We start from the raw sequence: 121,896 nt of genomic DNA, 5'->3' as shown, positions 1-121,896 counted from the left end.
AAATATTAACGTTAGCCCGTGACTTTGTTCCAGTTTTGAATTTTGGCCCACTGTGTATTTGAGTTTGACACCCCTGATGTAGAGCATGTAGACGCTACAATACAATTGGCTGATTAGATGTTTGCATTAACATGCAGAGGAGCCTGTGCCTAATAAAGTGGCCATTTTAAATTTATAATTAAAATATAATTTATATTTGACACATAGAAGAAAAGGGATTTGCTTTGAATCAAAACAGTATGTTGAACTTCTGCCTGCTGTCTGGTTTTAGTGTTTTTTTGTCCCATTAATAAACACGAGCCCCCCCATACACACTTAATGTGCCCCCGCCCCGTGCTCACATGTAATCTGCGCCTCTGCCACAAACACTGGCCTCCTCCGTTTTCTCCCTCTCTCCTCTCCTCCTTCATTTCCTCCCTCTCTTCTATTTTCTATGGGCGGAGAAACGGAAATGTGGGAGGTGTGTTTTCTCTCCGTCTCCGTGTTTCTTTCACGGAAGAGAGCAGAGGCAAAGAAGCGCGCCTGACTCAAGGACGAAGCGGACCTACGGCGATAAGAATCAAAATAAACGGAGCACAGAGGAGCAGAAGGAGATCCGTGCGCAGCCGCAGAGGAGCGGAGGTTCGGCTGCAGCTGTCATGGGACTCTGCCCGTCCTCGTAGCGGAACCAGGCGACCTGCGGACCAGAGGGAGAACAGGCACCGGGAGCGGACATGGCCCACGTAGGCAACGGAGCGGCCGCAGACGAGGAGGTGGGAGCCGGAGATCGCATTTAACGCACGCATTTCCACTGACATGTTCACAGTGCGTGATGTAACCAGTTATTTGTGATGATGTTCCCACTTTGATCTCATATACCTACATCACGTGGGCTACATCCACCAGGCTGTTGAGGGTGTTTTAGTCTCTCTGTCACATCAGAGTTCTGGAAAGGACAGATTTTACACCTAAACTGTGAATATGATATCAGAAACTGTCTGGTTAGGTGTTAAAAAACACACACCTTTGTTTGGCTGGAAAGCATAGACTGTATTAAAAGATGGCCACAGCTATGGCTTTGGCTTCAAAATTGGTGTTTTGGCCAGGACCATGCTGGATTTTTGCGGGGACCTAAAAGGGACGTGTTGGTAATAAAAATGCTTCGAAAGGCACAAGCAGCACAAGGTTCAGCATCTCCAATTAGCTCGAGTGAAACCTAGCAAGCAGCCGTCATTAAAAACAGCGGCCACGCCCCCTAGCATTAATATAGTTTGAATAGGTGAGTTATATGAACATTTATAACCCTTTACAGTTGTTATAAAGGTCAAATTTAGCTGCACAGCTTTTTCTTTCAATTTCCACTGTATGTTTTAACATTAGTCTCACTTTTCTGAGCCAGCCTCTAGCTGACGTTAGAGGAACTGCAGTTTTTAGCACTACCTTTCTTTAGCTCTGAATGTTGATGTGGTTTAAAAAACAAAAACATAACCTACTGCTACTGTGCTGCTAGAGGAGAAAGCCTTATGTGGTATATGTGTTGGTAGCTAGATATGTGTACATATAGTGTGTTTTATCACTGTATAGTAGTACCATTTCTAAATAATGCAACATAAACTCGTAGTCCTTATCGATTTCTGTCAGGTTTTCTCATCTTTTCACCATGCCTGTCTATATTTCTGTTGAAATTGACCTTACAAAGCCTCCTGCAGTATTTCAGTGATACTTTCATTTTTTCCCTATGTTTGTGCTTCTATAGTCACAACAGACTGTATCCATGGATGCAAAATGAACTCCCAACTGACCGTAAATAGATCCTAATCAATACAATTCTCCAAACATACAGTGCTGCACGCATGTAGGGCAGCTGAGTTACAGCAAAACCCATCATCACACCTATTCCAGATCCGTTTTATTTACAATGATTACTCACAGGGGAAAAAACAGTTTACTTTGAACTGAACTAAATGTGCCACAGGCTGTGGGGAGTGAATTTGGACTTTGATTAAGTGGTAAAAGTAGAGGACAGGGGTGTGCACCAAAGGGCAATTCATTAATAAATATATAATGCAGCACAGTAACTTTTCATTTTATCTTGATCACCATCCTTGTACAATCTATGGGAACATAGATCTGTCATAATATGGGATTTTTGGAGCTTTTATTCACATTGAAATCCGAATCACAGGTGTTGAGTTATTTCTCTCTGTTTTTCTGTGTTGAGGAAATACATCCAGAGCTCAGTGAGCGCCTCGCTCACTGAGCTCTGGATGTATTTCCTCATTTATGTGTAGAGCTGTGGAGGCAGCCTGCTCATTATTGGATTTATGTCTCAGCGCTAAGTGAGCTGATACTATTGGTTCACGTGTCTGCATGTGTGCACAGCTTCATATAAATGACAGCTCTGATTTCAGCCACAGGCTGCCTCCTGCACTGTAAACACAGGAAATATGAGGTTTGTTTTCTGCACTTTCACACCACCACATTCATTCAAATTCACATTCACATTCAAACTAGTGAAAAGATAACATCAGTGAGCTGAGCAAGTCAAAATGTTCACAGTATGCTAACTTTGTCAGTGGTAACATGAGTTCCCAGGTTTAATTTTTAACCTTTGTTTTCACTAAAGCCAGATCCTCCACCCTGACCCTCCCTGGTTCACACTGTTCAAATGGGGAGTGTCGCAGTACAGCTGTAATGTAGAAGAGAGTTCATCAACTGGTTTGTCATGATGTTAAAGGATAATTTGAGGTTTTCTAGTTTAGATGAGCCTCTTAACAGGGTTCAGCAGGTCTGTATACTGGATATATGGTTGGGCTGTAGAGACCATCAGGTGTTCTTTGGAAGCAGCCATTCAAAATCATCTCCACAAGACACTAGACACAAAACCCAGCAATAGGCACAAAAGACCCCCCAAAACAGAAACAGAACCAAAAGAAGTCTCCATAAACTCTTAAAATATCCTGAGAAAGTGGACCACCAAGAGAGCTGTCACGATCTGTACCGGAAACCCAATCCGTACCATGCATTTTCGAAAGGCGTGTGATAGGTTTGTAGCTTGAACCTATTCGCTGGAACGCTGAAGACAATATAATTACACAGCAAGCAAGACACGAAGTAGGCAAAGTTCTTCATGTTTCTCGTGCACGGGAGAGAACCGGACAAACGCCGTTCCTTCGCTTGACCCCAGTTGCTCTCGTCCGCTCCCCCGTAACACTGCTCTTTTATTGAGGTTACATGAATATGCATAGGTTCATTAACATATGACGTCTACATACAAACAAAGAGTACCTTGCCTGTGCGTTGTGTAAGTGTGTGTGTGTGTGTGTGTATGTGTGTGTGGGGTCAGAGTGTGATCCCATAAATGACTTCCCTAAACCTGCTGGTCTGGAAGTCCAGCAGTTCATCAAACCAAAAGGCACTTAGCCTAAAACAGATATAGATACGTTTATCCTACCATAAAACAATAAGACAAGGTACGACCTCTTCCCATGCTCCCAGGATGTAGGTGTGCACACAAAGTTTGCAGACTATTAAGGATCAAACCTCTACCAATCTAAAACTAATTATAAAACTCTAAGCATATATAAGTAGATATTTCTAAGCATAAATGACAATCAACAATACAAAACCTAACATTCCCCCCTTTTTGACCTTTATGCTAGAAAAGTTCCCAGTTATGATCACCTCATGTCTGACAGTTTCAATGCAAACATTTTTATACTCAGCATATGTCAATCACCCTAAATTACTGTAAAAGTACACAGTTTGACAAATGTATTAGCAGTTATCCCATTCCTCATTGATCTCATCCAATGGCAAACTGCATCCTACGAGCAAACAAATGAATTGTTAATTTAATAGTTAAAATAAGAAAGTAACATTTTCAAAAACATTCCAGCTTGGTGGTGCTTCCTCCGGGCGTGCAAATCACATGTCTCTCTGCAGAGTGGTTTTAGTTCGGCAGGGCGTCATGAATGTCTCTTCCAGTTGTTTCCATCATTGTCCATAGGACCAGAGTCTAAATGTATGTAGAATAAACATTCAAACATACCAGTTGGTTTTGTTGTTTGTCAACATGGGTCTCAGCTATCTCCAAAGCTGCAGACCTCTTCAGCACTCTAGTTTTATGGCCTCTACCAACCCCCATAACCTCACTTCAGGCCTTCGTCCTGCGAGGGGGATACTTATGACTCCTCCATTGTCCATGCTCTGCAGAAAAACCCCTCTGTGGAAAGGGTGCTGGGTCCAGTTATCTTACTGCTGTTATGATCCCAGCAGCCTTCAGAGTGTCATCGTATGCACAGTACAGTGACACAGCATTAGGTGGCGTTCATAGGAAACTGCTGTCATCACCACCATAGCTTCTGGTTCCTGTGCTTTCACAAAATCATGATGTCATCCTCGAACTCCCTCTGCGCTGTCGATGGAGCTTGGCACGCTCCCCTCATCCTTCAGGTGCCCGTCTGTTGTCCACAATCTCCTCTGTTGGCCTCTGGAAATCCCCCTTTGCACAGCTCTCATTCCAACGCAGTTTCGTGGTCCTTGCTGTGGCTCCAAAGTCTGATCTCATGATGGGCTCCAACCAGCTCGACCTTTGACCTCAACCACTGCCTGGGCTGTCAGCTATGCGTGGAATGGTTCTTGCTTCTCACTGGGCCTCTGGAGATTTCTCAGGAGATCCCTTTCAGCAATACTCTGACTGCTGCACCTGTATTTCCTTGCTAAGAGGAAAAACTTCTATTTGGAGAGCATGTCAACAATCATCAAACCACATTCTTTAGTTCAGTGAACTTCACTTATAGGCCATCAAAGCCTCATCTGAACATGGATGCACCACTTGCATAGGTTTAATACTCGTAAATGAACGGTTAATCACACAAATCACTGCAACAATCATAAAAAACATTGTTTCATGTTAATCCTGGACCCCTCCTCTTGACGCATGGACACTCCCATGAGTCAACTCATCAAACCTAGATTCCTGTCTTAAAGAAAAAAGGTTAGCTAGATCATGTCCCAGGCAACATCAGGGCATCTCCACCTGAGTAGCTCCGCAACCCTGCAACAAAAGATGTTAGCGTGTTTTGCATATTAAGTTTGCTTAACACCTGGCTCTGCCAGGAGCCTGCATACACACCATCATGGCCTGGAAAATAAGATCTGGAAGTGAAATCAAACTTCACACTTGTAAACAATTGTATCATAAGAGTAATAAAGCATTCAACATCAGCAAGACAAGTGTCATGTGCAGGTTTTCTCAAATCAGTAAACTACAATTATTACCATAATTTGCCTCAGACATGGATCATCCCATGTACTCAGTCAACATTAATGTAATCGGTGACTTCCCTTAAGCAAAGTCACTCCACCCATATATTACTATGAGCTCAAAAGTGGCCAGCTAATGAGCCCATATTCAACTATTCCATAAACACTGCATCTCTTATTTGTTTTCTCATGTCACTTGTCCGCTTCTGCTGAATCCTCTACATGCATTCTTAGAAAAACAAACATTAGCAACACACATTGACTGTGGTCAGACGGTGGTCAGACGCAGGTCGACAGGTTCCAGAGGTGCCATAAAAACACCATAAAGTTAGCCATCCATAGCTGTGGAAAGAAGTGACACTAATTTCTCACATGTTATTCACATTGTCAAAGTAACCTTCACATTTTCCCAACAACACAGTGTAACAGCATCACCAACTCATAACCTGTAAACACAGTTTTCTTCACACATAAACCCAGAAATCCTGTAGTAGAAAAACATTAACCAGTTGTCCTGTTATAAATCACATGATCAAACCACATTAAGAACTGTAATGCTGTAGAAAAGAAAATGCAAATGTTAGCGCTGCGCAGATGTATACACACTTTGTCACAGTTACCTCTGTGAGCAACACAAGGTAGTGAATAACACCCCCGGTAGATGCACAGACACAGAAAGTGGCACTTAAAAGGTTAAATCGTCATGCAACCTCAAATGTTGCTGTCATCTTTCTGCTCCTGTAAAAAGAAGCACATAAATTCATCTGCACCTTTGTCAGGTGGGGGTTAACCTTGAGTCGTGGTCAAGTCTTGTCAGCTTTTACCAGTCAGTCAGTTTGTTTTTTATTTCCATCCATTCATTCATTCATCCATTCTTTCTTTCTTTGCTGATAGTGGAACCCATCGTCGCATTTAGTTTCCACCCTCAGCAAAATGACGTCATTTCAAAAAGAAAAAGAAGAACTTTAGATCGGATTACCTCACTGAATCCTTTTTAGGGAGGGACTCTCATTTTCTGATTGTCCCAAATAAGTGGCTTTCTCCAGAGCCCATTTTAATGTGGAGAAGCTCACTTGCAACAATTTTCTCGACGACGTGTAGCGCTTTTAATTCCCGACGTGCAGATCTGCTTAAAGAAAAGAAATTCACAAACAGAAATCAGTGCACTGTTCTAATCGTGCAGATCTGCTCAACAGAGATTATCGAACAAAACTTGCAGTGCACTGTGAAAGTATCAAAATAAAAAGGCCTTGTTAAGTCATGACACAAGCTCCTCATCTCAGGAGGGTAAATCATACCATTAGCATGGTTTATCATACCATCATACTAATTGGCAGGCTCAACTTCACAACAAAAGAAAAATCATCAGCTAGATTAACTCCAAACCAACCATCAGCTGCACAACACACAACATAATCCTAATGTCTTATTAGCTATGAGTTTAATCCCCAGGTCTGTGCTCTTCACTCATTTAGGCCACAGATCCATTTTATTCAGTTTTCCTTTTTCCCTTCATCATAAAACATGTGACATGTTGTCATGCACTTCACAAAAGACGTTTGTTCTGACGTATTCAGAGTTGTGTATCTAGGTACAGGATTCACTCGCACATCAAAACAGGAAACTCAGTGTTTTAGAGTCTCCACTCAACACACAACAAACTCCAACACATCTCATTCACTTGTGCTAAAATTCAATCACCTTTCATTAATCTAAGAACAATCAACTAATTTGCATATCAGCTATTAACCCACTAAGATGACAGGACAACAGAAATGCATGTTCAAAATATTATCACAAAAATAGAATTTCCCTCATACAGTAAATTACTTGTGCTGCATCAATCAAGCAGGAAGCATCTCCCAATTTACTATATCAACGACTAAATTTATTGTCTGATCACTGGTTGGTCAAACCAGAATCTTTTTTCCCACAAAGTTAAACTGTTGTCCTGCAACCTAGAGAGTCAATTTTCAGCACTGAATAAATTCAGTATTTGATAACAAGTGTCTGTTAAATTGACACTATTTTAACACTGATGAGAGATAACAAGCTAATTTTCATTGCATGTGTGTTTGTGTTATTAGGCAGGTTTAATCGATGTCTGTGGAGCTGCATCTCCAGCAGGGCATGTTCTTAAAGCTGCCTTTCCTACACATTTCTCTGCTATTATTTGATCATTTCTTAACTAATGTGCTATGAGTCCACTGGTCTTTGCATCACACTAAGTGACTTGGACAAGATGATAAACAGACTCACATGCTTAAGATGTTGTCTAATCTTCATGAGCTCTCTTGTGTTTGTGTTAGTAGGGTTAATGCATGTTCTGCTTGTGTGTGTGATTTTGTATATGTTTCTATTTTTGCAGTGTTTTAGACTCCTTCTCAATTTTCCAACTTAAGCAGTCAGTTTTCTTTTCCCCTGGTTTGCTAACCCAAATTTTGATTTCCCACATTAAAAACAAAACTCCTATGTGTTCTCACCACTCCTCTCACTCTGTGTCCTCTCCCACTTCAACAGTCCAATAGCAGGCAGTTCTCCTTCAGCTTCGTCCTGTGTTTCACTGTCTCTTCTTGCCATTTTACTCCAAAGGTGGCAAATGTCAAACTCCAACAGTCTCCTCAGTTCTCCTCAAATGTTCTTGTCACATGCACAGTGAATTTGTAGCTTGTTGGAAACACGGTGCCATTCATCCAATCAGTCAGGATGATGGGTTTGCTCTTCTTCTCTGATGCTGTTTGTCCACATTGCTGCTGCTTGCTGGGACTCTTTGCTCAGGACTTTGCTGCTGTCTCTTTATCTGCCATGTTATTACTCTTTGGAACTGCATTCCTTGTCTTCAGGGAGGAGTGAGAGCTCGCTTGTGAGGTTGAGGGACACATGGTGCTGTAAATAAGTCAGCCGGAAACTTGGCCTGAACGTTTCCAATGATGTTAAACTATAACTTTCTTCCGACCGCTGCATGTGGAAAATTGATTCAGGTCTGCTTTTCACCTGAAAGTGACAAACTAAGACATTTTCATTATTATTATCACTGCTTAATCAACACACATCTCTCTCTCTCTCTGTTTTTGTTAACTGTCCTTTCTTAAAAGCAGAAAATGAGATTGTAGTTGTTTTTGGCTGATCAACACAAAACCTTTTTCCTATGATTATTTTTCATCTACAATGTAAATTTTGTCTCTTTTGTACTCTCTCTTTTTTTTTTTTTACAATAGCTGGTGACCTGCAGAATCACCGCTCTCACAGTCAGAGGCAATTACTTTTACACAGCGCACAAAAACACTGTGACGTCAGACACATTCACACTCACTTTTTCATCTGCGTAAATAAATCATTTGGCCAATGGCATGTGCCATGGTGATCCATATGTATGATCACAAGTTTATTTAATTATTTTCAACCCAACAAAACAAATAAACAAAAACATGATGCCGATGCTATGAACACTCTACACACATGAGTCAAGATGCAGGAAAACTGCTCACGGAAACGCTGCATACTCCAGTTATCACAGTTATCATAGTTCTGTTTCCCCTCTCTTTGAGGAGTTCTCAGCCAGCTCTCAATCTGATAATGTGTAGCTTGCTCATCAGCTCAGAAGAGACCGCAACGCAACCTCACACAGTGGTTGCGTGCTTTGCCCACAGTGGCAAAGACTTGCACTTTCATATTCAATTCAGCTTCTCCATCATGTACTTTTAGATGTTTCATACAGGGTTCAGCATATTAGTTGTATTCACAGGTGTGCTCTATATCTCAACCATGGCTCATAATAAGGCGACAGTCTTTCACACAGGTCAAGTGCCTCTATGCACATCTTTAGTTAAAATATTTACCTATATCACTTCACCTCATATGTCATTGTACTGAATTTGAGCAACCCTAAGCTTAATGCAGATTACTTTTAACAACTATCCACCTCAATTAAATCTATGGTCTGGAGCACAGGCTGTTGTCGAACAGGGCAAGCTAAAGAATAAACATTTTGTGTCAGCAAGGGGTGGGGGAAAGCCATTCACCAGAGCATATCTTAAGTGCTGCTGATGTGGGCTGGCCTTCTCCACACGCTCTTCAAGGCTGGTGTGTTTTCTGAAAACTTCTAACATTTGAATCTCTTCCATTTACAAGCCTGCGATTAACCGCACGGCTCAGGTCCGCGTGAAACCCGCGCGACCGTGCTCGCGTGAACCCGCGCAGCTAAGGAGCTGTCGCTCTCTTTTATTTAAATACTTTGCGCTGCCAGGAGCAAAGTCCAGCATAAACGTCTGTCACCCTCTGACACACTCTTGGTTGCTTAGAAACCCATGATAACAACAGATAACAACAACAGCCGGTGTCACAGTCCACGTGTTCTGCTCCACACCCACTCACACAAACACACTCAAACACAACAACAACAACACAAAATAGGCCTATTGTCCAGCACAATCTGGACCCCGCGGAACTTCTCAATTCCCCACAAAGCGGCGGATCCCACAAAGCGGTCTACATTTCGCCCCACTAAGACGGCGAACCAAAAAAGTTCGAACTGCGCAACTCTGCGACTTAATGCTTCTGTACAAAAAACCCCCACTGAGCAGCTTTGTACATCGCCCCACTAAGACGGCGAATTTTAGCCCCACTAAGCGGCCACGGACAACGCCCCACTGAGCGGCGAAGACGTACAGTTATAGAGTTGGACTCTAAACTTACTCGGTGTTGCTTAGCGTGTAGTATAGCCTCGAATCCCGCCGATCGTCATTCATCAAGGAGAGAAAACAGACAGCTAATCCACCGGCCCGATGACGAATTCTCACGTCTCGGGACTTTACTACAGGAACTTCCTGGCTGACGTCAGTCTTTCAGCGTGTCTCTTCTCACCTCGGTGAATGTCGACTCCAGGGCTCCGGCTCTCGAAGGACCAATTAATGATAGGTTTGTAGCTTGAACCTATTCGCTGGAACGTTGAAGACAATATAATTACACAGCAAGCAAGACACGAAGTAGGCAAAGTTCTTCATGTTTCTCATGCACGGGAGAGAACCGGACAAACGCCGTTCCTTCGCTTGACCCCAGTTGCTCTCGTCCGCTCCCCCGTAACACTGCTCTTTTATTGATGTTACATGAATATGCATAGGTTCATTAACATATGACGTCTACATACAAACAAAGAGTACCTTGCCTGTGCGTTGTGTAAGTGTGTGTGTGTGTGTGTGTGTGTGTGTGTGTGTGTGTGTGTGTGTGGGGTCAGAGTGTGACCCCATAAATGACTTCCCTAAACCTGCTGGTCTGGAAGTCCAGCAGTTCATCAAACCAAAAGGCACTTAGCCTAAAACAGATATAGATACGTTTATCCTACCATAAAACAATAAGACAAGGTACGACCTCTTCCCATGCTCCCAGGATGTAGGTGTGCACACAAAGTTTGCAGACTATTAAGGATCAAACCTCTACCAATCTAAAACTAATTATAAAACTCTAAGCATATATAAATAGATATTTCTAAGCATAAATGACAATCAACAATACAAAACCTAACAGCATGTACTTCCGCTCGAAGCATTTTACGATAGTTACGGGTCAGAGTATCTGTTAAGGCAGGGGTAGGGAACTCCAGGCCTCGAGAGCCAATGTCCTGCAGGTTTTAGATGTGTCCTTGATCCAACACAGCTGATTTAAATGGCTAAATTACCTCCTCAACATGTCTTGAAGTTCTCCAGAGGCCTGGTAATGGACTAATCATTTGATTCAGGTGTGGTGACCCAGGGTGAGATCTAAAACCTGCAGGACACCGGCTCTTAAGGACTAACGTCCCCTACCCCTGTATTAAGGTGTTAACAATAATAGATATCTCTTAAAATGTTTGCAATAATGAAACCTTTCTATATAATGTAGACATAAACAAAGATAGTTATAAATCGTGTCTACAGGATCCGTACCACGCATGTGCAGATGTTTTCTTATTCTTCTGTTTCATTTAGTGGCAGTTTGTACAAGTATACCGCCACTTGCTGACCGAGCGAATGAACCCTATTGTAAACCGAAGTAGCGTCGTTATAAATGCGTGTTAAATTTGATTTAGTGATAGAGTGTGTTCATGCTTGTCTGTGAGGAGAGGATTGTTGGAATAGTGATGATGATGTTCGCTATCACTGTCAATTGTCAGTAAACACTTAATCTGGCTGATGAATCTTCACGTGACACATTACTAAGTCAGTATTATTAAGTTTGTAATTAGGCGCCATTCTTCTTATTTTACGGCGCTGTTGTTCAATCGGGGGACGCTCTCTGTTGAGTAGAAAAGCACGACTTTGTTTGTATACAGATTATCCATTGTTTAAATGTCCCGGGCAGTCGAAAAGGAGGCAGAGCTGTTGAGAAATGCCAGGAGCTAACTGGGCGCTAACCGTGCCATTCAAATACATTAACCGTCGCAATGTTGGCAAAGAGAGGAAGTGACGTAAGATTCATGCATCATGGTACACATCAGGTTTCCGGTACAGATCGGGTAGTGACAAGAGCTAAAGCATGCTAAGGGGGCTGAAGGGCCATCAGGATATTTTTTGAAACTCTGTACTAACTTCTATTTAGAGATGTTTCAGGGTTTCGTCAAGTTGCTATGTGAAGAGAATTGGAGACGAATTATGAGAACTTTCACTTATTTGCAAGTTTGGGTATCTGCAAGGACTTCAGCAAAACTAAAAATCCAGGGGGATTTTGGTAGGATATTTATAGGTCCATGGCTCTTAAGCTCCCCTAAAACTACTTGTTTTGCTACCAGATGAACTTAGCAAGCAGGACACCCAATTAGCCTCCATAAAGCCTTTTGAAGAGGTGTCAAGGATTCAGATGGAAATGACCATTTTCCCCGATAGACCCACTGCAGACATTAAGGTTGATGACATGGGTTGGTTTTTCCTGTTAAGGCCCTCTTGCGTCACACCTCACCCAGTCATTTCCTCATTTCAGCTGACAAATGCTCCTGTGTTCGACTCCTTCAGCCTTGACTCATCCTAATACAGAGGAATTCAGCTGACTTTCACTCAGCTCTAAATAATGTGAGGCGAGCTGTTTTTATTTAAAAAACACTCAGTGCAAGGGTATTGCCTCTGCTCAGACTGAAACTACTAATCATGTCAGTTCTGGCATGTTTGCTGTGACATTTGACTGTCTGTGAATCCAGGATCCTTAGTTCATCCTACCATGCACTGCACACACCCAAAGGCGCGACAGGAATGTGAGTAACGCCAAGAAAACACAGATCAGCTCAGTCTTATAGAATATAATGCACACCTTTCTCACAGCCAGTTAGGAAGCTTGACTGCTGAAGCCCTCCTCAGACAACACAGAGGCTTTTTTTTTTACAGATACTCGCAAAGTGGATAATTTAATTTATGCTTATTTAATTGAAGCAGTAGGTTGTTCAGAGAGCAGATTTTAGGAATCCCAGAGGTGAGTTTGGCAATAATGCAGGACCAGGAGGAAACACAAATCCCTTTGGAGTTGTGTCAGAGCTTTTCCTCTGGTGGTACTATGAGAAAAAGGGAGGGTTCAAACATGGGTCAAAAAAAAGGGGAGTAAAAGTGGGAGAATTCAAAAAGAATAATTACATAATACCAAAAAATGAAGAAATATAATTCAGATTCACTAGTTTATATGAAATGTATTAATTTGTTATTAATGGCATCTGGTAAGCGTAAGTACACCTCAGATCCCGTAGTGGTTTGCAACCAGTTCAGTTTGCAGGATGTGGTTAAGAAAACACAAGGAGACCACTCTCTGTCTGCTTTCTGTTCCCCATGTGAGGTCAGAGGTCAGGGAAGATCATTGTTAATTCCAGGTGTCACAGATTTGGTTCTGGAGGATGTAAGGGAGGTCCGAGGCTCTGATGGGGCTGTGAGGACGCTCCATAGGCGCTCCTCGAGTGCAGCCAGGTTATTTGTGCGTTGGGTAATCGGACACAAGTTGCAGGCCTTGACTAATTGATGAGGAAGCTGCTGCAGTCACAGGAGACGCATCTCTGACTTTGACCTCTCCTCCTCTGTAACATCAAACAGAAGTGACGCAGATTTTTCCACATTGCGAAAAATCTGGTTTTTGTTTGATTGTAAATATCAGAAAATCCCAACATGATTAAAGTCACCTTTATCTTAATAAAGTCAAACAGTGAATAGAAAGATAAAAATTTTAAAGGACTTTTATATCTCGATTGTTTCAAACGTGTTCAGAAATCCTGCGTCGTCCTATCGTTTAAGTTTAGTCTGTTTGTGTCTCTCTGTGTTAGTGTTGTGTTACTTTGTAGTTACGTTTTGGTTGTGTTTTTGTTCCTGTTTTTTTACCTTTTATAGTCGTTTTCTGCCCATTTTTGTAGATTTCTTTACCATCTTTTTGGTTTTCTTCCTTTGTTCATTTCATGCTTCTGTGATCCCTTGTGCTTTTTGATACTTGTTTTAATTATTTGTGTAGTCACTTAGTGTCTAGTTGTGGTTATTTTCAGTCTTTAAGGCTTTCTGTCTTTTTTTTGTCTCTTTGTGTTTGCTTTGTGTGTTTGCAATAAGCTGGTATCTGGTCTGCTGGTATTAGTTTGACTTCTTTAACTACCAAAGTATAACAGGAATAAAAAGCTATAAAATAAAATGATGCAACTTCTAAATGAGCTTTTAAACTCAGTTTTTTATGGGTTGTTTAGATGTACTGGATCATATTTCTTCCAAATTGATCCCAGCCTATAACAATAACAATATTTTCTCTCTTTATTGTCAAAAACTTAATATTTAATGGTTAATCTAAATATAGTTGTTAAAAAAGCCACTGCCGCCTGTCTGGATGCTTGGGCGTAGCCACCTTTCTCAGGTATGATATGGTGGGTTAGGTTTAATGACTTTGACAATTATTAGGCTGTAAAACTGGCAATGACTCAAACCTCTTTAATACACTAAATGGTTATATGTTCCTCATCTGTAGTCTCTGTTTTCTACAAAGCTGGCCCAAGAGAGTTGCAGCTATAACGGCTTCAACTTTTCTAGGAAGTCTTTCCACAAGCCTCAGGAGTGTGTTTTTACCGTTCTTCCAGAAGCATATTTGTGAGGTCAGACTGTCTAAGAAGCTTGGAAAGAAAAGCGTCTGGACTTCTTTGAGTTGCTTGAAGACGTTTCACCTCTCATCCGAGAAGCTTCTTCAGTTCTAAGGTCAATGGTGGAGAGTCCCAGATTTAAACCCAGTGGGAGTTTCCCCCCAAAGAGGGACAAAGGACCCCCTGATGATCCTCTACCTAATCACATAGTCACAGTCTCCACTATAAGTCATCCCAAAGGTGTTAACACAAGCAAATCTGAAAGTATTTCAAGAAAACGAAATCTTGAGTAAGATTAGCTGATTCATCCAAATGCTGGGGGCTAATAATGTAACTTAGCTTTCTGCTTTAAATAACTTTATCAGCTATAGTTACAACAGTGGTTCCCAAACTTTTTTTGCTAGGCCCCCCTTTGTTTTACAAGAAAAATATTTCAAAAATGCCTCTCTGTGCAAAATGGGTTAAAAAACATAAACAGCTGTGGGATACTGTTTGTCCGTGATTTGAACCGAGGGAACAAATCGTGGCAGGATCAGCCTGATATTATTTGTATCCAGCTGTAACTTTACTGTATAAAGAGCTAACATCTCCAAAATGTCAGGAGTAGTTAGTCATTACAACAAGTGTTTGTGAACTAAAAATCAAGAATGTGGGATACTGTTTGTCCGTGATTTGGAGAGCCCAGTCCGTGCTCCCGACGCAGGGGAAACCAATTCTGCAGGGGAGACCTACCTTGGCACTTGTGCAGGTGAAACCAAAGAGAAGATATGCTTCAGCATATTTTCTAGTCTTTGGCTTGGAAGATAGTTTGTTTGGAAACATATTCAGCGATGCTTCACCTCCTGCTTTGCGTTTGTGTGGGAGCCCCGTGCTAGCAGTGTCCAGGTGTTTTTTTTTTTGTTTGTTTTTTTCCCTTTTCATACCGCGCTCCCCCTATGGGGTGGGCCCCACACTTTGGCAAGGTCTGAGTTACAACATAACCAGATCACTGTGATCGCTAGCTGTTCCTTAGCCGTGAATGTCGCAAACAGACCAAAACATTGACAGAGCGAGAGGGGAATGTCACACGGAGCATCTGCTGGAATGAAAAGAGAGAGGAAGCAACGTCTGTTTGGATTCACACATTTTTACTTTTGGACTTTTCCAGTTTTGTGAAAATATTCTGTTGACTGCAGCCGGCCTCCTCCTCCTCCATCATCTGCTACATTTTCTCCACCTCACTTTCAAACAGAGAAAAACTTGCACATAAAATAACACACGATCCATAATTCAGCCAATAAAAACTTTCTACATACTCTGATCATTTTGTCAGTTTTTTACCTCATTTTGATTGGGGTTTTCCTCTTTTTGGGGGTTATTTTACATTGTTTGCTGACATTTTGCTTCTTGCTGCTTTGCTGCTTGCTTACATCTGCGTTAATTCTTTTTGTGGGAATTTTGTTTCTTTTTGATGGCATTTTACATGTTTCTGTTAGTATTTTGGATATTTTTCTTTGCATCTATGTTTGTGGGAATTATGCTCTTTCTGATAGCATCGTTTCTGTTTTTTGTGGGCCTTTTACTTCCTTTTGTGGCATTTTGGATGTTTTTTATTTCACTTTTCCTGTTTGTGGGCATTTTATGTCTTTTTGATTGTGTTTGATCTTTTTTTTAATCTACTTTTAATCATTTTCAGTTTCTCCATTATTTCATTTCTTTTTCTGGTTGGTTTTTGGCCTCTGTCATGTTTGTATTTGTTGTGTGTGGTTAATTTTGTCTTTTGGGCATTGGAGGTAATTTTGCTTCTCTTTGTGGGGTTTTGTTTTTAACTTAAAAAGAAACTTTTTACAAACGTTACTTCTGAAGGGATTATGTCTCGTATTTTAGTAATTTTCTGCCTCCTATTATTCTTCTGTGTTCTGTCCTGTGTCTCATTTTCCATTGTTTTCATTTAAAGGCCTCTCAGGGTAAAAGACACACACAGGGCTGTAGTGAGTTATGTAAACATGTCAGAAAAATCAGACTTGAAAGCTGTTGCCTGCAGGAAGAGTCACTCCGTGGAGTTCGTAATTCTTGTAAAAACCTGCTGTGAAAGCGTCGCGTAAACCAGGGCTAATTTTTCAGAACATAGATTTAGTGCAGCCTTTATTCTGCACAGAAATTTGAAAAAGAAAACTGTGAAAGTTTTCCTACTTTCAGGTTGTATCTGGATCCCATTTTTAACCTTCAGGGATGCTGACACTCAGCACATGTTGATGTCCTTTATTTGCTCCTGTGCACATGTCTGATTGAGACATGTGATATACTTGCATTACTTTGTTGTTTCATTAAAAATTCTACTGTTAAATTTAAATGAGTCAAAGTGTGAAATGTGGTGGTTCATGGTTATTTTCTTTTTACTCGTGTATATATTTTAATTTTTTTTCTACTTTTTGTGCTAATCCTGTCTTACTTATTCCAGTCTTTCTTTTTCTTTTATTATGGATGTTTGCTTGTCCATGATTTTGACTTTTTCTCTTTTTTTGATTTTGTTTTTTTTCTTTTATTCTATATTTTTTAGTTTTTTCTGGTCGTCAGTTCTTCTGATTATGTATTTTTTGAGGCCTTCATTATTTTCAGTAATGTGTTTTTGTGCTGTTTTTTTTTTTTTGTTGGTTTTCTTTAGGACATCGCTTATTTGTCATTTTTTTGTTGCGGTTTGCTTGCAATAAGAATTTTTCTGCCTCTTTGTTGATGTTTTATTTTTTGTTCTTGTGAATTTATTTAAATTTATTTTTCTTTCTTGTCAATTTGTTTCTTTGAAGCCATTTGAACTCTTAGTAAACAACATAAAATAACCCCCAAAAAGAGGAAAACCACAATCAAAATGAGGTAAAACACTGGCAAAATGAACAGATACACTTTTTGTACTTATTTTTATTTTTTCACCTTTGCAGTAATTTCTTTTTTTTAATTTCTTCTTTTGCACTTTTTTGGTACTTTTCTTTTATATCTTTTTGGCTTTAATATATTTTTTGTGGTTAGATGGGTCACAGTGCTCCAATGTGGAGCAGTGAGAAGCTGCTGCCTGCAGGCAGAGTTACTTTACAGCGCTGACTGCAGCTGCACCCTATTATGTAAGGAGCCACTGTGTAGCTATTATTAGCCTGCTGCTGACATGCTGTGTAAATGTTACTTATGTAGTGTGGACACAAATCTGTTTACACCATTACGCACATATATGAATCCTTATATTTCATAGTTGAGACCTCTGAAGTGTTGCAGTCGTGCTTACACGTGTAGATGTGTGTAAAAGTGTTTTTGGATTTATGCTAGAAATATTGTCTTTCAAACATCTGGAGTTTCGAACCTAATTCTAGGGTTCAGGTCTTAGCATTAAGCAATGGGCAGCAGTTCCCCTAACAGCAATCTTCCCTGAATCGCTGACTGCATTGAAATGAATGGAAAACCTTGAATTAGCCTAATGAATTAAAGCTCTGCAGCATGATTGTTATTACTCATGTTAAGCCACTTATGACCCTTGTGACCCTTATTAGCACTGCAGGTATTTACTAAAATATAAAACACAAATTCCAGACTTCAGAGAAACCATCTTACACTGAATGATGGAAACGTTCTCAACTATTCATATTTTAATTTCTATGGCTGCTTTCTCAGGGCTGTAACACTTTACAGCATAGTAACTGAAAAGTATAGGAATATAGGGCATTCTTGGAACAGTCTGAGTAACACAAACAAACGAAAAACCTGAAATTTAGGAATAATCCAGGCACTCTCGAATAGCCCTGGGAGGTCCATAAAACTGACACACTATTCCCCCAAAACTGGAATAACTCTGAAATTTGTGCAAAATTGTGAAAAGGCAGAAAAATTGCAAAAAGTTTGAAAAGCTCTTACAATTGTCAGAATATTTATCATAAGTCCTGTATTCCCTTGATTACTCAGGAATAAATCTCAAAGGCTTTTTAAGAGGAAGCCCTGAATTTTCTGGACAATTGATACAAATATTGGATTAACCCTGAAAATGTGGGACAACTCGAGAAGTCACTGATAACAATTCGGAAAATCCAGACACCTTAAGCTTTGAAAACTCTTGAATAACTCTCAAAAAGTAGTGTCTGAAAGGTTAAAAATAAAAAAAACTGGAATAAATTTACAAGACCCAAAAAATAAATAAATAAAAATAAAATACAACATTGCCTGGATAGTCGGAAATAACTTCATTCTACACTAAAATTTTAAAGCACTTTGATTAAACGCAAACTACAATTACTTAACAGTCAAAAGACTCTGGTATTATTTTATAGAATATAATTCAGACTGAAACCTGATGGATTCTTTACATCACTTTGAAGAATGAGATAAAAATGGTTTCAACACTTTTTGTTCACAGCGTGTGTGGCAGTGAATGAATAGTTCGTGGTACAGTTCTGAAATTACCCCGATGGTTTCACAATGTCTCAGAACACAGAGCCCTCGAGTAGGTCAGAGTCATGGCGGCGTGGTTCAGGATTCGGGTCATGTAGCCTTCCAATAATTCCCGAGCAGTGCAAACTTGTTGCTGATTACACACGGCCATTGTACAAACGAAATGTGGTGCTTTAGAATCGCGTCCAATCAGACGTCTCACAGGCCTTTCTGTCACCTGGAGGATGATGCTGAGAACTAAATTCTGTCTTTCTGTGTGTTTCAGGACTGCTTCGAAGATGCCTTTGATCGGATACCTGCGTGAGTACACACACACATGCACACACACACACACACACACCTGCAGCACACAGACTGAGTGTGTGTGAGGATCGTTTCCTGTGTATCTTTCACTTTTAGTCACGCTCTGTGCTGACTGCTGGTTTTACCTTTGTGTAGGGCGGGTAACATGGATCTGCAGACTGCCATCCAGGAGACTCAGTGTGCTCTCAACCTGGTCCTCAACAACAAGTTTTCTCAAGCCCTGGATCTCCTCAAACCATGGTAACCACAGCAGTCGTTACCTCGCGCTGCTTCGTTACACCTCTCTCTTTCTCTAGTGTCTGCTGATGTCGTAGCTCCCTGTTATTAATGACTGCTGCTGTGCGCAGGTGGAGGGACAGCATGTACCACGCTCTGGGATACAGCAGCATCCTGGTGATGCAGGCGACCATGACCTTTGAGCACAGAGACATCCAGACTGCCATGGCAACCATCAAGGAGGCGTTGCACACCTGTCAGAGGTGAGAGGCGGGAAAACATGGTCTTCTTCCTGTTTATAGCCTTAATGTTTCTGGGCGAGGAAGCCTTTCAATCCATTCACAACATGTAATAATGTAATGAAACAAACTGGGGTACGACCACTGTGGCTGCAAAAAGATTTCTGAAGCTGAAAAGTCTGGAAAAAGTGACTCATCCTTAAGCCCTGAATTGTCCAGAATAATAAAGAAAATCAGCAGCAGATAATTTCATTTTCTTCTCCAATTCTGGCGCTGAATCAGAGATTTTGTGTGCGCGGTGGCACTGCAGTGAGTAACTGTATGAATGGTGACCGGGCTGTGTGGCTGCATCATAATGGGCACGTTCAAGTCTGAAAGTGAAGCCAGTGCTGAAGTGCCTTAAATACACATTCCTGTTCGTGGCCTGCAGGAAGCAATAGCTGTGGTTTCAGAATAACATGCAGTTTAAAGAACTCTGACAGAATAGTACGCTTGCTGTGTGGCTTCTGAAAACACTTTCCCAATGAACTTATGGGCTTCAGTTATTAGTTTTAGGTCATATTAAATAAAAAATGTATCCATTTTGTAATTTTTTGTTCATTCTAAGTTTCATGAAGGAGAATTATCGAAGATCTACTCACTGGCTGTTGATTTGACAAGTTGTTATCTAGATTGTCAGGCAGCCAGTCCCGAACACCAAGAAGTTCAAGGTGAAAACGCTAATCTAATCTCGAGGCTTCACAAACTAATGGGTGACGCCACAGTGGCTATCTTCGTCTTTTAAGCCATTTATGATATTAGACAGTGGTCCCCAATCCCCGGGCCACAGACCGGTACCAGTCCGTGAGTCATTTGGTACTGGGCCGCAAGAGTTGAGGCTCGGGTGTGAAATTTTGTGTTTTTTATTGTTTTTTTTGGTTTTTCTCATTGTTTTTTTAGCGTTATTATTGTTAACTCGGTTTCCCTGGGTCTTTTCCCATGTGTTATGACTAAATCTTCGTTTTTTGTACCGGTACTGGTTTTATTTTGTTGTATTTATCCGCAATACCTTAAAGGCCGGTCCGTGAAAATATTGTCGGACATAAACGGGTCCGTGGCGCAAAAAAGGTTGGAGATCGCTGATATTAGATATTCTAGAATATTATATATACCGTAGCTTTGTGTTCCAAAAATGAGGGAGAAAAAAATATGATTTCAAAAAGCTATATCACAATCTATATCAAGCAATCCCACCTCTTTAGGGGAAAGGGAAAATGATCCTCATAGTGTTACAACAAAACACTCAACAAAGGTTCAGTAAATGGGAATTGCCACAGGAGGTTTTTCTACTAATTGTTTTATTGCAATTTTATACTTTATATACTTTTAGTACTTCATCTCAAAGTCTCTTTCAAATGAGAACAATTAGACCCCCATGCACAGCAACGTTTAATGTCATCTCAAACTGCAACAGTAGAGACTGGTTAAATATGAGATTTAACGTCTCCTCGTTGTTTCTCTAGGTTCAGGAAGAAGAACTCGATGGTCGGATCTTTGTCCGGGCTGATCAGCAAGCAGTCCAACCTGCAGGAAGGTTTGTAAACACATGCCCACACATCACTCCACTGACGTCTACAGAAAGTGAAGAAAATTTAAAGAGAGCTGGAAGTCAGTGTGCTGCATTGGTGTGTTTGCAGGAGAGATGCACGCAGAGCTTTGCTACGCTGAATGTCTGCTGCAGAAAGCAACGCTGACGTTTGTACAGGTCAGAAATGCTGTCTGCCTTTAACTTCACCTGTGTGCCTGCTCACGTATTTGCTTTCGTTTCATATATATTTCATATGTAACCTTAGTTGAAAGCCCCTTTAAACTGCAGTTCCCGCAGTGGCTGCTAAATGTTCCTCCTGTGAATGTGTAACAACATTAAAAGGCAGAGAACCTGAAGTACAGACGCTTTTGAGTGTTAAATTAAAGAATAAAAATTGCTTCCTCATCAATCAGAGCTTGACGCCTTTCACAACCTGCATGATACGATGGAGGATTAATGAAGGGTGATTCAGGACACATGATGGGTCGTCCACTTTTTTTCAGGTTGGGTTCAGTTAAACCTTCTGGTTTGAGATGTTGCCACTGTGATGCCTTTTGTAACCTCAAGCTGAGTGTTTTCACCATCGAAAATGGATGTGATGAGGGAGAAGTAATGGACAGTGAGCACTGGCTTCACTTTACACACTCAGAAACTGCATCTTTTATAGTGTGTGTGTGTGGTTAGAAGCCATTTAGGATTTGAGCCAGAATCATGACTCATGAGTAGCTTCTGGTAAGACTAATAATAAGGCTGTTTAATTATATATTATATCTGTATTTCCTTTTCTAGGATGAGAACATGATCAGTTTTATCAAAGGAGGGATCAAGATTCGGACCAGCTACCAAATCTACAAGTGAGTGAATGATTTATGGAGGAAATTAAACATTTTAAATGTATTTTAGTAGAAATATCATTGTTAACATGATTGTTATGTATTCAATAGGGATTGTCAGAATGTGCTCAATGCCACTCAAGACGTGGCCGGCCAATCAGATTCATTTAGACAGTTCGAGGGTGGAGTCAAGCTGGGCATTGGCTCTTTCAACCTGGTGAGTTGTTGTTTTTTTTAAATCCACAGGAGTCTGTTAATGTAGGTAAGTTTAATGCTTGTTTGACGTGCCATAATTAGGACTATGCCGTCTCGCTCAGAATAAAGCACATCCAGTGTCCATCTTTTTTTCTCCACTGGATCATCGGGCCAGAGGGTCAAACTTTTACTGATCCAAAAAAAAGGCCAATGTAAATGCTTTCTGTATTGTATATCTATATTTCTATATTATTACTTTAATATAATCTACAAGAAATCTACAAATTTTCTTTATTAGTTGGATGGAAGCAGCTAAAACGTCCACACAGTGCAACTGATGAAGCACATTGGTTGGCATTTTAACGTGAAAGTACAGATAAAAGAAAAATATTAGTGAGAGTCCTATAAACCTATGAATGGCTTCATATACTTCATGTGTCCTTACACTTATTTTTTCATTAATCGAGTCAGAATTGTCACTTTTCAAACAGTTAAACACCTTCTTTTAAGCTCTTAAGATTAACGAGAGTCCATTTCAGCCAGTTTGTTTCACAGCTGAACTGATCGTTGGATGCACCATCACTGGCCCAACATCCTTTTTTTTTTTTTTTACATCAATCCACAGGTTATATTGAATCTGGCACATAATGGTTCCTTGAAAGCACATTTTTTTTGTTGATTTTATTGAATGATTGGTTTTAGGGAAATCTTTTTGTCTTCCAGATGTTGTCTCTCCTCCCTCAGAGAATTTTGAGGTTGTTGGAGTTTATCGGGTTCTCAGGAAACAGGGTGAGTACAAACTCTGTTTAAAATAACATTTAAAAAACCCACTATAGGCTACACGGACACTATGAAAAATCATACTGTCTCTATCTGTCTGCAGGGGTTTGGTTTGTCCCAGTTGAGAGAGGGAGCTTCCAGCCACAGTTTGCGGTCAATCCTCTGTGTTCTGACTCTGCTCTTCTACCACACATACGTCTCACTCATACTGGGTAGGAAACACTTTAATGTTTTTTTGGGGGGGAGTTTCAGTCTTGGTAGAGAAACCTCAGTTTCACCATCTTAATCTGGCTTCAAATGTCCGACCACAAAGGCCTAAATAAAGCCAGAAGCATCTACTGCTGCTTAGCAGATTAGGCAATGAATGTTGTTGTGTTCTCTTTGATCAGGAACTGCAGAGGGGAACCTGGTGGAAGCTGAAGCTCTGCTGGAGCCATACCAACAGAAATACCCCAAAGTAAGTAAACTGCAAACAGTCGTCTAAGTAAACTAGGCCGTAACTAAATAAACATCATGTTTGTTTTTTCTTTTAGGGCTCCATAATCCTCTTCTACTCTGCTCGCATTGCCGCGCTGCGAGGAAACTTTGAGAAGGTTTGTCCCTGTGTTTTCAGACCCTCAGTGCCAAAGTCCAAATGAAAACTAGACGTTTCAGCGCAAGGATTTCAGCACATTTATCAGCTAAACAAAGAAGTAAAATTGTTCTCTGTTCTACTTTATGTGGAATTAAAATGATCATTTTAATTTAGTAATAGAAGTCTTTCCCTTTTCACTGGTTTTTACCATCCCTCTGCACTTCCTTTACAAACCTGAACAGCAGGTCTAAGTGTTCTGTGTTTCTTTTAGGCTCGGGCCAAGTACGAGGAGTGTGTGAGCAGCCAGCAGGAGTGGAAGCAGATTCACCACTTGTGTTACTGGGAGCTCATGTGGACTCACTCATACCAGCAGGAGTGGGAACAGGCGTACCAATATGCTGACTTGCTGTGCAAGGAGAGTCGCTGGTCCAAGGTAAGCTTAGAAGAAAAACAGATGTGTTTCATATATCAGGCACATAAATGGAACCATAAAAGTCAGTGATAGTTCAATATAAAACCTACTCTCTGCAGGCTATCTATGTTTACCAGAAGGCAGCCATTTTAAGCATGATGTCAGAGGAGGAGCTGAAGAAGACGGGGGAGAATGTTGTGGAGCTCTTCAGGTCAGCCGGTTTTTTACATGTATTTTTTAAACACCCTGAGCTGAATCGACCTATGTGAAGTAGGTAGAGCCGAGCTATGTTTAAGGCCAGGATCAGGATTAGCAGTAAGACAATTTATGTGTGTGTGTGTGTGTGTGTGTGTGTGTGTGTGTGTGTGTGTGTAGGCAGGTGGAGGGGCTGAAACAGCGCCTGGCTGGGAAGTCCATTCCAACGGAGAAATTTGCAGTGAGGAAGTCTAGGCGTTACAAAGCTGCTAACCCCATCCCCCTGGTCATCCCTTTGCTGGTACACAAACATTCACATGCACATAATAAACTCACTACTTTGACAGTGGTTAGTTGAGTGTGATGAACTCTGAATGAGCTGGTAGTGAAGTATAACGCACAATTGTTGTCTCTTTTAGGAGATGATGTACGTGTGGAATGGTTTCACCATCGTCGGAAAGCGAGCCGACTGTACCGAGTCCCTGCTGGTAACCATAGAGAAGGCAGAGGAGCAGCTTCGCAATGACCCCAGTGAGCTCAACACTGCACCTCTGCTATTAGCACTACTGCTAACACTGTGTGCTGCCAATAGTATCTTATGAGAGTAAAACAAGCGTTCCACAGGGTTCTGTCCTGGGCCTGCTTCTATTTTGCTTATGTTAGTGATTTCAAGTCTGAATGTAAGCAGCTGATATTAATATTTATGCATCTACACTGATTAAAACTCCTGATACATCACAAAACTGTGCACATGGAGTCGGCTATAAGATGTTACCACAGCTGTTTTGTTAAGAATCTAATTACATTTAAGTCTTCGATAAAGCTTGGGTATTTTACACTCATTTGACACATTTTGAGAACTTCCTTAATTCTTTGTGTTAATGATTGAACAAGGGGTTCGAAAGAGTCTTCAGAAAATTCGGACCATGTTGACATGATAGCTCCACACAGTTTGACAGATTTGTTAGCTTCACATCCATGATTTGAAACTGCTGTTCGACTACATCTCAAAGGTGCTCTATTGAAGAGATCTGTGAGACAGCTGGTTACTGTGGAGGCCATTTGAATACACTGAGCTCATTATTACAGTTAGGCCCATTTATACTTGGATTTTTTTACCTGTTTACTGAAACATATTCTAAATATAGTTATATACAAACAATGTGTAAACTCTGCTGTCCACATTCAAATTGGATGAAGGGTTTATGAGGTGTGGGCAGTTCCTTCACTATGTCATTATCCGTTGAGCAGATAAAAAGCCTGGAGTTGATTTGAGGTGTGGTGCTTGCATTTGGTCAAAGGAGCCCTCCATGTAGGTGAAACAAGCCGCCCTTAATCTGCAAAAACAGAAACAACCCATCTGAGAAATTTTTACAATATTAGGAGTGGCAAAATCTACAGTCTGGTACATCCTGAGAAAGAAAGGTGAACTCAGCAATGCAAAAAGACCTGGACATCCACGGAAGACAACAGTGGTGGATGATCACAGAATCATTTCCTTGCTAAAGAGAAACCCCTTCACAACAGCCAAACACGTCAACATTCTCCAGGAGTTGATATCCAAATCAACAATGAGTAGAAAACTGCATGAAAGTAAATACAGAGGGTTCACTGCAAGGTGCAAGCCACTTATAAGCCTCAAGAATAGAATGGCTAGATTGAATTTTGCTAAAACATTTCTAAAAAAAACAACCCCAGCACAGTTCTGGAAAAACATTTTTTGGACAGATGAAACCAAAACCAACCTCTACCAGAATGATGGTGAGAAAAATACTACGGAGAAGGAGTGGAACAGGTCATGATCCAAAGCATACCACACCATCTGTAAAACACAGCGGACACAGTGTGATGTCTTGGGCGTGCATGGCTACAGATGGCACTGGGACACCAGTGTTTAATGATGATGTGACACAGGACAGAAGCAGCTGAAGGAATATGAGATGTTAAGAAACATACTGTCTGCACAAATTCAGCTAAATGTAGTCACATTGATTGGGCGGCGTTTCATAATGCAGATGGACAATGACCTAAAACATACAGCCAAAAAAAACAGCTGGTGTATTCCAGGAGCTAAATATGTTTAAGTCTCCATTCTGAATCCTTTTATCTCCGAAGGCGTTAGGTTGTCATGTAAGGTTATTACTGCTGAATATTAGCACATGGCTAATGAAAGGTTAGGAGCTTATGTAAATCTATGTCTAACAGTCCATCTCTCATTCAGATCCGTCAGAGTTTCACACAGATGACAGCTGTCTGGTCCAGATGTTGAAGGGACTCTGCCTGAAGCACCTGGGCAGGTTACTGCAGGCTGAGCTGTGCTTCACACAGGTGCTCTCCAGGTAACACAAGCACAGATAAGAACACAAAAGCATGCCGACGACCTTGTGTAGGAACTTAATGCTGTGGTTTACCTTCTGAAAATAAAGATAATACTTTAATGGGCTTTACTTTCAGTGAGGGTCGGATCAGATATGATCACTACTTGATTCCTTTCACCCTTTATGAGTTGGGTCTGCTGTATAAACAACAGGGAGACTTCCTCAAGGCCACCACATACATCGAAAACGCCAAGTAAGTTCTGCTTAAACACCTTTTTAGTATAAATACTATACTATACTTTTATACACATTTAAACAAATTTACATGTGTTTATAAACTCATGTTTCATGTATGTTATACTCTTTATAAGCCATTCCTAAACAGACTGCTCTAACTCAAGCTGTAATGTGAAAATCTGCATTTCCTGTTTATTTTCATTGTTTCATTTTCATTACTTCTGCCACCTGACAGCCGTGCCTCCATTTATATATAGTTGTAATTCATCGGATTAATTGGATTTGTCTAAAATGTACATATTTAATGGAAATTCTACTATAACCCCAATTAGAGCATGTGTTGGGATGCTGTTAAAAAGTTTCATAAAAACTAAATGTAATCATTGGAAATCTCATAAACACACGTTTTATTCACAATAGAATATAGAAAACATATCAAATGTGTAAACTGAGAAAAATAAATAAATTTGAAGGCATCAAAATATCTCAAAAAAGTTGGAATAGATCAAAAGTGGAATTATGAAATATGAAATAATTATATTGTATTGTCCTTAACATTTTAGATAGCATTACAAATGAATTACAAGAAATAACTATTTCAGTTCTTTTATTCTTTTTTATTTTATTTTAAATGACTTCCCAAGTCTCACCTGAAGTACCTTAATACCCCACCAGGGAGCCGCAGCGTACAGTTTGGGAGTCGCTGCTCTTTAGATACCTTTAAATGAACACACACACACACTTATATTCTAGCATTTTCATTCGGAGAAAACGAAAATGCTAGAAAATGCTACGTCCAAATGAACAGAATCAACTTTTGGAGATTTACTTACCTGGAGCATGCATCAAGACACTTCATAGTGTGCTTGTTGTGAAAACATTAAAGGATGTTACAGTGGAAATTTGCAACCATAACTCGAGCTGCGCATACAGGAAAAACAGCATTGTTTAGGTGGCACTAAATGCACGAGTGAGGTATTTACAGTTGTTTAGAAAAAAATACTAACCAAACAAAACATTCCTGCGCAGGCAGGATTGCGAAACACGTGTTTATTTGAGATTCTGATTGTGTGTCATCATCAGGACGAACTACAAGGACTACTCCATGGAGTCCAGACTGCACTTCAGGATCCACGCAGCCCTTAACAGCCTCAAAGGATCACCTGCCGGCACCCCATAATACACAAAAAACACGAGTCAGACTGCAGCTGTTTGTTTAGCTGGAGTGAAGAAAGAAGTGGAGGTGTGTTTGGGTTTTAAGATGACACCTCCACCTGGGATTTGTTTTTTTGTTTTTTTTCCTCTGAATTATGTTTTACATTTTTTATTTATTTTTCTGCAGTTTGGAAAGATTGGATTATAATTACTTGCACATGCACTTCTTCTACCAGTTAAAATAGAGACTTCACTGGTAGAGCAATGGTTCAATCAGTGCAGGTTTATCTGTAACTTAAAAATTGATACAGGCTCTTTTTGAGTCCATACGGCTCTTTCACTCAGAGACACTTTGCATAGGAGAACAACTATGAAGTCTTTCATAGCTAATATCTGATTGGACTGCTGCACTTTTTCATGTAAAAGCACAAGATAAAAAAACTAGCAATTATATGTCAGACCACAAGAGGGACCCAGTGACTGACAAATCATCTTGGAAATCCAGTCAACAAGTTCTCTTTTGCAGCTCTGTGTTAGCTTCCTTGCATTTCTCTGTCTGAATGGGCCCAAAATATAAATCTGTTGTTTATGATTTCAGTTATTTATCGTGGAAGACATGATTTTCTTTTTTTTGTTTATGAATCATAAACAGGAAGTGAAGTGCAAACCACTAAAGATGAATACTAGAACACACTGTTCATCTTTAGCAGTTTGCACGTTCTTTGCCTTTTTCTTTTCCTACATGCCACACATGCACGCGATGCACAAGTGTGTCCGTGCATAAGCAATCACAGCCTTCTCACCGACTGTGGCTTAAACAGGAAACACTGATACGGTGTAGTACACTCATTCCAAGCTCGCACCGACTGGGCAATATGCAGATTTAAAAGAACAACGCAGTAATGGCTGTAAACGCACACATTTAACAGCAATACAAACACATTTGTGCTGTTAGTAAGTTCTGAGTTATTCTGTCGGTACGTCAGAGTCCACGTTCTATGTCTCAAACGCAGGGCTGCGTTGGTGGCGCTGATCGTCTCTTAGAAGCCTGAAATAAAAAGCTCAAAAACAAAACAATCTAACAGGTAAAAACATCTACAACATAACAGATGCATTAAGTTTCTTCTTTGTCGTTCCTTGAGTTAAAAAAAATCCTTGAATGGTCCTTTTATACAGCCCTTCAGTTCATCCTGTATCTGAAACACGTAATATTAGATTTTTACGTCTTTTCTTCTAGACTTCTCGGATCGGAGTTAACTGTCATAATAGTCGTTTTGGATGTTACAAACAAAAAGCTAAATTAACCAGTGTAGGTGTATCAATTCAGAGAAATTAATCACTTCCCACTTAGCTCCATCTTCTGATGCCATGTGGAACTGTTACTTTCTAGTTAAGGCACGCTAGTCTGGTGTTGAAAGATCATCCAAAGACAGTCCCCTGGAAATACCTAAGAATAATTGAATTAAAGAAAACCGCAAGCTATGAACCAAACCATGGACTGATTACTTGCTACACCCCTTTTAAGTGTTTTGGCCACAAATATTAATCACAGTACCACTAATACATATCCTAAAACCAGATTTCTCTTGAGATCAACATTAAGCAACCTCAGATACAAAACTCCCAATCTTACTAGTATAGCTAATATTTAAATGGACATAGAATATAATGTGGAATTACTGCTTACTTTGAAATCTGCATTTATACTTACCTTTTTTTTGCCACTAAACTCGAACCTCAGTCTTTCGTAAACACTGAATTGAAAATACATTATTTATGGTAAAGCAGTAAAACGTAACCGGTCAAACAAAGTTAAGCATAAATAGTTTATAAAACAAAAACTAACGACCCTTAACATTTTTTTTTAATTCAAAGTGAGCTAGCTAATAAATTAACTAATATTTTGAATAAATAAGTTAATATATAACTGATTACTTTGAAATATATATTGTCACTTGTGATTGTTTTACCTTTGATGATCTTCAAATTGAGATAGTCAGTGCTGGTGGTCAAAGGCTAACTGCAATATTTCAGTATCAATTGCAATATTGTCCAAAATTACTGTGTTTGAAATATGTGCAATACATTTTTAAAGCCATAATTCTCGTTGCCTTAGACTGAGATTAAGTTGCCCTGAAAATCGTGCTAGCCCTGGCACAAGCGGCAACCTGTACTCCACACCTGATTTGGGTATAAAGTGTGAGTTAATGATTACTCGGCTAAAGAAATGTAGTTCTTTATCTGCTCAAAGAGATGATTTCTTCATACTGAAGCAGCTCTGCCTTTGGGAAATATTTGCATAACTAAGCCGTCCCTCACTCCATGATTGCTCAACGTCTGTTGGGAGAAAACACCAAGACTAAAGGCTTTACGTTAATTCTAGTCGAAGTTCTTGATGATTACAGCTTTGGTTATGATCACACATGTTCTGGAAGATGTCTATTTGTTTCTTTGTTTATGTTGTGTTGCTTTCTGTTAAATATCATAAATTATGTAGATCTACAGTGTACATGAAGAGCAACTTTAGTGTCTAATCATGTACAGATGAATCAGGATAAGCACAATCTATACCTAAACAAGATTTTATTATTATTATTATTATTATTATTATGTGCTGTGTGTTAACACATCAGATAATTACTCAGTTCTCAGAGGACAGTAAAGGACAGTTTATCCCTAAAATGTTGTAAGCTTAACTTAAAATGTCTGAAAAACTATACACTAATGTTCGTCAAAGTAATCACATCTTTGCTTCCATTTTAAACATAAGTGTGATGGACCCGCTTGAGTTGTACTTGAATAAATGACAATTAGCCTTCTCCATTTCATGAATGTATCAACCTAAAGACCAAATTCTCCACATGTGTCTTGCTGGATGTGTGTTTTGATTTTATTTTATTTGACGTGTTTTCTGTGCCTGTATGTTTTTGGATGTGATTTTTCTTCATGTCTTTGTGTGATCTGAAACTTTGCTTCCAAACTACGTAATTTGCCAACATTCACTGATATTATTATTAATAACAGTCCTATGTAAAAGACCACAGTCATCTGTCGAAAAAAGTTGTAGCAATGAAAATGCTAAAGTCCCAGTTTTGTCCTGTGAGTATACTGCAATGTTATTCCTACCTAAAATTTCAGCTAAAAAGACAAACAAATCTGACTCTGTGAGGATTATTAAAAATGATCAGGTAGTTTTAAAAAGATATTCTGTGTCTCTTTGTGCAATAAAATGTTGCTTTAACAATGCTAGATGCAATTTTAGCATTGCACTCATCAGTAGTTCCTTCTTGCTAGTTTTCCCAAAATTGCAGCTCCATTTCTTGGTTAGCCAAAGCTGCCATGCAGAGCTGACTCAGCACAGGAAGTAAGGAAGTAAAATAATGCAACTAATAATAGTGATAAAATAATCCTGGAAGCAGAATTACAAAGTTGTGTTATTCCTTTATTTAAGATTTACTAAAGCAAGGTTTCTCTGTTCTGCATAAAAATGGTAAAATGTTATTAAATGTATGCACAATGGCAGGGCTTTCTTTTATGTGAAATTTAAAACCTGCTAACAAGCAGATGGTTAATTTTAATTAAAAATTGTATCTTTAGGTACTTTGTTATTACCAATCTGTTCCAAAATCAAATCACAGGTTTCTATTTTTTTAATTTGAATCTCAAAACAACAACAAAAAATACCAAAGACGACAGTCTCACCGCCGTTAAATTGTATCAACGAGCTATTAGCCAAAAATGTATCTTACCATGGTGTGCACTGTGTCCTTAAAAAATATGTGGACAAATGAACAACAAAAGAAATGGTAGGCCTAAAAACCAACTACAGCAGTATCTGAAAGTCAACATAAATCAGTGATCAACAAGATAAATAATAATAGAATAATAGGTAGATAACATAAGGCAGTGGAGGCAATTTTTAAGCCAGTTAGAAGCTAAGGTGATTTACATCAATCACCAAAACAAAATCACTGCTTTGTGTTTTTAAAATGTTCACCTTTTATTGCCACAACCTTTCTTCATAGAAGGCTTTGGGCCATATTTTCATTTAGTAGCTTAATTCAGTGCCTCTGTGTTTAATCTGTACATGTTTTTCTGTTTTGTTCTTTATAAGTTCAAACTGCTTTTGCTTTTTTGTTTTTCCCACATATAACGTGTTGCTGCATGTGTTTTATGGCTGGAGGAGAGATTAGAGGCTTTCTGATTAGATGTGGTGATACACGTGGCACAATAAAATGAAAACAGAAGAATATTACTCATTTTAAATTATATTGTGTTTTTATTTATTATTAGTATGTATGTTGGTATGTGGATCAGTGTGCCGGTGAGTCACTGTTTTATGTTTGTGTTATGAAGAGAACATGTCCTTTCTAGCAAACAGACATATAAACAATTACTCTGAACTAAAGAGGAAAAAAATAACTGAATATGAATATGAGCTGAATATAGTGTTTTTGTATCTCTGGCTTCATAATTTGATAGAAAAATTAAACCCTGATTAAAAAACATAGAAACCCACCTTTTTTTATCTTCATAACTAAGATGTTAATTAAATTGTGTTTGAAATGGTTTATTTGGATAATACTAAGGATTTGAAGTCACATGACAATTATTTTGCTATTTTGAACAGGTCATGTAGGGTTAAGTGAGTAGGACCTTAGTCACACAGGACTGGAGCTCTGGTAACCACCTGTCACCAGGGAAAAATACAACTGGTTGGTTAAAGCCTTACAATTCCTTGGTTAGTTAATGGATTGCTGCAGTCACTCCAGTTTGATGGAATACACCAACTTTTCTGCAAACACCATTGGTTCTCACCTGCTGCACTGAGGCGTTTCTTTTATTTTGAAGGCTAATATTCTCCGTTTCTGGTTTGCGTTGCACTTTTAAAGTTTTACTACTCCTCAGTGGTCAGCTGGCACGTTCCTGCAGAAGTCAGCTTCTTCCATCCAAACTATGGACAACTGTGGCAATCTGCTAGCAGTCAAAGCAAGGAGAGGTATTTGGTGTAACGCCCTCTTCATGACTGAATTTTTTCTGGTCAGGGAATACACACTTCAGGTGGTTCTGATCACGTTCAGTATGGTGGATAACTCTGTGCACATGTGACATCACAGCAGAAACCTCATTAAGACAAATATTATTGAGGCTTTTAAAAAAGAATAGAAATACATTTGTATTTAGTGCTTTTTATTGTTCGGTTTAACTCACCAGCTTTTGAAATGTCTCACTGAAAATTTGCTGATGGTTTGCTAGAAGACAAACGTTTCCTGTTATGTGTACTGTGTAGTAAATGTTTATTGCATGTGTTTATAGTGTAAATATACTGTCGATGTTACTATGTTGGAAATGTGTTCAACAAATTTTAAAAGCCATAATTTTTTTGCTAGTTGCCTTAAATTCACAAATAAAAAGCTTCTTCCTTCCTGTCATTGCCAATGATGCAGTAAAGACTGAAAATACACATCAACCAAAACATTTACATCTTTTTTGGGAACGGTAATAAATTTGTATTTTTAATTGTACATTTTTATTCTACTACCATAATTTGTTAACTATCTTCTGAAAAACTTCTCTGAGCTCTCTCATGAATAATGGTTCTGGAGATCCTTAGTGTCCTCAGTTTGACTTGATTGCAAAATGTAGAGTCATTGTACATTAAAGTAAAACCAAAGACCAACAAACAGCTGGTGAATGTAACATGTAACATCCACCTGACAAAAAGGATTCTAAGGTGAACATGGCATTGTTGAGAAGATGACTGATATTTAATGTTATAGTACTTGTTTTTAATATTGCAAAAAGAAAGAAATATGTTTACCTTATTCTGGTGTCACCTCTGACTCCTCTAAGGTATACTCTCATGACAATAATACTGTTTATGTGATCAATTGATCTCTTAGAATTAAGAGTTTTGAGCAGCATGAATAAAATCTGTGTTTTTGTTTATTTCTAGGAGAAGGTTAACATTCACATTGACTGTCAAACCTAAAATCACCATTTTAAAACCCAAATTGATTTTTCTTTTCTATGAGCATACAAGCCTGTGCATTATCTGCATCAATGGATGGCAATTTTGTGTCTTCTAAACCCAGAGGGCAGGAGATATAGATATATAGAGATATAGCAGAGTTTCAAGTACTGATCCCCCACATGAAACCGGAGCTGAGTCCTTCCCCCCCTCCGTCCGTCTCTCTTTATGTGGATCCTGGAGAGTGGGGATGGAGGTGGAGTCCATGGTGGAGATACCTGATGGGAACCTCCCACTGATGGATGCTTATTCAGCCTCTTCTTACACAAACAGGACAACAGCAACAGGAAACACTGAAATAAGTTTGTCACTGCAGGATTAAAGACATTCAACAATAATGCTCTTCATGTCTTCTTAAAGCTCTTTGTCCTGCTAACAGCTGTGATACAACTGCATCTACATTTTGTCTCACACTCTTCGTGACTGTGGTGTAATGTAAAAAGACATTTAGCCTCACCCAGTGATGCATTTAATGCAAAGACAATCACATTTTTTAAAATTCTGCTCTGGCACTTTGACAGCTTTGATGTGTTCATACATTTTTCTTCATCAGGACCTGAAGAGCAGCATTCTTCAACATGATGCCACCTTAAAGATAAGTCACATGATGCAGTGCTGGTTCCTGGAAATGGGTGTGCTACGTGTGGTCCATCGCGAACTCATACAGCTCTCCTTTATGAGTCTCTGTTCTCATCTCACTGGTTACTAAAGTAAGAATGTTTAATATTAAACTCACAGCAGAAGTTAGCGTGACAAAAAAAAAAGCCTCTCTCTGTGGTTTTCTCCATAATAATAAACATGATCCTCCATTTGGATCATATCATGGTTTTATATCAGAGACTCCATAATGGTTAATGTGATGTTGACCCATGAACCTTTCACATAGACGGAGTCAGAGTTTCTGTTTCACTCATGTTGAACTTGTGTTGGTGTGGAGGCAGCTGTGACTATGGGCCCTTTAAAGATACAGTTCACATTTCAACAGTAACACAACATTACTAACAGAAGCTGGAGTCACATTACAAATCTTGTTTAGATGACATAAAGACAAAACTTCTCTTCATGGCGACATGTTTCATTATGTAAAGGCACTTCTTCAGTTTGAGGTATGTCACATGTAAGAGCTTTACTGAACTCGTGAAGCTTTGAAAGGTTCAGCGTCATGAAATGTGCTGTTGTCACAAAACAGAAAAACTCAAATGTAGCAGAGCATGAAAATCCACGTTTTTGTCTGAGCTGATGATGAACGCAGGTTGGTCAAGGTGTAATTATCACTTCAGCCCCAGGCAGAAAGTCACTGTGTGCTGCAGCAAGAGGCTTTAATAGACCGAGAACCAGAACTTTCTTTCCTCAGTGCACTATTACTTCTGTATCGTACTAACGCCACATTTATTGATGAAGCTTAAATTAATGAAAATAAATAATTAAGAGCATAAATCCAAAGGTGTGCAAGCAGGGGTGCTACCGGAGATCTCAGGCCCAGTGAACAAAACAAGTCAGCTCAGTAATTTTTGTTTTGTTCACTGGGCCTGAGAATCACTAATTGTCTGTCCTGAATCAGTCTTATTAGGTAATGTTCAAATAATTTTATCCTCCCAGTGTTTTCAGTGTGGGAGAAAGTACTCAGGGCCTTCAAGTTACACACTATGAAAGGCAGCAACAAGTTTAACATTCAGAAACCTAAAGTATGTATCAGCAGCAGAATGGACCTAAAAATAAATGTTTGTTTCAGTTCTATGAAGCTTTGAGTATTTTGGATTAGTAGTACTGCTGTGTTTGTTGCATCATATTGCTGTAATTGTTTATATGCTTTATATATTCTGAGGTAAGTTGATCTATAGTGTTACATCATATTTTATAAGGATGTTATGTGTTTGTATACTTTCTGCCCAGTTTGACCCATTTAGCAGAAGTCAGCCTGTTTAAGGCTCTGATATCTATTCTGTATGACTTAAAGCAGTTATGACATGGTCTGATTTTCTCACCCAATAAAGGAATATTCAATATATCAGTCTACTCTTCATTTTATCAGAAACAGTTATCACAGCTTGTACATTTTCTTTTTATAAATATATGTAAGCAATAAGCCAAATTTAGTAATGCTAACATACTGAAGGAACAACATTTGTCTCTTATATATGATACACCTATATATACACTGTCAAAGACACTTGTCTTTGAGTGAAGATTTAAGGTGATAAGACATATAAATAACTGCAACTTGAATCTGTACTGAGGCTCAGTATTTGACACAGAGTTCATGTTCACTGCTGTAATAGCTAATAATGATTAATATAATAACTATAATATTGGCCATATTATATTTACATTACCAAAGTGATATGACTTTAGTCTCATGAACAACATTAGCTAATTGTTATTTACTAACTAATCTTAAATGACTGTTCAGTACAGAAATGAAGCCCAAAAATCATGTTTTACTGTCCTGTGGTCTCAGCCTCAGATACTTATCAAATCACACAAAGCTCTTGTAGAAACAAACAAACAAATTAACAAAATATGTTCTCCTTCATTTCTGTCAAACAAAGTTGTATGACACGTTTCCAGCGGTTAGTATCATGGTTGCTAACCAACCTGGGAAGCGAGACGGAGACTAGACCGTCCCATACAGACAAATTTGCCGTTTATTTTGCAAATCGAGCTCAACACTGCCCCTAGCGTCCTGGAGCACTTCCGTTGTGTTTTGGAGTTTGCAAGTGTTTTGGAGTTTGCAAGTGTTTTGGATTTTGCAAGTGTTTTGGAGTTTGCAAGTGTTTTGGATTTTGCAAGTGTTTTGGAGTTTGCATGTGTTTTGGAGTTTGCAAGTGTTTTGGAGTTTGTACGTTGTGAAATGCACTACACACAGGTACACACACACACAGGTCTTTATCACCAGATTCCACATTTATTTATAGTTTTCCCTGGGTTATGACTGAACACAGTCTGACAGCTGTCGGTCCCAGCTGATTTCCCTCTCCCTCCGCTCCTCTCCTTCTCACTATAAAAAGGGAAGGAAAAAACCATCAGTCCAAATCGCCATCAGCTGTTCTCACCGGCATCTCCAGCACCGCCCCGTTGAGCTCACTGCACCACTCCTCCCCTGCAGCCGCGCCCGGGACCACACCTCCGCCACACACCCCCACCACCCGACCGAACCTACTCCCCCCCCCGCGAGCGAGAGAGGAAATCGGCCACCGCCATCTGCGCCCCCGGCCTATGGACCACCTTGAACTTAAAGGGCTGTAAAGCCAGATACCACCGGGTGATCCGGGCGTTGGCATCCTTCATGCGGTGGAGCCACTGCAGCGGGGTGTGGTCCGAGCAGAGGGTGAATGAGCGCCCCAGGAGGTAATAGCGAAGGGAATCGACCGCCCACCGGATAGCCAAGCACTCCTTCTCCACAGTGCTGTACCGTCTTTCACGCTCTGCCAGCTTCCGGCTGATGTAAAGAACGGGACGGTCGGCCCCCCCTTACCTGCTGGGACAAAACGGCCCCCAGCCCTCTGTTCGAGGCGTCAGTCTGCAGAACAAAAGGGAGGGAAAAGTTAGGAGTGTGAAGCAGCGGCTCCCCACAGAGAGACTTTTTCACCTGCACAAACGCCGCCTGGCACGGCCCCGTCCACTGAACCAGATCTGGAGCACCCTTTCGGGTGAGATCGGTCAAGGGGCTGGTCAGCTGCGCAAACCCTGGCACAAAACGGCGATAGTAACCTGCCAGCCCCAGAAACCGTCTCACCTCCTTTTTAGTCTTGGGGCGCGGGCAGGATGCGATAGCCGCCGTCTTCTCCACCTGTGGACGCACCTGCCCGCCCCCCAAGTGGTACCCCAGATACTGTACCTCCCTCCGTCCAACCGCACACTTCTTCGGGTTGGCCGTGAGCCCCGCCCTCCTCAGTGATTCCAGGACCGCGGCCACCCGCTGCACATGCTCCGCCCAGGTGTCGCTGTGGATGATCACGTCATCCAGGTAGGCGGCAGCAAATGCAGCGTGCGGACGCAGCACCCGGTCCATGAGGCGCTGAAAGGTGGCAGGGGCTCCGAACAAGCCAAACGGAAGCGTAACGAATTGGTACAACCCGTACGGAGTGGAGAAGGCCGTTTTCTCCTTGGACTCGGCAGACAAGGGAATCTGCCAGTAGCCCTTGGTTAAATCCAGTGTTGTGAAAAAACGGGCCGTGCCCAGCCGATCCAGGAGCTCGTCGACCCGGGGCATGGGATAAGCATCAAAACGTGACACTTCATTCACCTTGCGATAGTCGACACAGAACCGTATAGACCCATCCTTCTTCACCACAAGAACGATGGGGCTACACCAGGCGCTGTGCGACTCTTCTATCACTCCCATTTTCAGCATTTCAGCCAATTCCCTCTGAACGATTTGTCGTTTATGCTCAGGAAGCCTGTAGGGCCGTGAACGCACCGTCACGCCAGGCTGCGTTACAAAATGATGCTCAATGAGAGACGTTCAGCCGGGCAGGGGGGAGAACACATCAGCAAAACGCTGTTGTAACGCGACAACGTCCGCTCTCTGGGCCTGTGTGAGATGGTCAGCACAAGGGAGGGAGGCGGGGATGATGGAATTTGGCACCTCCGGCCCCAACTCATCTCTCTCCTTAACCAGGCTTACCAGAGAAGCGGTTTCAACCTCTCTCCACTCTTTAAGGAGATTGAGGTGATAAATCTGCGTGGCCCCTCCCCTGTCCGACCGAGCGACCTCATAGTCAACGTCCCCGACTCGCCGTGTGACCACAAAGGGTCCTTGCCACTTGGCGAGCAACTTTGAGCTGGAAGAAGGGAGTAATACAAGCACTTTTTCTCCCGGTGAAAATTGCCTGAGTCTAGCCCCTCTGTCATACAGGCGTTGCTGACGCTGCTGAGCCTGGAGCAAATTCTCCCGTGACAACCTCCCCCAAGTGTGGAGTTTCGCTCTCCGGTCCAACACGTACTGAATCTCATTCTTGGCGGGGCTCGGACCGTCCTCCCAGCTTTCTTTAATCAGGTCGAGCACCCCACGCGGCTTCCTGCCGAACAGCAGTTCAAAGGGAGAAAATCCCGTGGAGGCCTGGGGCACCTCCCGCACTGCAAATAACAGAGGGTCTAGCCAGCGATCCCAATTGCGTTCATCTTCTGTAATGAACTTACGAATCATGGACTTTAAAGTCTTATTCAGCCGCTCCACCAGCCCATCCGTCTGAGGGTGGTAGACGCTGGTCCGAATAGATTTAATGCCCAGTAATTCGTACAGTTCCCGCAGTGTACGAGACATAAACGACGTGCCCTGGTCAGTCAGTATCTCTTTTGGGATTCCGACTCGGGAGATGACCTGAAACAGTGCCTGCGCCACACTCTTTGCAGAGATGTTGCGCAGCGGGACTGCTTCCGGGTACCGCATTGCATAATCCACCAGGACTAATACAAAGCGGTAGCCGCGTGCACGCCGATGAAACGGCCCGATGAGGTCCATGCCAATGCGCTCAAACGGGACCTCTATGAGTGGAAGCGGGCGCAAAGGCGCTTTTGGTATGGCCGGCTGATTAACAAGTTGGCAGTCCGGGCAGGACGCGCACCAGCGGCGCACATCCGCTCGGATGCCCGGCCAATAAAATCGGGCCGTTATTCGCTCCAGAGTTTTTTCGTATCCCATATGCCCTGCCATGGGGTTATAATGAGCCGCCTGGAAAATCGGTTCCCGGCGGCCCTGCGGCACCAATAACTGGGTGTGTGTCTCCTCCGTGCGAGTGTCACGACTCACTCGATATAACCTATCTTTTGATAAAATGAAGCGCGGGTAGGTCCGCACGGCTTCAGGGCGCACCACGTGACCATCAATCTCAATCACCTGGTCAAAGGCTGAGTGTAGGGTGTCATCACGAGACTGCTCCAGTGGGAAATCACCCGTGGGGGGAACTTCCGGAGCCGGCGGGGCTTCCCATGAAGGACCCGCCGGCTCCCCCTCCCCGGAGTCAGTGTCGGACGACCCCGCGTCACCGCTGAGCGCCGCGCAGACACTACATGCTACCAACGGTCGTGATCGCATCCCCGCATACTGTCCCAACAGATGATGAAACCCCGGCCAATTCGTGCCCAAAATTAGGGGATGTGACAGGCGCGGGCTAACCGCAGCCATTACTCTATGCGTTTTGCCCTTATACTTTAATAACAGCGGCACTATGGGATACCTGTGAACATCACCATGAACACACTTCACCTCCACCCATTCTGCCTCCAGCAATGCCCCGGGGCGAACCAACCCTTGGTGCACGAGGGTCTGCGTGCAGCCCGTGTCCACCAAAGCATGGGGTATACCCCCTCGAGTCCTTACCGGAATACTGTATGTCCCTCCTGGACCGGGAGAGGGTGCTGGGGCACCGGCAACGCAGAACACCTGCCCCACTTCCATCAGAGGACAGTCCCTCCTCAGGTGTCCCGGTTGCCCGCACTTCCAGCACTCCTGCCCCGGCGTCTGTGCTGTTCTCCGTGGCTCAGGGGCGGCACTGCTCATGTCTGATCCCTGGGAAGGCACAAACGCAGCAAAAGGATTAGTGGGGCTCAGCGCCGGCACCCGCTCTGCTTGCCCTGGCGCAGGTACCCAGCGCCTCGGTGCCGGCACTGGGGCTTGTTTGCTCGGCCTCCGGCCGCTGTCCCAGGGCTCCCCCGCTCTAGCGGCAAGGTGGTCCTCCGCCAACGTTACCGCCACCTCCAGACTCGCGGGACGGTGGCATCTGACCCATCTCGCCGTCTCCGCAGGCAGCCCCTCCACGAACTGCTCCAGCACCACCTTGTCCACCAGCAGCGTCTCGCCCTCTGACGATCCCAGCTGCAGCCAGCGCACCGCCGCGTCGTGCAGCTTCCGGGCCCAAGCAAACGGCCGATCCGCCGCGGCCAGCCGACAGGCCCGGAACCGCCGGCGATGATCTTCAGCGGTGAGCCCCATCCTGTCCACCACCGCCCGGCTCACGTCCTGGAAGCTGCTCCTCGAGGTCGGCGGCAGACTCAGGGCCGCCGTCTGAGCCTCCCCCGACAGCAGAGGAAGCAAACGCGGAGCCCACTCCACCTGCGGCCACTGGCAGGCCTCTGCCGTGGCACGAAAAGTCTCCAGGAAAACCTGGGGGTCGTCCCCGTCCCCCATCCGGGGCATCGCCACCGACAGTGGCGGAGGCTTCGGCGGAGCAGCGGCTCCAACCAGCCGCTCCAGAACCAGAGTCTGCCGGTCCGCCTGCTCCTGCAGCGCAGCCAGGTGAGCCCGCTGGGTCCCCGCTTGGTCTTGGCTCATCTTCACCATCTCCGCCAGCATCTGCGCCAGAAACTGCAAAGGCTGGGCGGGCGGCGCAGCCTGTGGGTCGGACATCCCCACGCCGGCTGGACACTGGGTTTCGGCACCACTTGTGAAATGCACTACACACAGGTACACACACACACAGGTCTTTATCACCAGATTCCACATTTATTTATAGTTTTCCCTGGGTTATGACTGAACACAGTCTGACAGCTGTCGGTCCCAGCTGATTTCCCTCTCCCTCCGCTCCTCTCCTTCTCACTATAAAAAGGGAAGGAAAAAACCATCAGTCCAAATCGCCATCAGCTGTTCTCACCGGCATCTCCAGCACCGCCCCGTTGAGCTCACTGCACCACTCCTCCCCTGCAGCCGCGCCCGGGACCACACCTCCGCCACATACGTGCTTTGTCTCTAGGGGCCACCGTACAGCTCTTCCTTAGACCAGCAGCCGGGGTGCAGTAGCAGCAGCACCTTCATAACTGGTAAATGAGCTCATAATTCTATTTGTACAATGTAAAATATTTGGTTGTTGCCTTAATTAAAATGCTTTTTGTACTTTGACATTTATTGACATTGTGGGTTTTTTTGTGTGTAGTTTTACATAACACTCCATCACTTTTACCTGTTCCCATGCAAGGGGTGACTGAAGCATGCACAGTAAGTTGGGAGATATATATATATATATATATATATATATAATCTTTTTTTTAATTATTTAGACCAATAGGCTGTACCACATCCCTTTGTAACACCATTTTGTTTCCATTGCACAGGACAGTGAAGCAACCCTGTCAGATGACTGTGGTTTGGAGGAAGTCCCTGTAAGTGCATGCATAATTTGGCCTGAATTTGTATCTACTTGTGTACTTCTATGTGTTTCTGACTGCAGTATGATTTGCAGGCAAAGAGGCCGGCAGAGAGGCCTGATACAGAGGTGGGCAGTCTTGTAATTAATTTTACTTCCTATATGACATGTATTGACCGTTAAATGTTGTCTCTACAATTGAAACAGGGTGACATTCGTTTGCTCTATAAGAGAAGTCTCCAGCAAAAAATGGAGTATACTGAGCTAAAGAAACAAAAGCTTCTAGGTGAAATCGAACTTCAAGCTCTAATGAGGCAAAAAGTTCAACTATAAATCAAGTTGCTTCAAAAGGAACTTCAGAGTAAGTAAAAATACACTTTCATACAGAGCACTATTGATGACCTTGCGTGATACAGTATATATGATTTTTTTCCTGGCAAATGATGACTGGCTTTTTTTGATGAGACAGAAAAAGATGCTCAAATAAATTTCAATGAAAAATATGTTTTGTCATGTTTTTAATATTTCATTTCATTTATTTATTTATTTCACACTTGGTACAACAGATCAAACCCTGCCCCCTATCTACAATCCAACTTATATTACAAGTGGGCACCAAAAATCAGGGAACAAACTAATATTAACATTTCTCTCCGGTCCTAGCTCAAACCAAACAACAAATTTACAATCGGAATATACCACTCCACATAGTAACAAGGAGAAAAATAAAATTAAAATAAATAAAACAAAAAATTATAATGGATCCTTTTTCAATGAACTCCAATTTCATTCGCATTCTTCATATTGAGTTATCGTTTTAAGCATGTAACACTTTTTAAAATAATGTAAACTTATACAATTCTTTAAATTATAATGAAGAGAGTTCCACAGTCGTATACCCCTAACCGTTGGACTCATTAATCTTTGTGTAGTCCTAGCTAACTGATGCTTAAAATAAAATTTCCTTCTGCTATCTTCTCCCACTGAACACATTAAAAATACTCTTTGTAACTTAAAGGGCAAAATATTATTTTTAGCCTTAAACATAATTAATAGTGTCCGTAATTTCACTAAATCTCCTAATTTTAATAATTTTGATTTTATAAATAATTTATTTGTATGTTCTCTATATTTAACATTATGAATCATTCGTATCACTTTCTTCTGTAATAAGTTTAGTGGTTTTATAGTATTCTCATATGTATTCCCCCAAACTTCAACACAGTAACTAAAATATGAGAAAAACAATGAAAAATATAAAATGCGCATTGTTTTATAATCTAATAAATCTCTTACATTTCCCAAAATATAAATGCTTTTAGCCATCTTCTTTCTAATATACTCAATATGAGATTTCCACGTCAAATTTTCATCTACTATTACACCCAAAAAACGAAATTCAGTAACTCTTTCAATCAATTCTCCATCAATGGACATAATGACTTCATCCTCCTTTAGACGATTGCCAAATATCATAAATTTCGTTTTTGTCAATATTCGAAATTGTGTTGCACAATTCTGTCCCGTGCAGCTCTGCCACTAGGTTGGTCCAAGTGCACTGGCTGGAGGTCACTGGCTGCTCCCAAGCAGGTTTACGCTTATGGATCTGTTGCTATGACAGCAAGTCCCGGATGAGCTTCGGAGAACCGAACGATCCAAGATCACGCGAAATCGTCAACAATCAAATCCAGCTAACTTACTTAGCGAGGTACGAAGAACGGACCCCATGTCTGTTTTTTTCTTTTTTTTGTTTTGTTTTGTTTTTTGTCATGACCGTACGGCCTGGTTCGTGACACTGCCTTTGTCTAATTGATGAGGAATAATAAATATCCATAAGAGAAAAGGCTGGTATTTCAAAATAAACTGCTTATTTCTTTCCATTTTAGAAACTGCAATGTTTAAAGGTTTAACTGCATACAACATCTCTTGAAAAACAAGGCAACCAAAAAAACCCAAAGCCCTTTGACTGCATTTATGTGTCAAAAATTAAGAAAAAATGTTCATATATGCAAAAATATATTTATAATCTCAAGTACAGTCAAATAAAACATGATCTATATATGCAATCTACACTAAGGTATAAAAATGGCCTTCACAAGACTAGGTGTTTTCTTTTTGAGTTCCTTTCTATTTGAGCTCCTGGATGAGGTAGATTTGTGTGTCTGTCAATGCCACTGTCTTAGTAAAAAAAAGACAAACGTGGGGACATTCTGAGAAAAAAAAGTGCTGAGGCTGCTCTGCTGTCTCATTCAAGTCACCTCCTGCTTTAAACTGTTCCTGACTGAGGTCATGAAAACCATAGGCATGAACTTTGACGTAAAAGATTTTCACAGACAGTTATATATAGGTATACCAGAAACAAAGCAAAGCAGGGATGTGTCTTTCAATTTTGATTGGTGTGTACAGACCCAGCTATGTATTAGCAGCATTTTTGAGGTGCAAAATCTGGTCAGACAATTTTTCAGGCCACCATGTCACTCCAGGAATTTTACATGTTTCGACAACTGTGACACAAGACCAGGCCATTGTCAACGAGACAAACTGGTACTGATCAGAGAGGTCTGGGTAAAGTGTGTGGAGTGCCAGCCACTCATTAATGTCCAAAGTCCAGATGAGTCTGTGTGCTTTAAGGGACACTATCCTTTCAAACAATATATGCCAAGCAAGTGATCTAAATATAGCATAAAGATATGGCCAACATGTGATGCCAGTTATGCCTGTAACAGGTTTATACTGGGAAACCTCCAGACGGTGTTGCAGAAAGACTGTATAGACAATATAAATGATTTCAAAACAAATGTTCTTGGTAAATTTGACCCTTTTATTTGATTATTTTTTAGAGTCAAAATAATCCAGAAATTATCTTTTTTAGAGTATTATTAGAGTTATTAATGAGTAATGAGGCATAAAAGTCATAATTAACAAACAGTGGTTTTAAAAACGTGTAATATTCACAAGAGGTTGATCAAAACTCTGACACAGGAAATTTGTTAGAAAACAACTAAATATATCTATTATTATACTTTATATGATAAGTGTTCATGGAACTGCCATTTTTGACTGGGAAAACAAAATTGTGTAACATTAAATGAACACAACATTATTTTTTAAGCCACGCACTGTAACAGATATGGAAGAAATTTACATCAACCTTGGAGACAACTTGAAACAACAGGTCATCAGAGTTTTTATCAAGTGTCAGTGAGGATGTGTGACTTAGATAGACAGATAGATTTTGAACCCCAGTAACATATCCAGAGTTTACCGTTAAGTAGCCAGTGGGAGCCAAGCTGAAGCCTCAGTCTGCCTTTCTGTTAAAGCACGCAGTGTTTTTGAAATGCTCTTTTATTGATTCATCATTGAATATTAACTTGTTTGTACTTTCATCTGTTAGTTTGTCGTCCTCTTCTGCAGGATTTCCCGTCAGGTCAAGCCTTTTTCACCTTTTCAACAAATACAGTTTGACTTTGCAAAGCAGAAAAATGACACGTGACACAATAAGTGTAAAACTGTTGACTTTAAAGAAAAAATTTTCCTACAATGTTAAGGTTAAATGATGACTATAGAATGAAAACTGTGGGCAGATCACCAGGCTGTGGAGGAATAGTTGCTCCACAATGTTATTGTGGATCAACAAGTGAGGCTCTCCACTCTAGATCAAAACGTATATTTATTCATGTACTTATGTATGTATGTAAGTAAGTATTTATTTATTGATGAAATGTATGCAAAGTGTATGGCAGCATGTATCTCACCGCCAAGCCAATCATTTCAAAATTTGAACAGTGTTTCTACAAGAAAATGTGTGGGACGAGTGCACTAGTTACATGGCATATTTCATTATATCTAAACTTAGTACAAAAGATAAAAACAATTATTAGCATAGGTTTTAGAATGTAATTTTGCTTCATTTAAATCAGCGGTCCCCAACCGTTTTTGCGCCACGGACCGGTTTATGCCCGACATTATTTTCATGGACCAGCCTTTAAGGTGTCGCGGATAAATACAACAAAATAAAACTAGTACCGGTACCGAAAAACAGAAGATTTATTCATAACACACGTGAAAAGACCCAGGAAAACCGAGTTAACGATAAAAACGATAACAAAATGACGCTGAAAACCGATAAAAACCCTGAAAACTATACATTTCACACCTGAGCCTCAACTCTCGCGGCCCGGTACCAAACGACTAACGGACCAGTACCAGTCCGAGGCCCGGGGGTTGGGGACCGCGGATTTAAATTATCCTAGAAAGTCTTACTGCTTACAGGACTGCATAGGCAATCCTCCTGTGCTTGTTTTTAAAGCTGCCATCCAAATGCATGGACAGAGAACGTGGGCATGAAAAAAAATCACATACATATAGAAGCACACTTTTTTCAGATTTTTTAAAAATCTCAAAATTTAAACATTTTGCTTCATTATATTTCTGCTACACATCCTTTAAAAACCAGCTTCATTAACAGCTCCTCTCACAGCAACCCAAATTCAGAGTGTTGTTAATCTATCTTAAACTATGCCAAGAAAAACATACGTTTAATTCTACTGTTGTAATAATTTGGCACAGTCATGGTAAAAAGACAGTAAACGGTCTGCCAAACAACACACACCACAAATCTCTGAATAAATCTCTGCTATTATTTCAATTTGTCCTTGTTTAACCTTATTGGCATTACTGCACATCGTTGTTTGGTTCATCACGAGGTTAAGTTACAGCCTAATCTGTCCAGATTAAAAAAGCAACATCTTCCTGAAATTCTTACTTCTCGTCATGTAAGTTGGTAACTTAGTTATAACACCCTCCAAACACATATTTGTTTTGATCGCTAAAATCTGGGTTCTCTCCAGATGCCCTTCAACAACCCCTCCCCCCTGCTCTTCATCATCAGCTGGATCAATCATTTTGTGTACTTATGTGTCCACACAGACAAGCTGATGATTGATTGGGGACGACATCAGTGGGCAGAAGAGACCCGTTGCTCCCTAACAGAGAGAATAACTCTCTGTAGCTGCAACTTATTTCAAGAGATTTATGCCTTAAAAATTGCCTGTTTAAACATTTCTGAGGGACCAAAACTGTAAAGACGAGAGCAATTTTACAGTTTCATTGTTATCGTTACATTTGCCAGGATGAGATCTGCCAGAGTTTCTGTTTCCTTGCTACTTCTTCTCTTCATTCACTTTGAAATGGTGAGTTAGCCTCTCTTTTATCAGTTTTGTTGATCTGTTGATCAGAGTTGCACTACATGGCTAATAAGGCCAGTATTCAGTCCTGTGTTGTGTAATAACTGTAACTGAGATTTAGCAAATTTACAGAATTTACAGTTGCTATACTTTTAGTTCTGTTTTAAATGGGCTATTATAAAAACTGTTGAACAGTTTTGTAAAATCACTTAGATCTGAATGCAAATTTATAAAAATAGCATTTGAGGTTGGGCTTTGGGGGAATTGGAGGCTTCACTGTGGCAAATGTAATCAGTCAGCGTGACTGAGTTTGAAAAACCCGGACTCTTACGGCAGGAATCCAACAGGCAAGCCTACCAAGTGATATGAACCATATGCCCATATATGATTTATTTACCTTAATCACCAACAGAATCCTGATGTTCTAGACCCAAAAAGTGCCCAAATTTGGTTGAAACCATGGAGTGATCAGGTAGCCTGGTTAGCGAGTTGTTGTTTTGACCTTCTGCCCACCTGAAGCAACATACTTTCACCAATGCAGCTGCGTGTGTTGCTTTAAAAAGCTGCAGAACATGTTTAAGCCTTATAACAGAGGTCACAGGCTAGTATTTTCAATAGATGTAAATAAATAAAGTGATTTAATGTCAAATGTGACAAAAATAACTAAATTGCATATCTTCTGTAATTTAGCAATTATTTTCATTAATACCAAACAGACAGTTTAATGAACTTTATACCTAGCAGCTCTAAACATATGGAGTCTTACGTGGGATTAATTAAAATCCTATTATAAGTAGGCTACTTTAGCTTTAAAAACTGTAAATAAAATAAAATAAAATAAAGAAATAAAATAACAAAGAATAAAAAAAATGAATAAACCATTTTTCTATGAATTTTGACTAAAATCCAGTTCCAGACTAAGCATTAAGCAAAAAAATCTGTTTGCATACTGTTAAATTGATCCAGCTTCCATCCTGTTCTTGGTGAAGTCTACACAAAGCTTTCATCAAATTAAAAGGTTAAGTGGTAGACAGGCCATAGGGAGCTACTGGTGATTAACAGGAGAGCGAAAGGTTTGCCATCTTTATTGATTTCTACTTTCAGGTCCAGTAAAAACTGACTGTTATCAGTGAAACGACCTCAGAAATATGGATAAGACTTCAGGTTTGGAAAGGTTGTGTGTGTTTAAGGGGCCAAACCAAATGAACTTTTATTGGCAGTCACCCAGTAGCAGTTTAAACAAACAACATAAAGGGGGTTATAGTCCACAAAAGAAGGGCATGGATTAGTTACTGTGGGTTGTAGTGCGGGAGAAAACATTGAGATTAGCATAAAAAGTCTTATCCCCAGAATTATTTTCCAGGACAGACCTGCTGGCCCCACCCCACAGTTCACTCAACCCCAGTGACTATCTTTGCAAGTTGCCAACCCCTCTGGAGATCCATTTTTATTTTTGGGGTTTTGCCCAGTCCTGCCTGAGCCCCAGGAAAGGGTTTCAGTTGCCTGCTTGTGGACAGGGTTATCTAGCTACAAATTTTGTGTCATTGTGGGGTAAAAAAAAAAACACTTAAACATGCAGACATGAGGCTGGAGCAGTCAGGGAACCACTAACCTTCCAATTAGTGAATGACCTGGTCTTTCCCTGAGCTACAGCCACCCCGAAGAATGAGGAGTACAACCTGCATCTCTACATCATGACATTGAGGTGGTCAGGCATCTGATCGGGATGCCTCCCTCCCTTGGCAGGTTTTCCAGGCGCACAAAACTAGAGGGAGTCCTCACTGGGTGGCTGTCTCTCTGGAGTTAGAGCAGGTCATCTACTAACCAAGGCTGGTTGTTCGATCCCTGCCTGCTCCAGTCTCCAAGTATCCTTTTGCAAGATACTGAACCCCCAAACTGCCTTCCAGTGTGTTCATCAGATTGCAAATCTGTGTGATTCGCTTGAACAAGTGCAAGATAATAGATGAATTAATGGATTTGTAGTAGGTTTTCCACACATTCATTACATTTACACCCAAAGTACAATAAATGAAGACCCTCACTGAAATAAGGTTGTGACCAAAGACAAAGTTTAATCCATCTTTGAAAAACTGACTCTTCATTATTTAGTGATGTAGCCAAGAAAACTTTAGGGACAATGTTGATGACTAACCAGTATTAAATACCAATAGAACCATCACAAGTTTAAGACCAGCAAACCAGTTGGGGGGGCACCAGTGTGTCTACACTTTTGAGGGTAGGGTAGTTTGACTGGATTAGACTGGGAGGAGACCCAGCTTTTCAGTGATATTTCCAAGCTTGGAAAAATTGGACCATTATAAAGGTCATAAAGGTAAAATACAGGGTCTACAAAAAATAATCACCTGATTCCAAAGAGTTTTAACTTCACAGCCGTTCACCACTCATTGAAACACGTACTTTTAGAAAAAGAAGTTTTGTGAGTTTCATGTAGTTGTCACAGTCTGGCTGAGGCAGACTGATTCTAAAAAGGGACTGAAATGCAGAACAAAACAGAATGTGAAATGTGACATGGATTAACAAAAAACGAGCTGTTTATTAAGGCTGGCAAAGAAGTACAAAACAAAAGGAAAAGGCGAAACTAAACAATAACCTAAACTAGGTGAACTAAGATTAAAGCATGAAAAAAACCTTGAACATGGGACCTGGCATTGAGACATGGAAAGGAAAAAAAAACAAACCATGACGTGAACATAGCAGACAACCTGACAAAGACTGAATGAGAAAACACAGACTAAATACACACAGGAGGATAATGAGGGAAGTGGAAACACATGGGGAAACAGCTGACACACATGAACATAACGATGTCACAGGGGAGTGTAAAACTAAACACAATGAACATAGGAACACAGGACCACTTCAAAATAAAACAGGAAACATAATGAAACGCAGACATGACAACATGAATTTGACAGCAAAAGACATGCAGACATAAAACACATAAAGGACAAGGAAAATTTAACACAGGAGTTGAAAATACAAGGGAAATCTAATAAACAAATGAACTTAGATAACCTAATGAACTTAAACATAAACCATAGCATAAAAATAAACTAAAATTCAAAACACTGGGTCAAAAGACCCAGTCGGCAATATAACAGCAGTGGCTGTAGTGGGATGAGTTTGACTACTGTATATACGTATGCTCTGCATCCAGAAGGGGACACATTCACCACTTGTAAACACGGTAAGGTTTTTTTTGTAAAATGTTATATTCAGCCACATATTTTAATATGTAACTAATTTTTTTAATTTAAATAACTTCTTGTCCCACCTGCACCGCCTTCATAGCCCACCAGGGTACAACAAACTACAACACCACACTTTGGAAACAACAATTTGTACTAAATAAAAAATGAATAGAGTAAGTAATATAAATATTGTGACGATTAAACTAAGCTAATGTTAAAATCTTCATTATATTCAGTACTGTTGTCATGACTGTGTGCGGGCAGGCAGGGAGATAGGACCCAAAATGCAGGACACGGAGGCAGACGTGAACTCAAAATACACAGCTTTATTGCTGGAGAAACGGAATAGAAACTAAACTGAGGATACAAAAATAAACTAAGCGGGCAAGCGGAACACACAGATAACGTGAGGGTAAGTAGACGTTAACGACGCGACAGAGAACAAAGGAAACACAGGGCTTATATACACACGGCAGTAATCAAGGGATGAGAGACAGGACGGGAACACACCTGGGAACTCAAACTATACTAAACATGAGACACCACCGAAAAACTAATCCCTCACCAAAAATATGACATATTTATAATCATGATCAAAGCACCAGAGAATAAGAAAATAATCCATAATGCAAAAATAAACCAAAACATAAGAAATTCAAAATGCTGGGTCGAAACGACCCAGAACCGTGACAATTGAAGTTTTTTATCACCCAGTGTTGCTTTGGATAGATACTACCACAGTGTAACTATACTATGGGTTTTTTGCTTTTCCAGGTAAAACCATCAGACAAAAGTAACCGAGCACACGTAGATGATCAGCCCCATGTGACTGAGCAGATCGAGCAGACTGAGCAGACGGATCAGAAAATCCAGATACCAAACTTACCAACCCCATTTCCCACCCTACTGGCTACTACCAAAACCCCAGAGACACCTGAGAGCAATGAGTATCTGGAATCATTTCAATGTTGGTATGTGGACTTGTGTGCTTAAGTGATTTAATTTCACCTTGGTTGGAGTTATCTTTTGCTGTCACCTGCAGTGCTTTCCTCTCTTGATTTTTTAAGGCAAAAGTGACCATAAGCAGATAAAGACAAAGTAATAATCCAATTTAAACAGCTGTGCTGTAGAAGATTTGTGCTGTAGGCTGAAAACATATTTATTCCTCCTGTAAAAGTTGAACATTTTAACATGGGCTGACTCCCTTTTGGAGCTTAAAGTGGACTTAAAGTGGAATTAAATTTTTTCCAGTGATTGCAGATGGGGCACTTGGTTTTACTGTAGCTACTTATCCTAGGACAAGCTATTTGGTGGAAAGGAAACACTTCTTTTTTTATTTTAAATGTTAATGTTAATTTTTCAGCCCTGGAGATTGTGAGATTATTTATTTCTTCCTGATAAAAGTGACATGAAGGAAACACAAAAGGTTATTCTGTTATTCCATTCAAAATATGATTATTGTGTGACTGCAAATCACACAGTAATCATATTTTTGCATGATTATTGTGTGATTTGCAGTCTGCCTGATCTGTTGGTCTACATTTATTAGGAAGACTCGTGCATCATGTGATGTGGCTTTTTGCCCTCCATGGGAGCGTTGCGTTGAAGGAAAGTGCACATGTAAACCTCCTTATCTGTGCCCCGTTGAGAATGTGAACCCAGTTTGTGGCCATGACAACAGGAACTACCGATCCTACTGCCAGGTAACTCATTATAGTCCTAGGTATGACTGCTATATCTTCAGTCAGGAACCAGTCAGGAACTAAACTAGCGGGCACTGATATTAGACAAGGAGGCCTAGTTGTTAGTCCCCACTCAAAATCATCCCTAAGGTCTTCTATCAGGTTGAGGTCAGGAATCTGTGCATACCAGTAAACCATACCGGTAATGGAAACCCATTCGATGAAGCTCTCCATGTTCCTGAGCTGGTCTGAAGGCCAAATGATGGTTGGAGGTCTGTAGCTAATGAATCAGCAGAGAATTTGCACACTATGCATCCACTGACCCAGCTTTGTGATTTTACAGGACCCAGCATTTCGAGTTGCTCTCTTCCACTTTGTTATAATACCACTAACAGGTGACTGTGGATCATCAGGTGACCAATCTTTCACAAATGTTTTGTAGAAGCAGTCTGCATACCTAGGTGCTTAATTTTATACACTGGTGGCCACCTGAATTCCATGATTTGGATGGGTGAGTGGATACTTGGCAATATAGTGTACATGCAGTGAGACAAAAACTGGTTCATCCCAAAGACAAAACTCCTAAACACAAACTTAACAATGTACTGTATGGCATACAGCGAGGAATGCCCAGACCTCTACATCGGAGAGACCAAACAGCCACTTCTTAAATACATGGCACAACATAGAAGAGCCACCTCCACGGGGCAAGACTCAGCAGTCCATCTGCATATAAAGGACAAAGGACACTCTTTCGGAGATGCTAATGTTCACATTTTGGACAGAGAGGACAGATGGTTTGAAAGAGGAGTGAAAGAAGCCATCTATGTCCACTGTGAGCGACCATCTTTGAACAGAGGCGGTGGTTTACGACACCAACTGTCTGCCATCTATAATCCAGTTTTGAGGTCCTTTCCCAGACGCCTTAACACCCACTCACATCCTGGGCCATCTGACCTCAGGAAATCACATGATAGGGTGGGGCCAAGTTTCACAATGGGTTCACCCAAAACCCTGGCTGATTGTGACCCACACCCGTTTTCACACCTTGGCTCATGTGATTAGACAGAGGATCAATAGGGGATCCATGACCGTCGTGGGGACACACCCATAGGGCTTAAAATCTGTGGCTCTTCACCAGGGCTGGACTGGAACAAAAAATCGGCCCGGGCATTTTGACTAGAGACCGGCCCACCAGGTATTATATGAAAAACCATAAAGCCTTTGAATGAAAACAAACGGTGTTGTCACAGTGATGTACACTATCTTGTTGGTGTATATGTATCAATCTAATAAACTTAAACCTACACCATCCTCCCTATGCTGGTATTCTAAACAGTACCTGAAAGTAGACTGCTTGGTCGAGTTAACCTCCTGAACTGTCTACAACACATGGTGAAAACCTGAAATTAAGACAGAGAACACTAGAGGTGAGACATGATCATTACTGATTACTGATGACAGATTTAGATATATTTTCATAAACCATTCATTTGCCACATCAATAAACAGCATGGAAGGGCAAAATATTTTTTCTAACATGGCAACCTTTAAAAAGTGAAAGGAGACAGAAAGACAGGTGAGAAAGAATAAAAGTTAACTGACTTTTTGATGGCATTTTACACACAGTACTGGTACAGAATCTAGAAAATGTGGGAAAATACTGGCATCATATACAGTACTTAGCTACTTCTGAAGAAATTGTGTTGGGACCCTCAAAAAATTACCATGTACAATAATGGATTTCTATACATTTTACATCAGATGAAAATGTTTGTTGTAAGATTCAGATAATTATTTATTCAAAGTTTTTTAATGACATAACAAAGAAAAGTATTTCTTTGTGCCCCCCTTTCCCTGTTAATGCCCTACATGGCCCCCCTGGCAAAACTTTGCTAGACCCGCCCCTGCACAGTTACCAGCTGTCAGCTACTTAGAAAAGGATCCTGGTGTTATTTGTCTCTCAGAAACAGTTCATAACTTCCCTTCAACTCATTCATGTCACCTAAAAGGTAAACCTGTTTCTCCATCACCTGTTCAGCTCTGATGATTCAGTAAGGACATCTCCTGGTTTCATCCTCATGTTTCCCTCTCACCACATATCCAAACCGACATCATGACCAGCAGCTTTACAGCTGTGGCTCCAGCAAACATCAGCTGATACTACCAAATTAATATTAAATAAATTCTAACAACAGCTGATCAAGCTTAAACGTGCTGCTGTTGTTTAGCGCGACATCCGCCGGCTTTCTGGCGCAAAGTGGGAGATAAACAAACAAGAGAGAAAAGCCGATCAGCTGATCATTGATCAGTTTCATGATTGATGTAGAAACAGGGGAGGAAGGGGAGAGAATGAGAGAAGAAGAGGCAGCTGTGCAGCAAAGACACAGAATAACTCCAGCTTTGTGCCTTTTTCATTGTAGCTGAAGTCCGGGACAAACTGTTCCTTTTCACCTCAATACGAGACGATTCCGTTTTTTACGGGACGGTTGGAAACTCTAATAATTAACCTTACAAATAAAATAAGATAAAACAAGTTCAACATCAATAACATCATAGCACCCGCCCAGCTGTATAGAAACTCCGTCATGCTAGCTAGTACGCAGTACGAGTTATTGTAACTGACTGTAAAAAGTCAGCATAACGAAAATAAACTACACTTAAACTTGGTTCATATCTGACCCAGATAGACTGCAGGTCATAACTTCTTACCTGAAGTTCAGTTCACCGCCTCAGGTCTCTGCTCCTCCTGCCTTTCTGTCATCCACCTGCCAGCGTGTTGCATCTGCTGGCCTCCACCACTTGCTAATGTTACTGAATCTGTGGAAGCTCCGCAATAGCCACCACCAAACAACTGAGTTATTTTTACACATCTCCCTTCATCTGGCCAATCCACCACCTTTTAGTGTTTATACCGTTACGGAAAAAAAACGAAAAACCACCATCAGGCATACCGGGCAAATGCCTGGTATGCCCGATGGCCAGTCCAGCTATGCTCTTCACCAATTACTCTTAGAACTGAAGAAGCTTCTCGTATGAGCAGTGAAACGTCTTCAAGAAACTCTAAGAAGTCCAGACACTTTTCTTTCCAAGCTCTTTAGACTACAATGACCTGGATGACTGAGAACCTTCACAGACATGCATTTTGTTTTTAAGATTTCCTAAGATTTCCTAGCTAAAAATCAAAATTAATCCTGACCTAACCAAGACACAGTTGATCTTCTGTATGTTACAAGTTTACAGAACATTAGATTATATTGCACATTTAGGTGCCACTATTTTTAAATTTCTATTTAATCTCTTTTCCAGGTGATGGCGCTCTCATGCCGGACCAGGAAATCCCACATGTCCCACTTTGGGGATGACTGTGATGGTTCGCTCTTTCTGATGCATTCAAAGCTTTGTGATTCTTTCTGAGATTCCTACAAATTGTTTATGTTACTTTAACCTCTTTTTCTCACAACAGTAAATGGTCCAAAGTTCAGAACTTCAATAGATGAGGAAACCGGATTAGTCAAGTTGTTTGTTCCTGACAGCAATGGTGGGGAGGAATTACTGGTGTGTAAGAAGATGTGGAACATGGCTGCTGCTAATGTGGCTTGCAAGGAACAGAAGAAACCACTGTGAGAGAAATTACACAAATTACGAATAATAAAGCATGAACATATAGGATAAATATACATGTTTATCATCTGCTAGTCAATAAAAATTTAATTCAGCAAATAACCGCAGTATTAGAGTCAGACTCTTCTAACATTGTGTGTACAGGGGTGCAGCATCCAAAGACACAGTGGAGTACAACACCTTGACAGCTTCCACACAGCTTCCACACAGATGTGTTAGTGTCTACTGCCAAGGTTATGAAACGTCCTTAGCTGAGTGTGTTATCTACGACAAAGTGGAGGTTACAAAAGGATCGTTAGTTGCTACTGCAACCTGTTACCAGGAATCAACAGCACCAACAGGTCAGTATGTGGTAATTCTACTCTATTCTTGTCTGTGGTTAGAAAACAATGTACTCCTACAAATTTGTAATTGGTAAATTTGAACTGTAAGAAGGTTTTCAGGGTGCTCTTAAGGTACTTGTACTTATCATAAATGCATTTAGAAATAACTTAAAATTGTTCCAAATCAACACTATTAAGAGAATGTGTATGAATTAATGTCTAAAAGTAAAAGTTTATCAGACCGTTATGCCTTCTGCCTGCCTTCGGTGTTAGGTGCTTCGGACTGGTCCAAATATAAGGAGACCACAGAGCTGACCTAACACATTTTGCAGATATAACACCTCTCTTGGAAACCTTTCAGTGTCCCCCACCAGAATAGCTCGAAAAGGTGCCTGGGAAGAGGGACGTTTGGGTGTCTATGTATAGACTATGCCCTTGCAACCTGGACCTAGACAAGTAGCAGAAGATGAATGGATTGTTAGAAAATTCAGTGGAACTTCTAGAATAAACTAATTAACTGATATAAAAAAAACTCACCTTAAATGTCATTAGTCCTCTGCAAGTGCAACTGCACTCAGCAGGGACTTCTTGTTGGGTATAAATTTGGATCTTAGACATTTATTTGAGCTTTCTCAAAAACTTTGAGTCGCTAAATAAACATTTCTGTATTCACAATTTAAACTGTCAACCCATCTTTCAGCTTCTGAAACCCAACATGAACATTTTTATCATCATCAGGCTCATATGACTCCCTGAATTTGAAAATTTAGAGACAGTGATGCTCAGTGTTCATTAATAAATAATTTTCTTCAACAGAATCGAATATTTTCTCCTCTACTCTAAAAGAAGTTTGACTCTTCTATCTGTTTTAGACCGTCCCTTCACCTGTGCAAATGGAAAGCGTGTGGATCAATACCAGACGTGTAACGGAATTGATGATTGTGGTGACCAAAGTGATGAGATGTGCTGCAAAAGTAAAACTACACACACACAAACACAATCAGAAATTATCTTACCTTAGCTTTGTGCCCCAAGTTTTACAATGTGAATCATTGTATTTATCAGAGTGCAGAAAAAATGCTTTCCACTGTAAAACGGGAGTGTGTATTCATAAAGAAGCACTCGTTGATGGCAAGATCGACTGCCTGGATGGCGAGGATGAATCAAACAAATTTAAGTCAAGTAAGGCACAACATATCTTTACTTCCACACAGTTTTAGAAAAACAGATGTTTGCTTTTAGAAAGTTGTTTTGTTTTTTTTTGTTTTGTTTTTGCAATTTAGTTTCTTCCACTTGTAAAACTGGTTTCACTTGGGTTCCTGATCTACCCAGACTTTGGCAATTACATAAAGGCTAGTTACATCTTGGAGCAAAATTAGTCCAAGAACACTATACCAGCAGAAATTCCAACTATAACTTACTGCTACTTACACAGCCAAGTTTAACGTGGACCTTTCTTGAATATGTCAACAGTATTCATCTAACTTAGGTAACTCAAAAGTTTATGTTGTGACACAGTGTAAGTCTGGAATACAAGTTGCGAAAATGCTCCTGTAATCTGAAAGCTCCTTATGATTACCGTAATATACATTTTTGCTAAATTTATATTACGTTAAACTAAATTTAACTGTGTCATCTAATCTTTTACTTAAACGTAAAAGATTAGATTAGAAAGATTAGATTTAACACCTGTTCACACTGATAGTGTCATGTGGTTTGCTTCATATAACCACAATACAAATAGTTGTCACAGTTAAAAAAAACGCTAACTTCTGGTGAATGACTTTCATAGCTGAAAGTCCACAACCATCAGTTTTTTTTTCCATGCACCCGAGTCCTTATAGCAATATGTTTCTGTTTTCTGTAGAATCACTTTCACAGAAAGGTCTGCCCAAAAATTCAGGTAAATGAAATCCTCACAGCAGCTGTTTGAATATTTCACTGTTTTAATTATTGATGATGATAGTAATTATTTTTTCTTCCTGTATTTCAGAGTACATCTCTCCAATGAATGGTATGTAGATTAAAAGTGACTTATCAGAGGTGGTGGCACATCTTATTTTATATACAATGATTAGATAATCTTGATGCTATAGTAGACAATGACATTTTTGACAACAGTTTTCTTCTAGCTACAGTTTAGGAGACCTTTAATCATTGGTATAAGAGAACCTCAGAAGTTTGCATGGATTCCAAAGCTTAATCTAATCCAGTTGGGATACACTGGACTGCCAACTGCAATCCAGAATTAGTCACTAGTATTAGTGTGTAACCCCCTCACATACTATATGATTAGAACAGTAGGAAGTCTACCTATTGCAGAGGTTCCCAAAATGTGGGGCCCGCCCCCTGGGGGGGGGGGGTGGCAGAGCCATTTTAAAACAAAGGGGGGCCTAGCAAAAACAGTTTAGGAACCTCTGACCTATTGTAACCCTCATTTCAATTTGCATATGTTCTTTAAATCAGTCCTGAGGGTACAAGATCATCTTATATACAGGGATATCTAGTCCCCAGGGTATGAATTTCAACAAAACTCTGCGTTATAGCTTTGTGTGTTGTTAACTTTGTCCAGAAACGAAGGCCAACAGAAAAAACCTGGAGGCCAAGCTGTTCTGTGGCATTCCAAATGCTACCACAGTGGATGATGAGGAAGTGGTGCAACGAGGAAAGAGTACCCATGGAAGAGTCAAGAGGGTAGTTGGGGGAGTACCAGCAAAGCCGGTGAGCTGGAATCAACATAACTTTTTGAGTACAGTTACCGTTCCTGCTGCTACTATGTGGTTTTGTTTTGTCATTCTTACAATGTAGCATAATGATCTCCCTCTGATGCTAAATACCCAAAGGGATTTTTAAGGTCCTGTAGATCCTCAGATGCTCCACCTGTTTGAAGCCCTAGACCTCTTGCCTAGTGTATGATAGTGTATAATAGCCCTGTTGGTTAAATCCAAAATGCTATGTCATGGCATGCCTACCTTTCTTAGACATACAAATTTAAATCAAAACACGATATACTCCCAAACCTAACCAAATCACTTTGGTGGCTAAAACTAACCAAACAACAAGTCACATAGACTAAAAGAAAAGAAAAGAAACCCCAGTTTCTCTCTTGATAGTTCTGTTACTCTAGCAGACGTCCACAAATTCAAATCCCAGCTGAGTATCATCACACGGAGTAAATTTGAAACCATTGGGAACATAATGAAGAATTCCATTACTGTTCCTCTCAAGAAAGAGGATAATGCCATGTCTGTTTCTGTGATGACATTGTTTTCATAGAAGGTCTTGCTTATTTCAGCACGAAAATGCCACACCCCATTTGGCACAACTGAATGATAACTGTCATCATAAGTAACAAGCAACACATGAATAACCTGCCACATATCTTCCTGTTGGTGTGTAGACCCAAATCCAGTGGCAGGTTGCTCTGGAGGAAAACAAGAGGATTGACTGTGGAGGAGCTTATATCGGAGGCTGCTGGGTCATCACTGCAGCTCACTGTGTCAGGTCGGACAAATCAATCACACCACTCCCCCTTCCTAACATCAACACATTGAAGGTTTTAAAACACTTTTTTAAGACCAGGCATTGCTTTGAAAGTCCTCACATATTAGGGTTTTTCTCTCCTGGTACCTTCACTTTCAAAAGTAGTGTAAATTTGATACAATTTCCAGAAAAATTTAGCCAATGCTCTGGTCAGTGCAGTTAAAAGTCATGCTGTGCCTTGGAAGTCAGCAATAACCATATTTTTCTCCCTTGCTGTTTACAGACCCAACCCCCGTGCCTTCAGAGTGAAGTTTTCCCTCTGGAAAAAATCTCGAGCTCAAGACACAACTGATATTGTTCCTGTTGAGGACATCATTATCCACCCAAAGTATGAACAACACTATCTATACATAAATGTACTCTATTCATTTACAGGTACATCTTTTTCTTTTTTCATTCTAATAAAGCAGTTTTGAATGATCCACAGTTAGAAATACCAATTTTTCTTATACTGGGCCTTAGTTAGGACACTCAATTCATCCTCTGTCAGGCAACTTCCCCCTTATTCGGTGGGTAGGTAGGCTTCTGCACCTGAGATGACTGTATTTGGGATTCCCATTGTGGGTAAATGATATCATAAAGATCCAATGACAGAAGAAAGCTGAGTGAAACTGAATGTTGAGAGAGGTCTGAAGTCTGAGCTCATGACTCGCTGAGATTACTTGTATTTACATATGAACATCCATCACTGGGACAGCAGATATATCACAGAAATAAGAAAAAGCTAAATATGGTTACTTTATAATCAAATATGTGTAATCAAATAAGAACAATTTTTTTTGAATGTCTCACAGTTATGTTGCCAACACATATGAAAACGACATCGCTCTGGTAAAACTCCAGAAGCTTCCATTCACAGAGAAATGTTTGGTGGACAATCCAGCAATAAGCGCAGTCTGTGTTCCCTGGTCCACACACCTCTTCCAGCCCAACCACACCTGCAGTATCTCTGGGTGGGGACGAACTGCAGGTATGGAAAAAAAAAATCATATTTTCCTGTTGCAAGAAGAACAGTAATGTTGTTCAATCCAGGTTAAAAATGAAAGGGGATCATCTTCTTGATGCATTCTCAATCATCCAGGTAAGTAAATCTCCGGAAGTTGATTCTGTTCATCTGGACGTAGCGTTTTGTGGAAGAAACGTTTCGTCACTCATCCAAGTGACTTCTTCAGTCTCAGCTGACTGCAGGTTTCCCCAAATCTTATAAACAGTACATTTGCATAATGACTGAAACCAGCCCAGTGAAGGAACAATGGGCTGGGAGGTCAGTTCCTTAATCTTAACTATGCAAATTCTCATGACCATTGATGAACAACCACTGATCAATGTCCATGAGTACCATTCACAGAGAGTTGGGGAATGTGTCATGGTCCTGAGTCTGAGTTTCCTGTTTTTATTCTGAAGGTCCCGGTCTCATGTGAGTGTGTTCAGTTAACGTTTCCCCTGTCCCGTCAGCCCTGATTTCTCCCAGGTGTGTTGCCCTCCTGTCTCTCATCCCCTGATTACTGTTGTGTGTATTTAAGCCCTGTGTGTTCTCCTGCCTGTTGCCGGTTCGTCTGTGTTCCACGGTGTCCTGTTCCTCAGTCTGTGGCGCTCTGCCCCGCATCCCATTTCTTATGATCTCAGGTTTGTCATTTAGTTTTCCCAGTCTAGGTTTTTCCAGTCATTCATCATACCTCACTGTCTGTTCTGTCACTCCACTCCTTGTAAATAAACGTCACTAGTATCATCAGTCTACTGCCTGCATTTTGGGTCCTTTCTCCCTCCAACACCACACGGCTCGCCTCGGCAGCCTTGACAGTATGGCTGCAATCACAGCATTGAAAGGATGGTGAAAGATGTACCCTTAGGCCTCCTCCTCGATTCAGAGATGAATCATCCAGATGAACAGAATCAACTTTTGGAGAAAGGGGATCATATTTTTTGTCACTTTATAATTTGTCGACTTTTAAATTCATACTTGGATTTTCATCAAGTTAGGGTTGAGACGTATTTGTTTTGCTTAATTGTAATTAAGCAATTAATTATTTGTTTCCTATTTTTTTAGATTGTATGTCCATTTTCATATTGTACTATAACTGTATAATATGAAAGGTTTAATGAGGTTTAGGTTTAATGACTCCCATTGAGTATTTTACTTCTCTTAAGCCAAAAATTAAAAAAAAAAACTAAAAAACTATTTTCATCAATACATAGAATCCCACATAATTGTTCTGCGAAAAAATCCTCTGGACTAAAAACAGAGAGGGAACATCTCATTTGTTGGCAGTCCTCAGGTCAAAAACCTGCATCTCTGACTTTTCCAAAAAGCTGATTCTGTTCATCTGGACGTAGCGTTTTGTGGGAGAAACGTTTCGTCACTCATCCAAGTGACTTCTTCAGTCTCAGCTGACTGCAGGTTTCCCCAAATCTTATAAACAGTACATTTGCATAATGACTGAAACCAGCCCACTGAAGGAACAATGGGCTGGGAGGTCAGTTCCTTAATCTTAACTATGCAAATTCTCATGACCATTGATCAACAACCACTGACCAAAACCCACTGATCAATGGCCATGAGTACCATTCACAGAGAGTTGGGGAATGGCTGTAAGATGGTGAAAGATGCACCCTTAGGCCCCCTCCTCGATTCAGAGATGGTCTTTCCCTTTTCACGTAAATGGCCTCCTTGACTCCGCGCTCAAACCAGCGTTCCGCCCTGTCCAGGATGTGTACATCCTCATCCTTGAAAGATTGTCTACTGGCCTGTAGGTGTGAATAGACTGCAGAGTCCTGACCTGATGAGGTAGCTCTTCTGTGTTGTGCCATCTGCTTCGCCAGAGGTTGTTTGGTTTCCACGATGTATAAATCCTGGCAATCCTCCTGGCACTTAACAGCGTACACCATGTTACTCTGTTTGTGTCGGGGGACCCGATCCTTGGGGTGGACCAGTTTTTGGCGCAGCGTGTTTTGGGGTTTAAAAGCCACAGAGACCTGGTGTTTAGAAAAAATGCGTCTCAACTGCTCCGATACTCCTGACACATATGGGATCACTACAGGTTTTCGCTTAGGCAGCGGTTGTCCTTCTCTCCTGGATCGGCTGGAGCTTTCTTTAGGTGTCTTTCCAGCTTTGACAAAAGTCCAGCTGGGATAACCACATTTACTCAGGGCCTTCTTGATGTGCTGTTCTTCTGCTTCCCTGGCCGCTGTGTCTGTGGGGATGTAAATGTACTGTTTATAAGATTTGGGGAAACCTGCAGTCAGCTGAGACTGAAGAAGTCACTTGGATGAGTGACGAAACGTTTCTCCCACAAAACGCTACGTCCAGATGAACAGAATCAACTTTTTGGAGATTTACTTCCCTGGATGATTGAGAATGCATTAAGACTGCATCTCTGACGATATGGAGGTGCATTAGTGCCTAATGTAAAGGTTTGTTAGCTGCAGGACTCAATTGCAGGACTAAAACTGGTAAAAAGTCTGTGACTCACAAGTACTCCAAGTCCAATCCATTAAAAGCTCACTCGTTCACATCCACTCAGGGTCCACAAAGCAGGATAACAAGCAGGGAGGAGAGGAGATAGACGTTAGATAGAAGCAGTAGGAAATACAAAGAAATCACTAAGCAAGCCGGACCTTCACTGACACAGGTTAGCCCAACGATCCCGTGAAGAAACAGACACCATTAATGCTGAAAGGTATGTAGGTATATATATGCTTTAGAGCAACATGCTCTCTCATTCAGGTTCCATCTTTTTCAGGAAAAATGCACAATTAACCAAAACAGTGCTAAGCAGAACCCTCTAGCTATTACAACAGCATGACTTCATTGTAAAACAGTGGAGGTGCTAAATTGGCCTGCTGACAGTCCAGATCTTACACAAGCTGAATATATCTGGAACATCATGAAGTGAAAAACAGGACAAAGAAGACTTTTATCAGACAAGAATGCAACAGTATTGATCTATATCTCCATCTACTTTGTATTTTAAAATGTTTACATTTACTTCATATGTACTTTGTGAAGTTATGTTTTCCCATCAGCTGGTTTGATTAATGAGCAAAGATTAAATATTCCTGTCGTTGTGTCCAGAGGGGAGGTCAGCTTCAGTGTTGCTCTGGGCCAACGTTTCTCTGATCGACGATTGTGGCAGATTCTATGGGAACCGCTTCAAACCAGGCATGATGTGTGCAGGTGAGTGATCTATACACAGCCGGACTACTGCAACCTGGATATAGTACAGATGGAAATGTGTTTATTTGTAGGTGATGTGGAGGGCAGCGTGGACTCCTGTCAGGGCGACAGTGGAGGTCCTCTGGTTTGTGTGGATGAGTTAGGAGTTTCCTACCTGTGGGGCCTCGTCAGCTGGGGTGAGAGGTGTGGACAGCCAGGATTCCCTGGAGTTTATACACAGGTACAGTACACAAAGACAATACTATACTATACAAAGGAGAAATTTATTACAAAGGGGTATATACTGTGTACATATGCTGCAAGTGTCAGGGATCAGCTGTGTGACAACCCGGATTTGGACTTGAGTCAGAACACAATAAAGACTGACACAATATATAAATTCACGGGATGATGAGGGAACAGGCAACAAGTGGAGACAAGGCTGAAATCAATAACTGACTAATCAGATAGAGGAACACAAGGCACACAGGACTTGAGAAATTTGACAGGAAATGACTAACACTGAGACCTGGACTAAAACATAAGAATTTCACTCAGAGACAAAATAACAATAACAGAGACAAGACAGGAAGGACAGAATAGAAATACAAAAGTAAGCAGGGAACTAACAGCATAGTAAATAAAATGCTATACCCAGAAGATGAAATAATACAGAATATCGAACCGAAATGGAAGTTCTGGGTCCAAACATTTACCGTATGTGAATTCTTTTATCTGAATTTAGAAGCATAAAATTAGAGGTCTTTCCAAATTTTATGTCTTTAACCCTTGGATGCACAACCTACCAATACCTACACTCTTCCACGAGTGGGGTCAAAAATGACCCAAATAGAAACAATGCATATTGCTATAAACTCGGTTGTTATTCTTCAAAATCTTTAAAACGAAGAGTTGTTATATTTTCATATTTGAGGTATTCCTCATAAAACATGTTTGTGACATGAGGCCCTTTGCATTTTTATTTATTTTTTCATTAATTTTAAGAAATTGCAGTTTTTGTATCACTTGTATCACTTTTGTATGCTTGCTCGGCATATACTGCAGAAGCTGGGTCTTCCCTCTGAAAGGCACAAGTTGTTCATCCACTGTAACACAATCACTGAGGATGAATTTCTGCCTGCAGTTGACCAGGAACAGGTCCCATATGTAGCAGAAAGCTGCCATGTGGTTTGTTTTCAGTCGGTAGGCTCTGGTCCACTTGTCATCAAAGTGCAAGAAACAGCGAATATCTTTAAATCTTTGAATTGACATAGTGGCCTTTTACAATGGGTTATGCAGAGGACTCCCAAAAAACACACTGACTGGTACATCCCAGTTCTTCTCACTTCCTGCAAGAATGGTCAATCAAATGAAGGCCAGGAGCTTATGTTTGATTACATTTTTCCACTCTTTTCCCCTGTCTGTGGCTACTCTTCATGCCTCCATGTTTGTGCATGTCAGCACCTCTTCTATTAAATTATCAGACATGAACATCTTCCATCCATTTATTGGGGAGACAGTACTAAACCCAGGTGCAAGCCCTGGCCGACTAATTCAGAATATTGTGGCTAGAGCAGTAAGAGGGGCTCATTCTGTTAGACTCAATATCCATTTCCTCTTCAGAGGACACATCAGAGGACTCCTCTGTATCTGACTGGCCTTGTTCAGTGGGGGGGGACAATAGTCTGGGTCCTCTATATCTGAGATGTCAGATTCTGAGTCAGTGCCTCCGATGGGCTCTTCATCCCATCTGTCCTGGATCATTTGTAGGGCAAGGTCAACAGGGATCCTAGCTGGCCTCATAGCAGCCATGTTACTTTAGGTATTTAAAAAAAAAATCAGAAAGGACAATGTTTGAAATGCACAGCAAACTATAAACAGGGCTGCACATAAATGGTCCTCAGGTGCGCATTTGCTGTCAAAATAAAAGACGCATACCAGATAAGAAGTTGGAACGCTCGTTTGTGTACATTAGATGTTCTGGAGGAGGACAGAGATTTGTTCAGAACTCTTAAAGATGTCGAAGAAGCAAGCTCCATAAGCAATTACTTAGGTGTTCCTCCACCGCAAAAGAAGTGTGTATTCTCTGAATTTCTGGGAATACTTTTATTTTGACAGCGAATGCACACTTGCGGACCACTTATGTGCAGCCCTGACTATAAATCATGTATGTTACTGTGTAAAAAATTAATTCTTGATCCATCAGAAGTGTAAGTGGGTCAGTCAGAGTTGCTAAGAATGAAAGTTTCATAGAAGATTCCATAGGAACTGCTTGGGGTCATTTTTGACCCCACTTGTGGAAGAGTGGGGTAGTGATACAAAAACTGCATTTTTTTAAAAAATTAATGAAAAAATAAATAAAAATGCAAATGGCCTCATGTTACAAACATATTTTATGAGGAATACCTGGAATATGAATATATTACAACTTTTAATTTGAAAGATTTTGAAGAAAAACAACCCATGGGGTCATTTTTGACCCCACGTGTGCATCTAAGGGTTAAGACATTTCTGTAGTTTAACTAACTGGTGTGTGTTATCTGGCTTCATGGACAGATAGAGCTGGGTGTCATCTCTATAGCAGTGAAAATGTACCCTGTGTAACTCCATAATTAACCTTTGTGTAAAGAGGTCCCTACATTTACATGAACAAATTGGAGTCTTAGAAACATCAGGGTTTTGTTTTTGTGGTCAAATAAGCCTGAAGTGTAATTTTTGTAATTGGCTGTAAACATGTTTATTTCTGCTGTAAAATTTGACTTTTTAAAACTGGAGTCAATGGGTTTGACTCATTTTTAGATCCTCACTTAGACGCTTGAAGAACTGTAGCTTTTGACTATTTCAATTTTCCATGACCTTTTGTTTTACTATTTTTTAATGGTTTGTTTCTTTAATTAGATACAAATGCTTTGTATAAAGCCAAATAGTTTTGACAGTTTGTTTTATTTTTAGAGCATTATAAATAGTTACTAATGATAATAGTTTTCAATAGGCCTTCCTCTCATCATGTTTTTTTGTTTTCTTTTATTTTTTCATGTATAGTTATTGTTGATTTAGTGACTGTTATGTATTGTGGTATATTTTGCATGACTTGTATAGTACTTATTTCACATTTTAGGATTATTAGAAACAGTAACATTGTGTGTCTCTGTCTGACAGGTCGCGCATTACTTCGAGTGGATTAGGCTTCACATAGGTTGGTCTGCAGTCACCAAATTCAACTCATAATATGGAAAACCCACAGCATGTGGCCACATTTCAATATAGGTGTGCCATTTTATTTTGGTTAAAACTGCTCAGTGAAAGATGGTAAAATTCACTGTTTGATGTTACTGCTTGGACCTACTGTTTGTATTGGTATTAAAATACTACGTTCTATCCAGTAAAACACCAATAAAATTTGCTTGTAAACATACTAATGAGACTTAATCTTTACTTGTAAACATCTCTAAACTAAATTTGGGCCTTAACACACACTTGCTGAGGTTTACTCAAGTTTCTGGAATGTCTGATTGCTCTAATAGCATCTTGTTCTTAAATGGGAAAACAATGTGGAAAGATAAAAAAGAGAATAGAGCAAAAAAATAAAACACAAGGGGCTGCCAACTGCACAAACAGAGAAGAACTGAACAGACACACAAACAAATATGTGTATGTGTATGTGCATTTATCATGAAGTAACAGGGACTCCACAGATGGAGCAAGCACAGGGCCCAAGGTACCTGAGAATCCCACCTGGCAAGACACCTAGTAGAACACCCCCAGCCTCGACCACAACCCCCAAAGGAGCACGTCAGGAAACATGCCAAAACATCCAGCCGTGTGCCCTTGCACCACCAAGCATCACCAAACCCTGGATAACATGATATAGATTTCCTTTTTATCCCTTTGTAATGCAGTTCAGTTTTTTCTATCTCTGATGCATATCTGGATTTTTTTCAAATGGGATTTTACATGTGATAAGTGAAGACTTAAAAGATATTTTTTTAAATTCCCACCAAACTGCCAAAGAGCTGCTTTTGCTAAGGTGTTTAAAGCAGGTGTGATGCTTAATACAGGAGATAATATAAAGCAGATCGCTTTTTCACTGAGTGCTTGCTTTACGTCCAACCATGAGGTGTCTAACAAGCTTACACAACACAGAAACACAGTAATCTGTTTTATAAGAAGAGGTGATAAGAAGAGTGTTAAAACTCGTTCATGATGGGGGGGTGGGGGGTGTTTACATAAAATGTTTTTAAATGCTTGAGTTTACTGACTTATATCAAGCCGTAGGGGGTTTATTCGGGATCAGTGAGAACATATAGTTGAATTTCAGCAGAACGCTGCACTAAGGTCTAGCAGGACAAGCACAGAGATGAGTCCACTGTCAGAGGCCATAAGAAGATCATTTGTAACCTTCACTAAAACTGTTTCTGTGCTGTGATGAGCTCTGAAACCTGACTGAAACTCTTCAAATAAGCCATTCCTCTGCAGATGATCTGTTAGCTGTTTGACAACTGCTTTTTCAAGGATTTTTGATATGAAAGGAAGGTTGGAGATTGGCCTATAATTAGCTAAGACTGCTGGGTCTAGAGATGGCTTTTTAAGTAAAGGTTTAACTACAGCCAGCTTGAAGGCCTGTGGTACATAGCCGATTATTAGAGATAGGTTGATCATATTAAAGATTGAAGCATTAATTAATGGCAGGACTTCTTTGAGCAGTTTTGTAGGAATGGGGTCTAAAAGACACGTTGATGGTTTGGAGGAAGTAATTATTGAAGTTAACTCAGAAAGATCAATTGGAGAAAAAGAGTAACTTAACATCAATGGTACTAAGAGTGGCTGTAGATAATATTACATCTGTGGGATGATTATTGGTAATTTTTTCTCTAATGATAAAAGTTTTATTTGTGAAGAAGTTCATGAAGTCATTACTAGTTAACGTTAAAGGGATGGTTGGCTCAAAAGAGCTCTGACTTTTTGTCAGCCTGGCTACAGTGCTGAAGAGAAACCTGGGGTTGCTCTTATTTTCTTCAATCAGTGACGAATAGTAAGATGTTCTGGCTTTGCGGAGGGCTTTCTTATAAAGCAACAAACTATTTCTCCAGGCTAAATGATGATCCTCTAAATTTGTGACACGCCATTTCCTCTCCAGCTTACGAGTCATCTGCTTTAGGGTACGTGTTTGAGAATTATACCATGGAGTCAGGTACTTCTGATTAGAGACCTTAGTTTTCACAGGAGCTACAGTATCCAGAGTCGTACGTAATGAGGAGGTGAAATTATTAACAAGATAATCGACCTCTGTTGGAGTTGGATTCAATATTGATTTTAGTGACCTCCGATTGACGTAACCAGGTGTCATTACTGCCGACGTGAATTATAATTTTACTGAATTTACGTTTACCCTTAACCAGCAGTTTTACATTTCCCTCAGTGTCGCCTGCTCTGGCCCCTGCTGGTGTCTCTAGCTTCACATGTCTGAGAACAGAATCGCCAATTACCAGAGTTTGACCCCCAGCGGGTTTGTCGCTGAGTGGGGAAAAATGGTTAGACACATGAACAGGTTGGTGGTGTGCCTGGGGCTTCTGTAAGACTATGCTTCCTCTTCACCGTTTTTCCGATCATTATAATATAATTCTGGTTACTCCAAAAACCGTTTTTTAACAATGTTATGATGATCAAACTGATGATGGTATCTAATAAAACTGCTGATCTACCCCAATTCAGCTGCTATATACGTGGGGAAAAGAAAGTTTTCATAGTATATACGTGAGTAAAATGTTATTCATACATCACCTATCAAGACAAAGATCACAAAGTGATTCCCAACAACAACAAAACATTAAGAAGAAAAAAAAGAGTTCACTACAACCAAATCTGAAAAGATTAGTTTTTAGTTGCTTCTTAAAAGAGACCACTGAGTCTACAGATCTCAGGCTCAGAAGGGAGAGAGTTCCTGAGTCTGGGGTAACACGATGAGTGAAAAGTTACCCCAGAGTTCGTGATAGCAGATTTAGCAAATGTTGCAAGATGATCTTGAGCTTATAAATCTGCCACTGACACAAACAAGTACTTCCTTTTTTTTCTTCATTTAATTGGAAAAGTTGCGAGCCATCAAACTTTTAAAGGAGTCTAAGCATCTACTCAGAATCTGCAGCTTTAGGTTTGCAAAATTGTATCTTAAGAAACCGCAAGACCTTTGGAACAACCACCAGACAGGCAATACCAAAGTGGAGATATTTGCCTATAATACACAGCACCATGTTTGAAGAAAACCAAACACTGTATATCAGCACAAACACTTCATACTAACTGTCAGGACAATAGCGGAGACATGATGGTTTGGACTTGTTTTGCCCCCACAGGACCCTTGCACATTGCTGGCAACCATTAGTTCCTCTGTAGTATTCTTAAGTATTCTAGAATCAAGTGCGATGCCCTCTTTCTGACAGCTAAAGCTTAGCTGAAACTGGATGATAGTAATCCCAAGTACAGCAGCAAATCTACAACACAATGGCCACGATGACCTCAACCTAACTACAATGCTACGGTGGGACCTTAATACAATACAAATGTCTGCAAACATAAATTAGCAAAGAAAACTGGGCCAAAATTCAGAGAGACATAGGGAAAGTCATAAATAAAAGAATTAGTTAAAGCTCTTTCTGTTAAAGGTGGTTCTCCAAACTACTGAAACATGGGCTATACTAAGTTCTTATTAGTTTAGTCCCAACTGATGGCCTTTAAAAAGGTGTCTCATTTCCCAGCTGTCACATACAAAACATATGGATTGCATTGGTTACAGATGAATTTCTAAACTACTGAATGTTCCAGTAGGCACTGCTGGGGCAATAATCTGGAAGTGAATCAGACCTGGAACTAGCACGTACAACAGTTTCAAATAAAACAGCAATACAAGTATTGCACTCAATCACAATGGTCTGTATGGACGCTCACTACTCAAGACCCCATTGTTAAAGATATAGCATGTTGAAAGTTGGTGCTCATATAATTGAAGGAAGGATGAATGGGCCCAAGACTGTGTCACTCTATGATTAATGTTCACATTCAAAGGGACTCGCCACACATAACATATCCAGGTAAATTCTGATGTGGGAACTGATCTCATGATCTTTAGTTTACAACCCTAACATTGATGCAAGTCTCAGTGAGTGCTTAGACTGGTCAGTCAAATTAATAATGGATTGCATTTATATAGCGCTTTTTTAGGCACCCAAAGCACTTTACAATTCCACTATTCATTCACTCTCGCATTCACACACTGGTGGAGGCAAGCTACTGTTGTAGCCACAGCTGCCCTGGGGCAGACTGACCAAAGCGAGGCTATTAAATGCATAGAAAAATGAATGACCACTGCTAGTCATTAAAATTAGGTCAAATTAATTCACAAGTCTATCCAGTTCTTGTGTTTAAAGATATTGTGCATCTCTTCTCTGTTATTAGGTACCTCATTATATGACATCAGTCCACTAGTATAATAGTCCTAGTCCAATAGTAGACTAAAATCCTTGTTTGTTTCCATTCTTAGCATGGAGCCCCATTCAAGATTACAGGAAAGGAACGAATGGGGTTTGAACCCATGAGCTTCGATTTACCGAAGACCAATGCCTTACTACTTGGCCACCATGCCTCACTACACATTCTGCTTCACATACACTTGCACCCATATATAGACTCCTTCCCTTGAAATTTTATCATGTCAGATTAAATCGCAGGTCAGTGACACGTGAACATGACACTGAGTGTGGGGATAAACATGGGGACAAGATAGACTGGGGAGACAAAATGACAAAACACAGAGAGATGAACATGGGAACAGGAAGGGAGAAACCATAAGCCCCTTTTCCATTAGAACAGTTGAGGCAAAAATTATTAGCCCCCCAGGACTCCTAAAACTCTTCCCAATGTTTGCAACATTGATGAAACTTGATATAATGCAACATTCACCAGTGCTATTTAATAGCTTTTGGTACATTTTGTAATATAAAATGTATTCTTAGGCTTGCTTGACATCAAATATAGCAAAAAATGCAGTGTTCAAAAATATTAGCCCCATGTGAATATTTTCTTTCAAAACACACCTACAGTAACCAATCAATTGGCTTCCTTGCAACATTCAGTCAACATAAAAAGGAACGGGACACTTTAACACATGAGAGGGACTACTGTTATTCACCATGCCAGAAACAAAGGAAATAAGTCTGGAGCTCAGAAAGAAGGGAAGGCTACACTGGCATTTCCAATTGATTCACAGTGTCTAGAACTGCTATACGTTGCATCATTGCCAAGTACAAGGAGAAAAATTCTGTAAGAAACAAACCTGGCTGTGGCTGTAAGTGCAAGATTTCAAGAACTCTGGAGAGGAAAATATTCAGAGATGTCAGCAAGTGTAACAAATGCATTAAATACTTGTGAATTTGACCCAAAACACCTTTTCTTTCAAATTAAATATTTCATTTTGCATCTCAATCTCCTACCTATGTTATCTGAGTCTGTGTGTGTTCGTGTTTTTGTGTGCTGGTGACGTAGGCGCGTGCATGTGTGCCCCGGTCACAGCTCCTTTCAGCGTGGCCGGAGGTAAGTCACTTGCCACGTTGCTCTCAGCTAATTAAAGTTTGTTTAGACCCCAAGCTGCAATGTGAATATAGCCGAACTGCCACGTTTTTGTTATTAAGAGACTCGTTCGGGGAGAGGTGTCCTGGCAGGCGCGTGACACAAACAGCTCAGACCTTTACTTCTGTGTTGCAGATGTGCAGTAAAGAGCCAAAGGCCCAGTGCTGGCTCCTGCCTCTTACTTTCACGCCAGAACACAACGCATAGACAGGCGTAACACTTGCAGACCGGTTACACAAGGAATCCTGTACATCTGCCAAGACCATTGTTGCTGACCTGGCCAACTCTTGCTGACTCTTCTGGAGTTGTTTCAAGGAACACAGTTGTGAGGGCTCTTCATGGTGGTGGGTTTCAGGACCATCAGTCCAGAAGAAGTCTAGGCTTAGGTTGTCGCTGAGTCTTCTAACAAGACAATAACCCAAAGCATACACCAAAATATTCCAACAGTTCCTCAAGGATACCAAAACCAAGATCCTGGAGTGGCCCACACAGAGCCCAGACCTCAATCCTATTGAGAATCTGTGGCGAGTGCTCAAAGTGAATGACCGTGCTCGGAAACCATGCAATCTAGACAAGCTAGAAGAATTTGCAATGGTGGAATGGGCCAAAATATCTCAGGAGACCTGTGTCAACCAATCTCTAAGATATTGTTGTCAGTTGTGGCTCAGAAAGGGTACAGTGTCTTAATAGCCATGTGGCTACTAATTTTGGATGTCTCATTTTTGCCCTTTCTTGTTTCAACTCAGCATATCAATAAAATATCCTGATTAAATTTAGTGGACATTGTTATTTTGGAAACAGATACACTATAAGAACGCTCTCATTGTTAACATTTTCATATTGAAATCAAGAGTGTTGTCTAATGTCATGAGGGGGGATAATAATTTTGGTCTCAACTGTACCTACTCAGATCGACTCGGCATGGTTTGCCACTATTTTCAGGGTTTTCCATTAGGTTATAGTACCTGATATCAAGTACTTTTTAATACTTGCTCACCTTGGGTTCCAACTGATCCGAGCAAGTACTAAAATGTGACGTCGTAGACTGAATGCCAGCGATTGGCTTACCAGCAGTATCACTCGATAAGTCATGAGAGCATCTCGTTCGTGAAAATTAACACCGTCCTTTTTTAAACCTGGCAACAGGGGAAATGACTATATGGCTATATATGGCTATAGGGACAGTACTACAAATTTATTAACTGAACAAGACAGGGAAGGCAGACAGCCAGGAAGACAGAACACAAACACAGGACTCACAGTCCAGTCCCAGACTATATGAGTCTTCTAACATTATGTTTCTCAACATAAACTTTTTTCATGTTTGATAAACATCGCAGTCACTCAAAATAAATATTACAACTACATTAATGTTTAAAATTATAACTATACAGTTTGGGTTTTTTTGCAGGCCAATAAAAATGCCATGGGAAAAAAACATTCCGAGGCACAGCATCTTGCACATAAGCAAATTTGTTTGGGTAGACCTTTGCTTTTTCCCTCTTTTGAATATTTACTATTAATCATTAATAAGCATTTCTTATCTGATTACTTGACTGAATAATTGATACTAAATTAGAATAAACTCTTCATAGCACATAGAGTTCATAGCAGGGGCCCACAGAACTTTTAGGATCTGAAGACTGTTTGTGTAAGAACTGTGTGTGTAAGAATGGGCCAAAATGACACCTGAGCCACACAAGTCGATGCCAGTTCAGTAGACAGCAGTTTCACACTTGACTTCAACACCTTAACAAATTTTGTAATGTGGGATTTTATTTTCTAGCAGCATTACAGGAAACATTACAGATGTTCTTGCTGGCTTGCACTGGCTTCCAATTAAATACCGTATTCAATTTAAAATATTACTTTTCACCTACAAAACCATTAATAACTTGGCGCCGAGCTACCTCAATGAGCTTCTCAGATTACACACTCCTGTCAGAGCACTTAGATCTGCTACCCAAATTCTTCTGGAGCAACCTCGTTCTCGGCTGAAGTCTCGTGGTGACCGTGCGTTTGCTGTAGCTGCCCCGGTCTTATGGAACAACCTTCCTGTTGCTATCCGGACGTCTGACTCTATGCCACTGTTTAAATCACGGCTGAAGACTTATTTGTTTAATCTTGCCTTTCCACCTAGTTAACACTTGGTGTGCGTTGTACATTTTTATCCGTTATGCTTGTGAACTACTTTTATATCTTATGATTGTCAAGGTTTTTATAATTGATACGTGCCAGGTCCTTTCTCTTTTCCCTCCCATCTCCCTTTTCCTATTTTATTTTTGTCAAGCACCTTGGTATACCCTTGGTTTTTTAGTGTGCTTTATAAATAAAGTTTATTATTATTATTATAACATTCAAAACTACAAGTAAAAGACCTGAAGTATTTTCAACTATCAATTATCAAGTTACAGCTGACTCTCAGACTTTCTAGTCTCAAATGTGAATACCATGGTTCAGCATATTGCATCTTCACATCTAATTCTTAAATATGTAATTATGCGACTTATGCCTAACTTAATTTCTCAAACAAAGAACTAGGGGTGGGCGATATATCAAATAAACTCGATGTTTTGCAAGTTTTTTGTATGTACAATGGTTTAAATCAGCGGTCCCCAACCTCCGGGCCATGGAACGGTACCGGTCCGTGAGTCATTTGCTACCGGGCCGCGAGACTGAGACTCAGGTGTGAAATGTATGGTTTTCAGGGTTTTTATCGGTTTTTAGCGTTATTTTGTTATCGTTTTTTTTCGTTAACATGTGTTATGAATAAATCTTCTTTTTTTGGGTACCGGTACTAGTTTTATTTTGTTGTATTTATCCGTGACACCTTAAAGGCTGGTCCGTGAAAATATTGTCGCGCACAAACCGGTCCGTGGCGCAAAAAAGGTTGGGGACCGCTGGTTTAAATGGCTTTATCGCAGCCATTAAGTATAAGTCGCCATGGAAATATTAGCCCTCTTGGGTCAACGGACACAGCAACACTGGACTCAGTGGTCGCTTTTAAAAAACAGCTAAAAACTCATCTTTCTAAACTTGCTTACTTTTACTTACTTACTTTTGCACAGATATAACCAGAGCCTTGTTGTCTCCTCTCTATATATACTGTACTGTATAGTTTGTATAGTGTGCTTCTTTTTAAGTCAAGCTACTAGAGGTGAAGTGACTGTTCCCTTAAAGTTTGTTTTCCCTTCTATCTTATACCCAGGGACCGCTCTGATCCTTTCTATTGAAGCTTGATGGATTAAAGACACAGGGAGCAGAGCTGCCTCAGAGAAGAAGGGGGTGCAGGGAAAGTACAACAAGCAGTTTGGGAATTAAAGAATAATCTTTTCCTGTGTCTTCCAGAGAATTATGTCATGCCTTATATAGATCCTTTGTACTCTACTGCAGCACTCAGAGCACTTTATACATTACATGTGTGTTTATAGTGTTTTATATCTAACATTCACACTCAGATGAAAACATCAGGGATACCTCAGAGGTCTGTATCTTGCCCCTTCTTAAGTGTACACTCTATACAGAGAAGCTTCCTAGTGCAAAACACTGTCTTTCATTGTTATTTCATGGGTTACATGACTGTCTGAAAGACAGAAGAGCAATGAGATGTAAAGCATGCAGAGTGAATGCTGATTAACTTAGAGAAGCAGGAAAATGATTGGACAAAAGAAATTATGCCAGAATTGAGTTTAACAGTGCAGGAAAATTGAAACAATGTAAAGAACAGACTAGCAGCTGAACAGCCAGAAAGCCTTCAAATTAGTTTTTAAAACTGGGGTATGTGATTGTTGATATCCCAGACTCAGAAAAACAAAAATAAAATAAAACTATCTTTTGAAAAATATCTCAAAAAAGAGCAAACCCTCCCTGAAAACTAACTGAAACTCATTTTAACATAAAAACATCATACATATAACCTAATGAACAATACAGGATTGTGATTTCTGGTATGTACCATATAAAATGTGATGGCAAAGTTTATTCTGGATCATGTAGTTAAGTACAGGTACTTAATGCAGAAACATAGCCCCGAGAGCCGTAACACAATATAATAATAATTTATAATTTATAATAATATACAAATAAAGTGTTCCCTCGTTTATCACAGGAGTTACATTCTAAAAATAACCCGCGATAGGTGAAAGTAGCCAGCTTTACTTTTTACAATTATTACAGATGTTTTAAGGCTGTAAAACCCCTCACTACACACTTTATAAACTTTTCTCAGACAGGCATCTACATTTTCATACATTTATCTTCTGTTTAAACACTCTCAAAGTTCAAACCTTTGTAGAAAAATAAGTCCAGTATTCTAGAATGAAACCAAAGATCAAAACCTGTTTTCAGGTCCAAGACATGGTAAATTGGACTTCTGGTCCGAAAAATACGGTAACTTCTACCTTTCTTTAGTATGTCCAGAAGTCCAACTTTTTGTGCGAAGTTTAGCATCTTCCTATGTCTTTTGGGTGCTACCGCAGGGGCCTTTGACGTCGACACTGTTGTGTTTGTTGTCTTTTGCTAGCTAAGAGTTATGTAAACTCTTGTAACGCTGAACGCACTCTGTACTGAACAGGAGACATGGCATAAGATTTATTGACAATGGTCTACAGCCAATCCGGACGCAGACCACAATGCGCTCTAAAAACAAAGAAACAAACAAACAAACAAACAAACAAAAAAAAAACATGCAAAATTGCACACAAAAAAATTGGCGAAACAGCAAAGCTGCGAAAAGTGAACCGTGTTATAGCGAGGGACCACTATAATTAATTAAAATCACAAAGACACGTGAAACAACAAATGTTATCCACATTAACTAAGTAAAAACTGGTCTTTATCTTTAGATAATGTAACACAAGCTTTGTCCCAACGAGGACTCGAACCTGCGCTCATACTGGTCAGTGTAAAAATAAAAACTTTTGTTTATTGGCTAAAAAGCTGTGATTTGATTGGCAGTTTCTCCATACGCGATGAGCCATGTAGACAAAAAGATGGCACAGAGTATTGCAGTCTCGTCGCAAGCTCCTCCAAGCAACAGCTGTTTTTTGTGTTTAATTTTACTTTTTCTTTATTTCTTTATGAGTAACACGTGTCTTCTTGTGTATGACCACAAAACCTTACAGGACATTAGAGCTGGACTTTCTCTGGTTTTCCGGAGTTCAAGTTTTGCAACACAGACCCTCCGTTTGCAAACGCCCATTCATCTCGCCTGAGACACCTTGGTTCGGGGACCCCGGAGGCTGCAAACACCGACGCAGAGGCAGAAGATCCGGCGTTCTATTCTGGCTATTGGACAAGGTACCGGACTCCGCCACACAACTACCAGGGTTCTCTGTGCACCAAGCGGACAGGTCACAGAAGCTAACTGGGAAAGGCAGAGGCGGTGTTGTGCGTTTCATGATCAAGAATCATGATTATGCAAACGTAGACCCGGTTAAATACTTCTGCTCACCGGACCTGGAGTACCTGATGATTAAGTGCCGGCCATTCTGGCTGCCGAGGGAATTTACAGCAGTATTACGGCTGTTTACATTGACCCACAAGCCAAAACTGACTGAGCACTCAGGGAAGTGTACAGCACGATTAGCAGTCAGGAAAGCGTGCACCCAGAGGCGGCGTTTATCACAAACGGGGACAAAGGAAACCTGAAGAAAGTTTAACCAAAACTCAACCAACACATTAATTTCAACACTTGTGGAGAGCGGCGACCACTGTTACGCCTACTTCCAGGATGCATACAAAGCCCTCCCCCGCGCCCCATTCGGCCAATAAGATCATTGCTCCATCCTGCTCCTGCCCACCTACAGGCAGAAGCTGAAACAAGAAGCTCCAACCCTGAGGGCGGTGCATCATTAGTCGGACCAGAGTCCATGTTGCGGGACTGTTTTGATCACGCAGACTGCTGACGACATCAATGAGTACACAGACTCTGTCTGCGGATTTATCAGAAAATGCATGGAAGATGTCGTCCCATCCAGAACAGTCAAAGAATACCCAAATCAAAAACCATGGATTAACAGTGATGTTCGCACAGCAATGGTGGCATGGAACACTGCTTTTGACTACTCAAAAGCATCAGACTACAAACACGCACATTACCAACTCCGGGAGACAATTTAAGCAGCCAAACGTTAGTACATGGACATAGTGGAACAACAATTTGACAATCCTCTGAGAATGTGGCAGGGACTAAACACAATCACAGACTTTAGAGGGAAAATCAGCACACCGCAGACCATGGCCTCTCCGTGTGAGGATCTAAATGTATTCTACGCTAGATTAGACACAGCAAACAACACGAGACCGGACAGTATACAGCCGTGGCCACGGCTGACAAATATTAGTTTTCACAAAGTTTGCTGCTAAACTGCTTTTAGATCTTTGTTTCAGTTGTTTCTGTGATGTACTGAAATATAATTACAAGCACTTCATACGTTTCAAAGGCTCAATCAACAATTACATGACATTTATGCAAAGAGTCAGTATTTGCAGTGTTGGCCCTTCTTTTTCAGGACCTCTGCAATTCGACTGGGCATGCTCTCAATCAACTTCCAGCTCCATCGTGCTGGAAAATGCATTGTTCTTCACCAAACTGTTGTTGGATTGTTGGAAGAAGTTGCTGTTGGAGGGTGTTTTGGTATCATCCTTTATTCATGGCTGTGTTTTTGTGCAAAATTGTGAGTGAGCCCACTCCCTTGGATGAGAAGCAACCCCACACATGAATGGTCTCAGGATGCTTTACTGTTGGCATGACACAGGACTGATGGTAGCGCTCACCTTTTCTTCTCCGGACAAGCCTTTTTCCAGATGCCCCAAACAATCGTAAAGAGGCTTCATCGGAGAATATGACTGTTTTTTTGGGAGAGAAGTGGCTTCTTTGCTGGCCTTCTTGACACCTGGCCATCTTCCAAAAGTCTTCGCCTCACTGTGCTTGCAGATGCGCTCACACCTGCCTGCTGCCATTCCTGAGCAAGCTCTGCACTGGTGGCACTCCGATCCCGCAGCTGAATCCTCTTTAGGAGACGACCCTGGTGCTTGCTGGACTTTCTTGGATGCCCTGAAGCCTTCTTAACAAGAATTGAATCTCTTTCCTTGAAGTTCTTGATGATCCTATAAATTGTTGATTTAGGTGCAATCTTAGTAGCCACAATATCCTTGCCTGTGAAGCCATTTTTTTGCAACGCAATGATGGCTGCACGCGTTTCTTTGCAGGTCACCATGGTTAACAATGGAAGAACAATGATTTCAAGCATCACCCTCCTTTTAACATGTCAGCTCTGCCATTCTAACCCAATCAGCCTGACATAATGATCTCTAGCCTTGTGCTCGTCAACATTCTCACCTGAGTTAAAAAGAAGATTACTGAAATGGTCTCAGCAGGTCCTTTAATGACAGCAATGAAATGCAGTGGGAATGGTTTTTTGGGATTAAGTTAATTTTCATGTCAAAGAAGGACTGTGCAATTCATCTGATCACTTTTCATAACATTCTGGAGTGCGTGCAAATTGCTATTATAAAAACTTAAGCAACAACTTTTCCAATTTCCAATATTTATGTAATTCTCAAAACTTTTGCCCACGACTGTATGCACCATGGATGACGTCAGTGCACACACTGTATCTGAGCAGGATGTGCGGAAGTGCTTCAGATAGGTGAACGCAAGAAAAGCTACTGGTCCGGACAGGATTCCCGGCCGTGTCCTCAAGTCATGCGGGAATCGGCTGGCTGGAGTGTTCACACACAATGCCAAACTTACCCTCTCTCGGTCTGTAGTCCCAGCCTGCTTCAAATTGGCCACCATCATCCCTGCACCCAAATTCTCCACCATCTCATCACTGAACGACTGGCGACCGGTAGCCCTGACCCCCATTGTGAGAAAATGCTTTGAGAAGCTGGTCAAGGACTTCATCTGCTCTGCTCTACCTGACTCACTGGACCCTCTACAATTTGCATACATCCACAACAGGTCGACTGATGACACATAGCCCTGACACTACATGCTGCCCTCTAGCACATGAAGAAGAGAGACACATATGTGAGAATGCTGTTTGAAGATTACAGCTCAGCATTCAACACCTGGGCAGCATCACCTCATCGCCCGTCATAATAAGCACTGGTGCTCCACAGGGGTGTGTACTGAGCCCTCTCCTATACTCACACTACACCTACGACTGCACGGCCACTAGCAACTCCAACATAATTGTGAAGTTTGCGGACGACACTACAATGGTATGTCTTATCACCAAAGGTGATGAGATAGCTTACAGAGAAGAGGTCAGTATTCTGACACACTGGTGCAGAGACAATCATCTCACCCTCAACATCACAAAGACCACGGAGTTAATAGTGAACTTCCGGAGGTGCAGAGAAGCACACTCCCCCATCACCATCAACGGCGCTGCTGTGGAGAGAGTGAGCTGCTTCCGTTTCTTAGGTGTACATCTGGCGGAGGATCTCACATGGTGAGTACACATAAAAGTGAAGAAGGCGCAGCACCTCTTCTTTCTCAGGAGACTGAAAAGATTCGGCATGAGCCCCCGCATGCTCAGGACCTTCTACCACTGTGCCATCGAGACCATCCTCACTGGATGCATCACCACCTGGTATGGCAAAGGCATTGCTTACAACCACAAAGCTCTCCAGACAGTGGTACGGTGTGCTGAAAGGATAATTGGATGCTTCCCCCCCTCCAGGACATCTGTAGGAAGCGGTGCCTGAGGAAAGCGGGGAGGATCATCAAAGACTCTGGTCACCCCAGCCATAAACTGTTCAAACTATTTCGATCGGACAGGAGGTTCTGCAGTACCAGCAGACTGAGGGACAGCTTTTTCCATCAGGCCATCAGACTGCTGACCATTTCATAGACACCTCACCTTACCTTACCGCAGTGGTTCCCAAACTTTTTTTGCTGGGCCCCCCTTTGTTTTACATGAAAAATGTCCCCCCCCCCCACCCCCCACCCCCCGCGCGTGCATGCGCGCACGCACACGCACTAACACATCCTCCAACCACACACACCCATATTTGCTCCATTGCCGTTTATTTCACACCTCAAACATTTAGTAAACAATTAAGCAAATACAAGTAATCTGCAATAAATGACAGGTAGTAATAAAATAAACTAACTCTTTTATGCTACGCACCTACACGGGTATTTTTGAAAACGCAGCTGTTTCGTCCACACGTAAACGGCGTTTCGAATCACCGAAAACTGAGATTTTTTTAAAACCCTTTTTTTGCGTTTACGTGTGGACGAATAATACAGAGTTCGTCACGCAACGTCAAAGGTATGTGCCTTTTTTCACGTCACGCTGTGCGCCACGTTATTGTTTACATGAGATGAATTGCAGAATGGCAGATAGAGACAAAATACTGTTAATCTGACTATCCTCAGGTTTTACACGCAGTTACTGTCCCTCCATTTACAAAGGCAGAGTCGTCACCGTGTGATTATTTTACTGTAGTTGTGTTTTTTTTTCTGTGCAATAATATTCAACATTGCTATCAATACATTTTTCAAAAAATGCCTCTCTGTGCAAAATGGGTTTAAAAACATAAACAGCTGTGGGATACTGTTTGTCCGTGATTTGAACCGGGGAACAAGTCGTGGCAGGATCAGCCTGATATTATTTGTATCCAGCTGTAACTTTACTGTATAAAGAGCTAACATCTCCAAAATGTCAGGAGTAGTTAGTTATTACAACAAGTGTTTGTGAACTAAAAATCGGGAATGTGGGATACTGTTTGTCCGTGATTTGAAGAGCCCAGCGGTGCTCCCAACGAAGAGAAAACCAATTCTGCAGGGGAGACCTACCTCGGCACTTGTGCAGGTGAAACCAAAGGGAAGATATGCTTCACCATATTTTCTAGTCTTTGGCTTAGAATAAAGTTGGTTTGGAAACATATTCAGCGATGCTTCATCTCCTGCTTTGCGTTTCTGTGGGCGCCCCGTGATAGCAGTGTCCAAGCATTTTGTTTTTTTCCTTTTCATACCGCGCCCGCCCTGCCATGGCTCTTTGGGCCCCACACTTTGGGAAGGTCTGCCTTACCGGAACTTCGACATTATGCACTCCATACTGTACATATATGCCACTTCTTTTGCACAACATCCAACTGCCGATCTCTGTATATTTTATTGTATTTAATTTTATATATACGTATACACACACACGCACTAACACATATATATAGATACATATATATATTAGGGGTGCAACGATACACAAAATTCACGGTTTGGTTCGGTTCGATACTTGGGTGTCACGGTTCGATATTTTTTCGATACAAAAAATTTTCATGTCTTTTTAATTTGTTATTTATTAAAATTATAAATATATATTTTAACTCAAAAGTACAGTTTTTAAATTTAATGTTGCTGAAAATAATTTAAAAAAAATAAATCTATCTGATCGAGAAATCCCTCATCTTTGGAAAAGAGAGTTTATTACAGAGAAATGGCTCTTTCCAAAATAAAAGCTATACTATACGCTTCTTCTGGGCTATATTCTCAGCAGCATATTAAACATATCAGCTCCCCATAAGGAGAATCATGTGCTAACGGCTGTCTAAATGACTCGGGTAAAGTTTGTAGCATGCGTGCTTGTTGTTTTTGTCTGCTTCCACTTGTCTTTGCACTAGGATGATGTCGGAGTAAATGTGCAGTCATATTCATTGTGTTCCCACTAGTGCCGTCAGCGTTAATCTCGTTAAAATGACATTAACGCCATAACGCCACAAATCTCCGTTAATGAGTTACCGCGGATCGCCCAGTGTGTGGGGCTGGACACATTAACGAGGTAACTGCACAAACGCACTAGTTCCCACCAATGTAATTGAGCATTGCGTGGCACATCCGACATACTATTTTACTTTTGTCCATGACGCGCTTACCTTCAGGGTCATACTTCACATGACGACCAAAATAGTTCCAAATGCCACATCTGAATGAGGGTGGGGGAGGTTCAATTTGCCATGTTGCAATGAGCTTAGCTTCTGTCTCGCTAGCTTGCGCTGCGCTCAGTGGATCTGCGCTTGACATTGCAGCCTAGGCGGAGTAGTCAAACGCAGATCCACTGAGCGCTCAACACAGACACCATCGTCAGAAGAAAAGTTACAAATTTTCCCAATTCTTTAATAATACAAAATTAAACATTTTGTATTGTTCGATACATATGCATACCCAACCGAAAGCACTGTATCGAACGGTTCAATACCGATACGAGTATTGTTGCACCCCTAATATATATACATATATATAGATTATACATTAATGTATAATAAGTACACACATATACATTAATGTTCATACATGCTTTTTTGTACATATATTTATTCTTATGATTCTCATATTTTGCCCACCTGTGTTGTTTGTGAAGCTTGCACACCCGATTTTTATTCACATCTTGTACCAGTGTACGAGTAATGTGACATGACAATAAGAGTTACTTTGATGTGAGCCATTGTGAAACCTATTTCTAGTCCCTGGTGTGCACATATGTACCATTCAAGCTCACAGGAAAGGCATGGATAGGATTTGAACCCACAATTTTTGGTTTACAAGACCAACGCCTTACCACTTGGCCACCACGCCTCACATTAGCTCGGTTAATGTACACTTGCAGACATACAGAGACTGCTTCCCTTGAGTCTTCTAACATTGTGTGACAACATCAACTTTGATTTTTCATGTTTGCTAAGCATCACAGTCAGTCAAGACAAATATTATTGAAACTGTAGTAATATTTGAAAATATAAAGTTTTTTATGTTTGTTTCTTTTTCGCAGGTCAATAAAAATGTACATAGGACAGTAAAATCCTGAGGCACACCATCTTACTTTTCAGCAGCAACAATTTTGTGCATCAAAGCATACTATTGCTATTGCTAATTAATAAAATCATTTTTAAAGGAACAATTGATACTAAAATATAAGAAACTGAGAACACAAAATCCTGAGCTCATAAAATGGCTCAAGGAACCAGATCTTAAAAAATTGGCCAAAATCAAACCTGAGCGATGCATGCGACCAGGGATGGAAATTACCACATGCCACTGGTTAAATGCGGGTAAATTTATGAAGTGGTGTTTAACGTCTTAATGCATGCTCAATCATCCAGGTCAGTAAATCTCCAAAAGTTGATTCTGTTCATCTGGACGTAGCGTTTTCAGTGTACACCATAGCTGGATTGGCCATCGGGCATACCGGGCATTTGCCCGGTGGGCCGATGGTGGTTTTTCGTTTTTATGGGCCGATGGGGTTTTTTTCGTTTTTTTTCCGTAACGGTATAAACACTGAAAGGTGGTGGATTGGCCAGATGAAGGGAGATGTGTAAAAATAACTTAGTTGTTTGGTGGTGGCTATTGCGGAGCTTCCACAGATTCAGTAACATTAGCAAGTGGTGGAGGCCAGCAGATGCAACACGCTGGCAGGTGGATGACGGAAAGGCAGGAGGAGCAGAGACCCGAGGCGGTGAACTGAACTTCAGGTAAGAAGTTATGACCTGCAGTCTATCTGGGTCAGATATAAACCAAGTTTAGGTGGAGTTTATTTTTGTTGTGCTGACTTTTACTCGTACTGGGTACTAGCTAGCATGACGGAGTGAAAAGGTGAAAAGGAACAGTTTGTCCCGGACTTCAGCTACAATGAAAAAGACACAAAGCTGGAGTTATTCTGTGTCTTTGCTGCACAGCTGCCTCTTCTTCTCTCTTTCTCTCCCCCTCCCTCTCCTGTTTCTACTTCAATCATGAAACTGATCAATGATCAGCTGATCGGCTTTTCTCTCTTGTTTGTTTATCTCCCACTTTGCCCCAGAAAGAAGAAACCAGCGGATGTCGTGCTAAACAACAGCAGCACGTTTAAGCTTGATCAGCTGTTGTTAGAATTTATTTAATATTAATTTGGTAGTATCAGCTGATGTTTGCTGGAGCCACAGCTGTAAAAGCTGCTGGTCATGATATCGGTTTGGTTATCTGGTGAGAGGGAAACATGAAGATGAAACCAGGAGATGTCCTTACTGAATCATCAGAGCTGAACAGGTGATGGAGAAACAGGTTTACCTTTTAGGTGACATGAATGAGTTGAAGGGAAGTTATGAACTGTTTCTGAGAGACAAATAACACCAGGATCCTTTTCTAAGTAGCTGACAGCTGGTAACTGTGCAGGGGTGGGTCTAGCAAAGTTTTGCCAGGGGGCCAGGTAGGGCATTAACAGGGAAAGGGGGGCACAAAGAAATACTTTTCTTTGTTATGTCATTTAAAAACTTTGAATAAATAATTATCTGAAAACAAACATTTTCATCTGATGTAAAATGTATAGAAATCCATTATTGTACATAGTAATTTTTTTGAGGGTCCCATCATAATTTCTTCAGAAGTAGCTAAGTACTGTATATGATGCCAGTATTTTCCCACATTTTCTAGATTCTGTACCAGTACTGTGTGTAAAATGCCATCAAAAAGTCAGTTAAGTTTTTCTTTCTCACCTGTCTTTCTGTCTCCTTTCACTTTTTAAAGGTTGCCATGTTAGAAAAAATATTTTGCCCTGCCATGCTGTTTATTGATGTGGCAAATGAATGGTTTATGAAAATATATCTAAATCTGTCATCAGTAATCAGTAATGATCATGTCTCACCTCTAGTCTTCTCTGTCTTAATTTCAGGTTTTCACCATGTGTTGTAGACAGGTCAGGAGGTTAACTCGACCAAGCAGTCTACTTTCAGGTACTGTTTAGAATACCAGCATAGGGAGGATGGTGTAGGTTTAAGTTTATTAGATTGATACATATACACCAACAAGATAGTGTACATCACTGTGACAACACCGTTTGTTTTCATTCAAAGGCTTTATGGTTTTTCATATAATACCTGGTGGGCCGGTCTCTAGTCAAAATGCCCGGGCCGATTTTTTGTCCCAGTTCAGCCCTGGTGTACACGACTACCCAAATGAGTCACCCACTGCTATGTTTAGAAAAAACGTACAAAGGATTGATGTACTGACCTGATTTTCTGGACCCAAAGACTACCTTCAACTACTAGACCATGTACAACAACAGCCACACAGAAAATATCCTTTCACATGTAGCATGTGTAAGTTTGCCCCATGAATACTAAAGGTATGGATCAGGATTGAAGACCGAGACCCACGCCTTTTCACTTGGCTGCCATGCCACATTTGGCTTTACTGCAGTCACATAGTGACAGTCATGGAAGTGCTTCCTGAGGCCTACAGCTATCATTGCCCCTCCTGTTTGGTCATCAGGAAACTAGCCTGTCTACAGACATCAACTGCAGATTGCACAATCTTTAATTCAGTGTACTGTTAGGCTCACACAGGGATCACATATGCAGTGTAGTATGCCATGATTTCCTTCAATATTTTGACCCAAAACTCGTAATATAAACACGGCAACTCAACTTGTGTAAAGTACTTTCGACTGGGCATTGTGCACTTGGAGTTGAGTTTTTTGACCAATGCATGAAACCATGTATTAAAAAATGTCAGCTAGTATCATCGTAGAACTTTATTATATGGCGCCCGTTCTTATGTTCTTATGTTTGAGTCTAAAGGCTAATTTTTAGCACAGGAGACTCCTTTTTCCTTCTGATTTGTAAACTCTCTCCATAATCTTTAAATATTACTTAGTGGCAGAAGACTTTTGCTGCATCGATGTCTGTGTTTAATATCATCATCCAATATAATTTTTTCATATCGCACAGATCACGGTTTCATTTCCTTCCATTTTCCTTGTTTGTCAGTTGAGACCTTTTTCTGGTCATCAGTTCTTCCTGCGACAACTGCAACACATCTGAGGGGTATTTTCACTATCAGCTCTTTTTCTTAGTTATAACAGAAGGAGGGCTTTGCCTCAAGTGTCTCTGAAAAATGTTTGCTATCTTGTTTGAATTTTCTTCCACAATTTATAAAGTATTTATGAAAACCCTTGAATGAGTCTGTGTCTCACTCATTCGGCGAATATATTGTTTTGAAAATAACTGACCAATGGAGCAGCAGAGAGGAACTGCAACATGCAAACAGAAAATAACAATATGTAAAGAACAAACTAACCTCACAACATTTATATGCAGCTGGGGCTTCCTGTTTGAGACACCTGACTAAAACTGAAACCTCTTTTGGTTTTGAGAAACTTCTGCAGCACAGCAGCTTCTCACTGACTCTAAAATATCTGAGAATGTGAGGACAGTGAACTTTGTTTCTGAGTCCCAATTGAACCACCCTACCATGTTTTACTAGGGACACTCCCTCTGACTCACTGTTGTTAACGGTTAACTTTGCAGGTCGTGAGTCACTTCTTCTTCCCTATTTGACAGCATGGAATTACCTCAGAACCAAAAGACTTTTTTCTTTGCAGTAAAATCTAGCATCTCAGTAAGCTGTTATTACAAATGTAAAACATCAAAAGTATCACTGACACACATAATAAATGTTGCCTTAGATTTTTTTAAAAAATGTGACACAAACACTCTCTCTGTCAAGTAGATGCCAAAAAAGGCAAATAAATCTACAAGAAACTGGACAAGTGAAGGACAAAATAATTTTGAGGCCTAAAAGATTAACTATATACAGGAAGATTATCTGAAAGTCATGTCATCAAAAAAAATGGAAAGAGATCCAACACAAACCTGACACAAGAGATGCACCTGGCTCTTCAGTTGATCCAACTACTGTTCACTCAGAAACAATGTCAGTGAAAGTCCTTCTTAAGGAAGAGGAAACGGGGAGACAAAGCTGAGGTGTGCTAAACTACCCAAGAACTGGACTGAAAGTCAGTGGCAACAGCTCTGATGGAGTAATGAATCCAAACCTTGAACCTTGTGTTCAAGTTTTTCTCAGAAGGTAGGGAGAAGTTCAAGTGAGAGCTACAATAGTGAATGTCTGCAGCCACGTGTACAAAATGTCTGAGGAACTGTCATGGTTTGGGCTGCATTACAACCAGTGGTGTTTAGATCTTATAAAAATTGATGGAATTATGAACACAGAAAAGTAGCATCAGATTTTGATCCATCATGCAATGCCAACTAAAAAGTTCTATTTTTCAGCATGAAAATGATGCCAAACACACTTCCAGTGCAGTAAACAAAACCCAGGTAGAAAAATACACAGTCACTGTCACGGTATGACAGTCCTCTGCGGCTGACCTCCTCACTATGCTTGTGTTTGTTGTTTCTGTTAGTGTCTCCCTCTTTTTTTCTGTCTCCCTGTGTTTTTGCTTATCTCTCGCTCCCGGATGTTTAGGTTGCGACCGCTCAATCTGTAAGTGTCTAGCGCTGGAGGCAACTGCACCTTGCGGTAGCTGTAGCTCAGGCGGTAGAGCAGGTCATCTACTGATCGGAAAGGTGGTGGTTCGATTCCTGGCTTCTCCTAGTCTGCATGCCAAATATCCTTTGGCAAGATGCTATCATTTGGTTACCTTAAGTTTAGTTTAGTTATGTTGCACTTTGGTCTTCTGTGTTAGTCTGTCATGTGTCTTGTCTTCTTGTCCATGTTGTCAAGTTCATGTTGTCATGTCTGTGTTCCATGCTGTTTCCTGTTTTATTGTGAAAGTCCCTGTCCTATGTGCAGTATGTCTAGTTTTGTTTCCCCTTGTCTCGTTAGATTTGATTTGTCCTAGCTGTGTTCCCACCTGTTCCCCATCCCCATATTATTCTTCTGTGTACTTACATCCTCTGTCCTCTTTTGTTCAGTGTCAGGTTGTCTGTTGGTGTCGTCATGGTTCCATACTTACACTAGTGATGGGCAGATGAAGCTTCATGAAGCACTGAAGCTTTTCATCCAATTGGTTCACCCCAGCGCAAAGCTTCTTGAAGCTTCATTTGCTCTAGTAGGACACCTACTGGACGTAAAAATATTAGTTGGCATGAATTTGAAGAGTGTGGCCTTTTGCACACAGCCTGTAAATGTCAACAACAAAAGGAGTGTGTAAAACATCTATATTGTAGTGATGCAGTATACTGTGTATATTTATACTGGCAGTATGGAAAATGATTATTTGGAAATGCTTAAAATGGAAATGGTCATTTACTGTGAGGTGAGGTGTGGTTGGGGTATGGACAGTGGTTGTGCTTTTGTAACGTTGAGGTATGGACAGCTACACACTGAGGCTTTGAGCCTCAGTCCTGCCCACATTTTATTCCTTCTCTCACCCCAACCGGTCGCAGCAGATGGCCGCCCCTCCCTGAGCCTGGTTCTGCCGGAGGTTTCTTCCTGTTAAAAGGGAGTTTTTCCTTCCCACTGTCGCCAAAGTGCTTGCTCATAGGGGGTCATATGATTGTTGGGTTTTTCTCTGTATCTATGAAGCGCCTTGAGGCGACTTTTGTTGTGATTTGGTGCTATATAAATAAAATTGAATTGAATTGAATTGAATTCCTTAAAAACTAAATTTTCACTGCTTTTATGACCTTTTTAGTGGGGAGAACATAGCTAGGATTTAATGATTTAACAAATCTTTTAAATCCTTTGTCCTCCACAATGCTAAATTGCTGGGAGTCCTCAATCACCATGCTAACCAGGTCTTCATCAATTTAAGATTGTTCTCCTGAGGAAAGACAATAAAGACAAAGCACAAATATAAATATCACACACGTAACGTATAACAGCTGTATAATATTGTTATATCATTTAGTAACATTACTGCATGCTATATTATCATGGCATTTGATGGCTCACCTGGTCTTGCTCCACAATCGGTGTTCCCCTTATTCTCATGCAAAGCTCTGTAGTGCCTAAGCATGGATGAGGTGTTGTTGTTATATCCCAGCTCCCTGGCACATAGCAAACACTTCACCTTGTACAAAAGTAAAGCCGCTTAACATAAATTGTATTGCACCATCAGTATTATGAAAATACATCTTCTGTAGAAATTTACATACCTTGCTGGGAGGAATAAAATCAAAATGTTCCCACACAGGGGAGGACATCCTCCTCTTCTTAGCTGGCTCCATTCTCTCCTGACTTTCTCTCCTCACTCTCATAAACCTCCAAACTGTCTCCAAACTCTCACTAACCGCAACTCTCCATCAAACACCCACATTTTGAATGAAGTCTGAACATTGTTTATAGCTCTGTCAAAGTTCGAACCACTTCATGAACCAGTCACGTGGTACAGCCGGGCAGCGAGGCTTCGGACGTCATCATTTTCAGCTCCTCCCATAAATGAAGCAAGCCTCGATACGCGCATCGCGGAAACGCCCCCTCAATTACTCGACACAAGCTTTGAAGCCTCGATACAGAACGTCACATCACTAACTTACACATCTCAAGGGTTTTCCATGTTCAAGTTTTTGTTCGTCTTTTGTATTTAGCATTTAGTTTTTCCCAGTTCAGTTCTACTTAGTTTCTCCCCAGTGTGTTTTGCTTTTTGTTTTTGTACCTTTTTTCAGCCTAATTAAGCAGCTCGCCTTTTGTTATAAGTTTTCTTCTTCGTTCCTTGTGTCTACATTTTTGGGTCCTCCTCGTAGCGCCATACAGTCTGCCTCCGCCAGACTGTGACAGCACCTGCCACTCATCAGCCTTCATTAGCTGTGCGGCTTACCATCAGAAGAGCGACCTATTTAGCAGTGTGGCTAAGCTCCAGTCGACACTGGATCATTGAGTCAATCCTCGTCAGTACGGCCGTGATTAATTGTGTTTGAACCTCGCTTATTGTTTAGAATTGCCTGCCATCATGTGTGTTTTTACATCAGGAATTGGGAATGGAGAGTGTCTTTTTACAAGAGTGGATCCGCGGGAGAAGTACAAGAGAGGAGCCACAGGTCGGAGCATGAGCACAGGATTGTTTGGAACTGTTTTTCACTACACAGACACTCGCAACGTCAAGAGAAATTTCTGGGACCTGCCTCAGAGAAGCCACAGAATTAATGAACTGTATATATCCTTCAACTTACTCACTGTAAATAAATTCACTGTTTTTTCCTGTTTTGTTTTGGGGGTTTTTCGCTTTTCCCCTACCCATCCTTGACAATGAAGCACTACCAATCATAGATTGGCCTCCCCCAGAGACCTCAACATTACTGAAGCAGTGTGGAATCCTCTTGACGGAGAACAGAACAAAAGGGAACTATTCCTAAAGACTACTTAACCCTCTGGAGTCTGGGGTATAATTGGCCATTTTTTTAATTGGCTTGCCTTGTGTGGTATCATTTTTTCCAATGCAGTTTTTTGTACAATTATTTAAAACTACTTACAGAAGATTTATGGCATTATTTTAGTGCCTCTATTCTGAGCGCACCTAAAAGAAAATTTGCAAGCACAAATGTTGCATGTTGAGGAGAAAATTATTTTGAGCGAACAAAATTCATTGCTGCGTGCAAAAATCGGTGTTTGCGATTATCCATATACACATACAATAACAGCTCCTCTCGCTCAGTTGTTGGCATTTGCTCTTCCTCAGATCTCTGCTTTGTGCGCTCACAGACATCTGCGGACCTGCTCTAAGTGTGTCGTTCGCTCACAACATCTCTGCTTAGTGCGCGCTCAACTCTCTGTACACCGTTGTAAGTGTGCCACAAAACCAAACAATCACAGACTTGGATGCAAAAAATTCTGATTGACTGCTTTGTTCTCCAATCACCTCGCTAGCTACTGTAGCCAAACCCAGGCAAATATCCCAGAATGCAATTTGTCCAAAACTCAAATGAGGCAGTTAGGGAGGAACGCTGTGAAGAGAAAAGTTATTAGAAAGGCAAATGAAGTCACACTCAGATATCTAATTTTTACATGCGCATGGGCGGTCAGTCCGATCTGCTCTGCTGTCAAAGTGCGCACAACAGATGTGACAGAAAAACCGCGCAGGGCTCTCAGCGCATTCTTTATTTATACTCCAAGTGAGCTTTAAAGGAAGTAGGAGTGGTATGTTCAGTATACAAAAACGTTTCCATAATAGGAGAAACCTTTAGCTTGTCTGAAGAAATAGGAGATAGCTTGGTATGTATAGAAACTTAAACATTTCCTTAAAAGGAGAGTGAGAGAGGGGGGTGACCGTTAACTCAGGATGTAGTATGTATGTCACCGCATTCCTCTACACATCTGGTTCCAACTCACGAGCTCTCCTATCTTAAATGAAGCTACAACTAAACAATAATCACAAAACTAAAAAATCTCTTATCATTCCCTCCTGTTTGTAGCGATTTTAAGCAAATACATCAATGTGTTTCAGACACAGACCCTACATTGTGAGTGCTTTCGGTCTGGTCGTCATAAAATGTGTATCATTCAAACATAATCATTCATCACATTAGTTTCATATTCATCGTCTTCTCCTTCTTCCTCGTCTGGCACAGTGACATATGCAACAAGAGATTGAGATATCATTCTTGATACCATTCCTCTTACAAAACATGATAAGTATTAGGCCAATAAACATTAAAACCTTAAACATCAATGTGTTCCATGAGCCGCTCATAAACCAATTCCACCAATTACTTTGTGAATTTGCCCAATCGGTTACCTGTGCCTGTTGAACGTTTCTAAGTAATTGTAGAGCATTTGTCATATTATCAGAATGCACATTGTCTGGAATATATGTACAACAAGTTATATTAAACAAAACACAGTCCGCGCTTTTCTGCCATGGTCATGTCCAGGGCAACTCTGTGTTGCATAACAGTTATTCCTATGGCATCAATTTCCTGATTTTGCTCTTTGTTGATGCTGGTCGATGCATTTAAAAACAGTCCAAAACTATAGTCCAATAGTCAGGAGGTCGCTGTGGTTTAGGACAATTCCTAAATATTGATAACCTAAACTGGCAAAGCTTGCTGCGCATGTCACTTGAATCATGTTCATAAGTCTGCCATATAATGTAGCATGCTGTGTTGTAGCAGGCATGTGTGAGCATATATAACAATCTTTGTCTTCTTTGCGATTATATATGTATCTATATTATGACAATAGTATACTACAATATTTTATTAGTGTATACCACTATACTACTACTGAGCCAATTTAACAGTTAGGATCATCTTACTCAGCAAACAGATAATTTAGAATTCATCCAATCTGTACAAATTTGCTTTTCTCTAAACAGGTTTGTGCCTACTTCTTAGACTGGTCTTCTGTTTGTCTCATCTCAGATCCAACCTTCAGTCACATTCATTCTCTCTGTTGTGTAGCGAACCAAGCAATTTATTATTATATATTTTATATTTTATTTTGTATCCATCAAGGGCTTCGGGTGATCTGCAGTTTCACCCTTTCCCAAGCTGGAGACATTCACCTTTTCACACACTTTCCTTGGCTGAACAATGACACGGCCCTAATGTACCTTATGCATCTCTCTACTTTATTTAAAAGGTTTTCGTGTGAATTATTTCCTTTTATTGATTTTATACATTCTGGGCATGATTGTCATGCCAACTATGTTTCATTGTTAATATCAGCTTACAGGTTGTTATCCTTCCTATTATTAGTTTCAATACGGTAAAAATAAGTTCTAATATAATTTTGTCTTTATTTATTTTATTTTTGTACTTCTTATATTTATATCTATTCGGTGGGGTCTGTTTCCAACCTTTTTAAACTACTTTAAACTATTTTGATCCCTAGTTTTCACTTAATAAGGGTTTCATTAGTCACTGCACTGTAGTGTGACCTGATGCTGATTTTACTATTAGAGTATCTTCTGAGAATTGTACTTCCTGTGGTCTTCTGTTCAAAACGGTTTTACATACTCCTGTATCACATAACATCTGCACTGGTTTGCTATTAACATATACTGTCAGTGTAGGTTTGCCTTTTACTTCAGACACTAATTGATAGACAGTAAATACTTCTGCGTCACTTTTATCATTTTCATTTGGCTTTTTCTCATTTAGTCATTCATTTGAATATTGCCGTTTGTCTGTTTTATGTCTGCAATCTCTGGCAAAATGCCCTTCCTTGCCACAATTCCAGCACGTATTATCTCTTTCTTCACTTCTTTCGCGTAAGTCTGTCTGTCCTACATATCTCTGGCCCTTTCCTCTAAATCCTCCTCTGTCCCTGTCTGTTACCTCTCCACCTTCTCCACCTTCCCCTGCGGGATGGCCGTATCTGGGGTTTAGTACTGCTATCATGGGAAAAATGCCGGGAGGACCAGGTGGATCAACATCACCTCCCATATCTCCTCCGTAGCGATCTTTTCCTATTTTTTTTTTTTTGTGGATTTTCACCTAGTGCTATTTTATCTAACATGTTTTGTGCCTCTGCATAAGGACCAGGTTGAGGTCTGAACGGATCACAGGATTGTTTAAGGGGGGTCGCAGCAGCGGAAGTGGGGGCTGGTTTCACAGCAGCAAAAGTGGGGGTCGGCCTCGCAGCAGCGAGTGGAGCATATGGTGGGGGGTCTAATACCTCTGCCTTTTCTTTCTTCTTTTCTTGTTTCTTTTGTTTATTCTCACATCGTCTATCTGCCTCTCTCTTCCATGCTTGGAAATATTCTAATTCTTATGTGCGTTTTCCTTCTTTATTTATTTTGTCTCTCCTATTTCTTTCAGTAATGCTTCTTTAAGTTGTATTAATGCAGATGGGCTACATTCTCATTTAGTCTTTTTAGAATTTCTCCATCTTTGCACACTAATTTGTCCGGCGCCTGGACACTTTTTTCCTAACCACTGTTCGTCAACAGTAAACTTAGTGGGCTGATTACCCATTAAAACAGAACTGCAGAGCCTTCTCTGGTATTAGACTTAAAGAGTGGTTACTGACTACGCCCTTCTACTCCACTCTAATTAGTGGAGCGGTGTCAGTTTTATGAGGCGGAACTCAACCGTTCTCTTTTGTCACCAGTACTTCAGCTACTGACAGGAAATAAAATGACAATAACAATGAGAGTGATTCAGCAGCGTATTTGTGCTGTTTAAATCAATTCACTCTCAACACACAGAAAACACAAACATTTAAACAGACATTTCACACAATCGCGCAGACCTTTTCAGAAGGCCAGTCCTAAAGCTTTTATTTTGAAAATCCTTTCGGCGGATCAGTCCAACGCTTTTATTTTGAAAATCCGTTCGGTGGATTACTCCAACGCTTTTATTTTGAAAATCCGTTCGGTGGATCACCCCAACGCGTTTATTTTGAAAATCCGTTCGGTGGATCACCCCAACGCGTTTTTACAAATCCGTGCAGTGGATTAGACTAATTACACCCTTTCGGCGGGTGAGACCAAAGTTCGTTTTACGCGAGTGTAAATGAGTGACTTCCTTTACCTTCCCAAGATTCTCTGGCTATGTTGAAAGTCAGCCACTGGATCCCAGCGTCGTGGACCACTTGATAAAACACTGGCCAGGAATCGAATTTTAGCGTCCCTGGACTTTTTCACTCCTACCTAGAGGACAGATTTCAGTGCAGCTTTCCACGACGGCAGGACACAGCGGCCGATGCTTCCTATCCGGCTCGAAGGACCAAGAAAATGTGAAGAGAAAAGTTATTAGAAAGGCAAATGAAGTCACACTCAGATATCTAATTTTTACATGCGCATGGGCGGTCAGTCCGATCTGCTCTGCTGTCAAAGTGCGCACAACAGATGTGACAGAAAAACCGCGCAGGGCTCTCAGCGCATTCTTTATTTATACTCCAAGTGAGCTTTAAAGGAAGTAGGAGTGGTATGTTCAGTATACAAAAACGTTTCCATAATAGGAGAAACCTTTAGCTTGTCTGAAGAAATAGGAGATAGCTTGGTATGTATAGAAACTTAAACATTTCCTTAAAAGGAGAGTGAGAGAGGGGGGTGACCGTTAACTCAGGATGTAGTATGTATGTCACCGCATTCCTCTACACATCTGGTTCCAACTCACGAGCTCTCCTATCTTAAATGAAGCTACAACTAAACAATAATCACAAAACTAAAAAATCTCTTATCAAACGCAGAGTGGCGGAGTTTGAAATATTACTCTTTCTGGATCACAAAATAATCTTTTAAGATATTTTTTAAGGCGAGAATGGTGCTGTGTAAACGGTCCAGTTATGAAGCTGAATTTTAATCTCAGCAAAACCGATTTACTCAGGAACAAATCAAACACTGAAATAAACCAAACATGAACATTTAAAAGGTACCTAATTGATTTATATATCATGTATATATCATGTTTTGTTTTTGGTTTTTTTGTTTGTTTGTTTTTAAATTATTTATTTATGCAAGTTTCAATTTTTTTTACACATTCACAAACAGCGGGACAGAGCAACGCAGACAATAAAGACAACAAAAAGAAAGTCAAAACCAAAAAGCAGGAAAAACAAAAAAACAACAAAAAAACAAACAAACAGAGCAACAGACCCCACAACAGGGTACACGGCCAGCACTTATTGAGAACAGCAGAGAAGACAAAAGCAAATGGTATACATGTCAAACAACTCACAATCCAGTGAGTCCAATCCACATTGAAGATCGAATCCAGAGATCGCTAGGAGGAGCCGATTCATAACAGTTATGGGCAACAGCTCAGAATGATAACAGTTAAGACAACGTGGTCAGGACCCAGGGCGTGGACTGTCCTTCTTAATGTGGTCTATAAAGGGACCCCATATCTTCCTGAACTTCTCCATGGAATCAGATGTAGAAAACCGAATTTCTTCCAGGTATAAACAGGAGACCATCTCCTCGAGCCACCTCTTGAAGCAGGGAGGGGAGGCAGATTTCCACTCCCCCAGAATCAGACGTTTGGCAATAACCATACCAAACATGAGGGCCTGTTGCACAGCAAAGGGAAGTGCCAAGGAGTTGCTGTAGCAGCCCAGGATCACCATAAGACAGTCAGGATACAGTTGCCTATTGTAAACAATGCTATAGAAACTAAAAATATAAAAAATCCAAAAGGCTGTAAGTGTAGAACAGGACCAAAAAAGATGGCCAAGAGCTCCGTCCACAAGTTTACATTTATCACATTTGGGGGAAACGTTAGGAAAAATCTTGTTCAATTTGGTTTTGGAATAGTGCAGTCTATGGACAACCTTAAATTGAATTAACTGAAGCCGGCGTTAACAGAGCATAGTTTTATCCGGCTTAACACTTCTGCCCATAAATCGTCAGAGATAGCCAAACCAGTGTCCCTTGACCAAGCCTCTTTAATATGGCAAGAGGGGGCTACCAAAGAAAAAAGATTAACAAGCTGAGAGATTAAGTGTTTTGAGGTGGGAGGTTCGTTCATTATATTGTAAAAGACATGCTGTATGGGGATGGTATCTAAATTTAAGAATGCTTGCTTGACATAATTCCTAATTTGTAAGTACCGAAAAAAATGACTTGTAGGGAGGTTGTACTTTGTCTGAAGTTGAGCAAAAGAAGCAAAATGATTGTCAATATAAAGATCCTTTATAGCAGTTAACCCTTTAACAGGCCATTGTTTGAAAGCAGCATCCATTGTACTAGGCTTAAAGCTAGGATTGTGGCAGATCGGGGCAAAAGTTGACACTACCGGGAGGTTCAAGATTCTCTTAATTTGATTCAATATTTTTATAGAGTTGCAAAGAATAAAGTTATCACATGATGGTGTACTTTTAATAACCAGTTTTGAAAATAAGATCGCTGGCAAGGATGTTCCAGTGCGCTCGATAGCGGTGCTAAGCTCCATTTCGAGCCATTTAGGGCTGGACCCGCATTCCACAGCATCACCAACTATAGGCAGATTCCAGAAGACCCAGGCTCTGGCATTACAGGCCCAGTAATAATGTTTGAAAACTGGAAGGCCCAGACCACCCTCGTCCGTGCAAAAGCAAGTGAGACTTCGAGATGCGGGGGGGCTTGTAGGCCCAAACAAAAGGCATGATAATGGCATCCAACGCTTTGAAAAAGGAAGACCTGAGAAAAATAGGAACGTTCTGGAATAGGTACGTGAATTTAGGGAGCACAACCATTTTGATTAAAATTGAAAGTGGGAGACGTTTCCATTTATCTATCATACACTTGAGCTCATCAGTTAGAACCGAATATTAAGCCTGAAGAGGAGTTTTGAGTTCCTAGGGATGTTAACACCCAGGTATGAAAAATAATCCTGGGAGACCTTAAAGGGCAAACTAGACAGGAAATCAGGGCCCAGACCAGACGACAGCTGCATAAGAACAGACTTCTTCCAAATTATGGTGAACCCTGATAGGTGGCCAAAGCTGTCAATCAGTTTAAAGGGAGATCTTTAAGTCTGAAACAGCCAATATGATATCATCTGCATACAGACCGATGGTGTACTCTGACGTGCCACAAGTTATACCAGAAATATGGGAATCGGCTCCTATGGCAATGGCCAACGGCTCAAGAGCTAAAGCAAAAAGCGTTGGAGAGAGGCAACAACCCTGCCTGGTCCCACGGTGTAAGAGGAACGGGAGCGACCTCTCATGGTTGGTAAGGACCGAGGAACGAGGGCAAGCGTAAAGCAACTTAAACAAATAACTCCATTCCACCTGGTCAAAAGCCTGCTGGGCATCAAGACCACTGTGTGGTAGCTGTAGTCAGACAATCGAAGCTCCCAAAATCAAGGCCACAGATAGCTTTTAAACGAGATTTTAAGCATTTCTGTGAGCAAGCTTTCTTTCATGATTTATGGGACTATAACTGGAGTAGAATCTACCTGATAACTGATCTTGAGCTGGCATGGAATTATTTTTATGATACTTTTATCAAAATTATAAATAAACATGCCCCCATCCGCAAATTTAGAGTAAAATGCAGAAACAACCCTTGGTTTTCTCCTCAGCTCTCCAGTCTACTCAAAAAAAGGGATGCTGCCTGGGCTAAGGCCAGAAAAACTAAATCCAAAGCGGATTGGCTGATTTTTAGACAGCTCAGAAACCGTTCAACTTCCTTAATTAAAAAGGCCAAATCAGAATTCTATCTTTCAAATACTACTAAACATTTGAACGATCCTAAAAAATTCTGGAAAATAATAAAATCTTCTTATGGGGACATAACTACAAATGAGATGCCAACTTTTGTTGTAAAAGACTCCTGCACTTTAACAGAGAAATGCGACATTCTAAACTGCTTTAATGAGCATTTTGTTTCTTCAGGATCTCTATTTGAATCTTTATATCCAGATTTAAAACAGCTTAATCAACAAGAGGCTCTCTCTGCAACCGCTCAAACTGAATCTGTGGTCCAACCCTTCAGTTTTTCTCCGCTAAATGTTTTTGAGGTCCACAGGGCTTTAAATCTGTTGGATCTAAATAAATCTGCAGGACCAGATCAACTTGATCCCTATTTTCTTAAGTTGGCTGCAGATTTTATAGCAGAACCAATAACTTACATTTTTAATCTTAGCCTCTCGAACAGTGAGATCCCTGTAATATGGAAATCTGCCTATGTTCTCCCTTTGCTGAAAGGAGGTGATCCTTCAGATGTTAATAATTACAGGCCCATATCTAAATTGTGTGTTCTAGCAAAAGTTCTAGAAAAGTTCATTAGTGAACAACTGAAAGACTTTTTGGACAAAAATTCAGTTCTTTCCCAACATCAGTCAGGATTCAGAAAACAACACAGCACAATAACTGCTGCTATTAAAGTGGTTAATGACATTGTTGATTCGATGGACTGCAAAAAATACTGTGCTGCTCTTTTTCTTGACTTGTCAAAGGCTTTTGATACAGTTGACCATGCTATTTTATTAAATAGACTAAACAATATTGGTCTATCTGTAAATGCTGTAAGTTGGTTTTCAAATTACTTGTCAGCAAGAAAACAGTGTGTCCATGCTGCTGGGTCTTCTTCCTCTTTTCTCCCAGTATCCAAAGGAGTTCCGCAGGGCTCCATATTAGGGCCATTGCTATTTTCTCTTTACATAAACAACCTTTGTGATAATTTGTCAAATGCAGCATTTCATCTTTATGCAGATGATACAATTATTTATTGTTCATCCCCTTCAATAGCACAAACCCTGCAATTTCTGCAGTCTGCCTTTGATGTCGTTCAGTCCCATTTAACTCAACTTAAGTTGGTGTTAAATCCAGAGAAATCCAAGCTCATGTTATTCTCAAATGGCAAAGAGTTGTTAGCTACATCTCCTAAGATTAAAACAATTCAAGGATCTGAAATTGAAATGGTCACATCTTACAAGTATCTAGGGATCATTATAGATCAGAATTTGTCATTTAAGACTCACATTCAAAGGCTTGTGTCGAAGTTAAAACTAAAACTAGGTTACTTTTTTAGAAACCAATCCTGTTTCTCCCTCCAAGTGAGAAAACATTTGATTCGTGCAACCTTTTTACCTTTATTGGATTATGGTGACCTGCTTTTTATGAATGCACCTGCCCACTGCCTAAAGAGGTTGGATACTGTGTACCATTGTGCTTTACGTTTTATTACTGGCTATGGAAATCATGTACATCATTGTTCTTTGTATGCTGCTGCTAAATGTCCATCTTTGCATATTCGCAGACTTTCCCATTGGTTGATCTTTATCTATAAATCTCTCCTTGGGCTGGTTCCATCTTATTTATGTGTTTATATGTGTAAAAACCACAACCAATACAACCTTCGTTCGAACAAAATCATACAATTGATTGTCCCAAAAATCAGAACAGAATTGGGGAAAAGGGCTTTTAAATACGCTGCCCCTGCTTCCTGGAATAATCTGCAGAAGGAACTGAAATTATCAGAATTGGTTACCTTGGGAGAGTTTAAGTCTGTCTTAAAGGAACGAGAGAACAGCTCTTTTACTCAGTGTGATTGTTTTTAATGTACTCTTAATTTGATCTGTTATTGTATATTTTACACATGTTTGTATGGGATATTGTATTTGTTTTAAATGTTATATACCTATGTGGTATGTGACTTTTGTTGCCATGATGCCAGGTCTCTCTTGGAAATGAGATTTTTAATCTCAATGAGATTTTTTACCTGGATAAATAAAGGATTAATAAAATAAGTGAAATCACCGCAGAATTGGGCAGTGTTGTTGAGTACATTGCATTTAAGAGACATCTAGTATTTGAGAAAGAAAATCTATTGGGGATAAAACCCGATTGATCAGGATGAATTAAAGAGCCTATATGCTTATTTAACCGGTTGGTTAGGACTTTAGCAATTATTTTTTGGTCTGAGTTGAGAAGACTTAGGGGACAATAGGATGAAACATTAGTTTCGTCTCTGTCTTTTTTCAGCATATATGGGCATCGTAGAAAGAGTGAGGGAATGAGCCGTTTAACACTGCATAATTTACCATCCGAAGTAGCAGGGGAGCGATAACGTCAATATGTGTCTTATAAAGCTCTATCTCAACACCGTCCGGACCACAAGCTTTACTGTTAGGAAAGGAGCAGATTGCATTTCTAATTTCCTCCAGCGTAAAGTCTGCATCGAGTGAGCCCCGTGCAGCCTCAGGAAGAGTCGGGATGTCTAAAGCATTAAGAAAATTAGTGATTTCGGTAACTGTGGCCGTGGTACTAGATGTGTATAACTGACTGTAAAAACTATGAAATCTGTCATTTATCTGTTTGTGATCAGACAGCAACTGGCCAGTCGAAGAGAGAATTCTGTGTATCGCCCTATCAGCTTGAATGCCTTTCAACAAAACCTAGTAGATAGGTAATCCGTAAAAGAGTCATTTAGATATAAAGAGGGGTTGAATTTCCAATTGTTTTGGGGTGTGTATAGGTTAAAGTCAATTACCGTTGAGAGAGGTGTGTGGTCCGAAACTAAATGGTAAATGGCCTGTATTTGTATAGCGCTTTTCTAGTCCCTAAGGACCCCAAAGCACTTTACACATCCAGTCATCCACCCATTCACACACTGGTGATGGCAGCTACATTGTAGCCACAGCCACCCTGGGGTGCACTGACAGAGGCGAGGCTGCCACCGGGCTCTCTGACCACCACCAGTAGGCAACGGGTGAAGTGTCTTGACCAAGGACACAATGACCGAGACTGTCCAAGCCAGGGCTCGAACCGGCAACCTTCCGATTACAAGGCGAACTCCCAACTCTTGAGCCACGATTGCCCGTAGCTAAAAAACTGTGATAAGTGGAACTAATCACTTTCGAAATAAGCCTGGAATCAATAAGAAACAGTCAATTCTACTGAAACTGCCATGGACAGGAGAGTATTGCTTTTGTAACGGATGCTGGTGCCTCCAAATGTCAACCAAGTCCAAAGATTTAGTAAGAGTATTGAGTACAGAAACAGCTCTCAAAGTTGGAGCCAGGGACGCAGAGGACCTATCCAACAATGGATCGAACTAACAATTAAAATCACCACCGATAATGATATTATGGTAATTGTATTGTGAGACGAGATTGAATATTTTACTAAAGAAGTCAGGGTATATATCATGTTTAACAAAAGACCATATATGGATAATCGCAAACACTGAAATACATTTCTTGCACACAGAAATGAATTTTGTTCACTCAAATTAAACTTCTGTTTGCTCAAAATAATTTTCAACATGCAACATTTGTGCTTGCAAATTTTTTTTACGTGCGCTGAGAATAGAGGCACTAAAAAAATGCCATAAACATTCAGGTGTCACAATAAAATGCCACAAAAATTATTTGTGCAGTTCCTATTTCCCATCCACAACACGACGGAGGAGCAGATCACAGGCATGACACAATTTTTCAATGGGTTGGTGCACTTTCCCACTGGTGAGAAACATGTATGGTTTTTTTTCACTTGTCCTTTAAAATTCAAATTTTTACCAATTATTTCTGCACTAAACATGGTGAGAATATTCAGGAAAAAACATGGTGTAAATTATTTATCATAACTCTGTCTAAAGACTGTTATACAGTTTAAAGTCCACACTTTCAACATAGAGTCTAAAGCATGATTCATCTTGCTGATATATCATCTTAAATCGGTGATGTGATTTTATTGCGCCAGTACCTCAGTCGACTCCAGAGGGTTAAAGAAATTATAGGAAAGCTTACCTAAAAGAGTCCAAGCTGTGTTGAGGAATGAAGGTGGTCATATCAAACTCTGTACAAACTCTGTATGTAAAATGTTTACACATCTTTCAAGTGATTACTGCACCTATACCCATTGTCCTCAAGACTTTTGCACAGTATTGCATATAGATTTCAAAATAAAACAAATACAATGAAAACCCCCCAAAAGTTGATTCTGTTCATCTGGATGTAGTGTTTTCAGTGAAGAAACGTTTCGTCACGCATCCAAGTGACTTCTTCAGTCTCAGCTGACTGCAGGTTTCCCCAATCTTATAAACAGTACATTTGCCCAATGGGTGAAACTAACACTACTGAATGAACAACTGGTTGTGACATCAGTTCATTTATCATTAATATACAAATTGTCATGACCACTGATCAACAACCGCTACGTCCAGATGAACAGAATCAACCTTATTGGATTTATTTATCTGGTTGATTGAGCATGCATCAAGACAGCACAGTGGAAAACTGAAAGCACTGCCTCCATTCATGTGATTGTTAGAAATCTTAGGTTTTTAGCTAATCCATCTACCTAAAATTCTGCACAGAAACGAATGAGAAACAGAATAAATATGTTTAGGGAACTAAGTAATAGAAAATATAAAGAGATAATTACCAACTAATAAATAAATAAAAACAAGGTTAATAAAAGATTGACAAGCACATTACACCACAGATGTTACATTATGCAAATTATTAACAGCATACATCCCCTTTCAGTGCATTGAACGGGACATCCCTTTTGGCAGGTTTGGACTTCCATACATTGCGCCTGTTAGGTTTCCAGTTGTATGGCTCGCTGTGATTTGAAAGTCATATAATAAAACGGGTTTTTTACTTGTCCTAGAGATGTGTCAAAGCGACGAGGGTGTCTGGTCTTTAAGAGGTTTTCTGAGACTTTATTCAGAATGTAGTCCCCTTAAAAAGTTGTACGTTTACGAGACAAACAGGAATTAAACATAAAACGACTTTTAAAAAATCCCATACCTGGTCCAGTCGGCGGGTAGAAGTGAATCACTCTGACTCGTGAAAGGTTGTCCGACTGAAAAAGCCCGGAGCCTAAAACGGCTGCTGTGAGGCAACAAATTTACCCAGAAACACCGAAAATAGTCGGCTTGCTACTCCAGAAATATGACTCGTACTTACAAGTCAAGATGCGACTACGTCTTTCCTGTTCACAACCACAGTGACTCGGTTCTTTATCTTCCTCCTCTTCCTCCTCACTCTGTCTCGCTACATATGGGGCTGCAGACCACTTTCCGTTTTCTCACCAAGGAGACACACTCAAAGTCACCCCGAGCATCTGTGGAAAGCATTAATGAACCTACAAAAAAAACCAAAAACAATTTAATCCATAAACGTTTCAGTCCAACAAGACTTAGGTACATTTAAAGTTATTCCAAGTGTTTTATGATGGAAAAAACCCACCGACTCCTTAATAAACAGCCTGAGGATAAAGTCAGTCTGAGCTCTCCAGATTAACTCAGCAGGCAGCAGCTTTCCACCCTCTAACGTTTCACCTGACCTGTTTACACATTTCACTACACCTATGAGAGTGTTCACACCCGATCCCCCTAGACCAACAAGCCTTTAAAATGAAGGAACAAAAGGCACAGAACAATAGAAACATTCAAAAACAACTGGGGAGACATAAAAATGACAGAACCAACACAATAACATTATAACAACCAAAAAGTGAAGTAAAGTTTCTACAAAAAACACAAAGGCTGCAGACAGACATAAAGAAGTAAAATAAGTACAAAAAACTGTGAAATAGCCATAGTAATAAACCTGGTAAATTATCATTTTATATCACTGGTTAAACAAGGACAAATAGTGTGCAACTGAACCATCAAATACCTGCAAGAGTTCCGTGGACTTGTAATTGTTGCTCTTGTCAAAGAGCTTAAAATAAAATGTAATGTTTTATGTCTGGGTAGATGTCTGTGCAGAGGAGAATGGTGGCTAAGCTTTCATCTCTGTTGGAAAACATCTCCCACCCCATGCAGGAAACTCTGACAGCACTGAGCAGCTCCTTCAATGGCAGGCTGCAGCCCACCATGTGGGACGGAGAGATTTCGCACACTCTGCTGTCAGACTCCACAACAAAGACTTCACAGCTGACCAAACACAGACATCCACACATGTGCAATAACACTAAGTGTATTTTTTTTCTGACAACATAGTATTTTATTCTATTGTATATATTATGTTATTTTTGTGTTATTCTATTCCATTGTTTTTCTTAATTTTTGCTGCTGAAACTTTGTACTGTCCACTTTCTGCTGTGATACTCCAAATTACCCCCATGTGGGACAAATAAAAGTTTATCTTATCTTATCTTATCTTATCTTAAAACATTATAATTAATATTATTATTATTATTATTATCATTATAATAACCAATGTTAATAGATGGTAAATTAATAGTTAATTAAAATACAATACAGTTGGATGTTATGGGTGAGTTACAAATTATGTTTATTTAAACCATTCTATAAACATTTTTCACCATACTCATATTCAAGAGTATCAAAAAGACATAGATACCAGGGCTAGTGTTGGTCTAAATCCACTGTTTATTTATATAAGTGATATATTGACCCAAATCAACTCTATCAGGGCCAGCAAGGCGAGCACTGCTTGCCCATTAAAGGATTTTTTTGACTGTTCCCTTATTCACAAGCAGTTTGTACAGTGGGAAGCACCACTTTTGGTTTGATAGAGGTTTTACGCTTGATACCCTGTTACAACTCCAAAAGTATTTGTGTCTTCTCATCATAGAATTGGACTGTAAATATTTCACTTGTTAGGCAAACATCTAAACAACAGTATGATGTCAATTTTTTAAGATAAAATGCGATAAATTAAAACCAAAGTTAAGGCAAGCTTTTTCCCTGCAACTTAAACAGGGTTCTGTCCCAAAAGCTTCTCTCATCAGGTGTTTACACCATATTTTAAATTACTGGCATTGCAGCTGGCCACTTTCTCTGGAAGCAAGCTTAACCCTGCTTGAAATCTGTCCTGCATGTTGATGTAATTGAAGTCTCTGTGTCAAAACAATGGATTTAGAAAACTTAGAAGCCAGCAGCTCTTTATGGTTAGTTGCAAAATGTGGATAAACCTCTGGTCTTTGACATGAGCCTGATGGGAAACCAGAGTATAGACAAGTTGCTGCTGGCTGTGCAGTTACTCAGCCATCGAGCACAGGCACCTGCAAGGTGACTATTGTAGGATATCTTGGACAGATTAGACATGCTGGGCTCAAATTTCTAAGAGCGCTGGTGAAATGGCCAGGGCTGGTACTGGTCCTCTGATGGGAGGCTGTTGTTTGTCTTTTGTCCTTCATAATTTTCTGATATTTTCTGTTTATATATCTAACCTACAGTGCATTGTAATGTTGATAGATAAATGGGACTTCAATACAACCCCAGTGCCAAAACAGGTGGAATTTTGTGTACAATGCAAATAAAAACATACAAATTATCAAACCTCTATAGGAGTTTATATAAACTCTATAGGAGTTTATATAAACTCCTATAGAGTTATAAAATAATATGATTATTAAATTCATATTTTATTTACAAAAGAACATTAAAAACATATTAGAGGTTTAAAAGAAAAATATTAGCTAATTTTGAATTTGATGGCAGCAACACAAAAAAGTCAGGAGAGAGGCAGCAAAATGTTCAAAAACTGCTAAGGAGAATTGCCTGAAGCAACATTTTGTAAATAACTAGGTTAACTGGGCAAAGGTTAATAACATTTATTGCAGCAGTTGGTCTCCTCAGTTCCCAGATGCTTACAGATTCTTGTTGAAATGTTTGGTTTTTGTTGTTAAGTGTGTGTAAGTGTGAAGTGTAGAAGTCTATGTGAAAGCAAAAGATATAGAGAAAACATCAGGGCTCAACAAGGCAGGATCTCAGATATCACAGACACATGTTTATTCACTCACTGTAAATAAAACCAGTACCATGTTTGTTGCAGTTACAGATGTGATCCTAAGGGTGGAGTCATTGTTCTGTTGCTTTAACTTGCAACGGTGAGCAGCAGCAGCAGCGCAGCAATGCAACAGAACATATTACTGGGGATATAATTTTTTTTCATACAAATATGTAAAGAGATTTGTCTTTATGACCTAACAAAGGCAACAAATAAAACACAGTTTTCTTGTTGAGAGTCATCTGGTAGAAGTACACAGTACAGAAAAAAAGTGTCATTCTGGACGTTTCTTTACAGGGCAGAGCTGCATGTGAGAACACAACCTCATCACAATTGAGCTGCTGCTTAACCTCCCAGCTCCCTCTTTCATAGTGTCCAGCTCCGTCGCCTCAACCACACAGAATATTTCCTGTAGTAACAACGTGTCTGAAGCTACTACTTCCTGCTGTGTGCTACATCAGAGAGAGAACAAGAGTGGAAAACATTCTGACCTGATTCTCCTTCTACCCACAGCTCATTTGTAAAAGCATGAAATTCATTTCTGAATAAAGCTTTGAATGAAACCGAGGAGTCCTCCTCTCACTGTTCCTGTGTGGTCAGTTTAACTTTTTCAGCGACAAACAGAGAAGTTTGACTCTTTCTTTTCCTCCTCACTCTAAACGTGCCAGTCTTCTCCTCTTCTGTGTTTGTGTATACTTGATGACTTCAATTCAGTTTTATTTATATAGCACCAAATCACAACAACAGTCGCCTCAAGGCGCTTTATATTGTAAGGTAGACCCTACAATAGCTGATGGGGGTCTACCTTACACCTACAACAACTTCACAAGAAAAACTAGTATGTCTTTTGTTTCTCTGAAACTTTTACTTTTTTTTATAACAATCGACTCCTCTGAGCCTTTTTTCATTCATTTACCTACTTTTGGTTTCTGAGCTGAAGTAGCCTAATAGTGCTTAGTGTATAGTTATTATCTCCAAAAACTAACTGAACTGTTTTATTAAGAACTCAATTAATTGGACTTTAACCGTTTGTCACTCCAATGACGTTTGTCACTTCCTCATGCTTCTAAATCTGGCTGCTCCTCTGAAGCAGTGGAGTCAAGCATAAGGCCCAGAGACCAGGATTGACCAGCAAGACTCTAAACTGGCCCACTGGAAATGTGTAAGAGGGCACAGATTGTGGATTTTGAACTGTATTTTTAACTATAACTGTATTGGATTTATGATATATGGATTTCCTGTTTAACCTGTTATGTTGGCTCTACTGGGACTGAATGAACATCATGTTTTACTCAGGAAAACTTGAGACTAGTGAGTGATACCATAAACTCACCAGGAAGGTGTTCACTGTTTTACTCCTGCTGGTTATTGCCTGGATCATGAAGACTTTCACTAGAAAGAGGACTGGGATCCAGTGGACACTTTGGATGACTTTGACTTTGCTGATTATCTTACATTCCAGGGAATTAACATCAACGGGCCAAGAACCTGGAGGGTGAACCTCTAGAACAAGCAGAGTCCTTCATGTACATTGGCAGTGTGATAGATAAGCACATTTAACCAGATACAGATGTAATTATCAGGCCCAGATGAGGAAAACATCTGCCGACACACCAAACTGCATCAACACTTCTGACATGGAGACCTACAAAACCTGCCACGGACAAACTGAACATGGCAGTGCCTGAGCCAAACCCTTCCACCCCAAAACCTCAGCAACACAGCAGGTAGCACAATGGAAGAAAATAGTCTGAGATGAAGGTGGGATGACTTTGGTACTCCCTAACAAAGCCAAAAACACTAGAGACTCCCTCACTGGGAACCCATGAGGAAAGAGAAAGCAGGGACAACCATGAAACACTTTCCACCCAGTCAAGACCTTGTTCCAGACATCAAAGTGACAGAAGTGGGATCAAGACAGGTAGTAAATAAAACACAGACTGAGCTGGTGGGCAGGTGTAGATTGACCTTGTTCCATGAAGGAAAAGGGGGCTAGACTAACCTGAAGTGTTTTCTCATTCCTGACGCATAACATACCGATGATTTGTCATGTCCCGAGGCGGCCCATGGGAACGCGAAAGGTAACTTTCTGCATCCCTATGATATGTTCCAGATTGGGGATGAAATCCAATAGCGTGATGCTCCCGACGCTAAGACATGTTCCAGCCATGTATTCCAGCCCCAAACCTAGCCTTAACGATAACCTTATCCCTAACCTTAACCACAACATCGTGTTAGAAAGTGTTTTCCAAAGCGATTCATGGTGAGAAAGTAAAATGAATGTACATGTGTAGATTCAGTCTAAACGATTCTCATGTTTATTCCTGTTTCCGCACGTGTAACATAGGAACGTGTTGGGTGGCCGAAAGCGTAACATACCGACGATTTGTCACATAGTGTAGTATGTTATGCTTTTGGAGTGAGAACGTGTTGAATTTTTCATAGACTTCTATACATCTTATCAACATAAGAAATGCAAGACCTGACCCTCCTGCTGTTAGTGAACCTCCAGCTCCCCCGTCCCTTCGTATGTATAATGTGTTTTTTTAATGTTTCCCATGAGGTCTGTTAGACTAGTGATATCTTACTAGCTTCACTTCAAGACATAAGTGCGTGGTGCTAACAGCTTCTTATTAATGTGGTTCGGTTAATTTACTGTAGACTAACTGACATTTCAGTAAGGGGATGTGTGAGTGTAATGCTGATCCTGTAGGTGTGTTAATCTGACGATTACAGCATCCAATCTTATCAACACAATAAAAACACACGCACTCATGTGTTGTTCCTTTTGTAGGTGTGGAAAGGTTAAATGCGTCTGAGAAAGGTCATGGAGATGGAGAGATAAGTAAAAGGTTTGTGTGTGTAGGAGATAATAATAATAATGGATTGCGTTTATATAGCGCTTTTCGAGACCCCCAAAGCACTTTACAATACCCCTATTCATTCACACACTGGTGGAGGCTACAGTTGTAGCCACAGCTGCCCTGGGGCAGACTGACAGAAGCGAGGCTGCCATATCGCACCATCGGCCCCTCTGGCCAACACCAGTAGGCGGTAGGTGAAGTGTCTTGCCCAAGGACACAACGACTGAGACTGTCCGAGCCAGGGTTCGAACCGGCAGCCTTCCAATTACAAGACGAACTGCCAACTCTTGAGCCGCGATCGCCCCAATGTACAAGCTGTTTTCACCATTCCACTTCAGGCTGAAATATTTTTATTCCTACACACTGTTAATTACTCCTGAAGATAAGCCCTTTGGTCACTTTATCACCAGATTTAGGTTTAATGAGCTTTTTATTAAAAGAATCACTGATGTGGAGACACAAGAGTGCGAGCAGGTCAGTCTTTCCTGCCATTTCAGTGATATATCAAAATGAGAGCTCAGAGATTACTGAGATCCTCACCACTACCACTTCAAGGAATTTCACATACAAGTGAGTCAGAAGGATAACCTAATCCATAGCCCCATCAATCATATTGAATGGATATGTAGTTTGATTAAAACATCTGCTGAAAACACATTTTAGAAGGACAGCATTTTTTTGTATTTATTTTAATTTTTTATTATATATATATTTGCGACAATTAATTTGGGTTTACCTTCACTTGTACTTGTATATGAACGTATAGTTTGTTGTTTTCAATATGCATTTCATTTCATTTCGTGTGTGTGTGTGTGCTTTTCCACTTTTTTATACCCCATGTTTCAGGTTTCCCAGTTAAACTTTTGTTTTTCAATGGGACTTTTGAATGGCAAAAACAACAAACTCACCATATGGAGCTTTACAGCTAAACAGTACCTCCGCCGTCACCCTGTCACCTGCATCCATGGCTGCAGGTGACAGGGTGGGGGTATCGATGTGAGCGTTGCAGGGGCGGGTTAGGGCACCGCGTGACCAAGGATGTGGGAGGATCGGATTTGTATAAAGTGGATCAGGGTCCGGGTTCCTCTCACCTGTCCTGCACTGAAGGACAGGACTGAAGCGAAGGCTCGTCTTCTTATTCTTATTCTCGTGCGCTCCTGGGAGTTGGTTTAATTAAAAAAAAAGAAAAAAGAAAAAGAAAGAAACAACGGGAAATTTAAACCTGCAGCAGCAAACTGCACGGGACTGTGACGATTTACTTCCATCCATTAGAAAGTCTACAGCTGAAAAGTGAGTGATTTTTTTTGCTGGACCGCTATACCGCTACTGTCTCTTGTTTATTCTTGTGGCGATATTAAAGTCCGTATGTTTAAGAAAGGATGATGATAATGGTATGTCAGTACATGAAGTGAAATTAGCTGATTTTATTCACAGTGTCTAATGAAATCTTGATTGCAGTCATGAGCCGCTGGTTGGTGCTGCTGGTCAGTTTCGGGATCGCGCTTTTGGTGTGTTCTCGCTGCGGGCAGGCGCGCGTCGGACAGAATTCGGTCAGTGCAGAGATCCTCGGGGACAGTGACGCGCTGCCGATAAACAGGAGCGCGTGGGAGCCGAGAGTGGACCTGACGGTGAGTGTGTTACCACGATGCCTGTTTCAGTCTGAGGGGATTCACAGAAGTCTCAACAAGTCTGTGCTTTGAAGTCAATCAAATCAAACATTTGCCTCTCACACAATTTAAAGTTCCACTTCATGGAAATGTAATGGCAAGTAAGGAAATGAGTGAAAAATTTATTTTTATAGGAACTTTCTAGTTGGATAGAACAAAGGGCTAATCAATTTAAAAGCCAAAACAGCATTGGTTACAAAAGCACATTTGAAAAGATGAGTTTTTAGCTGCTTTTTAACCGAGTCCACAGATCTCACTAGATTATATTTACATATATAAATATGACTTTTACCTAATTTACTACTAATTAAAGTTAGCTAACAACTTTAGCTAAACTTTTAGCTACAGTGTTTCTAAACTAAATGGACAGGGGATTTTTGTTTGTTACGATGTATTGTAAATTTTATTGACCAAACTATTACAATGTTACAAAGCTCATTAAAATTTTATTGGCCTTTAATCTTTAGCTGTATCGAAAACGTTAGTTTAGTTGACTCTTTCCTACTCCCTGTAAAGTTATGTGCTGCTGACAAAGCACTTTTGGACTCGGGTCCTTTTCATTGTTAAATAAAACACACACACACACACACACACACACACACACATATATATATATATATATATATAGAGAGAGAGAGAGAGAGAGAGAAATGTTTATTTGCAGTGTTGTTGCAATGTTTCAAAAGCTTTATTGACATTATTGGTTACATTGCTTCAGTTTGGCAGAAGTTTTGGTCTTTATTTGTTGTTTCAAACGTTTGATTGGTGGGAATATTACAAGTCTGTTTTCACTTTCAAATTACGGGTACCATCTGGGTTACCAGTCACTTATAATATTTACATGTTTCTAAACATTATCATCAAGAACATCACATTGTTTCAAAAAGTTCATTGGCCTTTTTTATCAGCAGGATACTGTTTCAGGTGCATTTCTCAGCTGTTATGATGCTGTAAGCTTTCATGATAAAAAAAAAAATCTATGATGATGTTTTAAAATTTCTTTGGCTTTCAACATCATCGGGAAGGATAATAAAAGGTTTCTTTGGTTTATCAACTGGACTGTTTTGCCCCAATGTACAGTTTTAAGTTGTAATGTTGAGGTGTACTTTAGAAGAGTGCTACAAAATTAAACGCTGATAATTCTGCGTTGAGCCTATGATGTCGCCTATGCAAGCCTATAATGAGTCGATGACATTTATTTTCTTGGTGATCCATTGACAATCAGAGGAAAACTAGCCAGAAATGCATATTCGGATTTCAGGCCAATCACAATATTTGAAGACTGTGTTTATGTTACATGTAGTTACTTTTTCAGAGAGGTCTGCAGTTAAGACCTACCTATGGCGTAGATTTAGTCCAGAAGTATAAATCTCACATAAAGTGGCTCAGGGCAACTGTCATTGCAAGTCAGAGTAGTTTAAGCCCTCTGTTTGTTAATTCATGCTATTTTTTCACCAGTAAATGGTAAATGGCCTGCATTTGTATAGCGCTTTTCTAGTCCATAGGACCCCAAAGCGCTTTACACTACATTCAGTCATTCACCCAGTCACACACACATTCACACACTGGCGATAGCAAGCTACATTGTAGCCACAGCTGCCCTGGGGCGCACTGACAGAGGCGAGGCTGCCGGACACAGGCGCCACCGGGCCCTCTGACCACCACCAGTGCAAAAAGATCACCTTAAGTTACAAAACGAAAACCAGGTTCATTTGTTACTCTGTAATAACATTTGTGTGTCTGTCTGCAGGTCTACCAGTGCATGAGTGACCTGGAGTGCAGAGAGGGGAACTACTGTCACACCTCCTCAAGACGTCCTGCCCACTCCCACTGCAAGACCTGCCGCAGAAGGAAGAGGCCCTGCCTCAGGGACACAATGTGTTGCCCCACCAACCGCTGCAGCAACAGTTTAGATGCTCCTCTACAGAAAACTTCAGTTTAACATTAATGACAATAAACTATTCATAAATAAAATTTTATCAAGTGTATTATCTCTATGTTCTTCCTCCGGCAGATATTTGTGTTCCTGATGTGGACGGCTTTGTGTCTGAGAGGATTCCAAACACTGATGGAGCGCTAAGCCCGCTCACCAAAAAGAAAGGCGGGAGGCAGGAAGCCAAAGGATCCCCTGGCAGAAGTGAGATTAGTGTTATAAACCCGCAGTATGTCTCCTTCATGCTTGAAGCCTCCTTCATGTTTCTCTAAGGGTTTGTGTGTTTGTTTCAGGTCAGGTCGGGAATCCTTGCTTGCGCTCATCCGACTGCTTGGACGGTCTGTGCTGCGCCCGTCACTTTTGGACTCGCATCTGCAAGCCCGTGCTACGTGAAGGACAGGTTTGCACGCGACACCGACACAAGGGGAACCACGGTCTGGAGCTGTTCCAGCGCTGTCCCTGTGGGGACGGATTCATCTGCCGGACACTGCGAGAACCCGGTACCCAACTAGCTGTAGTGTCACGGTTCAACTTCTCGGCAACCTCATCTCGCTACTCCTCAGGACTGTCTTCAGGCTCTGCATCACCAGCCAAGGCAAGGCTTCATGTGTGTCACCGATCTAAATGAAGTGGACAAACCGAAAGAATGACTAAGGACTAGTGAGTTGCTCTTTTTGCCAATGACTTACCTCAGAGACAGAAAATGAAGACCTGTGGAATGAAGGGAGGGGTGAATAACATAACTTGTTACATGCATGACAACACCCGTGGCCCCTCCCCCACTACTTTTTACAGTGTTCCTACATGCTAATGCTAATTAGCTTCCTGCCAGGCTGCACTGACAGGCAAACTCAGCAGGAAGTGAAACTCTTTGTGGTGCAGATCTTGTTTCCTCATTTGTGTCTAGACAAGCAGAAACCACTTTGAAATCCAGTTTGACCCCATTTACACCACCACGAAAAGAACCGGTGTTTGATCCCTAATGCATATCTGCTGCAACTGCCTCCAGCACATGTATTCATGTGCTGAGATTTTGAAGAAACCTGAAATGAAAAGGTTTTGTTTTCATATTCCCAAAACAAAGATAACATCATTACTTCGTTACTAAAGAGGAAAAATAGTTATCAAACAAACCTGTATTAGCTAAAACGTTGAATTAAAACTAAGATGGAATACTGAACTCAATCTTCAAACACTTCTCCACAATTTCAACCTGTAAAGAAAAAAGAAAATAAGCTTTTACGGGTGTTAAACTAGGTGATGATTTTCAACTGAAGCACTCAAGAGGTGCAAATATTACTCTAACCCATTGGACTTCAGAGACCCAAGCGCTAAATTTTCTGAAAAAATACATTTGTAGTTATATAATGTTACAATAAAATAATGTTCCAAAACAGTGCCTCAAATATGTTAACCTTCTCTTCTTTTGTCAAATCAGAGGCATCTAAAAAAATAATAATGTGCTTGATGCTGGAGCACGAAATTATACCAAGAACCTCCAAATTTAATATTTTCTTTAGGAAAATTTATAGTAATGATAAAATAAGGAACCAAAAATTCCAAAAAAAAGAGAGAAAATAATTCAATAAAATAATTCAAACAGTTTTTTACACAAACACATTTAAAAACATCCTCAGGTTTCAGGTCTGAGGCCTGTCGAGAGGAATTACTTTCCTGTAAGTGGTGTCTGTATATTTTTGAGTTAATGTTGGTGTAAATATGTATCAGATTTAATTGGTTGTAGCACTCTGCTGATTTTATACCAGCAATTATAAAGGAAATTGTAATGTAACATAAAACTATTTGTCAATCTAAGTTGAATATAGTTGAACTCCTTAATATTTACCTTTTAAGCTATATGGCTGAAAGTATGCCATGTTTGGAAAGTGTAATGTCTGATAACAGCCCACAAGACTTAAGCTGTCATTTCCAATCATAATCAGTTATTTTTTCTGTTTCATTATAGTTGGGATACTTGTAAGATGCCATTTCTATTGGATTTGTTATTGTTTACTAGCAGTTAGCTTGTAGCAAATGGTAGCCTAGTAAGCTAACATCATAATAAATCTAAGTTATGACTGTGATTGTTGTTCTTATTGGTTTTATGTGTATCTAAACAACAAAATGGGCTTAAGTATATTTGTTTTGTGTGTTAATCTAAGATGTGTTAAATTGTTGTGGCTTTGTATAGAGCTAATGCTGCAATTTTGGTTAAAAGTAGCGTTTAGCATACTTTAGACAGAAAATCTATCATTAGGAGTTCTGTTCTGAACTGAGAAAAATTAAAGTTTTTAAGTAGAAAGGAGACCAGTAAGAAGGATCCCTAGGCTCTCTGGTCACTTGAACAATACAATGCAGTAAGATTTAACTTGAGTACATAAAACCTTAGTGGTTAAATCACATCCTTCTCATGCTTTAATATCTGTTACAGAGAGCCCTGCATCTGCTCAGACCACATGCTTATTTAATGTTTTTCCACTTAGCCGATGGGCACTGATAACACAAGCTAAAGTGGGAAAGGAATCATCTCCAAAGGTTTGTAAAGAAAGAGGTTAAGTGAGGTCTGATCTGATAAAAACTGTTTTAAAGGTCTACAAGAATAAAACTACAATCTGATGGCATGTGGGTATGACCATGTAAGGGTTTGTTTGTTTGTTTGTTTGTTTCCTAAAACCTTCCTTCCAATTGATTGTGATCTTTTGGAGGTCTGGACAGGACAACAGAAAAGAACATGTGTTGGTTTCATTGTGGCTGGTAGCTGCTGGGCATAGCTGTTCTCGCTCTGTGTATGGTTGTCATAAAGATAACAAACACACACAGTGTTTTCCATACCCCTCCAGCTGTGTTTCCCAGCTTCCCTGTTCACATATATTCTGCGTGGGTGATTTATCTGCATGAGCGTCACGTTCCATCTGTGTCTCCTCGTTTCCTTCCTAAGTTTTCCTTGTTGCTCTCATATTAACCTGATTCTTAGCTCTTAGCTTAGTTCCTCCAATCACCACTTGAGGCTGACTCCAACAGTGAGTCCATCCCAAAGAATCCATGTTAAAATAAACTAAGCATTTGTGGTTTTGGCCTAGATAGCTAATCTGCCCCTTCATAATAACATTACCAGCGGGTGATTTCTTTGTTATTATAACTTACTTTTTAAAATTGTATTAAGGTTTAAACTTTGCATTATTATCCGCTTGGTCTCAGTGAATGAAAGCAGGATATAAGACAACATCTAGTCTACTATATGTATATGTCTGGACCAAACCGGTAAAAATCCCCTTTCTTCTACTGTATTGAAATGTAACTACACAATTAATCAATGAATTCACTTAATGTAAGAAAAAGAAGCATAATTGCAACAATATGTCTCAGTTTTTCTACATGACAATGAAATGCAGCTGTAGTAAATGAAAGAAAGTGAAAGTGTTTAAAATTACAAAACCATCATTTTGGTGTCATATGAGGCTGCAGCTATGGGGCAGGTCTTTATTGGTAAGAAAAGTTGTAAATCTGTTAAAAGAAAAAAAAAAATACAATTAAAAGTACAAAATTTATGCCCTCCTTCACATTTTCCAAAGTCGTCCAACAGGCTAGATTGGAGTGTTTGCCAGGCCACTACTGGCCCCCAAGTCTAATGTTTCACACCCCTGGTGTAAGGGCTCACTGTTAAACATGTCTGTATTTTCTCCAATATGTTTAAATTGACATGGCAGTAACACCATAAATTTAATGTTTTGAGTCAGTTTTTAAAATTAATTTTGTGTTAGTTTTGGTTTCATGGCAACACACTGTGAGTATTTTTCAGTCTAAAGACATAAAAATAATACATGTAACGAATTGCAGCATTATACTGTAATTTGCAAGTGTTTACAGTGTAAGTACCATTTTACAATGTTATAGTAAGCTAAGTTAAATAGTTAAATACTTTAAATCTACATTACAGTAACTATACGGAGGTTCACTGTAATTCCAATTACCGTGAACAAATTGTAAATCAGTGATGAATGAGTGATGTATTATCAATGAGCTGCAGTCTGTCATAAAATGTCTTTTTCATTTGACTTTTTCAGGAAAAACTGAGAGTAGATGATTGCTCTGTAGGACAGTTTTCCCTTAAAACCTGCTTCATTATTTACAAGTCATGAATTCTGTTTGCCTGTTGGTTTTAGTTGATGCAAGCTGACAGAAGATTTAATCACAACAGGTAACACAGGGAACATCAGTGTCAGGAATTGCATGGATGTTTGTTGCTTTTATGACCCAATAAAACTGCAGCGAGGCACAGATAGGACCGGCAAGTTATAGTTTAACCAGTAACCACTCCCGTAAATACACATTCAACCTCCCATATCGAGCATATGCAGTCCTTGAAACTTTTGCCTCTCCTGGTAAAGTAAAGCAGGTAAGACTCACTTTTGTTTAACTACAGTTTCAAAGCCTTTAAGTTAAAGAAAATATTACTGTTCATGACCCTATGAGACCTGTTTCTTAAAGGTTAGTTAGTGTAATGAGTTTTGTTTTTATAATTAGAATAAAATAATGTCTCAATAAAACTTTGACTAATGAATTTTATAGCTCCACTTGTTTGTCCTTCGACTTCTGTTGGATGCAAACTGGATCGGTCTGGGATACTACTTAGTATTCAATCCTGACCTTAGCTGAGTACTGACAGGTGCAAAGCTGGAATGAAAGCCAGAAATATTTATGTACCTATAAACTTAATGTATGTGTTGTTATTGTTTTATCAAGAAACCATCCAGCCTATTATAATGAGATTAAATAGGAATAAAAGTTTTACATAAAATCTCTTTTTGAAATGTATTTTATTTGTTCGTGTTGTATAACAAAGCTCTCGTCCTGCCTTTAACCTTTGTGTGTTGCATCTAACACTATGAAATTAAACAAAAAAAGCTTAAAATCTGTTGATTTAATACCTGATATTTATATGAGGTTGTAAAGTATTTAAATCAGATCTCACAATATGACATTGAATGAGAAATGTCTTTAGAAATAAAGAATAATCAGTGTTAAACAGTGTGTGACTTTTATATTAAACACTGTGAGACGTGTATTCAGAAGACTTTGTTTTTTCAGATGGATCTCAAAGCTGAACACGGTCAACCTGGAAACAGCCTCTTTGATTTCCTCAGCAGGTGGGTTAATCATCATGGTGATGGCAAAAGGGACGTGCTGGTCTTGAACGTGGTTTTGCTAGGCGGCCCTCAGAGTGGGAGGAGCTCTGTGGGGAATGCTCTTCTTGGTCAGTCCTTCTACAGAACTTTCTTTTAAATACATTTTGCTTTATGTCTCTTTTGATGGTGTATCCATAGAAACATTTCCCAAATTGCCACTGAGTCTGGACTCCATATTTTGAAGTTTGGCCACACCCATGCTTGTTTGTTTAGATCCAGTGTCCTGTACAGGTGCAATGCTGGTGCAGACTGGTATACCAGAACTGAAGCACAAACTCCTTGAATGGGCTTTGCCACACAAGAAAGCTACAGCATTTCACAGTTCAGACACTTCAGTTAGCCACCTGTTTCAGAGTCAACCTTGCAGGCAAAGAGGCCATGTCCCTAGCTCCAGTGCCTTTAACTTGAAACATAGTATAAAAAGGAAAAATAGAAACCAAAATTGTTCTTTGTATCAGGCTGTAAACATATTGGTTTCTGCTGTAAAGTTAACATTTTAACATGGGAGCCTTTGGAAACTGACACTCTTTTGAAATCAGCCTCAAGTGGACATTAGAGAAACTGCAGGTTTAATTTTTTAAGCCCTGAAAGTTGGTTCTTGTTCATTTAAGAAATATGATGAACATAAGAAATGTAAACAAGCTCTATTTAGAATCACCTTTCTCCTTATAGCACATACACAATGATAAATAAACTTAATCATGTAAAATCACTAAATGTAATTTGCTAAGGATGAAAAAAGTTGCTACAGATTTTTGCATCTGACAGGTGGAGACGAATTCCAAACAGGAAGAAGCATCTCAGGTGTGACCACTGAGTGTCGCCTCCTCTGGCACACTTTTCCACGCTTTTTCAGAAGACAGGGGGCAGAGACTGACATGATGCTGAGAATTATTGACACGCCTCCTGGAGTGCCTGACCCACAGAGCATCCACCAACTCTGCCCTGAAGGCGTGCATGTGCTCGGCATCGTTGTGAGAGCCGACCTGCCGCACGAAGACAAACACCTGCAGCAGCATGCAGAGGTACTGCGCTCTGTGACTCGGATATCAGGCCCCTGAGCTCATGGTCATCTTGTGTTATTTTTAACAGCATTGTCTGCATCTGCTAACTGTGTTTGTTTTCTGTGTTTGTATTTTGGCCTTCAGAAGCTCCTTGGTCCAGAATGGCATCAGCATTCCATACTTATCCTCACGCATTCTGACCACCTGAGAGAGACGGGGTTTCAGCCTTCAGCCTACCTCGCCCAGCCCTTTACTGGCTGGCTCAGAAATCTGGCTGGGGAAATAAGGGGCGGGGTCTGGTTCCTAGATAACACCAGTGATTGGTCGTCAGTCAGAGGGCGACCACTCAGAGACCAAATTCTTTGCCTCTCAGCCAAGAACCATCACAGGGCTCTGACCGTCAGGACCTCTCTCTGACACCATGTGGGGCCTTTCTTTTGTTAATCTTTAAATCTGAAGTCAGCTTCTTATCACATAAAGTTATTTGCGGAAAGAGATCCTGTATTTCTTTCTGATGGCTGCTTTATTATTCACTTAAAGTGTTCGGTATTGCTTTAACTGCTTTGTGTTTGAACAGAGACCACTGACACCACACAGTGACAAGTTTGTTAAACTCTTCATTTACAAAACACCTGAAGAAACAGGTGCTTAGTCACAGTAGGCATGTACCGCAGTGCTGCACAGGATTTTCACAGTTACACAAACTTCTATCTGATGATGCAGTTGGTGAGGGAGGGGGCCCGGCACAGCCCCTTGCCCTTCACCTCAAAGCTACATCCTTTGTAATTGGCCACGCCCCTGCCATCGACCTGCAGGTCCGGCTGGAGAAGCTCCCAAACTTTCTCCTTGGACTGCAGCTCCCTGTCCGGCTCACCTGAACACGGGAAGAGAAAGACAGTGAAGGAAAGTGAAAAAACCCAAATGTTTTTGTGGTGCAGATACAAAACAAGGACTTTATCTCCTACTTTTTAATTTAACAAATGTATTTTATTCACAGGCACAACAAACTATGGCTTCTTGCAACTAACTATCAAGGTTTTAACTGACAACAACATGATTGGATTTCTTCCAGTCCTGAAAATGATCATTACTTTGTTAATGTTTAGTAGTAAGATGCAAATCTGTGTCGTTGTTACACCAGAGCCCAAAAATTAAATCTGTGTCTATATTCTTTGGTTTATAACATATATTAGAAATTTGCATCAAGATGAATTAAAGTACATCTTTTATGTCTTCAGTCATTCACGAAGAGTCAAATGATTTGATTTCTTTTAATTCACATAAGGAATAAAGTGAAAAAAGATCATGTCAATCAATTTTGGAAGAGTAGATATTCTAATTATTTCTAGCTCTCCAGATACATTACTATAAATCTCTATTATGGTTATGCATCCTCTTTCTGAATGTGTGAATGTGCGAGTGAATGTGAGTGCGAATGGTTGTCTGTCCCTGTGTGTTAACCCTGCGACAGACAGGCGACCTGTCCAGGGTGTACAACGCCTCTCGCCCTATGACAGCTGGGATAGGCTCCAGCGCTCCCCGCGACCCTGAGAAGGATAAGTGGAAGCGAATGGATGGATCCTCTGTCTGACACAACCTACTTTAACTCCTTTCTCTTTAAGCCCACTTTCGAATGATTGGTCGAATTCTTTGCTGAGTGGCAGCTTCCAGTGATTTTTTCAGTCATACTTGTTATTGCTTTGCTTCTTTGGGTCAGAAAAGTATAGAAAGTTGTGGACATTGATGTTTACTTTATTTTTAACATTTTTAGACAATAACTTTTTAAAATGATATGCTGCAAGTCACTTGCTAATCAGAAGGTCGGTGGTTAGATCCCTGGCTCCTGTTCTAGATATCAAAGTATTCTTAACATTATACTGAACCCTCATATGTCCACCAGCTTTTGAATGTTGGGTTAGGGAGAAAAAATTTATTTACATGAATGTATGTGCAAATGAGGCTTGTTGTAAGAAAGCAGTATATCTGGGGTCTCCAACTCGTCCCCGACGGCTGGTGCCCTGCAACTTTTCCATGTGTTCCTGTCGCAACATACCTGAGTAAAATGAGTAGGTCATTAGCAAGAGTATAGAACTTGACTGCATGCTGAAGTGGCAACCCCTAACCCTACTCAATTAAATTTAAATAAATGTAAGTGTTTGGAAAAATGTACTACTAAAAGTACTTTTATTGCACCATGTTTATTCACTCATGAGCTGCTATAACTAGAATCAAATGGCTGAACTGCC

General features: G+C 40.4%; 5 protein-coding genes, 1 long non-coding RNA gene and 1 other non-coding gene across 7 annotated transcripts in view; 5 read left to right on the top strand and 2 right to left on the bottom strand.

Moving 5' to 3' along the window:
* Nucleotides 1-345: 345 nt before the first annotated feature.
* ttc39b (tetratricopeptide repeat domain 39B) lies at nt 346-31,988 on the top strand. Its single transcript, XM_084923113.1, has 19 exons — nt 346-752; nt 18,975-19,009; nt 19,148-19,252; nt 19,360-19,491; nt 20,970-21,040; nt 21,144-21,211; nt 21,824-21,888; nt 21,979-22,084; nt 22,786-22,851; nt 22,946-23,054; nt 23,232-23,299; nt 23,376-23,435; nt 23,688-23,849; nt 23,948-24,039; nt 24,204-24,324; nt 24,443-24,554; nt 26,245-26,362; nt 26,478-26,594; nt 27,662-31,988. Exons 1-19 carry the CDS (start codon nt 714-716, stop codon nt 27,756-27,758), a joined length of 1,743 nt encoding a protein of 580 aa, XP_084779239.1. The 5' UTR covers nt 346-713; the 3' UTR covers nt 27,759-31,988.
* Nucleotides 31,989-41,501: 9,513 nt separating this feature from the next.
* Nucleotides 41,502-42,153, top strand: LOC146390017 (uncharacterized). Its single transcript, XR_014799786.1, has 3 exons — nt 41,502-41,697; nt 41,814-41,861; nt 41,942-42,153. It is a non-coding gene; the product is annotated as an uncharacterized LOC146390017 (long non-coding RNA).
* A 4,622-nt stretch (nt 42,154-46,775) lies between these two features.
* On the top strand, nt 46,776-66,999 carry cfi (complement factor I). The gene is made up of 17 exons (XM_084923112.1): nt 46,776-47,037; nt 51,018-51,214; nt 51,793-51,946; nt 55,235-55,298; nt 55,392-55,548; nt 55,694-55,890; nt 56,745-56,846; nt 56,938-57,054; nt 57,740-57,775; nt 57,866-57,886; nt 58,445-58,593; nt 59,273-59,376; nt 59,639-59,743; nt 60,210-60,385; nt 63,488-63,589; nt 63,661-63,809; nt 66,728-66,999. The coding sequence occupies exons 1-17, from the start codon at nt 46,978-46,980 to the stop codon at nt 66,794-66,796; spliced, it is 1,959 nt and encodes a 652-aa protein (XP_084779238.1). The 5' UTR covers nt 46,776-46,977; the 3' UTR covers nt 66,797-66,999.
* A 16,706-nt stretch (nt 67,000-83,705) lies between these two features.
* Nucleotides 83,706-83,777, bottom strand: trnat-ugu (transfer RNA threonine (anticodon UGU)). The gene has a single exon. It is a non-coding gene; the product is annotated as a tRNA-Thr (tRNA).
* Nucleotides 83,778-111,320: 27,543 nt separating this feature from the next.
* LOC146390014 (dickkopf-related protein 2-like) lies at nt 111,321-115,636 on the top strand. The gene is made up of 4 exons (XM_084923123.1): nt 111,321-111,488; nt 113,278-113,434; nt 113,542-113,664; nt 113,754-115,636. The coding sequence occupies exons 1-4, from the start codon at nt 111,321-111,323 to the stop codon at nt 114,086-114,088; spliced, it is 783 nt and encodes a 260-aa protein (XP_084779249.1). The 3' UTR covers nt 114,089-115,636.
* A 2,885-nt stretch (nt 115,637-118,521) lies between these two features.
* On the top strand, nt 118,522-120,067 carry LOC146390013 (GTPase IMAP family member GIMD1-like). Its single transcript, XM_084923127.1, has 3 exons — nt 118,522-118,714; nt 119,415-119,671; nt 119,795-120,067. The coding sequence occupies exons 1-3, from the start codon at nt 118,549-118,551 to the stop codon at nt 120,065-120,067; spliced, it is 696 nt and encodes a 231-aa protein (XP_084779253.1). The 5' UTR covers nt 118,522-118,548.
* aimp1b (aminoacyl tRNA synthetase complex interacting multifunctional protein 1b) overlaps nt 119,067-121,896 on the bottom strand; it is a 14,500-nt gene continuing 11,670 nt past the window's right edge. Inside the window, exon 7 of the mRNA XM_084923117.1 lies at nt 119,067-120,524. Coding sequence (XP_084779243.1) covers nt 120,358-120,524 — 167 coding nt within the window. The 3' untranslated portion in view covers nt 119,067-120,357. The remainder of the gene's footprint in view (nt 120,525-121,896) is intronic.

Source organism: Perissodus microlepis, chromosome 3 (assembly GCF_051167445.1).
Source record: "Perissodus microlepis isolate ML-2025 ecotype Zambia chromosome 3, ASM5116744v1, whole genome shotgun sequence".
Lineage (NCBI taxonomy): Eukaryota > Metazoa > Chordata > Actinopteri > Cichliformes > Cichlidae > Perissodus > Perissodus microlepis.
The sequence above is the reverse complement of the archived record's forward strand: the minus strand, read 5'-3'. Positions and strand labels throughout refer to the sequence as shown.

What these genes read in the sequence shown, in the direction of transcription:
- ttc39b (XM_084923113.1), top strand. Translation starts at nt 714, where the DNA reads ATGGCCCACGTAGGCAACGGAGCGGCCGCAGACGAGGAG. An exon ending in TCGGGTTCTCAGGAAACAGG is followed by an intron (nt 22,852 to 22,945) that starts GTGAGTACAAAC and finishes ATCTGTCTGCAG; the next exon opens with GGGTTTGGTTTGTCCCAGTT. An exon ending in AATGTTGTGGAGCTCTTCAG is followed by an intron (nt 24,040 to 24,203) that starts GTCAGCCGGTTT and finishes GTGTGTGTGTAG; the next exon opens with GCAGGTGGAGGGGCTGAAAC.
- LOC146390013 (XM_084923127.1), top strand. Translation starts at nt 118,549, where the DNA reads ATGGATCTCAAAGCTGAACACGGTCAACCTGGAAACAGCCTCTTTGAT. An exon ending in TGTGGGGAATGCTCTTCTTG is followed by an intron (nt 118,715 to 119,414) that starts GTCAGTCCTTCT and finishes TGCATCTGACAG; the next exon opens with GTGGAGACGAATTCCAAACA. An exon ending in ACCTGCAGCAGCATGCAGAG is followed by an intron (nt 119,672 to 119,794) that starts GTACTGCGCTCT and finishes TTTGGCCTTCAG; the next exon opens with AAGCTCCTTGGTCCAGAATG.
- LOC146390014 (XM_084923123.1), top strand. Translation starts at nt 111,321, where the DNA reads ATGAGCCGCTGGTTGGTGCTGCTGGTCAGTTTCGGGATCGCGCTTTTG. An exon ending in AGCCGAGAGTGGACCTGACG is followed by an intron (nt 111,489 to 113,277) that starts GTGAGTGTGTTA and finishes GTCTGTCTGCAG; the next exon opens with GTCTACCAGTGCATGAGTGA. An exon ending in CAAAGGATCCCCTGGCAGAA is followed by an intron (nt 113,665 to 113,753) that starts GTGAGATTAGTG and finishes TGTTTGTTTCAG; the next exon opens with GTCAGGTCGGGAATCCTTGC.
- cfi (XM_084923112.1), top strand. Translation starts at nt 46,978, where the DNA reads ATGAGATCTGCCAGAGTTTCTGTTTCCTTGCTACTTCTTCTCTTCATT. An exon ending in GTACATCTCTCCAATGAATG is followed by an intron (nt 57,887 to 58,444) that starts GTATGTAGATTA and finishes AACTTTGTCCAG; the next exon opens with AAACGAAGGCCAACAGAAAA. An exon ending in ACCAGGCATGATGTGTGCAG is followed by an intron (nt 63,590 to 63,660) that starts GTGAGTGATCTA and finishes GTTTATTTGTAG; the next exon opens with GTGATGTGGAGGGCAGCGTG.